We start from the raw sequence: 144,179 nt of genomic DNA, 5'->3' as shown, positions 1-144,179 counted from the left end.
TTTTTTAGACATATACCCAATGTAGAAATCCCAATGGTTATTGTTGAGGGAGCGCCTGCAATCCTAACTTCTGGGTCGGTCTAGAAATAAGTATGCAATACGTATCATAATGTGCAGAAAAGATGGACTAATAGAGAAAGGCTATTGCAGTTTAAATACATTAAAGGGCGATTGCTGAAAAAACCTTAAGTCACTGACATAACCAAAATGGGGATTTAATATTATAAAACTCTTCCAACTTTAAGGTGTTGTGTAAAATAAGTTGACACCTCCACCCTGGCTTTTCCTTTTATAATCGGATTTCTCGCCTCTATGTGGATCATAATTGAACTCCTGTAGGGGTTACTGCCAATCATGTAAATCCTTAATCTAACTATTACTGTAATCTGGATTTTACAGTAAGCGAGTTGTTTGCAAATGTTCTGTGTGAATATTGCTTTCATGTATTATATGACTCATGTTTAACTGAAATAACCCCAGCGCCGGCGGCCTGTCCCCTGCTGCCCTCCCAACACAACATCACACACCAATCAATAGAAAATATTAAGACACTATAATCTGTGTGTGTGTGTGTGTGTGTGTGTGTGTGTGTGTGTGTGTGTGTGTGTGTGTGTGTGTGTGTGTGTGTGTGTGTGTGTGTGTGTGTGTGTGTGTGTGTGTGTGTGTGTGTGTGTGTGTGTGTGTGTGTGTGTGTGTGTGTGTGTGCGTGTGTGTGTGTGTGTGTGTGTGTGTGTGTGCGTGTGTGTGCTTTCACTGCATGCAGGGGGACACGTCCAACTCTCAGTGCCCTGTACCTCACACAGCGTGTGATTCAGCACACATTTAGCACATTAAACAAGTGGACTGAAAGGGTCACACCCCCTTCCCTGTCCCCTGTCCTTGTGTCCAACAGCAGGACTACAGATAAGGGAGTGAAAATTCAAATATGACCTAAAGCAGATATTCGTATATCGGAATGAGTTAAAAAAATCACAGAAAAGACAGTCACTGCAATTTCACAACTTTTATGTATTTTGTATGTATACATTTTATACATTTACAAGGCAGGGGGATAACTTGACCTGTTGTGTTAGGATTGCTACACAGATGTGGAAATGACAATAATTTCTAGATCTGGACAAGTGGTTTTGATCAATACTATATTATTCAGTTCCAGACTAAATGTGTTGTGCCTTTGTATACACTGTAATCTGTTAATTGTATTGCACATGTGTACATGATAAACCGAGGCATACATTTGTTGAAATTGCAAATGTCAGGTTGTTCATAATATGTTGTGAAAAGATAGTTATATCTATATTCATTAAATGGGAACATTTTCAGAATGTACTTTGCACAAAAATTAAGGGAACTCTTTGGAGTTGTGATTATTTATAGGGTATTATGCAATGATTTTACTGGTCCTACCCACTTGAGATCAAATTTGGCTGTATGTGGCCCCTGAACTAAAATGAGTTTGACACCCCTGACCTGTAGTGTACATGCACACAACCTGGGTTTAACATCAAACGCGAAATGCTAAGAGTAGCGAGGGAACAAGCAGTGATGGTGGGGGTCGGGGGGGGTGTTTGGTGGGGGCGAAGCAGCAGAGAGGGTTTAAGAGCAGCTGCCCAGAGAGTGATGACTGTACGAGAGGGAGGCAGAGAAATAAAGAGCGAGGGAAGTAAGAAGAATGGAGGGAGGGAAACCAAGAGGGGGACAAGAGTCAGGAAGGAGGCTAGAATTAGTTGTCAATCGAAAAGAGTGGATGAAGAAGAGGAAGCCAGTGTTACGCAACAGAAAATGCAGGAATTGACAATTATTTAGCATTTTTTGTGAAAACACATCGACTGGGATGAAATCAAATTACTAACTGAGGTATCTCTCTCTAGTTTTGTATTGTTCTGCTTATTTAATGGTGAATAAATCGAGACAAAATGCTTAATTAATATGGCTCTTTTTTGCAGAGTTGATGGCTCCTGAGCTCCGGGTCCCACCAGCTGCCAGCAGTGTCCCAGGGTTAGCGGGGCCTTGAGCCACACAGATAATCAGCTTTATTAGTGCTGCCGCTAAAACCGATTTAAGAGCAGACTAGAGGGATCAGACGGGCCAGCTGTCCACACCAGCGCCTCGGCATGGCACCCGGCCCCAGCACACACAAAACACCAAAACAACAACGAGCCAACTGTGTGGGCTGCCAATTCAACTGTATGAGCGGGCTTATTACCATATATCTCCAACACTGGCTCACAAGATGTAAATAAAACACCGCAATTGCTAAATCTGTTTGCATTGATACATTGAGATGATAAAATATTATTAACATTTTGAAGATTTGTGTTGATCTAAAGTAGGATTGCTTATTCATAGAAGGCAGGGGAGTTTTCTGCTGACATAGCACTGACTCATTATGTTTTGGTCCTGCCTTGAGATCCAATCACGGCTTCCAGTTCTTTCTAACAAGGTGATTATCCGATCCAAACAACAAGTCCCTGACCCTGACAGTGACATAGCAGCCTCACAACCTCACGGAGTTTCCTCTCCACATATAGCGCATCGCCAAACATGCTAATTACAGAGCAGCGAAAGGAGGCTAACTCCATATTAGACAGGGCACGATTTCAAATTAAATCACGCTTGTGTCTGGACCGGGGAAGATAATCTGGTCGGGTCACAATCTGAGTCACAGGTCTCCAGGTCTCGCCCACTCAGACAGAGGTTTCATGGCCAGATTAGCCAGGAAAGGGCGAGTGAACAACAGCACACACACTCCCATATCGGGACACCAGGAAGCTGGAAAGACTCCCTGAAAATCCTCACACTAACATTTACTCAAAAGGAAAACCTTTTTCATCCAAGACTAACATGTAGATGTAAAAGGTTTCCCAAACTCCAGAAATATGCGACCTCTCTTGATCAGAATCAACCTGAGGATTACACATGAGGATTGTAAATGTTTTGCGAATGACTGGTTGATACGTATGTTTATTGTATACACTAAGCCCCGATCACAATGCCGGCAAAAAGAAAATATTAAATTTGAATACCTAGTTTCCTTTTGCATCAGCGAGATGCTGCAGTTTAATGTGAATCCTGTTTATAGTTTAGTTTACTCCTCTCAAGTAAATCGAACAAAATATCATGAACCACTTTATAGGACAAAATAAATACAAGGGCTGTTTTCTGTTCCATTTCCGCATCTCCGTTTAAATTCTGCTTCATCCAATTTGGTGTAAACAAGCTTAACTTGAATTGATGAATGCCCCTCCATCAAAAGTCCTTCAGCTCTGTAGCATGATAAAGGACAATGAACGATAAATAAATATATAAATATAATTAAGAATGGAATATATTCTACTAACTCTAAAGGAATTTCTTGTTGATTAAATATGCAATCTCATACTTTTGTATATGAGGTGTGAAAAACAGAAAACAAGGCAGCTCTTACCCTCATAGTAAATATGTTCGCACCTATATACATTTACGATCCATCAGGGAAACATTACAATCCAAAACTTTGGTTACACATGACAGGCTCGTACTCCAGCAGCAATACCCAAGAGGAAAGCTGGGCTGTGGGGCATGAATGATCTGTGTGTGTGTGTGTGTGTGTGTGTGTGTGTGTGTGTGTGTGTGTGTGTGTGTGTGTGTGTGTGTGTGTGTGTGTGTGTGTGTGTGTGTGTCCATGCACACACATAGTAGCTTGTTTTTCTTGTGTACATGCCATGGTTTCATTCATGTGTGTGCGCGCACATGCTGTCTTGCTCTCCTGCTCGGCTGTGTGTGTGCAGCATCTGAACGGCAGATTCTTCTGCAGCAGGAGCAGATCTTACTTAATCTGCAGTTAACGGCTGTTTAAACAACCTCCATAAATGTTTAACGGTGCTGCCCATGCCCTATTGAATGGGGGGCATTTTACTTCATGCAAAAACAGGCCGCCAGGGTCCTCGAGGGCCCCCCCCCTGACTTGTATTTAATGTGTGTAAGAAGGCAGCCATTATCAGCCTCACAATGACACAATTCACTGTGTGTCTGCTATCCCTTTTGGTTTGTATTAGGGCCAGTTCTGCTGATGGCTATCTGATGAAGAGTTCATCTAGAGCTCACGTCTGAAGAGCTCATGTGTTCACACTCTTGGCTCGGACTCTACACAACGTGTTTAATCCATAATGCTTTTATGATTCAATAAGATGATTTAAGATGATTGTTACGTTTTATTTTTGGTAGGCTGTTTTATTTAGTCTTGATTAAAAAATGTATTATAGAAATTGTATTGAAGATGACTTTCATTTTCTAACAACATCCTATCCCAGAGCTAGTAATTGTACTTTAAAGTAAATAGAACAATAGTAAATTGAACAATTCACAACGGGAATTGTTCTATTTACCATTAATTGTACCATTAATTTTCCTTTTATAGAAATATCCCTTGTTAAGTTTTTCAATTTTAATAAATCAAGGAATCCATGGATTGGATAAACATTTGTATACTATTTCTTAGAAAAAAGCAACAAATACCAAATTGTACAGATAATTATTTAGATATTTTTTCCACAATTCTTGTCAGTCTGACTTATAGTCATACGTGCTTTTTTCAATAATAAGATAAAAACATATACACTCTCATATTAGTGTTGTAGTACTCGACCGCTCTTGGTCTGGAGACCACTGTTTAAAGGTCTTGGTCTTGTCTCGGTATCGACTGCATGTGTATTCGGTCTTGCCTCTGTCCTATGTCAAGACTACGGCTGTGGTTGGGGATGTGATATGTTTCAAATGCAACTAATCACGTGACTTCACTGACTTACTTTTAAGCACTCACGAGACTCTGAATATGAATGTTTGTTAACATGGGACTGATCTATAATGGCTGCTACCTCCTCACCTCTCCCCATCCTGGTCACACACACTCAAATGGCGCATTTCCACTACACGGCCTCGCTCGGTATGGCTAGGCCTCGTTAGGACTGGCTCACTTTATGGCGCATTTCCATTACAGTTTAGGAACTGGGTTAGTATCTATAGTAACGCAGTGTAGGCGGAGCCGTGACGTCATCTTCAATGAGAACCCCAGAAAAACAACACAGCCGTTAGCTGTTAGCCCTCAGAGCTCACAGCTCCTCATATCTGTTTAGAAACTAGACAAAAGTTAAACAAGTACACACCACAGACTGTCTGTGTCATGGTGAATACAGTCACTGCTTTATTTATGTCTGTATAGGCCGTTGTTGTGAGTGTGGACGGTCGGAGCATATATTGCGTTAGCTTAGCCAATCTCCATTTAGAAAACACGCATTTTAAAAGGTTTTTCGCCTGCCGTCTGTCTGCAGACTTGTCAAAGCATTAATTCATGGTTTTTACTAACCGGTATCAGTATGTTGTTACTTCTGCATCATTTTGAAACGTGTATTACAATTAAATCACGGTCAAATATGTTCATCTTGTTGTAGTTGTAGCCCCCTTGCCAGCGATTCTCTCTCTAGTTTAGCATACTCAGCCCGACTCAGGCCCCGGCTCCACGAGGACAAATACGGCAAAACGCATCGGAGTAACGCAAATGCAACCGCAAAAAACCTTCCGTCCCCACGCAATATACACCGGATTGTGTCAAGCTCCACGAGACGGCTCCGTTTACATCCAAACGCTGGAAAAGCTGCAGTACATATGCCAAACCTGTACGTGGCGCTGTAACTTCCTCCACAAAAGCAGCAACTTCCTCCACAAAAGCAGCGAAGAAGAATGGTTGTCATGGCTGCACTTCTGTGTATTCTCCGCGGTGGGGGCCGACAGAACCGGGCAGAGTTTTTCGCCGGTCAGCGTGTGTTAAAGTTTAAATCTTCCGGACAAAATTATAAAAGTGCCGGTCAAAGGTCTTCATTGTTATTTATTGAGCTTTAAAACAAATGAATAACGACGATATAATGATATATAATCATCAAATACACGGAGCCTGTCTCTTTTTCCTCTCTTCTGACAGCGTCAGTGTCTGTCTCATGCAGCAGCTGATCCTGTAATGAGTGACCCGACAGTAAAAATGAACATATTTATAACTAGTTTAGGTAGTTTGAGAGGTAATTAAAATAGCTAAGGGTGATGATCTGACTTGAAGTGTGTGTTTTGCTCCCGCTGCATCACAGCGGCAGGAGCTGCGTGTCTCCGTCCTGTCAGATTAGACTTCACTCGCGTTTATGTCCATATCGAGATAAAGATAAATAATCTGAATTCAAGGAGGAGCTCCTGTAGATGTTGCACAAAGAACTGTAGCATGGTCAGTAGCGACTGGAGCACGATAGCAACCCTGCGGGGGAGAGGCGGGGCTATGAAAACGAATGACCGTATAGGCGACTCCACGGCCCCGTTGGACCCCCCAGAGCGCTCCGTTCCCAGATCTATCCACCTTTGGACCCGTTGTCGTTTGCGGGGTCTGTTTCTACGTTTCCCTTACGGCGTCGTCGAGCTTAGAGGGCTATACGCATGAGAAATATGCGGATTCAACCCATTTTCGTCCTCGTGGAGCCGGGGCCTCAGCCTGGTTGTTCCTGGCCCTAGAACCACGATTTTATGGGGCCACAAAAACTGTGAATTAGGACTCGCTAGCCGGTACTAGGCCAAGTGGAAACGCAACCAAAGACGCTGACGTCACAGCTCTCTTAAACGGGGCTCTGCGCTGTAGTGGAAACGCGCCAAAACTGTCTTGAAGTGAAGATGTCGGGAAATTCAACTATAATTGAATTTGGCTACACAAACCACAAAAATGTCCACTGCCCACAAACAATCATGAAAACAAATTGGCAGTGTGGAAATACTGTAATGTTACCCTCACACTGGCTCACAGAAACGGCAGGGACTACGTCAGGGGCGGACTGGGACTAAAAATCAGCCCGGGAAACTCAGCCCAACTCGGTACCGCTAGTCAATTGTCAACGGGGGGGCTAGTGAATTGTCCGACCGGCCCACTTCGGCACCGGCCCACCGGGAAAACTCCCGGTATTCCCAATGGCCAGTCCGCCCCTGGACTACGTCCAATTTCTCCAGACACTTGGAAATAAAGCACAAGGTAAGTGACAGTGTCTTCACACTGACCAAGCTAGCTATCGCTAGCTAGCTCACTTTAGCTCTGCTGTTCGAACTTTTCAGAAATCCCTTCCCCATCACAAATATAAATTAGCGAATATTATTCACTAAGTTAATATATATAAATAAATAATATCTAGTCCCATAATGTTACATTATACGTACCAAAAATATGTGCTGTAAGGTAAGTTCTCAGAGCTAGCGTCAGTTACTTTCAAGCCACCTCTAAGGTGTACCAACTATGACTCACTAATCCAATAATGTAGCCTAATTTTATTTGGAGAAATTGAGCTAATGTGTTACATTTGTAAGATTGAGGGAACAAGGCATGTGGTGACAAATATTTCTAAGGTATCTTACACACAGACACACAATTGAGTCGCAGCGTTATACAGACCACATTCATACTATGTAACCCATGATCTTTGGAGACCTTTGAACAGAGGAACAGTAAGAAAACGGGCCTCTGCTGCTGCACACACACACACACACACACACACACACACACACACACACACACACACACACACACACACACACACACACACACACACAGTCAGTGGCGTGTGTAGAATGATGAGCGGTGCAGTTAACAGGGCAGGACTCCCTGCACTCAGCGCTCTAGGGGAGCACAGTGATTTACTGTTCCTGTTATAAATGCTGCAGCGCTCCTTAATGAGCCTCTGACATGCTGTATGTTTCTCCGTGTTTTCATTTGGCTCAGTGGCGCGGTCTGCTGATTGCTGCCCCCATTAAGAGGGCATTCCCTCTGACACTAGCGCACGCCTTCAGCCATACGCACTCAGGCAGAACAAGTAATCAACCAAGGCTAGGTAATATAGGGGGGAAGGCGGGGGGGGGCAGCACCTGCTGTGCCACTGGTTGAAAACAAACACAACCTCCCAGAGCCAAGAGGATATTTATGATACATAAAAAGCAGGCTGGGGAAGTAACGGATACATGTAAATGGATTATATAATCAGGACACAAAAGAAGGTTACTGTATTTCTTTATAAGAAACTGAAAAAATACGTAATCTGATTACTGATCAAAATAAATAGTATTACCATGATTACCATGATACAGTACATTTTAAAACAAAGAAAGATATATTATGAAGAACATGCGCATACATTACAACTTTTCACAAATTGTACAACATCAAGTCAAACAAGTCTCTAGTGAAGCTAATCTTCCAATTCGTCATCATGTCCTCTAATAAAAGGTTATTCTTGAAAAGAAAATTAAACTTAGCAAAAGGACATATTTTTGATACAACATGTCTTATTTTCTGAGGTTACATTGTTCATAATAGTTGAACCAACCTATTTGATATTTATTTTAACTTGTATTATGTCAACAGATGTCACATAACTGTATTAGGTTAGTTGAAAGTAATAATGTAAAAAATATTAGGTCAAACTTAATATTATTTCTTACAACCAACCTAATACAGTTATGTCAACATGTCAGTTTTTTCAGTGTAGATGATATTGAAGGTAATCCAAAAGTAACGGAAAGTAATCTGGTTACTTTACTTTAAATTTTGCAATACTCAGATTAAGTTCCTGACTGTATTTTGTAACAGGGCATTAGTATTTTGTAATAATGGAATACATTTTTAAGAAACCCTGATAATTAGAAGTTGGAAGCCTACCAGTCTGAAGTTTTTTTTCATTTAGTTCACGGTTTTTATAAATTGGATCATCACATTCTGTGTGTTCCAATCACAAAAGGCCAGAAACAGTAACCAGCTAACAATGTGATTAATTGGCCTTTCACTTCAGTCTGTGAACACTTACCCATGAAAAAACCCTGGAATAAAGTTGACTATCAGGTTGGTTTTATGCAGTGGCACAGCAGCAGTGACAACACATACAGAGAAATGTCTTGGTCTGGTAAGTAAGATCAGTTAAAGGTCCCATGTCATGCTTTTCCGGTTATTACCCGTCCCCTTGTGTGTTATGAAGGTTTGTATGCATGTAAACGGTCTGTAGAGTCACAAACCATCAAAGCACACCCTGTAGCGAGTAAAACTCTAACACAGAAAATACCTGTCTATGCTGCCCCAGAACGCCTCGTTGGAGACACAACTGGACCAATCCGTGGAGCTCCTCACACACACACACTCTCAACGGCAAAACTGTGACGCATGGGGGGGGGTGGGGGGGGTGTTAGTGGAGCCTCACAGTGGCGAAACTGTGGCGGGCTTACACTGTAGGTGCGCCGCGTTTGGGGGTGCAGGTGCTAGCAGCATTCTCATCTGTTTGTCATTACTGGTGTCATTTTCTGGTTACTAACAAACGCCATTGTAACACATAATCACTGATGTTCCGCTGTAACGGTGGTGGACTCATCAGAACAGAGTGGGCAAGCTGATCAATCAGAGCACAGTGGGCTCACAGGGGGGGGGGGGGGGGGGGGCAGGAGCTCCAACAAGCCGTTTAGGACAGAGTGAATACACATACTATACAGAGATGCTGGATGAGAAACCAATGTGAGTTTGGAAAATTGCACAATATAAATCTATTCTAGTAGACCTCAACAATGGAATTATGATCAGTAGAAATGGCCATGACATGGGACCTTTAAAACACAAGACAGATAAGTGATCTACTAGACTTTTCACACCCAGTCTAAATTAAACACTTTGCTCAGACTGTTCCCATATGCATTGGACTCACCCCATGTTTGTGCTGGTACATGCTGATGCTCCAAAGATTCTCTTAATCCATAAAAGTCAAATGTGAGTAATGAGTATATACATTATATATAACCTTCCCCATACGCACAGTCGCAGTCCAAAGACCCTTCCGAACAGTCAGTCTAAAAGCCAATCAAGTGCAAAGGCAGGTGGTGCCTGACGGACAGCTGCCAGCACAACAGCTGATACCCAATATCTGCACGCCACCAGTTGCAGCTGGACCAATGGGATGTGGCTGCCACTGGGTCGGCCCAGAGAAAGCTGAGGGTCCTCTGAGGACCACAGATCCCAGTGTGCCCCAGTTCCCCTCTCCCGGTCTGTCTTGACGCCGCCCGTCCAGAGGATGCTGTCCAGATGCCATACGATGCTCGACTCTCACTCCTCACAAGGCGGGATTATTCTTTTAACCTCCTGGACCTCGGAGCGAAGGCACGATGAGCGAGTTTGGAAACCTTCCAATCAGAATACAATTCTTTCAGGAGGCACATTTATCTTCAATTTGAGGCTTACAATATTGAGATGCAGGAGTAAAAGAATATAATAATCCTTGTGTACTAACTTATGTGCAGCACAACACAATCATATTCCAGGTTTGTAAAGTAATACATAGTATTTTGACACTGATAAACAATGTTTGAAGCCATTTCCATCACAGACTAACGACAACACAAAAAGCAAATAAAATGCTCCAAAGCAACATGACGAAGGCTTGTGTCACAATTGCTAATGTATGTTAGTGTGTTTGTCTGTATGTGTGTGTGCGTGTTATGTTTTGGTTTTCTTGAGACGGGGACTGTGTAATAAGCATTAAGGGACGGACAGTAGAGGGTTCTTGGGTTTAGCCTGCACATGAGCTAATCCCACCCCCAACCCCATTCTGCAGACTGACTGCTGATTAGGTTTTGACCTCAAGTTTTTGGAGGGAAACAGCAAGCTTCACAAGATGATTAATGTAATGGAAAAGAAGTGTACATGTTTCTTAAAAACTGAAGATTTCATAAAAACTCCAACAGGTGGTGCTGGACCATCAGCCACAGATATTCGAGACATTTTGGATCTTTATCTGTATCTTCCTGATTTCAGCCTCATTCCATGTCTCTCTCTGACTCATGTGAAAGGTGTCCTTTTGTCCTCTCCATGTGTGTGCAGCTTTCCCTCTCTCTTCTGTGTGAATGATGTGCTTGAGTTTTGCCTAGTGTGTATTGTGTCTTTCCAGTCAGTGAGGCTCAGGTATCAGTTTGCCAGAACCTGGATGTTGCTGCTCATGATCCCGGGTGATTATCTTCATACAGGGTTTATAATCTATCTAAAAAATTAATTAAAATTAAATATCCCAATGACAACATGTTGAACGGAAAGTTACGGATGATAGAAGACAAAAAAACACAACAAAGCACAAGGCATTTAACATAAAAAACGACACCAAAATTATCCTGAAATGTGTCACCATCATTTAGGAATAAAACAAAATAACTAATACCACCGACTGCCTAAGAAACAATGTCATGGCAATATACGTATATATATATATGCATGGCTTAGTTGAATACTCGGTTCTGGTTGGTACATTTGGACATTTCAGAGGTTATTTAATTCTTGCAAACTTCCTTTGTAAGAAGGATCAAGGGACTATCTACATACAGAAAGTAGGTTCAATTACACTGATCCCAGTAACTGGGACACTGTTCCTGGAAAGACATGCTGCTCTTCAATAAAGAGAAAACATATCTATGTTTTGTAATTTAGGTGAACCAACCCTTTAAACCTCTCAGCTGCCCAGCGGAAGGGTTTCTATTACAGAGCATTGTCTAAGTCAGTGGTTCCCAAACTTTTTGTGCCCAAGGCACACCAAAGGACAAGTAAAAATCTCAAGGCACACCTATTGTGCAAAATAGCCCTTATAACACGTGTTATCACTCATATCATGTAAAATATCTGTAAATGTGCATAATTATTTACTAATGCCAAATAAAATGTGACAAAGACAACTATATTACTCATGAAATATTTATTAACGAAATATTTCAGAAATTAATTTGAAACTTTATCAAATTAGGCTTCATCAAAGCAGCACACTCATTTAAACCAGACAGGTCACAAAATTAAAAATTGTGGAGGATCAGGCTTTGGTGGTCGGCTCCCATCTCGGCGCACAGCTGGGAGAAGAGGCGAGATTTCAGGGGCCTTGATTTGATGTAATTCACCATCTGCACAGCCTGATTCAGCACCTCAGTCAACTCCGGGGCCATGGTTTTGGCAACTAATGCCTCTCTATGCAAAATGCAGTGGTTTGTCACGATATGTGGGTTTTGTGCTCTCACCTTAGCAATAAATCCTTTCACTCTCCCCGTCATGCTTGCCGCGCATCTGTGCAAAGACTGACGCACATATTCCAGGTCAGACTGTTCTCTTTTAAATAGTTATTAGTTACCCTGAATATTTCTTCTCCCGTAGTATGGCTTTCCATTTCTTTGCAAAAGAAAAACGTCTCTTTGATAGAGTCAGCATCAACATATCTGACGTTTGCCAGAAGTTGGGCAGCCCCACTTATGTCAGTAGATTCGTCTATTTGTAGGGAAAATCTGCCGCTCGCCTGCAGTGCCATAAGACAGGTAACTTTCATGATACTGTCTGCTGACAGTTTTTTTCCTCTTTTCTTTCGGTGGTGGGTTGTCGGCAGTCTCTGCACTGGTGGTTGGTGGTTTGCTCCGCACAAGAAAGCGCTCCATTTCCCCTCTTGCGTGTTTCTCTGTTTTAATGTTGTCCTTCAGCCTTCGATGTGTCACGGTCTTATAATTCCCACCTGCAACTGCGTTAACAGCGAAATATGGGGTTCTGTGAGGATTTTTTTTTAAAGAATTGTTTTTAGGTATAGAGTTTGCCTCTGTATTATGAAATGAGTGCATACAAAGTACTGATATAGTAAATTAAAAAATAATTATTTTTGTGTAGTTGTATATTGCAATAATAACGTATGGTTGTCACAAAATCCCACGGCACACCCGGACTTGCCTCACGGCACACCAGTGTGCCGCGGCACACCATTTGGGAACCACTGGTCTAAGTTATGCAAGAGTTCAAATAAAAAATCCTTTTAAACCACACTAGAATCCCAACCTGTGAATGTGTGTGTGCCTATGTGTAAAGTACACGTAGGTGTATATGTGTGAATACAATAAATGTGAGTGTGTGTGAGAACCTATACCTGCATGTCCTCAGGGGGGTAACTCACACGGCCCTGACACTTCCCTCTGAGGAGTTGCTGATTATTGAGATCTGAAATATGTGGTGCATCATGACCAAAACAGAGAACAATGCCTTTATAATTCACATGTTAGTGATACTACAGAGGGGCACACAGGAACAAGGAGCCAAATAATCACATTATAGATATGTTTCACAACAGAGACCTTTATGGCCTCTCACACGATTGGAACAAAGGAACAGAACACAGCGCTACTGGATGAAAACATTGCACTCTGAAAGAATAGCTTTATTGTTATATCGGTTGGCATTCTTTAAAATGGACGACAGATACTATTGGTCCTTTGAGAGAAGAACATCATTTTATACATAATAGGTAAGCGTGAAAAATCCCTCTAAATAACCAGAACTGTAGCAAGTGGTATTACATAACCCTAATTATACCAAGGGGGCCCCCACAAAATGACAATAAAGAGACTATGTAGCATTGCCCCAGCCAATAGACTGGTGCAGGAATGAGTCTTAAAACCTGGAAAAGACTTATCACTTCTGGTTCCCTTGTCACAATGTTAACATTTTTTATTTTATTTGTGTGGTTAGAAGCCTGAAATAAGGTATTTGGTAACACATGCTTACACTGATAAAAACGAATAATAATAATAAATAAAAAATCCTTTTACTCAAAATCTCTCCTTTTATTTAATGTGTTACTTGAATTTGCAAGTCATTTTGTATCTTCATTTTGATAAGTACATTTAAATCATAGCACCAAGTAAATGTTAACTAAAGTAATGGGTTGACCTACAACCTGTGAAAAGCTAGTCAAATGTACCTGGGCAATGTAAGTAAAGGTGGGCGACGCCCCCGATGACGTCAGAGGAGTTTGCGCACGGTACAGAAATTTGAAAAAAAGCAGACGGTTCCAGTTGAAGATAGTGATGGGAATTCCGGCTCTTCTTGGTGAGCCGGATCATTTGGCTCGGCTCACCAAGAAGAGCCGGCTCTTTCGGCTCCCAAACGGCTCTTCAGTTTACCACATATTATACCTTTTATAATTCAATCAAATGTAGCCTTGTTTTGACTAATGATTTATATGTGTACACATATCACTTAAATTATTCAATACATCCTTTGTACTGAAGTATTCAAAAGTAAAAATGACATGTTTAATATCAATTATTTGCTGTGGCCAATTGTTTTCATTGCATTTACAGACCCTTGTATCTCTCTGATACCACCCAATGAATGCACAGACTTGCTTGTCGAACCACGCTACACAAAGCAGATAGCAACACCTATAAAAACCCCAAGGTGACAGGGCTTTCAGTGTTGCAGCTCCCAGACTGTGGAACAGCCTCCCAGTACATATCCGGACTGCTGAGTCTATTGAACTTTTTAAATCTCAGCTAAAAACTCACCTCTTTGCACTGGCTTTTAATACTAGTTGAACATTACATTTTTACATTTGTATGTGTTTTTTTTTAAATATTTTTCTAGTTATTGTGCTTTTTATCATGTTTTTAATTATTGTTTTATTATTGTACTCCCATTGTGTTATTTAATATGTATTGCCTGTACAGCACTTTGGTCAACTGAAGGTTGTTTTAAATGGGCTATATAAATAAATAAAGATTGAGATTGAGATAAAAACTTAAGCATAGACATTTTAAAAAATGGGCTACTGTATCGACATTTTAAAATTATATTTAAAGAAAAGGCCCTGACTAAACAGCAGGGCTCTATTTCAGTATTAACTATAGAAAAAAAGACAGCAACAGCTGACATCAAATCTTTGCTGAGCCCAAAGATAATCATAAATAAATAACATAGTGAAAATAAATATATTGCAATGCTCAGTACAGCAGCATCCAACCGTCTCTAATCATAAAAAAACATAATACAAAAAAATGTATTGCAATGCTCAAAACAGCAGCATCCAACAGTCTCTAATCCTTGGATATTACATGTCACTGCATGCATGCACGGAGCAGCTGTAGCGCGGAGATCATCATATCATTCTGTCTTGTATTACTTAACAACAACAAAATAACAAAAAAAAAACGGCTCGTTCGCGGGCGCGAGCCGGCTCCCGTCGTTCACTTAAAAGAGCCGGCTCTTTGAGCCGGCTCGTTCGCGACCGACACATCACTAGTTGAAGAGAAGAGTGCATGGACCCTCGTCTAATATGAATACTCGTGGATTTTGAATCATGTAAGTATATTTTTGTATTTTATTAACTCTGTACATCCCTGTTAGCTTGTCAGCTTAATGTGGATATCAAACAACGTTAGATAAACGTCAGTGTTTCAGCTTAGCAATTTAGCTAGTAAGCGTGCTATCTAATTTAGCCTGCTGTCATGGACGAGGCACACACAACATGTAATTAGTGGCTTAGTAGTTGCTTCAAATTAGTTAACAGCTGGCGAAATTCACCGTTTTGGATAAAACATGTGGCAGTGGGGGACTAGTAGTTCGGAAGAGTTTTTTTGTTGGTGGGGTTCGCGCTACATTTTCAAATGCTGCTCGGTAGTAAAGCAGTGTGTCGCCAAACTGAGTTTTCCTTTACTGTGGGAGTCAAGTCAGTTCACTCACATGCATCCGACTGTGTGTGATGCACATATGTGCTTTTATTTCCTGTGTACACTGAGACAGATAGCGGCACCAGATTCCTAAAAAAAGGGTCACATTCATTGCCATGGACACTGCTCTGTGGGCCAGTCTGTGATGCGGCCTGTTTCACTGCAGCCTAAAGAAGACGAGGGGTGATCCAGGAAGACTACCGTTGAACTGTTGGTGCCTCCTTCTGTAGCGCGTTAAATTGAAGTTAAGGCATAATCTTTGTTTCCAATTTCTTTTTGTACTTACAGTTATGTGTGTTCGCTACAATAATTGACATGTCTGTTAAACAGCACCACGTTGAAGTTAGACGGAAGCCGTCCTCCCACCTGATGGAGCTTCTGGAAGAGTCTGCAGCAGAGCTGATTAACCTGTTAAGCCTGAGAGCCCCCGGTACCGGGGGCTGCAGGTCTTTTTTTTCACGAAACTGTGTCTCAGGGCTTCTTAACATTTATGAAACTATTAATGTTCCATACTCACTTAACGGGAAGAAAGTCAGCTAACTGACGATACGAACCATTTTTACCTAAACAAAACATAAGTCTCACAAGAAGCGTCTAAATGAACCCTGAGCGAAAAAATGCTACGCACTTAGCACAGAACTCACGGTAAAAAATAACCTTATTACTTATCGTAACTGCACATACAAGATATCGATTAGCAAGCTGAGATTCCACAGATTCCAGAAATATAAGTATCATCACTGAGTGAAAACAGACATCGCAACACGTAGCATTACGGAGCATTCAAGTGACATCGTCTTACCTTAGCTGTTGTTCTGATCAAAAGTCGTGTTCAATGGCATTAAGGTTAATCCAATGGTTAATCCAATGTGTCTGTGTCACTTTGAAATGATCACTGATAATCCATCCTTCCATTTTTATGTCAATAACGGAGTTTTCTTATTAGCTGCTATGATAGCCACCAGAGTGTATCGCAGCTTCCGGTTCCGGGGCATTCTGGCTACGCATCACTCATACACCAATGGGTAATGTTTAGATGGATTTTAGGAACTTCCCCTCGATTCTATTGGCTCTAACGGTTAAAAAGAGATGTCAATCATCAAAATTGAACGAGGGGGGCCAGACATATGGAAAATGCACCCAAATGACCCCAGAAGTGTTTGTTTTTTTCTAAATCTCTCTAAAAAGGTCAAATGTCACTTGTTTTGCATCAATCTTGATACAGGGTACTTATTATATGTTATAGTTTGGATTCCTAAAGCTTTTGGTCTACTATTCCATCATTCAAGGGTGTTTTTTTTCACTATAAGTAATGTTTTTCTTTTGGACGGACACTATAATTTAATTTTTTTTACTATGTTCAATCTGAATTTACTTTCAAATAAATAATATCTATATTGATTCTGACTTTTCTACATCCAACTCACAGGTTTATCATTGCTTTGAGAAAAAAGATTATTTATTTACCCCTTTTAAAAGGGAAGATATAGTCATTTGTTCTGGGAATGTCATTTTCGAGCCTGAGACCTTAAAAACAGGCTCAGGGCTTAACAGGTTAAAGAGAACCAGGTAAATGTTCTGCTTGATTTGTGTTAAAATGTGTCTGCTTTTCTGTTTGTACATGAATATCTCTATTCTCTAAAGGTAAGTACATCTTGTCATTATGTGAAAAACCTCTTCAGTCTCCAGTTTTTAAGTTAACATTTAGATAAAGTACATTGGAATCTAATTTTACTGTATAATATTTATATATATTTTCAAACTTACTCAATTTCAATGTTTAATATTCTGATTTAAAATGTGTTTTTCAGGAGAATTGATAGTTTGAGCCTGTAGAACCCAATTATTTAATCAGGTTTACTTCCTGTTGGGAACAAAGCAAACATTTAATAAACTGAGCTTCCTTACTTGTAGTCATACTTTGACCGTAACAAATAAGAGTTAATATAAATATCCCATATCCACACTGTAGCTACTGCATATGATAATAAAGCCCTTTGAACCTTTTGAAGCTCACCCCATCCCCTCTGCTTAAAAAGAACATGTGAAATCAATGGCTACTTAATTACTAAATTAAATAGCTAACTCAACCCAATCAGTCTTAGTAAATGCACAGAAAAGTTTACAGTACTGTATGTTAACACTGATTTACATGTTTTGACAGATATCGTCGAAAAAGGACTATGCTGAGAGTCATGAAGCTCCATGTCCCCCATGAAGTTCAGCAAAAGAAGAAGCCACACCTCCCAACGTGTCCATCTCCATCGAAGGATCGGCGGTGCTTGATGAGTGTAAATGTTTGGTGAACGCCTGCCTTCTGCTCACGGACATCATCCATGCAATGAACTTAAGTAACACATCAAAGTTGAAATACGCTTCTGTCGTTAGCAAAAATCTTTCTTGAACTTAATTTCCTCAATTTCTCTTGAAAGTCCACATTTTTGCATAAGCAGTCGTGGAATGTTGAGGTACTTGAGAATGTTCTTTTCGTTGCACTTTATACTCCACTACAAATCAAAGGGGAATATTGTACTTTGTGCTTCATTATCTTATATAGAGTTTATAAAGTATAAGGTTCTGTTTTTTTATTTATAAAAAAATGTAAATATTGTTAGAAATCCTTGAACTATTACGTTTTTGTTTGTTAATATAAACGCATCGTTTATTATATGGTTGTTAACACACGCGGGAAATGTATGATATGTTAAATGATTGCTATGCTTGAAATGAATGTACATTTTCTTGTGTGTCCAGTTTTACAGTGCTTTCTGAGTAAAACTTTCAAACTGAACTTCTGAAGCACTTTTCTTCCTCTTGTCTGTCTGCCCCGCTACGGGAGCGGGGGCAGAATAGTGTTGTTTAAAAGTGTCTACTGTTTCATGTTTTGTAGTAGCCTTAGTGTAAAACTGTTTTATTGAATAAGAATTGCATTTGATGATACTTAATAATTATATTTAAATATTACCTACATATTTATTAAATAAAAGATAAAAATAGCAAGTAAAAACAACCTGAAAAGCCAAATGTTTTTTGCTAACGCTTTACTGGAGAGAGTATGTGTAAAGAAGCAGGATATAAAAAAGAACTCACCTTGTGGTAAACCCGCAAGAGAAAAAGTGTTTGAGCTCCATACTGTTTCAGAAATAATCCTTGATGTGGTTTGGAACATACTATGGCGTTTAATCACGGAAGCGTTTAGCTGAGCATCTGGGTAGAATTCTCCTGCATGAGCTCATGTCTCGTCTCTCGTTTTTCTTTCTTTTTTTTAAAGCTAAGGACCAGCACTTCTTTAACAGGGCTGAAATAGAGGGGTATGAGGCATTGCTAGAATGGGTGATCTGTTGGGTATTTTGAGCAAAACACAGACATGTGTTTTATACCTCTGAGACCTATAATATATGCCTAAAAATTGTATATTAGGAGACCTTTAAATTAATTGGCACTTTAGTTATGTGCCGTGGCAACGTGTGCATCATATAGGTCTATAATAGGAAACTAGATATTTGGTGGTTTTTCCTTGTCACACTCTGCAAGTACAGTAGGCACCAAACTCAGAGTACTTGATAGGTGGATATTGGGATGAAGATGGAGCTTATGCAATGGTACACAAACAGCACTAAGGCAGCTAGTGATTTCAGGTGAGCAGTCCAGCAGCATGCATGATAGAATAGGAAACAAAGCAGAGTTGACACCATAAATTCAGAACTTGAAATGCAAAGCATGTGTTGGGTTTATGTTAGCGGTCTGGATCTCTAGGCATCTTACGATTTCAATTCAGAAGGCAATTATGGGATTTGTTTACGGTTATTCGTGTATCTTGATGCATCAACATGTTTGATCACTATACATGATTTATTTTTCTCACTCTGTTACTATTATGTGCTACTTTTATTAACATCATAATTGTTATGATCTGAATAATTGGACTCAAGAATGTATTCTCTCTATATAATAGTTTTCCAAATATCTGAACAGGGTTTAAAAAGCTAAAGATTCAATTATGAACTCTTGAATGTGTATAATACAAATGGGCTGACTGACCGAAAATAAATAAGGAATACGTGGGTAATATTTTCCATAATATAGCTTCTCTTGCAGCTGCCTTACTGTTAAATGGTAACTGAAATGCAGCAATCTTTTGGTGGAAGAACAAAATACTTTTGTGTAAAAAGATTGTTTGAAACCTTTAACATTAGGCTTACGAGTCTAGTATATAAGTCCATCCTGTTTAACTATTGATAGTTGTTTCAATCTGTAAAAATTCTGCAAAGTGCTTGTATTCCTTGAGCAGAACAATGGTTGGTAACAGGCAAGTTGCGGACAAACAACATAAACAAATACATCACAAACAGGAAGACAAACATTGCCAGTCAGACAATCATAGAGGCTGTAAACACACCAACAATTTAGCATCACCTTATATGGAGGTAAAAACAAGTTATTTGTAATTTTGTTCTATTAAACCTTCTATTGTATGGTTGGTCAAAGTGGAACTTAATGTTGGTAGTCACAACCTTATCATTCACATCTGTTATTGAGTTTTTGTTTGCGTGTTTCTACCTGGTGTTGATGGATGTGTCCAGGTCCGTGATCTAAGCAATCCATTCGATAAGTATAACTTTTATAGTAAGGATAGTATAGTAAGTTGTATAGTTTATATGTTTTATTAAGAGCTAAGAATGATAATAATTGCACTGATAAGTTACACGATAGCAGACTCTAACAGGATGTAGAAAAGACTGTATGTAATATCTAATAACCAAACCAAATATATAAATCTGTTCACCAGTACCGTTTGTATTTATAATAATAATGAATGATGAACACCTTTGTTAAAAAAAATAATAATTCTGTTTAAACCTAAAATAAAACCAAATATTTTTCTAGATTAGATTGAAAATCTAGCAAACAACTCATAGTATTAACTACTAAGTCATTTTAAATTACTTTTCTGTATGACTGGGTGCACAATGTGTTCTGGAATCTCAAATATGGATCAATGGTAAGGTAAACAATAATAAAACAAAACAACTATTTCAATATGTTTTCTATCCCTTTTTAACCAGACACTTTGCACAGTCAGTGAGTGGGTTTGAAGAGGTCTACAGGATCAGTCTCTCTCAGTCAAGTCAAATGGTTTCAGAAACTCAGAGTGTAGCAATTTGGCTGTGTGCAAATGGAGCTGGTTATGTGTGGTGGTTGTATTTTTGAAACATTAATACACAGCTACATCAGGAAGAAAGTTTGGTTATAAAATCTTTGTTCAAGAAGTCTCGATTGGGTTGTCTCACCATCAACTAAAAACATGACCTGCAGTTATTTAAAAATGACATATTATACACATTACACATTATATTTTTATTTTTATATTACTGTTACATGTTTACATGCTTTACAATCATTTTAGTCCCAAATAACACTACACTGAAATTAGAACAGCGTCTAAGCGCATTTAAAACAGCGTTAGAGACATTATCAAGTTAGCTTACATTAGTAAGTTAGCCAAACTAAGTTAAAGTTGGTCATCTTTTGCTTGGGTAGTTTTAGTCGTAATTTGCCGCACAATAAGTTAACTATGAAATGAACATTTTAAATCTGAGCAGGCACAACAGCATCAGAGTTATTATCAACTTAGCTCACTGAAAGCCCAAAAGCAAGAGCCATGCTAAAGATGTTAGCAGCCGTAATCTTACAGCGAGTAACCATATACACACCTCGACAGACCCTTGAACACGTTTCAGCGTGTTGTGTACATAAAACCATCTCCATATTTATACACAATTTTAGGTCAATTTGGTGGGCAGACTATAAACTCAATAGTGTTAGCTAGCAGCTTAGCCACGGTTAGCACTGTGTTTGCAACTCAACTTCCACAACATTCCACACTTAAACATGTAGTAGAATCTACATTGTTTGTTTCACAACAAATCAAGGCTACTTACAAGTTGTGATTCTGAATCGTCGGATTGGCCGTACAAAGTGGGATATACCCCACCTTTTATCAGTAACTGTTATGAATATCCGACCTTGACTGTGTGTGGTTTTGGAAGCAGTCCTGAGAAATAGTGGTTAAAATGAATGTTTCCTTTGGTAGATCATACAAAGGTCCCATAGCAGAAAACAGCGTAACACACATTCACTTATGGGGATGGGGGATATTTATCAGCTGCAAACTGACAAGATATCATATGAAAGCTGAGATTCCACAGATTCCATTGGTATAAGTTTCATCACTGTTCGACCAAAACTCACGGCAGCCAGGAAAGACAACACACAACTTCACTTTATGGGGCCAAAACGGCAAATACGTCTTGCCTTTGCTGTTTTCTGATCAAAGGTTGTGTTCAATGGCATTAAAACGCATATAAACGCTGCTGAAGGTTAATCCAATGTCTCTGTGTCACTTTGAAATTATTACTGATAATCCATCATAACATTTATGGCAATAGATTTAGTTTTCATATAGAGTGTAACGAAGCTTTTAGTTTGGGCAAACTGCATGCGCATCACTCTCAATCCTCAATGGTAATGTTTAGGTGGATTTAGGAACTCCCCCTCGATTCTATTGGCTCTAACGGTTCAAAAGAGGTGTCAAACCAAAATCGACAAATGGGTTCCAGAGATATGGCAAATACACCCAAATGACCCCAGAGGTGTTTTTTTTTTCTAAACCTCTCTAAAAAGGTCAAATTTAACTTATTTTACATCAATCTTGATACAGGGTACTTATTATATGTTATAGTTTGGATTCCTAAAGGTTTTTGTCTACTATCCCATCATTCAAGGGTGGTTTTCACTATAAGTAATGATTTTTTACTATGTTCAATCTGAATTTACTTTAAAATAAAAACATCTATATTGATTCTGACTTTTCTACATCCAACTCACAGGTGTATCATTGCTTTGAGAAAAAAGATCATTAATTTACCCCTTTTAGAAGTAAAGATAATAGTCATTTGTTCTGGGCATGTCAGACCTGAAAAATAGGCTTTTTTTTCAATTTACATTGTTCAACGTTCCAAAATCACATTGGTTTCTCATACAGCATCTCTGTATAGTATGTGTATTCACTCTCTGTCCTAAACGGCTTGTTGGAGCTCCTGCCCCCCCCCCCCCCCTCCCTATGAGCCCACTATGCTCTGATTGGTCAGCTCGCCGACTCTGTTCTGATGAGTCCACCACCGTTACAGCGGAACATCAGTGATTATGTGTTACAATGGCGTTAGCAACCAGAGAATGACACCAGTAATGACAAACAGATGATAATGCTGCGTTGGGTCTGGGTGCCGTGTTGGCGGAACATTGCGGGGCTCGCTGCTCCGCCCTTTGAGGCTCGAGGAGCGGACAGTGTGAGCTGTATTACTGGTGTCGTTTCCTGGTTGCTGTGTGGGGTCTGTGAGACAGCGAGACACCACGAAACTCAGCCTGTGCACACACACACACTCATAGCCAGGCTGTGAGTGTGTGTGTGTGTGTGTGTGTGTGTGTGTGTGTGTGTGTGTGTGTGTGTGTGTGTGTGTGTGTGTGTGTGTGTGTGTGTGTGTGTGTGTGTGTGTGTGAGGAAGTCAGCCGTTACGTCACTGTGACCCTTAAGTCACTATGACCAGGAAGAAAATAACACACAAGGGGATGGGTAATAACCAGAAAAGCATGTCATGGGACCTTTAACAGCAGACTAAACTCCGGTGGACGAGCAGCAACATTGCAGCGGTCGCTAAATGCCGTTGAACCACATTAATAAACAATGAACCACAGCACTCTGGAGAAAAGTATAAGGGTTGAGAAGTAGATTTACTTTAATCTGGCTTCGTATGATTAAAAGCAACACGATCATCGACCCGACGCAGTCCCCTATTGTTGTCGTTGTGAGCGGCATTGGGGAGAAAATCAGCGACGTAAACGGTGATGTCATGACGCAGCACGAACACCAGTCGGGCTCTGAGCGGTGGAAACACAAGTGGTGCTACAGAGAAGAACCAGTTAAGCACCAGAAAAGTACAAAAACGGATCTTGAACCAGAACCGGTTTGGTGGAAAAGGGGCAATAGCATGTCATTATATTACGGAAGAAAATCGAGGCATTTCAGGCAGGGGGGGTAGTGTGTGGGCAAATACTCCCTCTGGTGGGCAATTTGGGATTTTAAGCCTTTGCAGACCATTTACATGCATAACAAAAAGCATAAAAGGGCCTTTTTAAGGCTAACTTTGATTTTGTTCAGTCTTGACCTTATGTTCCATTATTTTGTGTTTAGGTGTATTATTTGGTCAAGGATTAAGCAAGAGCACTGCGAGATGTGCTGCAATGTTACATTTATTGGTGATAGAGCACTGCCAATGCACATCAACTGAAAGTTATTTTTGCCTTTGTTATTAAGTACAGAACTTGAATACATGTATGTGGTTTGATTACACCAACAGATCAACCTACAAACATCTCAATCATTCTATAACTAGCATCAATTCAGATACGTGAACTTTGGCAGGATGCTGATGCCCTTCATTTAAGGACAGTAGCATCTTCACCATCAGTGAAAGCACATGTGTTAATGTGACAATTTTTACTTCAGCTTGCTTTGGAAATCCAAAACATTTTCATCTGCCTGTCCTCGGCTTACAATGTGTCCCTGTGCTCTCTAATCCACGTGTCTGTCTGGAACATTTCCCGCCTCATGAAGCAGACTTTTAAGCACAATCTACTTTGCACAGAAAACAGAGGATATACTGATAGGGGATAACAGGGTGAAAGTTAAAATGTAAAACATTTTTAATGAACTCAAAGCATGTCCATACACAAATGGATAGTACAGCTTAGTGCGACCACTCATAACTCTTGTATGCTGTATTTTTAGAAACATTGCAAATCCTCTCTCCCTCTGTCTGATATCATGCGGGGTTATGCCGGGTTTGATTGAGATGGATTATTAGATGTGGGTTGGCTGTGTGTGTGTGTGTGTGTGTGTGTGTGTGTGTGTGTGTGTGTGTGTGTGTGTGTGTGTGTGTGTGTGTGTGTGTGTGTGTGTGTGTGTGTGTGTGTGTGTGTGTGTGTGTGTGTGTGTGTGTGTGTGTGTGTGTGTGTGTGTGTGTGTGTGTGTGTGTGTGTGTGTGTGTGGGAGAAACTATGTAAAACACACTGATGTCATTTATGAGTTGAGAGTTTAGAGCACTGCAAAGATCACGCTGTCTAGACTCTGGTAGTGCTATAATGGGATTCAGCCGGATTACTGTGATTACACTTGTAGTTGTAATACGGGTAGCTAGAAAGCTTCGGTTTCATTCACTGATGTGTAAGGTCCAATTGTCCAATGGCTAAGACTCATAATTCATAGAGGGAGGATTTCCTCTCTCTTCCTTCTCATAAACATGACTTCCCAGAGATGCTGGCATGTGACTGAAAGATCACAGGTTTAAATTACTTTAGTTTATCAAATTTGTTTGTCAAGGACCATATACAACAACATTAATCTCAATTATGGAGAAGAGATGCATTGCATTAGATTTAGCTGTTTTCCTCCAACAGGACTTTTACGGTTACTTTTAATTAGTGGATATTTTTGTCAGCAGGATAACGAAAACACTACGGGTCAGATTTGTATGGAACTTTGTGGAAGGGTGTAGTGTGGTCTAACAGGGAGGCTACATCTTACTGTTTCCGAATCATAGGGCAATACACTTTTAGTGAAAAACGTTTTCGATTTCCCCATTGTAATTGTGTTTCTAATGTATTGGAATAACATAAATTCCAAGACAGTGCCGTGATCTAGCTCATTCAATGCAGAGATGCCTGAAATATAACAATATAAGATTATAATGACCACATTTTATTTATAGAGCGCCTTCCATAGTACACTGTACACTAAAAAGTAAAAAGAAATCCTATAAAGCAACACATTACAAATATACAACACACACCATTAATCATAGATTGTGAAGATGTGTTTTGGGGGCTTATTCTGGAGGGAGGGGGGCAGCTATGGAGAAGGTTTCCTGATGCTCGGGGCTTGATTCTGAGTGGTGGTGGTGGGGGGGCAAGGAGGATTGTGAGACCTGTTTCACTTTGAATAGCTGCCTCTACACTATGGCTTCATGCTTTAAGGGGAATAATATGTCTTTACTTTCCAGAGCAGCTGCTTCAGGACCATAAAAGATATTTTGTTTTCTCAGTGTTATTCCTTAACAATACCCAGCTACACACAACACAGCATAATGTTAGGTAATAGGTCATATGATAGGTGGCTAGTGTTTGCTCCGTGGATATGTTTCAGATAGCAATAAGGACTGCTTTTCTCTCTGCCACAATGGGCCCTCAAAATGTTTTTTACACCTACATACTTCAAATGTAAAAGTTCCCCAACAACAACGTGTCTATACAGGCAGAAGGACTTGATACAGAAGACACTGAGTGACATGAAGAGGTGGTCATTCGGGACTTTGTCTTGGTTTTAAGTGCGCTCCTCAAGCAAATCCCCTTTGTAACTGGCTAAGATACTAAAAGGTGGTTTTACAGTAGGTCTGACACTGTTGACAACACAATAGCTGTTGTCTTTCATCATCTCTCATCTGTGTGGGACCATCACTCACCTGTCTTAGAAAGGAGCCCCCGCCCCCCTCGTCCTGTCACTTGGAAGCTCTTCTAATGGTACATCAAAGCACCTTAACTTAATCACCAAAGCTGCAGCGAGAGACCACAACAAAAGAAAGAAACAGTTGGGAAACTCCCCGACCTCTGACCTTTTCCCTTATGAGACTTCCCATGAGGAATTAAAGCGCTCAGATGTGGCACATATGAACCCCTTCTCCCCAGCCCGCTTCTGCCTCATGAGCTTGCATTTCGCTGTAGCCGCCGCTATGATCGTGCAGCGTGAACCCAGGTGGGGTCAGTTGTGGCGACTGGATCATATCTGAGAGGGAACAAGTGGATCCTCTGGAGACCACAACTATATCTCAGCGACAAGTGGGAGGCAGAGAGTCTAAGTCCAATTTCCTCGTCTGTCTCGATGCTCAAGGTTCCCAGACGTTTTTTTCATATGGGAAAAACAGCCAGTTCTTTCAGATGAGAGGAGCCATCAAGCTGGCCAATCATCAAGGTTACTGCGTAATATATCACAGGCCGACTTTAATAAAAACAGAGGGAGGAAGGCATGTCAAAAAAGAATGGCCTTGATCTCATACATCTGCAGAGCGTTGAGGCAACACCATGGGGACAGGTGCCTGCAAGCTCTCAGGAGAGCTCAGGTAGTAAAGGTAGACACGGCCATGCTGTGCTGCAAGAACACACAATGGAGCCAGCAGCAAGCTTTATCTGCTGTATTCAAAATTGGAAGAAGAAAAACGAGCTGGAAACAGTCTTAAAAATGTAAATTACAGAATGATGTCATTCCATGTTACATTTATACATAAAGGGTAACATTTGCAGTCCTTTTTTTTTTGCATTATAAGAAATGATTTGATTACAAGGCATAACAAAATACACTTGTAGATACATCAAATAAATACATCCACAATCAGGAAAAGAGAAAAACGAGAAAGAGAGTAAAAAATATGAATGTTGTATCCTTTATGTGTAAGCTATACCTTATAAGTTATAATCAAATTACACCACTTTTATTCAACATTTAGAGTTAATAATTAGAAGTATTTTTCTAATCTATTTTGGTCGCCTATGCTCCCTACCCTGACTTTAATTAGAAAAGTATTTGTGATACAAAAGAACATGTGTTTCACTCAAAACTAAATGAAAAACGCAGTTTGGTTGTGTCCGAAGGTCATTTTTGTTGCAGGCCTATATTAATGTGTTGCCAACTCATAGAAGGGCTCATCAAGATGGGCACTTGAAGAGGCCCGAAAAGTCACACAGAAACAAAAGAGTTACAAAAAGAGAGTCAGAATACGAGCATCGTGGGAGAGAGATTGAGAGATGAGGGAGAGTTTATTCCTTTCCCCTAATCTGCTGTCCTATCCTTCTGCGAGCCTCAGACCCGCGATGAGTATCTGGATCTGGCCTGCATATCTTGGACTGATCACTCCCTGGGGTTCCTCAAACTGCCCCTCTGTGTTTGGGCTAGCTTGAAAGAGAGCTGATAGTATTCAAAGTACCAAGACAAGAGAGTGACGCATACAGTCGCTGACTTTTATCTCCTCATCGGCAGCTGGGAGTGCAGCATGTCCTCCGTCTCACGTTCCTGCTGCGGTCGGACCCAGACGCAAAACGGGCCACGGACGGTGCTTCATAGGTCAATGGCTAGGTGATTTATGAGACAGTGAAGTAGCACACAATAACAATGCACTGCACGCTGTACTCTAGTTTCATTTGACGAGATCCATTGTAGGTATTGAAATGTTATCAGCTGGATCTCTGTTGAAGCTCCTCTAAGCCAGAATAGATGAACTATGAATCACTTACTCCTACTTGCAGAAAGCCTTGAGGGGCAGTCAGCTGATAACTTAATCATGTTAATGTGCCAAAGCGCTTGGTCTAATTTCAAACAGAGAACAACAGGATGTTGGCCTGTGTTGTAATTTGGACCCACCAAGATGCTGCCCTGCATTACTGTCAGGAAAACTGGCAGATAGAGCGCGGCACCCTGAGCGGATGTCACTAAGATTGCCTTCGGTGAAGATTCGGGTCTTACTGTTCCTCGCTCTTATCAGCACCACAGATCACTGCTGGAAGGTTTTTCCAATACAAGGCAGGTCATCGCTCCACTTGCTGCACCTTTAATAAACAATGATTGTGTTTGTTTGATATTCTCATCGGTTTGCAAGGCTAGCGATAAGACATTTCATCTTTCTAGATATTTCAGTAAAAGAAACCTTTTGATCAGATCTGGTCCACTTTTTGCTGAACGTGACAAAAAAGGTTGTTATAGTTACAGATAAATTACTTCTAAGGAAAGTGCATGTGGTGTAGTTGAGGGAGTTTGAACTGGTTTGAACTGGTTTGAAGTGTGTGTGTGTGTGTGTGTGTGTGTGTGTGTGTGTGTGTGTGTGTGTGTGTGTGTGTGTGTGTGTGTGTGTGTGTGTGTGTGTGTGTGTGTGTGTGTGTGTGTGTGTGTGTGTGTGTGTGTGTGTGTGTGTGTGTGTGTGTGCACATGTCGGCTGTGTTCCAGATGAATGCAGTCCCATACATGTAGTGTGTGCTCGTGTAACTAATTTAACAATGCTGGATTACCAACTGGGCAAAGTGGACAATTGCCCAGACTCTCAGGGGCCTCTAGGATTTCTAAATGCCCATTGTTTTTTAGTAACTGATTAAATGCAAATTTGGTTGGCATTATCCACCACTAAAGGCATGGAGGGATTAGGATCAAATGGGCCTGTAGGCTATAGTAGCAAGACACCCAAACTCAAATACAACTTTAGCCATTTTGCGTCTCTACGTTGTCATTTCGTAATTTTTTCGTGGTTGTTTTTGGGCTCTTTGTTGTCATTTTCCATCACTTTGATTGTAGGCATCTATTTTCAAATGTTTCCATCGTTAGTGCTCGTTAGATTTTTACTTTAAGCCATTTCTTTTTTTTATCATTGTTGTAATTTGTAATCGTTTTTTATTGACTTTGAATCTACTCTTCTCTGGTTGTATACCCTATTTTAGTCATGTAACTCTACTGTATGTTCATCTTTTTTCTATGTGGTGGTTTTGTGTCTCTATAGTCCTTATGGTTCTTTAGGATTTGGTTTGTGAGTCTTTGTGGTGGTTTAACATCTATTTGAGTTGTTTTCCATTCTTTTGAGGTTTTTTTTTTTTTTCTTCATTTCTTTTCAGTCATTTTGTGGTTTTGTTGCGTGTCTATGTTTATTTTGTACCTCTGAATTGGTGGAGGTTTTGCATTTACAAAGTCACTTTGCCAGGTTCTTAGATCATTTTATAACTATTTATTGTCATTTTGTGTCTCTTTTCAGTAATGTTAGGTCTCTGTGGAGATGTGGTGTCTCCTTGTTGTCATTATGCAACTGTTTGGGTCATTTTACATTTCTTTGTGTCTCGATGCTGCAGATTTTTGGTTCTTTTTGTCATTATATGGACATTGTCATTCTGTGTCTATGTTTTAGTTATTCTTGTCTCTTTGTGGAAGTTTTTCATCTTTGTAGTAATTATTTGTGTGTTTTTGTAGTCATTTTTTGCAGTTTGTAGTTTTGTGATTCTTTTTTTTTCAGGTAAGTTTTGTGGACTCCTCGGTCCCCAGGGCCTGTGAAGTTGGATTGTGCAATACCCCATCCGTCACTAAAGCATTATAAACTAAAGAGATAAGGATGTGAGTACTTGAGACGAACTAGTGCATACGACGTGCTGTCGGATCACGTCCAAAGGCAAAAAGTGTTTTTCTGTGTTATGACCACACATCAAGAGGAGTGAAAAACTGTCACAGAGAGCGGTGAGATGAGAGGATCCCTCAAGCATGGTAACAACAACAGAGATTAAAAAACTAGGCTTACTTTCTCACCTCCACACAGCCGGCCAATCAATGCATTAGCACTTCCTTTTTGTCCACGGTCTTCTAGAAGGTTGTTCCTGCCCTGGTCACACAGCGTGCTTGTGTCTAAATATGCATTTTTTTACTGTTTAAATTGGTCTTCTAGGAAGTCATCATGGCTTCAGGTGAAATGCAGCATATATATACATATATATATATATACATATACATATATACATAAGAGCCATGGTCCTGCTCAGATCGGATGTGTTTTCCTTAGCTTTTTTTTAACCTTTATGCTTCTTAGGAGTTAAAGACCTATTGAGATACAAAATGTATTTAAGAATGACTTCGCCATGACAGGACAAAAAGACCCTTTTACATTTTTTTATTTAAATAGAACACACCAAAAAAAGTAATTCAATTTCACAATATCAGAGTATTAGAGTTATTCACTTTATATGTGTTCAGTAAGACCAGATCCTAAAGATTGTGGTGATTTGCAACTGAGTCGAAGCTGGAAGAGCAGCACAGCTAAAAGCCTTATTCAGTTCAGTATGGACTTTAATGACAGTCAGTCCTGGGAGAGATTCCCACACGTTTAAAACAAATGAGTGCTGAATGTAAGCCGGGAGCAGTCCAAGAACAGCGATGGTTAGATCAGACAAGGCAGAGCATCCGACCTGATCACACAGAGAACAGGGTTCAGGCTTTTTGAGGCTTAGATTAAATGTTTAAAATGACGACGTCCAACCTGGGTCACTTTAAGCCTTACCCATGTCAGACCATTTTTTACTTTTAGAAGAAGAAGAAGAAGATGGACCTTTATTGATCCCCCGAGGGGGAAATTCAGTATCTATTCTGTGTTTTATACACGCACATGCTTCTTATACAAGTACATACAAATACACACAGTTATGTTAGTGCACAACATGCACATGCATTTTTGTTATATACAAATACACACAGTTATATGCACACATGCACATGCATTGAGCTTATTTCTACTTGACCTTAACTTGATCCTTTTCTGTTCCCCCTCACCAAACCTTTCTCCCCTTGTCTTTGAACTTTACATCAGAGCACGACATAAGGTGGTGTGAGGCCAGGGTTAGTGGTATTACTGCATGTAAGACGTCTACTCTCTTTATCATATACATACTATAATATGTGAAATACTGATGAACTTTTGATTTAATCACTTTGAAATCAAACACATATTTTTTTAAATTTCAGTTTAAAAACATATATTTTGGGATGGATGAGAATGTTTTATTGCTGTTAGTCTGTAGCAACCAAATGAGATTTTGCTTCCGCCACTCATTAGTAAGGACAATGTACAATGGCTGTGTGTTTGATTTATTCACCTGTTTAAAACAAATACGTTTTGGCCAGATACAAATTTGAATTCTTAAAAATAGACAGTCAACAGATCACTGGTTCCTCCTGGTGTTCACTGAAGGTAATCCACTTGACACCAGCACAGAGAACTGAACCCAGCACTGATGGTAAAATCCCATTTATTACTTCTTTTAGAAAACCCTGGCTCCAGCTGTAAAGCTTTCTCTAATGTGTGATTTTGTGGCTGCTCTTTACCGTAACAGTAGAGGAGCTTTTACTGGATCATTTGGAAACATGACAGAAGTCCCTCACTGATTCCTCCCATGAGAGGCGGTTAATGTGTGATTAGCGGTCGTGGTGTGTGTTGATGTCTGAGGCTTTTCCATGTGCCCCACACGCTACCGTGCCTTGTAAAGCCAGACCGGCCTGAGTCAGAGAGGACTTGTGGTTAGGCACTGGCTGTGGAGAGCTGACAGCTCCTGGATCTGCAGCAATCTGCGGTCAGGAGTCTGGACCTCAAGTGACCAACTACCTTCTCATGGTCCTCAGAGGGGCGATGGAGGAAAGTCCCAGACAAAGTCATATTGGAGAGAAGCAGCCATGTAATTCTTCCTGTAGAAAAAGTAGAATTAAGGACCGAGGCTGCTCAGTTGGCTTTTTGAAGTCTTAAAAGGTGCACTGAAAAAACTGAAACTAATACAAAAAACATATAATGTGAAGTTTTGGTTCAACTTAATATTATTGCTTTCAACTAACCTAATACAGTTATGTGACATTTGTTGACATAATATATTTAGTTAAAGTCAACGTTTCAGTTTTTTCAGTGTGGGAAGAGTACTCAGATCTTGTACTTAATTAAAAGTACCAGAGTTTAGGAGTACTCTGCTAGAAATAAAAGTACAACATTTGAATAATATATATGATATGTTTTATAATGATTGATCATGAAAGTGTTCTCAAAGCTGGTAAAGTTGCAGCTAGTTTGAATGACTTTGTATACTGCAGGGTAGCTTGTGAATTTACTCCAGGTGGAACTAAAGTCTGATTTAACACTTGATTATATTTCACATCATTCATCCACATCTGTAAAGTAACTAAAGGTATTAAATGTAGTGGAGTAAAAGTACACCATTTACCTCTGAATTGTAGTGGAGTAGAAGAACAAATTAGCAAAAAATTGAAATACTTAAGTAAAGTACTTGTTACCTTAAGTACAGTACTTGACTAAATGTACTTAGTTACTTTACCCCATTGCTTAAAACTTAGAAATGACTTGTTCCCACCTGTTGGAATCTTAAAGCCTCAAACAATGACAGCTTCTTGACCACTTCTTCCAGTAAAGCCAACAAAATGCCCTGAGCGGATGTGACAGAGCGGGTCCTTTGAGGTTGACCGTGAGTCACTGAAAGGGGACCCCCCCCCCCCTCTTTGTGTCCCCTCCCCACCGCTTTGAAGTGGTGGCAGATTGTGCACAAACAACATAAACCTCCCTGTGACAAACGCTGTGATTTAGCACCCGAGGCACGGAAATGGCCACTAAGACAGTTCCATTGAGTTTATAGGGCTGTTTTGTAGCTTTCGTACCTCCGGACGAATGCTCTTTTGTGAAGGCAACTTTGAGAATGCTGGAAATGAGGATTCCCAAAGCAGAGCCAGAACAAATGCCAGGCCAGGCTCCTCTCTGAGGATCAGGACAACACACTCTCTCTGCTGTGGTCTAACACCAAATGTCACCTAATGCAGAGGTGAGGAGATCCTGTCAGGTTCAGGGTTCTCTCTTCACATGTGACCAACTGACACACTGAAAGCATTTAAACTGTGAAGGGTTTAATTGGATATGTTTAATTTGACTGATTTACCCAATTTAAAGTATGCATATTTTATTAGGATGTGTTTCAACCAGATCGTATCCAATATATAAAATGCACTATTTGGTAATGTTTTTATTCCACTAATACTACACTATAGTATATGAATAGTATATTTAATGTTGATGTGAGAATATGTATATTACCCTTTCACTAACTTCTTATTTTATTACATTACATTTGTATTGTAATGTAAGCTACACACAAGCTACACACTTGAATTCCTTTCTGACAGTGTCAATGAAACAGAACAAATAATGTAACAATATAGAGGCAGAACCTATGGCTGAGCTGTTGGATAACATTTGTGAATATATGTACACATTAGGGCACAATGTACATACTACACATAAATAAATAAAAATAATGTGGCGGGGCAGGCCGTGCATCACCAATCTTCACAAAGCAACACAATGTATGGTAATGATGAAATTCCTCCCACCTGAAGAGGTGCAACAAAACTAAAAGGACAAGGCGTATAAGATAATGAGAATCTCTCACACACACACACACACACACACACACACACACACACACACACACACACACACACATTATCTGAGCAGGAAATATAAGAAGAACACAAATAGTAATTTGCTGTTAGTACTTTTATGTAGGATCCAAAACACTCAAATATAAACGTTTCATTTCCATAATCAAATGTAACTGTTTCACTCATTGACAAACAAGCTGCAATACTTTAAAATATCAGTGGGGGGCAGCATTTTATATCAAATGAAGGCCACTGCCTCTGGCTTTTTAAACCCAGACTGGACATGTTTTGGTTCTCAAGCGTTTTATTTAAATGTCTTTATTATTGTAATGTTTTCCTTTTTTTTTAATTGTATTTCTATATTTAATCTTTGAAATTGCATTGTTTCGACTTGTAAGAAATAGGTTTGCATCCGCAAATCCGTGCAAGGGTTAAATGTTGTGCAGCACCTAGGACCCAGCGCTGAGGATGAAACAATGAAACATGCTCAATAAGTATATTGGTGTTGCCTTGTCTTATTATTAATGACATGTACATCTGTATATTCCACTTATATTACAGTAATTATTTGATCTACTATGTTTTATCTCATTATTGTATATATTGTATTAAAAGTCATGCCACATACTTGCACCATTATGTATGTTTCTCTGTTTTGTTTATTTTCCTTTTATGTTAGGTATATTGTGTGTTGCATTGGCCTGGGACTTGAGCTTTGCATTGCCATCGCTTGTGTAACAATTGTGCATTTGACAAATAAATCCTTTAAAGGTCCCCTATTATACTGTTTTTCATCAATATATCACAGGTCTCAGATATATACAGAACATATCTCTGAATGGCTGAAACACCAAACAGATCATTGCAGCATCCCATAATCCCCTCTGTTTCAGCCCTGTTTCCAAAGTGCTGATTCTCTGTCTGTTACTTTAGATGAAAATAAGGAGCCACTCCCCACGCCCCTCTGATACCCCATTCACACCAACGGTGTTTCAGGGCCGGTTCGGAGCTGGAGCTTGAAAAGCACCGGGTTTTCCTGTTCACACCGCAGCGGAGCAGCCTCTAAGCTCCGGAATCCGGTTCGTTTCGAGCACCAAAAGGTTGTCCGTCTAGAAGCAAGAACCGCTTACGTCACGCTTACGTCGGAGGGGGGCGAGATTAACCTGAGCTAACAGTCAAGGCGAGTACGGCAAATAAAAGTTGTAACAAGCAGTAGTGCTGAGCAAAGTGACTAGAAGGCAACCACAAACTTGTAAAAAAAAACACGCTTTATAAAGTCAGGCAACACTAACCAGGCTTCGTGTGATTCTGTTTATTTGTACCTTACTTTGACCATCCGTTCGCTGTTATTGATCATTGTGGAGAGCAGGCAGACGTTTTGTTTGTTATTATAGCAGCTATCGGATGGAATCAATACATGGGCTGCACAGGTTGTCATGTCCGACTATCACAAGTAGAATCATAATGAAAAATACGCCGGTAAAAAGTTCCTGTAGAAAACGGCTTAGCAAGTAGTCAGTTTAGCTTCGGTTGCTATGCTAACATCACCCATGTTATACCAGAGAAACTTTCATAACAGCGTTGTGATGCCAAACAGCGTCAATTCAGACTGACACACATTCACTTAAGGGGAACTGGGGATATGTATCAGCTGCTTGTGTGACAGTCAGACAGTGAATACTTTAGAGCCGTGTGAGCTAACCCGGAGCTAACGGGAGAATACACTCCCGTGGAAGAGCAGCCAGCACTGCAGCGGTCGGTAAATGCCGCTGAAACACATTAATAAACATTATAAAACGGACAAGTCAAATCAAGCAATATGATTGGTTCTTAGCCGTGATATACTGAGCGTATACCACGGGTAGAATTGTAAGTTACTTTTCACAACAAGTCAGTATCCCTCCACGTCTGAGAAAAACAGTATAAAGTTGGGCTGAAAAGCAAACTGCCTGCAGTTTGCTTTTCAAACTGGAACAAGAAAGCAGCGGAGAAGTAACGGGGCAGAAACCCTCCTTTTTACGCAACGGTCCAGACATAGACATCAAACGGCAAAAACATATTCAGTGTGCAGTTCCTTTGGCATTAGGGCAGGGATATTTAGATACTTTCCAAGGTTTGACATAATGAATTGTGCTACTTTTAAAGCAAGCAACGATGTTTTCAAATCTGTAATCAAAAAGGTCCGCAAAAACATTTAAGATTAACTTCGACCTCCGGGGGGTCTTACTATGGAGGAGTGGATTGAGGAGTGCGAGTGCCTATCTCCAGAACAAAAAGCACCTAAACGACGACATGTAGAGCTACGTGAAGAGCAGGTAGACCAACTGGAAAAGTATCACCATTCAAAAGCTTTCTGATGCGGGTCTTGAAACAAAGCAGAGAAATGATGACCGTTAGTGGCCACAGGTGCGAAAGCTCTCTCCAGAGCTACTGGAAGCCCAATCTCGGGGACCGGAGAAAGTGGGGCAATATTCTCGCCACGCCAAGCAACAGCCTAGAACAACCTCAGCCTATACAAGTAACCACGTAAGCCATGCTACTGATGCTGGACAGTTTTTCAGTGGGTGCACAATAAACGGCAACATACACATTAATGTAAATAAATACCCAAATAATGGATCAACGCTCTCTGTCTAATATGTTCGCTAGCTGTTGTTAGTGTTGTTGCATAGCAACCACCTCGCACTATGTTTCGTGCAGAAGGCAACGGAGGGACTATTTTATTTTGAACATCATTATTTACTAATAACAACTATTTAAATTAGAGTGTGTATTTTTCTTTCATATTGCCACACTTGGTAACCGTTTTATAAAAGCAATAGCTCACTTCAGGCCGTGATATATGGCCATTATATCACAGTTAAGGGGGCTTCTGAGCGGTGTGAACAGAGCGGGAGCTGAACCGAAGAACCGGTTCTGAACCTGAAAAGCTCTAGCACGGAGCTAGAACGGGAAAAGCCTTGGTGTGAAAGGGATATGAGAGACATTTGGTTAAAAAGAACACAATGGTGCTCTAGGAGGAGATTCAGGTGATAAGGTGGGGGGGGAGGGGGGGTTACCTTGGTTGCTGATTGGCTGATGGTTACACAAGCCAAAACATCGTTATGACATCATAAAGTGGCCAAAATCTGATCAGCTCATTTTCAGACAGGTTTTTATATAAATGGATCAGGACAAAAAGAGAGAGAATCTTTGTTCCTGAAACTTTCAGAGTCTCTTTCCACAGAGGGGACACATGTTGATGTAGAAGAGACATGAAGAAGAGGGGACACATGTTGATGTAGAAGAGACATGAAGAAGAGGGGACACATGTTGATGTAGAAGAGACATGAAGAAGAGGGGACACATGTTGATGTAAAAGAGACATGAAGAAGAGGGGACACATGTTGATGTAGAAGAGACATGAAGAAGAGGGGACACATGTTGATGTAGAAGAGACATGGAGAAGAGGGGACACATGTTGATGTAGAAGAGACATGAAGAAGAGGGGACACATGTTGATGTAGAAGAGACATGAGGAAGAGGGGACACATGTTGATGTAGAAGAGACATGAAGAAGAGGGGACACATGTTGATGTAGAAGAGACATGAAGAAGAGGGGACACATGTTGATGTAGAAGAGACATGAGGAAGAGGGGACACATGTTGATGTAGAAGAGACATGGAGAAGAGGGGACACATGTTGATGTAGAAGAGACATGAAGAAGAGGGGACACATGTTGATGTAGAAGAGACATGAAGAAGAGGGGACACATGTTGATGTAGAAGAGACATGGAGAAGAGGGGACACATGTTGATGTAGAAGAGACATGAAGAAGAGGGGACACATGTTGATGTAGAAGAGACATGAGGAAGAGGGGACACATGTTGATGTAGAAGAGACATGAAGAAGAGGGGACACATGTTGATGTAGAAGAGACATGAAGAAGAGGGGACACATGTTGATGTAGAAGAGACATGAAGAAGAGGGGACACATGTTGATGTAGAAGAGACATTAAATAGTTGACTTTGCATAATAGGTGACCTTTAAATGCTTTACATCTTACCTGCAGATAGAGAAGTGGTCCCCGCTCTGCTGCCCTGAGAGAACAGAGGAGAACAGACTGTCTGTAGCTCAGGGACGGATGATAAGAGGACAGAGTGTCCTCTGTTCAGAGGCGTCTCCCTCACCTTCACTCTGCATTTACCTGAGGAGAGTCAGCCTATTCATCAAGTCTAAAGACAGAGAGCTAAATGTTGTGCGGGTTCTTTAACACTCTGAGTCGATGTTGTGATTCTAACTTCTCCAAGTCATCATTCAGTTCTGTGAACTTTGCAAACTCCACTGTCTCTCCTGTGCTGTGCCACCTCTTTTAAAATTGCACAGTTCTTCCACTTTGGGGCAGCATTAGCTCAGTCCTCAGAACTTGGCTTGGATTCTAGTCCCAGTATGGACCAAAAAAACGTGGGCACTGCCGAGCGGTCCTTTTGTACAACTTAATTCCCATTAATGTGTTTATGCACCATTATGCACCAAAGCAAATCAATGTATGTGTAAACCTCCTTAAACCGGATTTGTATTCATATTCTGACACCTGTTTGGCTCTACATGTGTGTCGTATAAGTCTCTTTTGTTGAAACTATGGCAGTGGAGGCAAAACAGCTTATTAGGTTTTGGACGTCCAATAGTAATATTGATTTTTAAAGCTGAAGTGCCCAACAGTATATTGCACAAATGTCCAGTTTACCCACTATTTGAAGATTTCCTTTATCATTTTTTAGCAGGGACAATGTGTTTAAACCCTGCAGTTTGTTTAAAGAATGAAAGATTTAGTCTACTATAATTGCATTCTGTAGCATTGCAGGATGAAAAGGATCTAAATATTGAATTGAATGAACAGTAAAGCTGAAACCATGTCAATAAATAGCAGATAGTTGGGAAGCATCATTTTATTAATTGACCTTCATGATGCATTATCTGCATTTAGAAAATAATTCGCAATTTGGGATCATTAAAGTACATCTTATCTTATCTTAGTGTTGAAAAACCTTTGTAAAACCTTTGTATCTTTTTAAAACACTGACATTTCAACACCCGCCCTTAAATTAAGAAATACAATTATAAAAATAAATGAGTGAAAATATACACAAAAAGACCTCAACAATAAATGGCCTACTTTTATAATTTTCGAATCATAAATCTAATGTCCAGAAGCAAAAATGCTAACGTTATGCTATAAAGGAACTACAGCCGAGTCCAGCAGCATGACTTCAACGTCACGCCAACTTAAGATCGATATTCAAACATACAGATTCTAAATGGAACGAGTTGAAGCGTTTGTTTGAACAGTTTGCAGGAGGCAGGTACTTGCTTTCAAGCAGAACAGGGCAAACAAACTTAGAGGAGTGTTTACGTGTTCGGCGTAATGACGTACAACGTCCTCCACAACTTATGTACTCCTATTCAGCCACTTGGTAACAACCATCGTTTTTCAGACACGTCAACTCTTCAGAAATCACCAGTGGGGTCACTGCTGATGGATTTAATGTCGTAGAACAAAACGTGATCCGTCTCTTCAATTTGTGTCAAACACAGACCTTATTTCCAGCTATTTTCCAAAATCACACAGGGGTTGAATCTCAGTAAAAGCCACACACACACACACACACACACACACACACACACACACACACACACACACACACACACACACACACACACACACACACACACACACACACACACACACACACACACAGTGAGATATACATTTGTTTTATTTCAGCCACTAAAGCCGGCGATGGGTTTATTTAAACAATATGTTGCCATAAAAATGTGGATAATAATGAGCTGCACAGTCCCAGGCTGCATGATGTCATCACAAAGGAATGCATTGGGTAATATGAAACAACTATCTAACAGCCTTCCAATCAAACTGCAGATCATTTGCGTCTCTCCTCACCTCTGTTTATTCTCCTTCTCTTTACTCTGACTCTTTACTGTCTGCAATTACCTTTTTTATTTCAATCAGAAAGCTCATTAACATTCCTGCCTGTAGGACAGCAACAGCACCGGCGGGGTGGGGGAGGGGGGAGAGCAGAGGGGGGGAGACCGGTGAGCCTAACACTGGCCCTCACCCGCTGCTGAGGACGTGTAGCGCCCCGAGGCCCCGGCAGCCACAGAGACCCTGTGCACAGGAGCTTTCAGAGGCCACTCACAGGGGGCCAGCAGGGACAGCAGGGGCAGCAGGGGCAGCAGGGGCCAGCAGGGGCAGCAGGGGCAGCAGGGGCCAGCAGGGGCAGCAGGGGTAGCAGGGGCAGCAGGGGCAGCAGGGGCAGCAGGGGCAGCAGGGGTAGCAGGGGCAGCAGGGGCAGCAGGGGCAGCACCTCCAGCCTGAGAGCCCCTCTCTGCTCTCCATCTTTACTCCACTCTCTGTCTCAGGACCATTCTGTGTGGAGCTCACAGGAGATGCACATGTTTGTGGTGAGTTTCCACACATGTATGTGTTCGGGTCACATCTGACTGTTTTACTACTTTCAACAATCATAACAATTGTATTTTACATTTGATTGCTTCAAGGCCTTATGATATCCTCCACAGTAGAACTGTGAACATAATACAAATTCTGATCTCTTGAAAAAGAGATCAATGATCTCAATGGGATACACCTGGATAAATAAAGGTTTGAAATCACCACTCCCTGAATTTTGAGTGGGTTAGTTTTTAACACTTTTTGTTCCCTGTCAAAAATGACCTGAAATGAATGGGTAACCCTAGATTATGTTCATCGTCAGATAGCACACCCACAAATCTACAACCATGTTCATTTTGGAATACATTTTCAATGTCTGGTCTTTGTATATTCACTGCAGCATTAGTGTAAAACAGTATGCTGATCAATAGTTTACAGCCCCACAGGGGATGACAATATACTTAATGAACAATATTTTGACATTCATTGAAAAAAATATTCTTCTATCTTTTTTTTATTCGGAAGAAAGTCACATGCGCCTTTTTGGAACTAAGATTTTATCTCATATAAACTAAGAAAAAGGGCGTATCTGATAAAAATAGGAAAAAGGCTTTACATTTATGAGTTAAAAAGTAACAGTAATCAATTGTTATAATAACAATATCATATAAAAATATCCTTATATCATATTAGTTCATTGAATGTAATTATTTAAAAATAAACATAAATAACCATTTTGCCCAATAGTTAATTGTTTAGCCATTAGTCATTTTCTGCCAACAAACTGTTTGTCCCGTTGTGTCTTTGGTTCTGTTTCGGACCGTGTGTTATAGGGCTGTGTAATTAATCGTATTTTAATCTCGATTACGATTTTGGCTTGCAACGATTACGAAAACAACGTAATCGAAATAAAACGATTATTTTGCTGCGTGCGCTTTCGCCCCTCCCTAAAAGCCCCCTCGGCCAGGTTGTGAGTGACAATAGTTGTGTGAGTTCAGCGCGAGCGTAGATGGCAGAACAAGAGCAACTCGTGACCAAGAAAGGTCAAACGAATTCTGCTGTTTGGAAATACTTTGGGTTTAAGGAGTCCGACGTGGAACAAAAAATAGTACAGTGCAGCAGGGGCGGACTGGCCATCTGTGTGTTCTGGAGAATCACACAGACGGCCGGCTCGGCCCGCTTTTTTTAAACGTCATCATTTCAGTTGCGCTGACAGGCGACAGAGGTCCACAGTTTCCCCGCAGCGAGGCCCCCCCCCGCCCCCCTGTTGACAGTTCACGAGCGTGCCCCCTCGACTTCATCCACCACATCACAGTCATCAATTAAGGACGCGCTTTACAGTGCAACGTCCTACTCAACCAGCTCGCAAAGACACAAAGATATAACACATGCCATCACATTCTACATAGCTAAAGACATGTGCCCAGTTAGCACGGTTAGCAACCAGGGGTTTAAGCAACTGGCTAACACTATGGACAAGCGTTACGCAATGCCATCTCGGCATCATTTCACCAGATCTGCACTGCCTGCCCTATATGACAAATGCCGTGGGGAAGTTAAAAAAGATGTGGCTTCAGCTGAATACTTTGCAGTTGAGTTATAATAAAGTTCAGGGTAATTATTATTTTTGTTTTTTTAAGTTCAATAAATCTATACATTTCAAAGTCAATAAATAATCGTATTTAATAATCGTGATATCAATATTGACCAAAACAATCGTGATTATGATTTTTGCCATAATCGAGCAGCCCGTGTGTTGTGAGAAGGACTTGAAATCCAGAAAGTCACTGTGCCCAAGCTCAATCACCTTCTATGGCCTGTTCCTCCTTGCCATCCTCACAAGAGTGTAGTACCCCTCCGAACTGTACACAGGCCCTTTTTTTCTGGCGGTCTCAATGGCTGCATGGACACTGTCACATTCCATCTTGCTGTGTCCAGACTCCATGAATGTATGGTCAATAATGGAGATGGGCAAGGTGTTGACTGCATGGAGACACATGGCACTAAAACCAGCATTCCTTCTGCCCTCCACATGTGTCAGAGTACAGCACCACATGCTCAGTACCTGAAAGAGTTGACAGATACTGGAACATGCATGTGCTGATCTCTGATGAGTTGAATTCTCTGTTGAAGATGGATCTGTAGAAACTAAGTTTCCTTTGTCACTCAGCATTGACTTTGAATCCTGGATTATTTAATTCTCTTCATCAAGCTCTTCTGCATCTTGAAATAAGCGTAGTAACACTTCTTCAGCAGTGAAAAGCTTTCTTCTCGTGGTTGACCTAGCTTGCTTACATGTGGTGTCAGCCATTTTGACTCAAGTGCTATCCAAAGGCTTTACCCATAATACATTTCTCAGGGCCAAAAGGGCGTAAGTGCACTTACGTCCTTTTGGCCCCAAATAGTTCAGTGTGTTCTGTGTTAGTTCTTTTGGTTTTTGATTAATAACTCTGGATTGGTTTAGAGTTCACATGCACCCTTTTGGCAGTATAGAAAGAGCTCATCGAGAGCTTTCATTTGATATAACTCATTTTTGACCAAAATGTCACTTGCGCCCCTCTGGTTCTCACCCCTCGATATGTACTTTGTTTCTTGGCAGTACCTTTTAAAGTTTAGGTACTACTGTACTAGATTCCACGAGGTAGTGCTTTGATTCCTGATCCACTATCAATCATATAGGCACCTTATAGGGCTGTGTGATTGACTGATATGTGTTGTAATAAACTTCCCAACAGATTGTTCTTTACAAGTCACCTGTAAGTTAGTACTATTTGTCATAATTCTGCTGATCATTTTTTGTTTTTATCTTTTTGGTTTTTAAATGTACAGATTGATAATTTTTCCCTTTTTGTATTCTTGTTATTTGATTATTTTCTGTGTTTGATTGTTGCATGTTTTTTCATCGTGTTTTAAACGATGGTGTCTTTTGCTTTTTCTGTCTTCCATTCGTTTAGTGACTGTTTGTTTTTGGTGTTCATCTCAATGCATTTTATATGATAACTGTTTGACAAGATAACATTCAAATGATGCTTACCCATCAATGCAAAATAATCTAAATGTATACAAAACAACGGGAACAGATCATTCTGTGAAATTAGTACTTTTACTTTTGATGTCACTTCTGATATTTTTTTATAGTGTTTTTAAGAAATGAATATACTGTATATAAATGGGGTAATTCAGTTGATCTAAACATTATACTTGTAAAAATAAATATAAAAGATTGTTGCCCTTTTATAATGTGTTGTTAATGTGGAAATATCATGTTTTTTTTTACGGTAGTTCTTATAATGTCTCTGTATTTTAAGGATATGCAACAATGCTTTGTTTTTCTTTGGAATATGACTTTCAACCGCAGCAGTCTTCAAATATATTTGCTGATATTGTGTGTATGTTAATTATTTCAATGACAAGAGTTAAATCTTACCTTCACATTCACATCACTTCTTCCTATGTGTAATGCAGAATTGTATCCATTTTGTTGTATTACAGGTTAGATCACCAACTATTACAAAAACAAGTGAATGACACGCAGACATTTACTTTATAACTAATTATGTGTTTGTATAAAGTTTAAAGCTCTTCATAATTCCACATGGGTGCCTTTATGATGTGTATTTATAAATGAATGCTATAATAATAATAATAATAATAATAATAATAATAATAATAATAATAATAATAATAATAATAATAATAATAATAATAATAATAATAATAATAATAATAATAATAAAATCACATTTAAAAACAAGTACATAACAGCTATTCTGACTTCTATTCATTTCAATTTGCTTAAAAATAAGAAGGAATTTTAACTCACTGAGTATTTAAATGCAATGGCACGGACAGGGTTACTTGCTATGGATCTACATGCATCCCATAATAAATGCTGTTTGTCCACAACATGTCTGCCTGCTGCACCGCTGCCCTGCTGAATAAAGGGCTCCAGCTCAGATGAAAAGGGATGGGAATAAACACGGTATGAATTATGAAGATTGTTTGCCGTCTACTTTTTAAAACAAGCAGCTCTAACTACAGACTGTGGATGTGTGTGTTGGGGAATGTGCCTTTGGATTGTTTAAGGTCTGAGTGCATGATTATCTGTCCACCCACTCACTGAATCACTTCAGGAAAACAATGCAATTACAGCTTCAAGTTCTCTGCTGCAACTGCAAGAATCCTGAAGCACTGTCAACACAGGCGTAAAGTATTCAGATGTACAAGTACTAATACACTGAAAAAACGGAATGTGTTGACATTAATTAAAGTCAACGTTGTTCCATACTGTTAAAATACTCAATTTCAAGTAAAAGTACTGCATTGAGAAAGGAACTTAAGTACAATTAGGAACATGTAGTTTAAGGATTAGGAGTAAAAGTACTCATGGCAAAAATAAATTACTTTTTTTAAAGCAAAAGCAGAACATATTCACATTTACAAAGCGTGAACTGTTAAATATTTTTGAAAAAAAATCATCTTAATTAATATTAATTTTCTGTTTACCCACTCATGGTTTTATTTGCTTAAATATAATTGTGGATGGTTTAATCTACACCAAATAGTCATATTTGAACAATCTGAAATTATAAAGTAACAAGTAAATAAATCAGTAAGATAAATGCAGTGGAGTAAAAAGTACTAAATGTGCCTCCAAAATGTAGTGGAGTGGAAGTATAAAAGCATAACATGAAAATACTTGGGTAAGTACTTTAAATGTGTACTTCAAATCAAATCAAAGTTATTTATACAGCCAAATATCCCAAAATACGTTTGTGAAGTGGGCTTTACAGAAAAAACATAGATGACTGTTAAATGATAAATATAATTACAAGAAAATAATAAAGAGACCAGATAGAATGTTAAATGCAAATAAAATAGATACAAATAAAACGAGTTAAAATCAATAAAAAATACAATAAAAAACTATAAAGTACAGTACTTAAGTACAGTACTTGAGTGAATGTAGGCTACTTCGTTACTTTCCACCACTGACACGCATTGATTTCTGTTGCAGATGTTTGACTGGTAAACCAACACTGGCTCCACCGCACATTCTCAGCAGTAAAGCCCGTGATAAATCGAAGAGTAAATGAAACTTTATCTAACTTTTCCCCCCGACTGCAACTCTGGATAGTTAGCCCGGCCCATCTGGTGCAGCAAATGGCCCAACTCACCAGGGAGCAAGGGGAGAGGGGGGGGAGACGGGGAAGAGGGGGGAGAAGGGGGGTCGGATTGAAAACAGATCAGCAGCCTGGAGATCTCAGCACCACCGCATGTCTCTGCAACAACTGCCGAGAGCAGCCAAACCGCGTTTACTTACAAACTTTGACGCGCACTCGGGACAAAAACAAAGCTTTTACGCACGATGGTAGTTTAGTGAAAAACGCGCAAAGCTAACAAACGGAACGCACCTCTGGGAGAAGATGGATTGTAAGAAAAAGTTCCACCCCGCTCCGCACTGAATCTCCCCGGGACAGAGAATGCCGTGCGAACTTTGAGGGTCTCCAAACTTTCTCTGAACTCGGTACATGGAGTTTTCCGTCAAGTCCGGAGAGGCTTGTTTGCGCGTTTTGCCTTCGATGGTGCCAGCTCGGTCCTAGTTTACGGGAAGCAGACTCAGGCAAAGTTTTCCTCGGACAAAAAGAGCGTGTGGAAGAGCCTCGGCTTCGCAGTGAGAGCAGCAGCGGAGGTAAGGGACTTTGTTCTGATGCCGACAGTCTGGATGTGTCCTTCTGTGTTTCCCTCTGTTCGCTCTTATGTCCACACTTCAGTGGACTTTAAGTGTTTTTCTGCTCTTTCTGTTGCCTTGCGTGTCAGCGGCAGATGAGGCTCAGGGCAGCTTCACATCTTATTTGCACTTTGAACTTATCTGACACAGGAATCCGAAAAATGTTCCTCCTGCAACTTGATCCATATGGGAAGAGATGGGATCAGAAAGCACGGCGCCAATCCCTCTAACAGATTTTAAAAGTTCAACACCATTGTGGTGTTTGAGCTCTCCAAACAGGAATGCCGCTTTTATTATTTTAACATGTAAAGAAAAAAATCCAAATTGCCTTCAAATGTCACTTTTTACATTTAAAACCTCAAAGAGCCACTTTGCTTTCTTCTCTCCATTCAAGTTTTCTTAGGCTTGAATGAAAAACTAATAAAAACAATTACAAAGTCACACACTGCACTGATGCATCCACACACACTCAGTGGAGCACTTTACTTCTTTTAATCTCTTAATGCCACAAAGCAAATAAACAAACATGAGGCAGAGTGTGAGGATGCATGGACACACTGTGACAGGATGCTGGAGATGTGGACTTATTGTTGAAAGATTCAGAGTTTACTGTTTGCTCTCCGGCCTGAGCAGTCAACAAACACTTGACGCCTTTGTGGGGCCCTTAAGCAGCTATATTTGCTGTTGGCTTTTACTCCTATCTAACAGGCGCTGCTAATGATCTCCAAACTCATGTGTGGACATACGAGCCCCACTTTTTTCTTTAGTTGTTTTGGCCTAGATAAAAATTAAAAAGAAGCAGTTTTCTCAAAGCTTTTTCCTTTAACATTTGAAAATCAAACAAGCTCCTTCCTCGGATGACGTTTTCTTACATATTGATGAGAATCAGGCCTAGTATAAATGAGAAGAAAAAGCCTTGAAGAATAATTCAAGTAAAATAAAAAAGTGTAAAGGTTTCTACAATATTGGTAACCTTGTTTTTCCTTTTTGAATAAGAGTACGTGCATGTGGGTTTTCCGCTTCACATGATGACAACCCCAGTCAGGGCTAAAGGGGATTTGCATGAGAAAAAAACTAGAAAGTTTTAGTGCATTTGGCCATTGTGAGGAATGAAGAGTTCCAACAGTTAGGGCCTACGGAGAGTGAAAGGAGTAAAGAATGGATGAGCCTATTCAGCTTATTCAGCCTCCGTTCGGGGGAGACCCATAGTGGCCATGTCACTTTCATCTCCACAGCCCGGCCCTGTGTGTGTGTGTGTGTGTGTGTGTGTGCGGTGTGCGTGTGTTGCTGTAGCCCCTCGTTTTCACACATCGCCTCTGCACAGGCCCCACTTTATCTGCTTCCTTTTTCTCTTTTCTGAAAGTTCACAGAAAATGTAATGAACCAAATACTGGAAAAGCACTGACTGGGGTGTGTGTGTGTGTGTGTGTGTGTGTGTGTGTGTGTGTGGGTGTGTGTGTGTGTGCGCGCGCGCGCGCTTGCGCGCGCGTGTGTGTGTGAGAGGGGCATAGGCCAAGGAGGAGGGTGGGTGGGGAATACGGCTTTTTTTTTTGTTGAAGCAAATACCGATGAAGTCTAGCGTACAGGCACAGAGAGGAGGGTTGGAGGAGAGGGTGAAGTCTGAGTGACTCTTAGGAGGGGGAGGGGCAGATGCCCCCCCACCCACCCCACCCCACACCCTCCTCCACCTCAACCACCCACTCCTGCTGAGTAAACTCAAAAGTTGATAAAAAAAAGAGAGAATACCCTGGACCCATCCCACAGCAGCCCTCTTCTCACTGATCTAACTCACTGTGCTGTACGGAGCCACTGTGGGGGTGTGGTGGGGTTTAGTTGGGTGGGGGTGCTTCTGAGGCCTCAGTGGTTTGGTTGAAAAATGTTTGTGCTGGAGTTCAGTGGCTGTGGATGAAGGGTAGCTGCTCCTTTAAGGTCCTTACACACCGAGCCGATTTTCGGCGTCAATAGATGTCGGGCCTTCGATGAGCGTTGTGTCGCCCTACTCAGATTGGTGTGTACTGCACCGTCATGTCTTTTCGGCCGTGCCGACACTTTCCGCCGCCGATTCGACATGTTGAATCGGGAGGTGTGAAACATGGCCAAGACGCAGGAGATGTGAGGCGACGTTCCGTCGGGACGTGTTCTTTGGTGTTCTTTGATGTCAGTTTGGTACACACCAAACTGACACCAAAGAACACGTCCCGACGGAACGTCGCCTCACGTCGCCTCACACCGACGGCCAAGTTGCACGTACGAACTGCGCATGCGTGAGTGGCAATAACTCTCCTTACCAGCAGGCAGCGGTAGTGTGTATTCATCATTCAAAAGAGGCAACAACCAGAAGACAGACTGCGTGATACACAGAGAGAAGAAGAACAGACTGCGTGATATAAACAAACAACAAATAGCATGTGCGTTCCATTTTCACTCTACAACGAGAAGCTCATGGGGCTTTCCCCAACCTGTGTCGAGAGCTGGAGTTAAATGAAATCTCAGATTTGCCTTCTTAATAGTTTGTTTGGGTCCCTCACTTCCGTTTCGCTTCTCATGCACTGATTCGCTAAGCTGAACAGAGTGATTTCTTTGGCCGACAGCCTACCGATTCAACATGTTGAAGCGGAAGGTGTCGGCACGGCCGAAAAGACACGACGGTGCAGGACACACCAATCTGAGTAGGGCGACACGACGCTCATCGACGGCCCGACATCTATCGACATCTATCTACGCCGAAAATCGGCTCGGTGTGTAAGGACCTTAAGAGGTTTTACGCTCATCGCTGTGTAAACCTCTCACTCTGCAGTACTCTGTTATTCCCACTGTGGAGCCTCATCATCAGGGAACCCTGGAAGAACACTTCGTTTTTCTCACATGCCTCCATGTTGAATAAAGGATCACAAAAAAGAACATTCAAATTGAAGTGTTGACGTAAATGGTAAAATGACAGCAACACTGTATTAAAGGTGGGGTAGGTAAGTTTGAGAAACCGGCTCGAGATACACTTTTTGTTATATTCCATGGAATGCTCTTAACATCCCGATAGCAATGAATATCTTGAGTGCTTTGACAAAAAATCCATAAAAAAGTGTCATCTGTGGAAGCCGTAGTACTGTAAAAAGCACGACCAATCATTTTAGCCGGCCCGGCTAAAATAACTGGATGGCCTACCTGCCTGTCAGCCTTCCATCTGTGCACAAACTTATCTCGTGCCCTCATTGGTCATGTGCGCGTTCGTGTGTGTTGGAGGAGGGGCTCTGTAAGGAAGTGGGAGATTTTTTCCGGCTGTTTATTTTCAAATTCTAGCGCACTGGCTGGTTTCTCCAAAATGACGTACCCCACCTTTAATAGTAAGGTTTTTCATATAAAATCTCACACTGTTTTTAAAACTTGGATGTTCTACATGAATTGTGTGACAGTTTACAAGTAGATGTTATGATACAGTTTTGCTGGTGTTTCATGCAGAATTCAAGGTGATACAGGGTGTGTAATTGATATACAAATAATATTATGGGGAATTAAGTATTTCTTTAATATTCTTCTGTTATTAGAAGCGTTATTTTGTGATGAACTGCTATTCTTGTGTACCAACCTGCTTCCTATTATAATTACTTCATTTCCATTATGGAGTGACTTTATAAAAAGGCAAGAGAAAATATGTTCTGATGTGTACAAGTGCCATAGCATAGAGGCGTTTCAATCTGAGACAAACTAAAACAGTTGCAGTGTATTCTGGTCTGCTGAGGATATAGAAAAGATTATCTCTGCTCCTTTATAAAGTCTTCTATTGTCCACCTGAACATATGCAGCTAAAAAAGGTTTGACCTTTGCTCTTTGATTTGGAGGGAACAGAGAAAGATGAATAAAATAGCGGACCTTGCATTTTATAATTCTTTAAGCACAGTAAAAAAAAAATCACAGAAGCATCAGTATTCACAACTGAGAATCTGCAAGCAGCAAATGTTTAATAATTTACTTTAACAAATAATAATGACTGGTAATGAATATAATTCTAGTGATCCGAGGGGCTTCTCCACACAGAGGGCTGTTCTGTGGATTAAAGTGACTCATGTGCTGGGATGTATTGATGAGACATTAATGGCCTTTAAGGGGGCTGTAAAAGGCAGTGATCGTTCAGTCAGCTGCACTTGAGATGGAGGGAAAAGAGGGAGAGATGGCCGCTAACATTCATGTGTAGAGCCCTTCACTGAGCCCGTCTCTTTGCTTTGGCATGGGGACGGCCAGGACAAACATGCTTGTTTTAGCGCCTGTTGTATCCCCCCCCTCGAGGCATCCTGCTCACTCTCCCTCAAGTGTGTGAGGTTAAATAGGCTCACATCATATCTGGGTTGGGGCTGCACATTCACACCCTCCTGCTTCCCCCTCTTTACACTAGAGCAGGCATGAGTGGGCACTCCAGTCCCAGAACAGAAACGGAGGTCAGGCCGGATCGTACTCCGGGTTGCACCAGAAGGCCTCTGAAAACACACGTCGTTGAGCAGCGGCGCAGAGCCTGATGTGCATTTAACAAGCCATTTTAAGGGCTGTACGGTAAAATAACTGACAAGCTCATTACAGGCCGATTGACCTCATCAATCACCGCTCCCCTTCGTCTGGAACGCACAATTACAACGGATATAGGTAGTCTCTGGAATACTGTTTTTCCAAGTCATGCAACACAGTCTAACAAGCCACTGAAAGACTAAAACGTGGGTTAGTTAATGGCAATAATATTATTGCTTTCAACAAACCTAATACAGTTATATGAAATCTGTTAATAATAAATAATACATTTAAGTAAAGTCAATGTTTCAGTTTTTAGTGTATGCCGGTGCTTCTTTAATCCACGAAGCACAAGACCTCAGCCAGCTCCAATACCTCCAAAGGGAGTACAGCTTAAACAGATCCCGTCTTGTATACAAGTGTGATGCATGGTGTGTCAGCACCAAGATCTTCCCATCACATTCTGGCCCAACTCTTCACACACTCCTTCACTCGCATACTGAGTCATCGGAAACCCAGTTTCCCCAAAGCATTTCAGCAGTAACCTCATCATTGTCTGTGGGCTCACAAAGGAACAATGGAGTTGGTGGCTCTGGGGTCTTCTGGAGAAACCCTGCCCAGGTCACAGGAGGTCACTTCATTTGTAGGAGGGGGGGATGGTGAAGCTAATTTCATTATCTCAACACAAGATAAACTCCTCGCACAATGGAAAGTGTCAGGTTGTTTTTTTATCCCAACACTGTGAAAGTGTTTATCCACCTTCACATCTCAGAGCATGAGAAGTAAGGGGATGGCAGAAACCCATAAACAGCATTTTTTCGACAACTTTACATGAACAATCATTAGGGATGCTCCGATCGCCAATTTTGGGGCCGATCGCCAATCGCCGGAATCAGTATCGGCAGTATTGATGTATTGCCAGCCGTGTAACCAATTTCAGTTGAACAATGCCGACAAACAGCTTTGGTTCGGTCCACCTGTCTTTCTCCGTCATCCTTGTACGTAACTGTGAAACCAAAATGTTCCCAAACCGGAGACTTCAATGATGCTGGAGGATTTTCGAGCTCAACTTTATCTGCGTTCGCCATTTCGACAGTTCCTCAAATTACTGACTAAATTTGAACGCATCCCTGTGACCAGCTCTCATAGTATGCCTCTCGTCCAATGAAATGACTTGGTTGCTCTATGACGCGTTGAACCCAATGTGAGCAAATTACACTGAATGCTGCGACGCAGCACCTGAGATTACTTCCAAAAAGTTGATCACGTTCTCAATTTCTTACGTTTAACGTGATATTAGTTCGGTACCGAAGGGCCCATACCGAATATTTTCGGTACGAATACGTATACCTAGACCTGTCACGATAATTAATTTTGTTGGACGATACATTTTTCTGGAAATTATTGCGATAAACGATAATATTGTCGGCACCGTTGTAAGACCATTTTAGACCACTGACATAATGATAATATATAATAATAATTCAAGTACATCCTTTCAAACATAACTTGTTATTGAACATTCAACATTGCAAATGAAATGTGAAATAATATTAAAATATATAAATTATATATAATAAATAAAACAAATTAATTAAATTATAATAGATTAATTAAATCACACACAACCAAAACAATAAATTAAATAGTCAGGCTGGAAAACAGAGCTCTCTCTCTATCTATCTATCTATCTATCTATCTATCTATCTATCTATCTATCTATCTATCTATCTATCTATCTATCTATCTATATATATATATATAGGCTATATATATATATATATATATAATATATATATATATATATATATATATATATATATATATATATATATATATATATATATATAAATAAATAAATATGAGCACACATTATCTCACAAGCAAAAAAAACCCTCCTTAAAACAACAGTCAAGTGTACAGTCCACTGTCAAGGGCCCAGATGCCTCAACAGGCCATATCCAAATCTCTTTTTCAAAGTTTTCGAGCAAGGAACACCAACATGTTTGCATTGTCGGGCAAATGCATCTTTGATTGTAAACTGTCGGGAAGGTGGGGGCTCTCCATCTCCAGCTCCCGTGTTTGCTACCAGCTGGGAAAACGGAATGGGGTGGTTGTGTTTTAGGTGTAGTTTAAAATGCGTGGTATTGCCTGCTTTTGTCGCTACCTTTTTTAAACAAATGCGACACACCGCCCGGCTCATTCAAGTCCGTATAGGTTCGCCTCATTGATTTGGCTTGAATCCAAAATACTGCCACACCGGAGAATCATGATGTGTAGTTAGGTTTTGTAACCAATTCCATTTCACTTTAAATTCCCCGCGAGTAAGTCACATGTTGTCTCCCGCTTGTCGCTATATTGTTAATTTGGCTGCTACGCTGCTGCACGTGCACACGGAGTGTCCTGACCTGGCTGTGTGTCAGCCCCGCCCCTCACAGCGTGCGTGGCAGCCACAGCGCTCCTGGCTAAAATGCTGGTCACATCCTTATGTAAACGGCAATTTATCGAGCTCAGAAAAGTTATCGAGTCCATTTTTATTTATCGTACGATAAGACAATTTATCGATTATCGCGACAGGCCTACGTATACCGTTACACCCCTACCCGACAGTGAAGAATAAATATATGTATAACTAGTTTAGCTTGTTCCAGAGGTAGATACAATAGCTAAGTGTGTTAGGTCTAATTCTTAGTGTGTGTTCTGCTCCGCTCACCGGTCCGTCACAGCGGGTGGAGCTGCAGGATTTCTGCTTCACACACGTTGCATACCGCTATTTTATTGTCTTTTTCGGACACCTTAAAATGCTGCCAGACTGGTGAAGCCATTTTGGCGAGCTTGTTTTGCAGCGCACAGAGAAAAGTGTCATATCTTTTACGTCATGTGATCGGATCTCACGATCGGCCTTTATAGAGTGCACAGATCGATCGGCAGAGAGTGAATATCGGCCGATATCGATCGGCGGCCGATCGATCGGAGCATCCCTAAAAATAATTCTTAGAAATAATTAATTGTTAAAATAATTGGTGATTATTTTATGACAATCAATTAATCCACATTAATTCAGTCTTTAAGAGGTCCATAACACCTAAGCCCCTAAGAAGAGGGGCAGAAGTGGAATGCTAGACAATCTTTTCATTTTCAATTAAAAACATGTATGACTTTTGAGTAGGTGAACACACAATATCAAGACAATAAGCCATGTCCACCATATTTGACATTGTAGGGCAGCTCAGCAGCTACGTGCTTAATGTTCATATTATGATACACATTATTCTGATTTTGATGAAGCCTTCTTTGTTTGTATTGATTTTAATTGGCTTCCATGTTGACATTATTTGTGTTTTTTTGTTCAGTCTTAATGAATGAATAATGAAGCTAGAACGAGCTGGAGTTTTTCTTGTAACAAACTGACTGTAATACTGATGTCCCAGGATATGGTCGTCAAGGACTGTGATATATAGCAGGACAGTCCTGTCTGTTCCCAAGTGTTAGTTGACATATTAGCCAAGTTTAAGACATTTTGGTCTCTATCAAATCCTGATGGGTATTTGTTTTATTCAATTGGCAACTGAGAAGGATAGTATGTTGGAATACGAGAGATGCATGCTTTCCATGGCTCCTCTGGTGAAATCCCTGAGATGTTAGCTCATCAGAGTAAGGCCATAAGGAGAAGGATCACAATATCCCCTCACTCTATCATTAACACTTCCTCGTCACACATGAAACACATTTTGCTCTGTGACTGTGAGCTTTGGAGATAGATTCGCACACAATGGGGTATTGTCTGCCATGTTTGCCGCGGGCTTTAATCTGATGCAGAGGCAGCGATGGGGTCCATGCAGAGGCCTCTGACAACAGAATGCAGCCAACGGAGGAATGAGGGGAGGAGGTGGGGTCTGTTTGTGTTGGGAGGGGAGAGGGTAAGGAGTTTGTAAGTTATGATTTACACTAGGCCCTCCCATAGCTACAAAGTGCACGCAGCCTCAAGGGCAGGGCGGTTGGACTCCTTTTTTCATACGTTTCCATATGATGGGAGATATTAGATTCCAAATTGTGCTGACTCAGTGCCAGGCCACAGTCTCCTCTCAGATAGAAGCCGGAGACGAGAGACGGAGAGTTTGGATACAGAGACATGTGGTTGTCTTTAGCGAGAAGCTCCGCAACCGTTCCCCTCCTCCCTCTCAACATGTCTCCTCTCTTCTGCTCCCTCGCTCTGGCTCGGGGCCAAAAGGAGGTTTGCTCATGTTTTGTAATCAGCTCATTAGAGAGAAAGTGGGATGAAAACCGCGCTGGTTACGTGCGGGGCTCAGCTGGCGGAGGGTTCTTTCTCATGCGAGGCTCGGTAATGTCGGCTGAACTCAGCGGTGTCAACAGGTGGTCACAGCACAGCAAAGCATTCCTGGGAGAAAGTTGGTGAAGACAGCGGAAAATCTACATACATGTCATTCTGATGTCTGCACGCATACACTGAAACGTTGACTTTAACTACGTGTATTATGTCAACAGATTTCACATAACTGTATTAGGTTAGTTGAAAGCAATTATATGAAGTTGAACCTATTTAAACCTAATAGTAATGTGTTCAACTAACCTAATACAGTTATGTGAAATCTGTTGACATAATGGTTTTAATTAAAGTCATCATTTCAGTTTTTTCAGTATAGGTTTTCTTTGTATGCACAGTAGGAACACTGACAAAAGCAACACTTGTGTTTACAAGGGTGTGCTGTGTGTTTCTTGATTATTCACCTTGGTCCATGTGTTAATGTGTCTGATTTACCTTAGGCCCCGGCCCCACGGGAACGCATACGGCAAAACGCATAGGATTAACGCAAACGCAATCGCCAAAAAGCTTCCGTCCACACGCAATATACACCGGATAGTGTCTGCCCACACGAGACAGCTCCATTTAGATCCAACCGCTGGAAAAGCTGCAGTACATATGCCGAGCCTGTACGTGGCGCTGTAACTTCCTCCACAAAAGCAGCAACTTCCTCCACAAAAGCAGCGAAGAAGAATGGTTGTCATGGCTGCACTTCTGTTTATTCTCCGCGGTGGGGGCCGAGGGAACCGGGCAGAGTTTTTCGCCGGTCAACGTGTGTTAAAGTTGAAATCTTCCGGACAAAATTATAAAAGTGCCGGTCAAAGGTCTTCTTTGTTATTTATTGAGCTTTAAAACAAATGAATAACGACTATATATTATAATATATAATAATAAAATACACGGAGCCTCTCTTTTTCCTCTCTTCTGACAGCGTCAGTGTCTGTCTCATGCAGCAGCTGATCCAGTAATGATGACCCGGCCGACAGTAAAAAATAAACATATTTATAACTAGTTTAGGTAGTTTGAGAGGTAATTAAAATAGCTAAGGGTGATGATCTGACTTGAAGTGTGTGTTTTGCTCCCGCTGCATCACAGCGGGAGGAGCTGCGTGTCTCCGTCCTGTCAGATTAGACTTCACTCGCGTTTATGTCCATATCGAGATAAAGATAAATAATCTGAATTCAGTGTGCAGTGTACTTTTGCGGGGGTGAGCAGCAGAGGTGGGGAGAGGCGGGGCTATTGCGTCATCATTATCACAAAATGATCGTATCGAGGCGATCACACGGAGCCGTTGGACCCCCCAGAGCGCTCCGTTCCCAGATCTATCCACCTTTGGACCCGTTGTCGTTTGCGGGGTCCGTTTCTATCGTTTCATTACGGCCTCGTGTGGCAAAAAGGGCTATACGCAAGAGAAATATGCGGATACAACCTGTTTTCGTTCCCGTGGGGCCGGGGCCTTAGGCCCCGGCTCCACGAGGACAAATACGGCAAAACGCATCGGAGTAACGCAAATGCAACCGCAAAAAACCTTCCGTCCCCACGCAATATACACCGGATAGTGTCTGCCCACACGAGACAGCTCCGTTTAGATCCAACCGCTGGAAAAGCTGCAGTACATATGCCGAACCTGTACGTGGCGCTGTAACTTCCTCCACAAAAGCAGCAACTTCCTCCACAAAAGCAGCGAAGAAGAATGGTTGTCATGGCTGCACTTCTGTGTATTCTCCGCGGTGGGGGCCGACAGAACCGGGCAGAGTTTTTCGCCGGTCAACGTGTGTTAAAGTTTAAATCTTCCGGACAAAATTATAAAAGTGCCGGTCAAAGGTCTTCTTTGTTATTTATTGAGCTTTAAAACAAATGAATAACGACGATATAATGATATATAATCATCAAATACACGGAGCCTGTCTCTTTTTCCTCTCTTCTGACAGCGTCAGTGTCTGTCTCATGCAGCAGCTGATCCTGTAATGTTTGACCCGACAGTAAAAATGAACATATTTATAACTAGTTTAGGTAGTTTGAGAGGTAATTAAAATAGCTAAGGGTGATGATCTGACTTGAAGTGTGTGTTTTGCTCCCGCTGCATCACAGCGGCAGGAGCTGCGTGTCTCCGTCCTGTCAGATTAGACTTCACTCGCGTTTATGTCCATATCGAGATAAAGATAAATAATCTGAATTCAAGGAGGAGCTCCTGTAGATGTTGCACAAAGAACTGTAGCATGGTCAGTAGCGACTGGAGCACGATAGCAACCCTGCGGGGGAGAGGCGGGGCTATGAAAACGAATGACCGTATAGGCGACTCCACGGCCCCGTTGGACCCCCCAGAGCGCTCCGTTCCCAGATCTATCCACCTTTGGACCCGTTGTCGTTTGCGGGGTCTGTTTCTACGTTTCCCTTACGGCGTCGTCGAGCTTAGAGGGCTATACGCATGAGAAATATGCGGATTCAACCCGTTTTCGTCCTCGTGGAGCCGGGGCCTTAGACTGCCTCACTAAACCAGATCATTTAGAACTCACGTTTAAAGAGGCCCTACATTGATTTCACACATGAATGTCAGTTTATCAGTTTGTACTTGGAGACAAACTGTGGTTAAGGAGTTTCAAATATGTTTCATATTGACTAGTGTCATGAAAAAATATTGTTGGCTGCATAATGGGGAATAGGACACAACTTCAGTCTCCCTGCTACTTTGATTTTGACCATTCTGTTTTGCTTTTTGTGAACTGTCTCTTCGTCCTGCACTTCCATAAAGTTCACTAACTTTATGGAAGTGCAATAATTTCATTGCAGAATAGTTCCACCTTAATTAGTGACTTTTTTGAAGAGATCTCCATCTCACTGGAACATCTAAACTGACTCAGCCATCTACTGTGTGTAATCTCAGCTGCCTCCTTTCTGTATCCTCTTGGTTTCCATGATCACCTTTAAAGGGTCTCAGTACAGCCAAACCAGGATTGAGTTACTAATTTAACAGGAACAAAAGAAACTGCAGCATAGTTAGTGTGAACAAATTCTAAAAAGGTGATAAAAACACACATTTTCAAGTTTGGCCAGCGTAGCGTGGACGTAATTAGTTACAATGACCACACGATCTCACCTGGTGACACGCTCTGACAGCTGGTACTGACACAAACACACACACAGCAAAACCCCCCAACTTCAAGGGGAGTCCCCCTCCCATCACCGAGGGTCTGAGATGTGACTTGGACGTAGCAGCAGCTGGCTGGTGGGGGCCAGCAGTGCTCAGACGCTCAGACTGTGAACTCTCACATGCACTCCTCCTGGAGCGCTGAATTCACCGCAACAAAGTGGAAGTCGCACCACAGTGAAACCTGAGTGCAGCAAATGCCAACTTTGATTTGGCCCAATCTTTACTGACTGGCTTGTAGGCATATCCGCTGTGGTTCTGCACACACTCCGACACACACACACACCGACACCGACACACACACACACACACACACACACACACACACACACACACACAGTGTGTGTGTGTGTGTGTCACACACACACACACACACACACACCGACACACACACACACACACACACACACACACACACACACACACACACACACACACACACTGTTCTGCTTAAGTAGTTGTGAGGTTATTGACAGCTGAAGCGGTGGAGAGTGAGTGCTAACAACACATTTAGGATGAACGACCCAGTCCAAATGCTTCAGAGAGGAAGCTGGCTGGAGTCGGCAGCGTGCAATGTGGCACCAGTGACAGCTGTGACTGTGACACACACACACACACACACACACACACACACACACACACACACACACACACACACACACACACACACACACACACACACACACACACACACACACACACACTCACACACACACACTCACACACACACACACACACACACACACACACACACACACACACACACACACACACACACCTCCATTACATGGTTACAGGGGCAGCTTAGAACCGCCGGCAATAAAATCATCACAGTTTTTGAACTGAGTTTTTATTATCACTGAAGCTGTCATTTCTTTAATTGCTAAATATTATTAAGTATAACATTTTCCAGAGCCTAAGCTGACATATATTGTTTGTTTTTAATGTACCATTAATTACTGCTGTTATAAGCAGCAAGTGTTCATGCCAAGTTAGCAACTTGACTTCAGGGGAAAACAGACTGTAATATCCCAACAGCTATTGGACGGAGTGCTATGTCATTATGTCCAGACATGCATAGTGCCCAGAGGATGAACTTTGCCAGCTCATAGAGTCCTATTGTGAATCCGCAAATGTTGAGTACACCAAGGTCTTATGTTAGAAATGTACAGTACAGATCCCCAGCACATAGAAACTTCCTTATGCTAACTTGTTGGGCAATTTGCCCAATTAGCATAAGTTGCATTAATTAGCATATGCAGACAATAGTCAAAAGATGCCTGGCTGATTTGGACAATGTTGGAGTGGATTTGGGGTGTTAATTAGGATTAGAATGAATTTCTGACATTTCTGGATCGAAAAATTGCAATTTTGAGTCCCCTAAAACTCTAAAATCGACCCAAAATATATAACAATCCAGCCCACTGGGAGTACAAATATGGCCACTTTCTGGTTTCCAATTGTGCAAATTGCCCAACATATGCATGATAGCATCCTGCAGTTTCTATGTGCTGGAGACCTGTATTATACATTTCTAACATAAATCTTTGGGGTACTCAACATTTCCGGGTTCATACTGCTCGTGAGCAGAATATACTGCAATGTTGAGGTTTAAATCTTTTTTTAGGGAACTGTCTCCACCACCTTTGGATGTGCATAAAAACGGGAAATCTCAAAATGCATTGGCTATCGCTGCTGGGGACGATTCAGCCTCTGGGGTCAAAAGCCAATATTACTGTGGTTCTGGTGTAGCCCGGGTATATCTGAGCCAGGACTTCCTTTTCTGTTCCGTTGTTTACTTAGATTCATTTATTAAGTTTTCTGTGACAGGATCTATCAACAAACAGGTCGAGCACTTCCTCCTGTCACCATATTGCCTGTTGAACATAATTTTAAAAAATGTATTCCATTATCTTGCATCAGATCTGTTCTTTCACTGTAGTATTTTGTATTCTTCCAAGACAAAAATCCATGTATTCCTCCCGCTCTGGCCGGGACTGCAGAGGCCATGAGCTCCACATCTGTTTTCTGTCGGTGAGGGAGATGCAGAGATCAACCACAGGATATTGCCTTTACTAGCAGGAAAGGTCAGGTTCAGGGGTGGGGTAAGAACTCATCCACAGGGCTTTCCTCTGCTGTTTTAGATGCCTTTTATATTACATCAGTTGTTAGCTGCTCATTATTCTCTATCTTCCGCAGTCCACTGGATGATTGGGTTTGGGTAAGGGATTCCAGTCCCCATGTGCTGTTGTCCATTGTAAAAGTTTGGAACGGATAAAGGCTTGAAAGAACGGAAAAGTGGAATGATACGGAGGAAATATGATTTTAAAAGCTTGAATTTACATGATTACAAACAAAATAGACATCTTGCTCTAGGTCAATATGATCAAATCAATCTGAATCACAGATTACATTTCCCTTAGTTACTGAGCCATGTGAAGCACTTACACAACCTGCTTACCGAAAACCTGCACCCGGGTTTGAGAAAGCTTATTGTGGCAATACACCTCTTCATGCTTCACTGAGCTGGATCTATACATGTGTGACAGCCTGTAGTGATGTTGTTTCAACCTCTGAATCAGACTAATGGCTAATGTGTTTCAGTCAGACCTCTCACAGTGTACTTCATGACCTTTCAGACCTTAGCTTTAAACCCTCACGAGGAGACGTTCCTCCACAGAGTGATTCTCTCACAGAGAATGTGTCCTGTCCCAGTCTAAACTTGTCCTCTCCCACAGGTCTCTGAAACCTGCCGTCTATTTCAGAGTATCGTCTGTCAACAAAAACATTCTCAGTCTGATAGGAACTACTTTTTCTGATGGAATCAAACTAATGTTTGTGATTAGGCTGATTTTTTTATTGTAAATGTATTTGAACGTTTGAAGGTACAAAGCAAAACTCATTAAGAAAGACAATTTGCATCTAAAGGGACATTTTTCTGGGCTCATGGAAGAGCATATCGCTTGTGTTTCCAACTTTCATTGTGTTGACCACGATTCTCTGAAGGTCTTTGAACCTCCAATCATTTTGTTTTGGTCTCCTAAATATCCATATTGGTATGAGAGAGGGGGCTTGCTGAACATGTCGCTATTAAATATGAGTGTATGGTGTGAAAATTACCCTTTTTTACACCCTATTGTAAGATCTGGGGCCAGTTAACATTGGAGTCAATGGGCACTCCTGTCAGTGCAAAATGTGCAGCTGAAATTGCTTGGACAGTTAGTTTTTCTTTATTTGTCTGTCCTTCCATTCAAAACATGTATCGTAAAGCACAGAATATGGAACACCAAAGTAATTGAGATGAAAGTGGTGAAGTTTGAAAAAGCGTCTTGATTAAACCGTATGGAAGAACTTTGGTGCCACAAATGACTTTGGAATAGGAAGACAATATTGTTACTGAAGCAGCTGTGAGAAAAAGAGCTGAAGGAAGTATTTGGTAAGCTCGAGAACATTTGGTAAGTTTAAATGAAAGGTTTCTCATGAATCTGCCCCAGCGTACGAGAGTACATCCGGCCAAGGAGGTTAGAGCTGGCCTTGTGAGGGGAAAAGCAGCTGTATTTCTATGAATTATGCAAGGAGCTCTCTGGAGCTGAATATAGTGAAGGTACAACAGGGAACAGGAAGTGTGTGTGGATTCTCCCGCCGCTCCTACACCTGTCCACCTGTAAATTCACTCTGACAGTTACCGCATTCCTCCCGAGCGTATCATTGTTTTTAGCCTTTTTCCACTTGGGTTGCAACTGGAGCAAGGGTTAAAGGCTGTAGTGGTGGTTAGACTAAATGGTTTTATGTGTGTATTACAGCTTAAATAAGTGTTCCATCTTAAAGAAAGAGTTATTACTCAAGGAACAAGATATAATAAACCTTTATTATTCTTTGTAGTGAAATAATGTCATGTGTCAAAACAGCAACAGCAATCAGAATGAAACACAAGAGGTACGATTACAATCCATACAAATAAAGTATAGATACAAATAAGGATCAAATAAAACACTGGGTTGGTGGCTATAGTCGTCTGCCCTCAATTCAAATCACCCTATCCAGACTAGACAAGACAAGAAAACTATCCCAGCCATTATTTGAGCCATATCACAAATTTGAAGCAAGCACTATTGACTCCAGAGGATAACTGCAGCAGTCCCTAACCCATGACAACAGAGTCAAGTTATTAACACTTTGACATATGACAACCTTGTAAAGGTTAGATAGATAGATAGATAGATCGTACTTTATTGATCCCAAATTGGGAAATTGTTTTTGTTACAGCAGCATAAAAGGCATTTTACAATAAAACAAAACTACAAAATATACAAGAATAGAAAGAAAATAAAATAAAATATAAAATATAAAATATACATATGGCAAACTTGTCATTTTCCTACTTACACAGCAGATACAGTACGCAGCAACATACGCAGTTGTTTACCATCTGGAAACAAATATACCCGCTCTTCTTTTAGCTCAGTGTTTGTCTGAAGACAATATGTTCAGCTGCCTTTGTGTCATTTTATCTATACAAAAAAAGTTCTAGTTGTTGGAGGTGGAGCTAATTTCCATGACTGTTACATGTATAAAAAGCCATCAATTATTCATTAGCAGCATTGCTACAAAGTGGTAACGTAACATAATCTCCAACGCAACCAGCAATTATAACTGACAATAAACAGGGTTTATTTTAATATAAATACTATTGTTGGAAAATATGTCAGCCCAACAACCAATAGTTGCCAATTGTTATTGTTGGTGTTATTTTAAACTTTTAATTTATCGCCTTAGTTCATTATAAGATGCACTTGCTGCTCAGAATACAAATCCATGTTTAAGTATAGGCAAAACACAATAGCGAATTGTTAATTTATTAAAATAATGGAAATAAAGAATGTAAACACTACTAAATGTAAAGGTAAATCAAAGCTGATTTGTTAATAGAAGAATTAGCAAAGAAAAATAGCCGATATATTTATCCAACCCTAAACCAAGTTACTACCTGATACGTCCAGTTCAAGCCTGTGATAAAGACTCCGAAATATGTAAAACAAAGCTCATTTGATCTGTTAATGGTTGTTATGTTAACCTGCATGAGTGCACCAGGAGTAACCTGAGCAGAGAGGTGCAGCAGACCTCACCTATCTCCTCTCTGGGTCTGCCAAGTGAGCAGAGTGTGGGACAGCCTGTCAGTGTGTGTGTGTGCGGATCCACCGTGAGCACCGTGTGTGTTTGTGTGTGTGTGTGCTGCCAGGAAAGAGAGCCTACCAGCATAGGATCACATTGACTGAAAGATAGGGAGGAAGAAAGTAAGAAGAGCAGAGCCTGGAAATCTTCACGATGAGAGGGCCTCTTTTGATGTGTGTTTGCATTCCTTTCAGTGTTGGTGAAAGGGGAGCTGTTGAACGGTAGTGAAGGAGAGGAACACTTGAAACTGACCGAGGCGCTAAGAAAAACACACGCCAGGTCTCATAACAAAAGTCTGGGGTGGGGGGGGGGTGAGCTGAAGGTAAATGAACAGAGACAGGAAGATGAGTTCAGAGAAGAACACGGACACTTTAAATGAGAGAAAATCAGATAATTTAATAACATAATCACGCACCTGAACTGTAACGTCATTAGTCAAGTGATTCTGACTTTTAGTTTCAATATATAAGCACCCAACCTGATGATTCTGCTCTGGTTTTATCAGAGCTCCTATGATTTAAGGCCTTGGCAGATGAAACACGCAGAGACTTTCCCCATTACCTCAGTGTTTCCCTGTGCCTCATGTGGTGAAGAGGCATGTCTGGGTGATGCATCAGAGCGAGGGCTGGTAAAAGGAAATCAAGATGTACACACTCTTGTGCTATTTCCCAATAGCACAGTCCCAAGCTGACTTTTTCTCCTACTTTTTCTCCTGTAGTGTGTTCTATAGGTTTTTGTGCATGTCTGCAAAGGCTCAAATCCCTGTGTTCCCTGCAGAGGGAGTTCTTCTCTGTAACAATTGTGCTTCTGTTTGCTAGCGCTTCCAACACATTGTACATGATAGGCTAAGGGGCGGGACATCTCTAAGCGGTTGACCAATCACAACAGAGCCGGCCAGCTAACCAATCAGAGCAGACTGGGCTCTGGTTTCAGACAGAGGGTGAAAAGAGGTGCTGCAGCACAGGCAGTATGAGAAAAATAAAGAGCTTTTTGAACATTAAAGCATGGAGACATGTCCCAGGAGAGACACTACATACTGATATACACCTGAACATCAGCAGGAGAGGACTCTTTAAAGTAGAGACACTACATACTGATATACACCTGAACATCAGCAGGAGAGGACTCTTTAAAGTAGAGACACTACATACTGATATACACCTGAACATCAGCAGGAGAGGACTCTTTAAAGTAGAGACACTACATACTGATATACACCTGAACATCAGCAGGAGAGGACTCTTTAAAGTAGAGACACTACATACTGATATACACCTGAACATCAGCAGGAGAGGACTCTTTAAAGTAGAGACACTACATACTGATATACACCTGAACATCAGCAGGAGAGGACTCTTTAAAGTAGAGACACTACATACTGATATACACCTGAACATCAGCAGGAGAGGACTCTTTAAAGTAGAGACACTACATACTGATATACACCTGAACATCAGCAGGAGAGGACTCTTTAAAGTAGAGACACTACATACTGATATACACCTGAACATCAGCAGGAGAGGACTCTTTAAAGTAGAGACACTACATACTGATATACACCTGAACATCAGCAGGAGAGGACTCTTTAAAGTAGAGACACTAAATACTGATATACACCTGAACATCAGCAGGAGAGGACTCTTTAAAGTAGAGACACTACATACTGATATACACCTGAACATCAGCAGGAGAGGACTCTTTAAAGTAGAGACACTACATACTGATATACACCTGAACATCAGCAGGAGAGGACTCTTTAAAGTAGAGACACGACATACTGATATACACCTGAACATCAGCAGGAGAGGACTCTTTAAAGTAGAGACACTACATACTGATATACACCTGAACATCAGCAGGAGAGGACTCTTTAAAGTAGAGACACTACATACTGATATACACCTGAACATCAGCAGGAGAGGACTCTTTAAAGTAGAGACACTACATACTGATATACACCTGAACATCAGCAGGAGAGGACTCTTTAAAGTAGAGACACTAAATACTGATATACACCTGAACATCAGCAGGAGAGGACTCTTTAAAGTAGAGACACTACATACTGATATACACCTGAACATCAGCAGGAGAGGACTCTTTAAAGTAGAGACACTACATACTGATATACACCTGAACATCAGCAGGAGAGGACTCTTTAAAGTAGAGACACTACATACTGATATACACCTGAACATCAGCAGGAGAGGACTCTTTAAAGTAGAGACACTACATACTGATATACACCTGAACATCAGCAGGAGAGGACTCTTTAAAGTAGAGACACTACATACTGATATACACCTGAACATCAGCAGGAGAGGACTCTTTAAAGTAGAGACACTACATACTGATATACACCTGAACATCAGCAGGAGAGGACTCTTTAAAGTAGAGACACTAGATACTGATATACACCTGAACATCAGCAGGAGAGAACTCTTTAAAGTAGAGACACTACATACTGATATACACCTGAACATCAGCAGGAGAGGACTCTTTAAAGTAGAGACACTACATACTGATATACACCTGAACATCAGCAGGAGAGGACTATTTAAAGTAGAGACACTACATACTGATATACACCTGAACATCAGCAGGAGAGGACTCTTTAAAGTAGAGACACTACATACTGATATACACCTGAACATCAGCATACTTTAAAAAATATATTTCCTGGCATTTGTGTTTATTTTTATTTCAAATAAAACTCCTGCACTTGAAAAGGCAGACACACACAGCACAGATTTCTCACAAAACCTCATGTCAAATGTTTTTAGATAATTCATTAAAGGCAAAGACTGTTGTAAAAGGCAGAAAACATCCAGTTGTGTGGCTGTGTGGCAGGAAGGAAGAAGAACAAAGCCGCCTCACTGTAAAACGTATGGTTAAGGTTTCGGATATGGTTAGTCTAGCCTTACAAAAAAAGCAGCTTTGCAGTGAAATCAACTAAATAAATCATGAAAAGTAGTAATCTGTTCTGGGATGTTGCTGAGACAGACATTGCTTTGGGGCTTGGCACTTCCCAGAAATCATTTGGTAATCAGACAGTAAAGCCGATCCTGGGCGTCTTTCCCATATTTTAACACTTTTTGAGGTCTGTTCAACATCACTTCCTGTGACAAGTCAACATTCCAGATGTAGAATTGTTCATGATGTAGCAAGATGGTAAAGAGTTGATATGACAGGCATGAAATTAGATGTAATTATGTTACATTGGAAGTATAAAGAATTGTCTTTAGGAGTTAGGAGTTTGCTCTAAATGGGGGTAAATCCTGCCCTGCTCTCAAGTCCCCAGTCTGTGGTCACATGGCACAAGAAGGTGGGGAAAGGAGAGGGGGGGGGGGGGGGGGGGCTTATCCTGTTCGTGCCACAACGGGCTGCCCAGCCAACCAGAAGATGAGAAAAGAAGTGCACCCTTGTTGTTTGTTCGCCTTTGGCCCCGCCATCTGTCTGCCTGGTTCCTGACACCTGTACCAGCCTGTCAGAGGGGGGCTTCCCTGTCATCGGGGGCGGTCACCGGGCGGGGGGGATCAGGGTGAAGTTGGGGCCACTTTTGGGAAATGAACTCAAATTAAGGAGCTTTAATAGGCGAAAGGAGACCAAATCAGATTCTTTTTAACAATTTTGTGACTTGGATCATTTTGAGAGAGGAGGCTCGCTGAACGTGTCGTTGTAAAATGAGTTCATGGTGTAAAAAATGTTGTTGAAATTTCCCTTTTCTTCATCGCTGTTGTAAATTCTGGTGAAAGTTAACTTTGGAGTCAATAGGGCAGCTTGAATTGCTAAGACACTTTGTTTCCTCTATTTTCATTCAAAAATAACGTACAAAATATATTCTTGTTTGAGTGGTACATTTCGCAAAATCATTAAATACAGTATATCGTAAATCACAGAACATAGGAACACCAAAAGTAATTGAGATGATTTCCTCAATGAGCTGAACAGATTGAAGTTGGAAAAAAAGCTTCTAGATCAAACAGTATGGAAGAACCTTGATGCCAAAAATAACCTAAGAGTAGGACGTTTGGTTTCACCAGCGCGTTTACTGGCTTCAGTGGCCTTCTGACACCATGCTATAAGAGACTTCTTAAATGTTCTTTTGCACATGCGTACACACTGGAATATGATATTGGACACAAATTAAAAAACAACGTGAACAGCCGAATCTTAGTTCATAGCAATAAAACCAAATTGCGCACTGAGGCCTGCAGAGAGAGCGCAGCCAGGTTTCAGATCCAAAAGTCTCCAAAGCTGCCCCCGCTGATTCTGTTTTTTTATTTCTAGGTAAATGACCTTTACAGGTGCTTGTACCCTAAACCCTCTCCTCATCAAAATATTGGCTCGAGGTTCAGAGGCAATTGGAAAGCAAATAGTTGGCATGCTGTAAAAGCATGGAAACAGCTATTAATGCGGTGCCAGATGTTCATCAGACGCTGATGTTAAGGGGAGGATTCTCAGTCCTTTCTAAGGGCTGCTTGAAAGAAGAACTGTGTTGCTGTGAGCTCTGGTGTGTTCATGGGCACATCTTATCTCTGCCAAGAGGGTTCACTTCCAAAGGAGCCGCTCCTCTCACCAACTCTGAATAAGATAAAAGCCCATGAAAGAGCACATTAAATTCTATCACAAAGGTGATGTCAGAGTGACGGAGTTCTCCAAGAGCAGACTCGAGACGTTCTGGCACCAGAAAAAAAGAAACAGATGCAGCCTAAACCTGTTAGTCACCCACCTTCTAATCGGCTTACATTGGCTGGGTGACAGGCGACTGGCACCTCCGGAGGGTCAGACATGGCTGCTAACACACACACGTCACAGCACAGGATGACATGTTGGATATCCACATGAAACCAAAAACAGCACTTCACACATTCGGCGGAGAGATCACTGAGCAATCACTTTTCCCTCTCAGTGATGGTATCATTCACAGCTCGTAATTACGTATTTCCATATTCCATATTCTCATTCCATCTGGTGTACAAAGAGTGTGTTTTAATGTATTTTGATCCGTTTTATGGCCTTTCTTGAAGCCAAAAATCATATTTGTTTTAACCTGACTTGAAAATTAATTTCCGCTTCTCTCGAGGTGTTGTTTGTCTCCTTTGGGCAAAAATCTAGCCATAAACACTTTAGTTTTACAAGACTGGAGAATGCAGAAGTATTCAGTGAATTGTTTAATGAACTGACTTCCCGTAGCTTCCAACAGGTGTGAGGAGGGAACTGAAGCTTGTTTGAGATGCCCTAAAGCATTCAGACGAACACTAAAAATGTTTTTACACCTCTCCAAACATGGAAAGAAGTCCCTTCCCTCGCACCTGTGAAACATTAAGCCCCCTCCTCGGATTACGTCTGTCTTGCCATAATGTCCTCTCAGCGCTCGGTCGACATTTTCTCGCCAGTTTCTGAAAGCAGGTGTTAAAGCGATGACCACAAGCTAGCAGGAGTGTGTGGAAGACCCCCCCCCCCCCCCCCCTCCAGGCCGGGCCGGGCTCTTGTTTGTTCTCAGCAGAGGATGATCTTGTAGGTCCCACCAAGTCAAACAAGTGGCACGTTGCCAAGTCGTCGGCCTTTCACACAGACATGAGGAGGGATTGACACAGTATGGGCTGAGGGCCACTCACATCCACAATCAGAACAGAAGAGCACTGTGAAGTCATCAAACTGAGAAACCTGTGTGTGTGTTCAGGCCCGAACTGAGGAGTTACACTCTCAGAATAAATACATACGCAACTCACACAGTAAACATTGTACATCACTTCAAGGAAGATGCGTTATGGTCTGCTATTTGAAACCGTTAATAAACGTTTTTTTTATGTTATATTTTCAGCTAACAGCTAGCGTAAAATGAATTGTTTTACCTGGATCATTTCAGGAACGTTTTCAGAAAGGTTGCACATACCCATTTACCTTAGAATATAGGATAATGAATCCCAAAAAAACACCCTTTTTACAAAGACAGATGACAGGAACCCCTAAATAGTTATTATAATATTATATATATATATATATATATATATATATAAACCTTTAATAACGTTTCTACTCAAATTAGTCAAAATCCCTCCACTAGCTGTTAAAAAGCGTATATGTTTTTTCTTTTAGGTTTAACTATCCCATAGACCAGGGGTGTCAAACTCAAATACACAGTGGGCCAAAATAAAAAAATCGGTACTACTCGAGGGACGGACTGGTTCAATGTTTATTGCAGGACTTATTGAAATGAACTTATTGCACATATTAAACCTGGAACTAACAAAGCTTCAATGATTGCCAACATTAAACATTAAATAATCAGTTGCATTCATTTCTTATAGCTCTATCTGCAGCTTTTCCAGAGTCAAGGAAACCCTCAGGATGGAGTGAAGGTGTGCGTGCAATATACCGGCGGGCCAGATCTAATAGTAATTAGAAATTATCCTGCGGGCCCAAATTAAATCCACCACGGGCCTGATTTGGCCCCCGGGCCTTGAATTTGTGCCATAGACTAAGGTACATGAGTTTATACCACCTTTTTGAAAACCTTCATGAAATTGGGTTTAATAATTAAGTAGTTTGGATATAACTAAACTAAACATCCCCTTTCCTTTTTTTCAATGCTTTACTTTTCAACATTGTGTCCTGTTGCCTCCCCAGGACGGACAGTGAAGAGCAGCATGGAGACTTCAGCTCCAACAGCCACTGAGAAGAAGGAGTGTAAGGGGTCAGGTCTGGATGGAAGCAGCTTCTCAGAACTCCCAAAGAAGCCCTCGCCCACCACTCTGACCAGAGGTAAGCCCTTCTTCATTCACCTTGGAACTACATATCTAACACAGTGAACACCAATGGAACTACACAGCTGGTGATTGTAAATGCTACTACAGTAGCTCTCTTGCATCCTTCTGTTTGTCTGTGAGATCATGCACTCACAGTGCAGTGAACTTAAACATTATGGCTACTTTAAGGAGCTGGGTTGCAAATGAAAGATAGACCAAGAGATGGGGCAGCATGTTTCAGAGATGTCAGGGAATGGATGATGAAAAAATGTTATAATGAGGTCGAAAGACCTTGTTCTCACCTCCCGAGTGTACATTTCATGAATTACTAAAGAAGGCTGGCACAGCAGTGGACGACATGGTGTATCAGAGTCCTCGGATAAAGGCTGGGCGGAGGGAAGCACCTTTGAAATGCTAAGAAGATGTGGCATGACATTGTGGCGTTAGCGGTATTTCTGCTTAATGATGGGCTTGGTGGCCTGCCACATGAGGAACCACGGGCAGTAATTGTTTGGGGATGCGGGGTGAGAAACTAGGACATATCAGTGCCCTCACTGGCACCTCCACAAAGAGGCTGCAAGTTTTTCAAACCAGCAAGAAAAAATATTGTGCTTGCCATGACATTAATTATTAAGTCATTTACACTTATGACCATTGTGTGTTATGGAGGCAGCGGGGAACTAATGTTCATAACCTTGCAGCGCTGAAAAAGAGTAGTCTGCACCCATCAGGGCTTATTTGTGCTTGTGAGGTACTACAGAGGTTGCATATTCCCCCTATGAAGGGGTCATAATTAAAAGATGAGCTCATGTTTTCATTAGTGAATGTGATGAAAACTCCTCGTAACGAGGTTTGAGGACCTCGCTGCATCCTCTGAGGTACCAGGGTTATAAATTACTAACGCCTGCTGGTGGACACTGAAAGCCCTCAGGAAGACCCTCTGTTCATCTGAGGGGCCGCGGCAGGAACATGCCATTCAAGTGCTTTTACTGTTTAATGAAGGGCCTGGTGGCCTGCCATGGCAAAGCTCACTTTGTCACACGGGGGAAGAGAAGAAGTAGGCCGTTAGGACGTCATTAGATCGTTTTAATGCTCTGCTTTTGTTTTCATTTGATTATTCTGTCTTTTTATTTGAATTGGTTCTTATATTAGTATGCATGTGGAAACAAAAATGGGGCAAATGTGAATAAATAAAGTAGCTTCTTGGTAAGATGTCACAAACAGGCTAACTTAAAGGTCCTCTTTTATCTAGCTCTCTAGTATTTGAAATGGAATTCCAAAGTAGTCGAAAAACTCCAGACTGCATTATCAGTTTTTTTTAAAGTTTGAAAATGAAACCGCACTTTACAGTGTAACTTAAGCAGAAACATCCTGGGAACATCTTGTTCACCCTAATCCCTTGTGTCAGCTGGCCATGATTCTCATAACTTGTTTCATGAGAGCTCACTTTGCTTGTGTTTCATAGAGACATGCCTCGCCCTGTTCAACGTGTCTGTGTCTCTGAGTGTGAACACATAGTGTGAGTGTGTCTGGACTCTAATGCAGAGTGTGCATCGGGGTCCGATGGGTAAGAAAAGTCCAGGGTACTGGCTCCAAAGTGCAGGTCGGGTTCAGTCCGTATGAGGGGAATCAGGCTTGTTTCTCAGGACCTTGTTAATGGTTTTAAATGCCCCCCCCCCCCATCTGTGTGACAGCCTGCATCTGTCTGGCAGCGAGGGGCCTGCTTCCACAGGCCCGGCCCCTGCAACCTGACTCCCAGCTCGGGGATTTACGAGTGTGTGTCGGCTCTGTGTCAGAGTAACATGTGTCCAGATTAGGTACCAGGACTGTAAAACATCTCATGATTTCAAAGGAATACCTGTGATTCATGTAGCCCCCCCTCCTCCCCACTTCACACCAAAGACTAGCATATGGACGCTCTGATGTGCTGTTAACTGAGGAAGAACAACGCCTTCAAACACACATCCTCCAACATGTTGTTTTACGGCCCCTGTTATATTCCGGGGAAGTTTGCCAAGGAGATTTTTTTTCCATCATCCCTCACGGTGGTGTTGACTGTACGAGGCCAGTGGAGCAGACAAGCTCGCTAACACTCGTGATTATTTCTGCCTAAGCAGTGCGTTACGCTCATCTTTCTCAGAGCTGGCCGTAGCTTGCGAGTTCCGGACGCAGATTGATGTTCTTCAGCATCGGAAACACATTGTCCACAGATAATTATTCACAGTTTGATGTATGTAAGGAGGATGCCAATGAGAGGCACTACAGAAAAATGTCCTCAGCTTTGTCAACACTTGCCGTCCCACTTGTACTCAAACAAGAATGCAGTATTAAATCACCCAACCTCAAGTTTTCCCCCGTGAGTGTTGTATAATTAGTTTAGCGGGGAGTGTCTCTGCAATAAGGAGCCGTATGTCACGGCCATCAGGGCGAAGTCTTACAGTGGGAAAATGCTGCTCCGAAATCAAGTAAAATAATAATAAAAACAAAGTGTTTTCACTTGTAATAAGTCAAACAAATCTGCCAATAGAACAAGTGAAATGTTCTTGCTGAGATTTTTTTAAATAAAATGGGATATTTAGATAATTAAGGTCTTGTAATTAGCTGGGAACATTTATTTGTAACTATATATTACCACGATCAGTAAATGTTGGCTACAAAATAAGCGTGAAATGCTCCAAAGTTTTCGTTTTTTTTATGTTTTCAAGAGTCTTTGACTTCACAAGACACTTAAGATGCATTGTCTAAAAACCAGGCCCTATATCTCACTGCATTGTTACTGCTTAAGTTATTATGTCTTATATCAAGTGGAGAGACATATTCTGACTAGAGATTAGACACATATACCTAATACAAGATTCAGAGTGTTTACAGTTTAAATGGAGCTGAGGGTCTTCACTGAGGTCTCCGCATTGGCCACAAGGCTTTTTTCTGAAGGGTGCTCTGGAGCGGGTCACGCCCCCGCCGGCAGAGAAAAATGTCCCCCCGCCTCCCCCAGCTCCCTCCCCATCCACAGGCCTACTCCAAAGGGACAGCCACTAATCTTCCTGAGAAAGAGATTTCTGCCTTTCTTTCTGCGCTCCTAAATGAGGCTCTTACGCTGCTGTGGTTCCACAGACCGGGGGGGGGGAGAGGTGGAGGGGGGGGTTCTGGGACCAGGGTTATGCAGGGATGACCGCATTCAAGCCAGACCCCTGTGCCCCCTTTTGGTTTAACTTCTTGGCCCTCCACCTCATCTGCTGAGGCCTGAAGTATTCTACTTCTACAAAGAGAACGAATGACCTTTTAAACAATGCTCCGTAACATCCGGACAGGTTCATTCTTTTATGACCAATGCAACTAAGCTTGTGCGTTAAAGGAATACTATATGAATTACTCTCACCGTTTTACCTTTTATTCTTACAGAAAACATTGTTTTTCTCGCATGCCTGCACGGTAAACCAAAAGCAGAGAGAAGTCAATCAGAGTCATTAAAGCAAAACACCTATTTACAAAGGTTCACACCACCATTGCAGGATAATCCACGTTCTGTTTATACAGTCCTATGTTAGACACATATGCTTCTTGGTAAAACCTTAAAGCATTTCTTCATAACAGTCTCCTCTGTGCAAGTGTTAGCTCTTGTTAAATGCATTCCCAAATAACTTTAGTGTATGAACTGTTCTCAGGTTTCTGATGCTTCATGTTAAGGTAAGCGAGAAAAAACATTTAGGTATCACAGCCTGACATCAGTGTAATTTTCATTTTGTGGTTGAAGCATTCCTCTAAGTGTGCTGGGCAATGCAACTTTATGTATCTTTGCTATTTAAAGAAATACTGCAGATCCAGTTAAGAGGCTGTACATACAAGAAACCCTTTGCTCCGAAAGACCTCAAACATGTCATGGATTTCATTTTTAACAGCCAAAAGCATATATTCGATCAACAGTGTTGAGAAAGGATGGGCTCTATCAGGTGTCATCTACAGTAACATGTTGTTACAGCGTATCAATAACGCCTTTCCTGATACTCGAGAAGACCTGCAAGCAACAAGCTTACAGGAAGGCCTATTGACCAAGTCCCAATGTTGTTTATTTTCCTGTCAGGGTCTATAGCCTCACACTATCAGGAATTCACTGCTGTCCTCCCAGAACCACCTCAACAGAGAGAGATATGGTTTCTGTCCCGGAATGACTTTCAATTTATGGCTTAAAGTTTCATCCTCTGCACAGTCAGTTTACACTTGGACTTCAACGAGAGCTGTGATTTGGGCAGAAAAGGCAGAACATCTCTCAAATATATTGATTTATAGTTTTATATCAAACTCAATATCTTTGGGTTTTGACAAAACGAAATAAATATCAGCTCTCGTAGTAACCCAGAAACTGGTATTACAGAGTGAATTAAGAAAATCAACAGCAATTGTAGCATCTAATGCAGAATTATATCATTTTTCGATATCAACAATGTTTCACATGTTCCTAACATGGCCTGGCTCTAAACAGTTAACTTGCTTTCTAGGTGACCCCTCCCCCCCAGCTTCCATCCTCACATCTTTCTCAATCTATCTTATCTAGAGTTTCATTTTGTTCACTGCCTGGCTAGAACTGGATTTACAGATTATATATGCTAAGTGAAAGCAGAAAGAGGACATCTTGTTTATTCATTGTTTTGTTTTGTATCCTTGATGAGTGCTTTGTAACCGCCCAAAACACAGGTTTTTCCTCGCTGAAGTAACGGCTTTTATCATCCTTCATTACCGGGCCTTCTCATCACAGAGGGGCTGGCCTACATACAGAGAGCAGTGTGGAGCTCCTCCAGTGATTGGTAGCAATTGTTCACAAGGGTTTGAAACATACTGTATAGTATCATCATTACTTTATTTAGTTTCTTACATTGGATTTAATTCTGAATTATACATTAGTTTTCCTGGATTCTTTTTTATGTTTACTTGAAATACATGAGAAGAAAAAAAGACAAGCTGAATCCAAGCATGGAGTTCAGAGGAATTCTTAACAAGAAGAAAGCACTGTGGAGACTTGTCTAACTAGTTTTGAAAAAGAATATCTCAAGACAAATGTTTATTTCAGTAACTGCTTAAAACAGTCATAAAAGCAAATATTAAGCAGCCTTGTCTTCAAATTGTGTTTTGTGAGCCTGGATGGAGCGCTGACAGCCTCTGAAGCTCTCTTATGTGGTTTAGAAATGTAAATCAGGCTCAAATGAGAGGACATTTCTGATATTGCTTGTTTCTTTGGAGCGCTTCAAAGCACCCTGAGTGAAAAAAGCAACGTGGTATGCTTTGGGCAACGTCTGCGAATATAAATCTCTCTTTTCCAGAGGCGTCTACACACACAGCGCCCAAAGACAACATGTTACATTCCTGGCCGTTTACAAGCAGTGGGAGAGGAGGTGGAGGCAATATATGGATGCTTTAAGGGATTAACCAACACCCCGTCCGCCAGCTCTCTCTCCCTATCCCTCCGCTCTCTCGCTTGAACTTCCCTTTTTCTTTTTGTGCTTCATCCTCTCTTAAACAGAAAGCTCTTTCCCAGCGTGAAGAGTGTAATCCATGCCCCTGCCTCTAAGACACTTCCTGCCTGTTTTGTGTGTCGGACTGATGGGAATCAGAGCAATAAGGTGCCGAGCTCTCCCTCTTCTCTGAGGTGTCGCCTCAGGCAACCGCTTTCTCTGGACAGGAAGAAGCAGCATGTTATTAAAGAACTTGTTATAAGACCATGCATTTCCATGCTCTCAATCTCCCTGACCCAGCGTAACCCTCGTCAGACTTCAGCCACCGGTCTGCCAGCTGCTTTCATCTGCTAATGTAGGCCCAACACTCACAGTTCAAGTGAAGCAACAATAAACGTCCGATGAGTTTAGACGTGGTAAAACAAAAATGTGTGCTGGCTGTAAACACGGGCGGGAGGCACTTATGTAAACAGGCCTAGTTCCTATGGGGGAGCTGGTCTCGAGGCGGACAGTCTGTGGTCAGGCTGTTCCGGTCCGTATTCCCTCAGACCCCCCCCCCCCATCACACACACATTACCACCACCACCACCACCACCACCACCACCCCTCGCTTGCAGACACAGCTGTGGTCCGCCTGCAGACATGCTGCTGGAGAACAAGAATCAATGACAGCGCTGCACTGAGCAAAAAAAACGCACACTCACCCACGATGAGAAGTGCATGTCTGCAGGCACTGAGGCATCAGTCGAGAATATATAAAACTATAAACACCTCTAAAAGTTTGCATCAACGTAAATCTCTCCAGGGAGAACCTTTTATTAAATGTTCCAAACTTCTACTCCTTAGACCCCCAACAGTTCTGCTGTGTCAAAGTCAGAGCATGTAATGCATGGTTTAATTGTGTTGTAGCTTCCCCAGAAAACAGGAGCAGGAAATAGATTTCTGCCACCAGTGAAACTCCTCATGAGGTGTTGCTTCTTGTAATTACAGATCTGAGATTTCACTGGTCTCCAGCCTTTGCTAGCATTTAGCAATTAGCCACATCGCTGTTAGCGATGAGGCTCAGTCACATGGAGGCAGACGTATGTTTGAACATATGAACCACCTGCCAGCCGGCGGTCCACTGAGTCAAATGCACTGGGGTCAATGTTTTAAATAAAATGGCCGTGGTGAGAAACAAAACCAAACCTTGCCCAGTCTGTGGCTAGATCTTGCAGCCAAGGTGGAGGAATTCCATAAACAATTGTGAAAGAATAACTTTTACGATATACTTTCATGGCCACATCCCCAGGAGGGGATCTTTCTCCAGATGGAGAGTGGGCCTACAAAGGCCTGTGTCTAAAGGACAGGACGCAGACGAGTCGCGGTAATGCGTGCAACCGGCAAAATAAGCAGCTGAGGTTGCCTCAGTTAATACAGTAAATCAAACAAAAGCTGCCCATAATTCATTGGCTCTCGCAATATATCCTTAAAACAGAATCAGAAGGGAAAAACTGAAAATCTTCCTCAACATACATATCAAATGCTCTCCTGTTTCTGAAAGTTTGTTATATAAAAAATAATATCTCAACTCAGTTCCAGTTACTAGCTTTGCAGGACATTTAAACGTAATCTCATGGTCTTCCTCAGAAAATGGTGCTAGCTCTGGTGTCATTGTCATATCCAATTTATGACAGTGAATAAAGACAGTAAGATGTGTTTGCAGGCTCTGATAAGCTACTAAGTAGACATTGAGTTTATTTGTTCAGACATAGAGTAAAATAGAGAACCTGATGCTTTGTTTCCTGCCAGATTCCTATGGTACGATTCCTTACTAGAAATAAAAAAAGCCATAAGCATCCGTTTGCTAAAGTGTCATATTCTTTGTGAGACAGAGCTTCTGGGCTGTGCTGCTATTTCTTTCCCTGCTCTGTAATCACAGCAAAGCCTGTCATGAAGCCATTGTATGGCAACACAGTCTCACGGCATTTCGTGTTATAGTCACGAAATTAATCTATTGATTCGTGTTCACCAACACGATTTCGCCATTTTTTTCGTGTCACACAGAACGATTTTAAAAGCAATGTAAATAATAACAAATTAGAAGGAAAAAGACATTAAAAAAAATACAGATTTAAGTATTCTGACACAGAACGATTTTAGAAGCAATGTATTTATATTGGTAGTATGTTTCGTGCCTGCACCAAATAATAACAAATTAGAAGGAAAAAAAGATGACATAAAATACAGATGTCAGTATTCTGAGGCTCTGAGCCATTTCTTTTCCTCACTGACGGCAAAAAAACTCAGACATTATACAATTTAAAATAAAAGGGATAGGGTTAGGCTTAGGGTAAGATATTGAGTAAGAACATGTTTTTATGAACCACACAGCTTCTGGTCTTCCAAGACCCGACCGGACAAAAAGACGTGTTGCAGGCACGAAACATACTACCAATAGAAATACATTGCATTTAAAATCGTTCTGTGTGACGAAAAAAATGTGAAAATCGTGTTGGTGAACACGAATCAATAGATTAAATTAATTTCGTGACTAATAACACGAAATGCCGTGAGACTGGGTTGTGTATGGTTGTCATGGTCCATCAGAAAAAGAAAAAATAATCAAACAAAATGCTGTCATATGGAAAACTCATTTGTAATGTCATTCATCACACAGCAGCGGGAAACAGGGGTAAAGACAGTGGTTCTGTAACAGCTGGGTAGCAACAGATGATGGAGTGCTGACCCGCCCTGGGTTTGCATCGTTGTTTTTTTTGGTATGAAAAAAGAGCCACTACATCTCCAGGAACAGGAAGTCAGATATTTGAACTCTACATTTTGATCCAAAGATTACCTTTACCCTTTGGATGAAACTGTTACCCAAGATGCTTCCCATTCTTAGCTTGGATGGTGTTCTAAGGTGGTAGTTAAGGCATTATTTCATTCTTATTTTCTTAGTTGTTTTTGTTATAAACTGAAACATATGACATTGTTGTTTCATATAGCTATAATAACACCCCTCAGTTTGCGTTGAACGTGCTTCACCTTGCTATATCTCAATTATGTCGGAGGAAGGAGGTGACGGTCTAATCAACAGTCTACAAATGAAAGGGTTTGTTGTTGAGTGAAAAGTGTGTGTGTGTGTGTGTGTGTGTGTGTGTGTGTGTGTGTGTGTGTGTGTGTGTGTGTGTGTGTGTGTGTGTGTGTGTGTGTGTGTGTGTGTGTGTGTGTGTGTGTGTGTGTGTGTGTGTGTGTGTGTGTGTGTGTGTGTGCGTGCGTGCGTGCGTGCGTGCGTGCGTGCGTGCGTGCGTGCGTGCGAGAGATAGTATAGCTTGTTAGCCTGTTGTGTTTTGTTTGCCAGGTGATTTCCCCTCACATTGTTAGCTAAGCAGGAGAAGTTTTGGCGCTGCTTCACCCCGTGCCAGTGGCAGATACAGACATGTCCGCGCAGACATGCATCTGACGTGCACAGATCTGCCAGAAAACAGCACAAAAAAAGGAGATTGACCACCATCATCTTACTTTTGAAGATGATCTAATGATTTGTAGATTCAACTGTAACAAGACATGTCATGATTTCAGTTGTTCTGTTGTTATTAGTAATGTATTACTTTGAAGCTTTACACTGAAAACCAAACAGAACAGGCGATGTGAGGACACCTTGTCTGTGGGAAGTTGTGTTTGTAATTTTCAGATTACATTTTGAGATTTTTCAGAACAGATCACTGAATAAAGAAAACTATCATTAGTGTCAGCCCTACACTTACATTCACACCCGTTCACAATGTGCAAAGTAAAACCCTGTCAGAGTTCGTCCACTGAAGCTGTATTTAAATTTCCTGCAGGGGTTAGCTGCGTTCCTGCTCAGATACCTTCAGTCTGCGAGGGTTTTGATTTATAATTCAGTGAGTTTAAAGCACCGCTGCAGGACTGAGTGTTTGTATTGCATGGTAATTATACTCCCCACAGTGACTGTGTTTACATTTGTTTACATTGTTTCATACTGAAAATGAGACTTAATTACATTCTGTCAGTGACACTGTAACGACTTAATGCTCTATAAATCCAGTTTAAATTTGAAAACACATATTTTTCTCTGGATTTGGCCTTTCATCCACTGTAAGCTGACATTTCTCTCTGCACAATAAGCATTTTCTCCAACTCTTTACCATGTGTAGTATGTGGTGCAAAGTTTTGTTGTTAACTTACCAAAAGAAGAAGAGATGTAATAGTTCAGGCCTTTCAGCGTGGACAGACATCATATTGAAATCCACCCGAGGATGCTCTGCATGTGCGTCTTCTAATCTGTAATTGTAGGCAACCTCCTAATGTTTAAAACAAACCATGACTTGTGTGTGACCTCGTAGTTTCTATTTATTTTTTGGAATTAACCTGTTAAGCCCCGAGCCTGTTTTTCAGGTTTCAGGCTCGAAAATGACATGCCCAAAACAAATGACTACAACTTCACTTCTAAAAGGGTTATATGAATAATTTCTTTGATCAAAGCAAGGTTACATCTGTGAGTTGGATGTAGAAGTGTCAGAATCAATATAGATTTTTCTCAGTCAGAGTAAATTCAGATGGAACATAGTAAAAAAAGGTAAATTCTTACCTCCGCCTACAAAAAACCCATTACTTATAGTGAAAACCACCCTTGGATGATGGGTTAGTAGACTGAAAGCTTTAGGAATCCAAACTATAACATATAATAAGTACCCTGTATCAAGATTGAGGCAAAACAAGTGAAAATTGACCTTTTTAGAGAGATTTAGCAAAAAAAAGTTCCAGGCGGAATAAGCTTTCGGCACATTTGGGTATATCTGGTTCCATCAGTGCCATTTGACCTTTTTCAGGTACCAAACTATAAAAATGATGTATTACATTGAATTATCACCATAGGTATTCATTCCATTCAAAGACTTAAAATTAAAAAAATTAATAAAAAATTAAAAAAAAACGTTTTTTTTTTTTTTTTTTTTGTGAAAAAAAAAAGACCCGCCGACGGGGGCTTTGGGGCTTAACAGGTAATGAAAACAACTTACCAGAAATCACAAGTACCACAAGTTTACCTCCAGGCTGTTTCTGTTTCTTTTCAGATCATGGTGACTACTGTCCGTGAGGGCAACAGTCTCCACATAAGGCTACATCCCATTAGACAATCGGCAAAAATGTCAATTTTGAATTATTTCAACTCAAGGCATTAAGGTGCAGAAACGTAAGGAACATAGAGCAAATTACGAGACGCTCAGCAACGCAAAAGCAGAAAGCACAAAACCTCAGGCTTATAAAGTGTACTCTGTCTGATCGGGCCCTTAATGTAGATAGCATAGCTTATCAGAGAGTATAAGGTTGGAATCAACTGTCAAAGTAAAAGATGTAGTGTCTCTATGGCTGCAGTCGAATTGTCAGTTTATCTTAGGAACCTTCCTAACGGAGTGAAATGACCCGGAAGTACCTCAGTGGCAGCCATGATAAGAGCCGTACGAATTCTCTAGATCAGGGGTTCCCAAACGTTTCAGCCTGCGAGCCCCAAAATAAGTGCCAGAGACTGGCGACCCCTGTCAAAGGGGGTGCTAGTGATTTGTCAACGGGGGGAGCCTCGCTGCGGATGGCCTGCCCGCCCCTTAAAAATGTCTATGCACACGTTATTATTAATAATAATTTTAAAAAAATGGAGAATTATTTTTTACATTTGCGAAAGAAAAAAAAATGCTGCCCCACAATGCCTTGCGGCCGCAGCATTTACGGCGAGGGGATATTCGGCCGTTCACGGAAACAACCGATTATGACCGAGAAATGATATCATGAAAGTTACGGTGCTTATTAAGCATTTTAAAACGTATGTGGTAAGTTGCCAAAGTGCTTTGTTTTGAACGTTCATCATTATTATAATCAAAAAGAGAGTCACAGTGTGACAGGGGCTTTAAGGACTAACAAGTTTATAATAAATACATTTGTATTTATTATAAGACCTTTTCATACAATAATACGTATTGGGATCATTTGTATTAATGTGGACCGGAGGGTGAGGGTGACGACCATAAGTTTCACTTTCCTTTTTTATTTCAATTACAACCTCGTTCATGAAGAATTTATGTTTTTCTGTTGTCCACGTTCATAAAGCATAAAACAACACCATCAGAGCGCGGTGCAGAGTCTCTAGATGCGTCCGCCGTTCTTATTATACATCCATGTAGTCCGCTCACTCCGCTATAGAAAACTAGTTTCCCCACAGCAGACGCATATTCATGACGTCCGCTGGCGCATCATAAATACGTCGGATAGTGTAAGTGCAGTCGGATTCTCAAAGCACCGCAGTCTCTTCTCCTAAATCCTTTTGAATTCTCCTATCCACTATTCCTTAACCCCCGTGACGTTTCACACAGAGGTCAAGGAATAGACGATAGGAATAGACGATAGGAATAGACGATAGTTGGTGATTTTTGGACTATTCGACTGCAGCCCAGAACTGGCAAGTTGTGGCATGGTGCTTTTCCTACAAGCACACTGAAGCAATTGTGTTTCTATACAGCAAATCATAGCAGTCAGTGCACCCCCCCCCCCCAGGGTACTGACACTCTGTGCAGACTCACAGGTATCTTGGTGATTTGTTAATTTTTCAATCATATTTACGTGCTACCATCTTGACTTTATAATGACTGCAATGTTTAGTAGCTTGTGTAGCTAAAACTAGTGAAAGTCACATTTGATGTCAAATGTGGATTTTCTGCACATGCTTTCTTCATTGGTGCACATTCTCTGAGTGTTGGCTTTGGCAGAACAGTTCTGAGATGCTTAGGCGATAAAGGTACTGTAAATCTTCTTTATTCAGCAGAGTTGTGGTCTTAGAGACAATCTGGCCCATCTGAATTTCCCACGGAACAAAGAGGGAGGCAGGGGGTGAGCAGAGGAGGGAGAAGGGACTCAGCTGAAGAGGGGGTATTGTTTACATATCAAGACACTTCCTCTAACTCCCAGGAAAAGCAGTAATTTACCGAGCAAGGTTTTACAGTTTAATTTCTCCATTGTGCAGGGGGATAACCCCGTAATTACAGGGGAGGAAGTAGCCCTAAGCCCCGGACAGAGGGTGAGGGCTCACTGAGCCTGGCTGAGTTTGGACCCCCTCTTCCTCAGGCTCAATCTGGCTTTCTCCCACCCTCATTGCTGTGGCTATTTCACCTTTCCATTAGCACTTTTTGGGTGTCTGGGCGCCGGCCAATTAGTGCTCCGCTCCGAGTAATATTCCCTTCTGTGAGGCCAGAACAGCTCCTCTGGTGGAGACTCAGAGGCATCTGGACCCGGAGGACCAGGGCTGAGGGGGGGGGGTGTTGGCACAAGCTGGCAAAACCCTGGGGACCCTCACCCTTTACAGACTGGAAGTCACTTCATAAAATCATCCCAGCTTGCGGAACATTTAATGCAAAAGGAATCTCATAACAACTTTGGCAATTAAAACCCAGACTGGTTCTGGCACGGTGAGCAGAAGATGACAGACATGCGCAAATATTGACCAAACTTATAAAAGGTCAGTGTGTAGGGTCAGATCTATGGATACTGGAGAATTCTCCATCAGCAAGTTATTAAGTTGTGTAGTCAGTCTCTAAAAGGATGCAGAGGGTTTGGGTATGTACTTTGTCTAGATACAGTTTAAGATCAACTAAATTGAAATAGCTTTTTCTCAAATAGTTTCTGTTAAAAGGTTTGTTTTTTAGTGACATGATTATTTCTTTTTTTTTTTTTAAATAGAGCTGCAAAATGTGTGGTTTGACAGAAAAGTGATTAGCAACTCAATTTGGTTATTGCTTGAGGCATTTTTATTTCACACATGACAAACATAAATCTTCTTTATTATAAGGATTTGACACTTTCCTTTGTCTTATGTGACCCTAAACATTTGAAAGTGTTACCCCGGCCCTATAACTGTGGTGAGCATTGCCCGCTTTGTGTCTTACCTATTGTAAACGATACAGTGAATCTACAGAGTAATCTGCATACCAGTACATGATGAAAATAGGCACCATCGCAAGAGACCTGGCAGTTTATTGAATCAACTCATTCAGGATGTGAAGCCATCACAGACAATAAAGACTCGTGTGTGTGTGTGTGCGTGTGTGTGTGTGTGTGTGTGTGTGTGTGTGTGTGTGTGTGTGTGTGTGTGTGTGTGTGTGTGTGTGTGTGTGTGTGTGTGTGTGTGTGTGTGTGTGTGTGTGTGTGTGTGTGTGTGTGTGTGTGTGTGTGTGTGTGTGGGTGTGTGTGTGTGTGTGGGTGTGTGTGGGTGTGTGTGTGTAGCAGCTTGTCATAGCTGTAGAGACTGTAATTGCTGAGTAACAACAATAACACAACGTTTTCATTGTGTGTGACTCGCCTCTCCTCACACAGAGAAAGCTGGCCGAGTTATGAACATTTAATAGTTCCTAGCTATATATGTTGTAATGGTAAAGACATTTTGAAAGATTATATGTGAGTCTCAGCTGAACTGTTGCCTTTGCTACACTCTGGTAACTCAATACTTTTTACACACTGGCAATGTGTGCTGCCCATGCCACTTATGAGAGTGTGCATGGGGGGGGGGGGGGGGGGGGGAACAGGGCCGGCTCTGTAGGCTCATGTTCGGTGAAGATTACTGAGAAATATTTTCCTTCATATAAATTAATGCTGAATTTCACTATTCACAGCCTGCAAGTCTTATTATTATTTAACTGCCCACATATTGTATGTCTAGAAGCAGTGATTTAGTAACTAAGTAGATTTACTCAAGTACTGTACTTCATTTCAATTCTGAGAGACTTGTACTTTACTCTACAATTTGTTGCTACTTTGTACTTCCAATCCACTACAAATCAGATGTCAATGGTGTACTTGTACTCCACTACATGTATTTAATACCTTTAGTTACTTCACAGATGTGGATGAATGATGTGAAATATAATCAAGTGTTAAATCAGACTTTAGTTCCACCTGGAGTAAATTCACAAGCTACCCTGCAGTATACAAAGTCCTTCAAACTAGCTGCACCTTTACCAGCTTTGAGAACACTTTCATGATCAATCATTATAAAACATATCATATATATTATTCTGAAATGGACCAATCTGCACAATAACTACTTTACTTTTGGTACTTCAACTATATTCTGATGATAATACTTTTCTACTTTTACTTGAGTAACATTTTGAATGCAGGACTTTTACTGTAACAGAGTATTCCTACAACTGGGTACTTTGCTTGAATACATGATCTGAATACTGTACTTGTACCACCTCTGTCTAGAAGCATGTCTTGTCAAATGTTGATGATATTTCCAAATGCTGACACATAAGTTTTTCTTAAAAGCTGCTAAAGCAACACTCCCTCTCCTTCATCCATGCTTCAAATACACATTGCAACAACTTTGGTCTCTATGAAAGACAAGCATCCACACCCTTATTCATTTAACCTCTGTCTCTCTCTTCCACCTCTAGCTGTCCCTCTGCCTCCTCCTGCCTTCTCGCACTCACACAGTTACTAGTACCATTAGGCTGTCATAACAGGGCACGTATAACCTGAGCTGATCCCAGGTCTGAGTGAAGCGAGCATCCCGGGGCCGCCGCCGCCACAACCAACAGGATTGCTACCTCATGGTGTGGGGGGGGCGGGTGGGGGGATGGGTGCCACATGTAAGCAGAGGCAACCGCTGGCCCTAATAGGAGCTGACAAGTGGCGGTCGGACAGGGGGAGATCAGGTGGCCTGGGCCGGCCCATCGCTATAGAAACAGTCCTCTGCGTCTATAGGAGCTATGGCAGAGTAGTTTGCTTTAAATATACTCTTTGTACAGAGGAACACTCGCTCCTCGCTCCCCTCCTGCTCTCCATCATTCTAGGGCTGCATGCAGGAATTAAAACAGTCCTGCATCTTTAACGGATCCTTTTAATGAAAGGGTCCGTGGAGTTTTAGACCTCTCACAGCACTATGGGGGTGTTTTTCTGTGAGTGGTTCTAATTTGTTGTTATTTCCCTAGTAATGCACACTAAGATGCTAGTGAACACTGGGTATGATTCCACTATTCCACTAATCTACAGGGTGTACTGCAGTGCACCAACTAAGACAGAGAAAAAGAAGACTGCAAGCTAGTTAACAGGGATGTTTTCAAATCTGGATTTAATAAATCAGCTTTTTAAAGGTTTTACGAGAAAGCAAACACACTTGACACATTTATTAAACCTCAAAGACACACCCAATGCGATGGATGACACTGAAAGTTACTTTTTCAGTTTACAAGAAAATTCCACATGGCCCCTTTAAATGAATCGCTTGAGTTGCATTGAGGGTAATGTAGTCATCAGGTGTTGGCAGATGAGAATGTGTGGAATAAAAAACAAAATAGCTCCTGCATTGACTTAATGAATGTCAATAATGATTCCTAGAGTTTAATTGGAGAGCAATGTTGAATCAGGGGAGATCTTATTTTACTGTAAATGTTAAAGTCATGAGATGTGGTGTGTGCTGTTTGATGCATATTGTGCTTAATGAATGTGTCACAATGTACACATCCTCAAGTCCACTACACATAGAAATAAACTGATTTGATAAGAAGCATTTGTCAGATAATCTAAGCCCTCAAACAACAAGTTATGTCCCTTCTTCTGACGGTACCACGCTCTTATTATATAGTATTTATCCTCCTTATCAGCCAATATTTTATTGTAAAAGGTTATCTTAAAATAGCTGGGAGTGTGGCTTGACAACGTCCATTAAACACATTAAACATGTTCTCCTCATCCACTGTGACACCACACAAGAAGACATGCCATCAGCAATCCATGGGGAATGTGAAAGAATCACAGCTTTTCTGGAGTGTCAGCTGGTATTAATGCCAGGAAATATAACAGTGGTGTTTCCTGACATGGTGCATCTCACGAAAACGGACCTCAACACTGTGAGTAAGTCACATTGAAAACAGAAGAATCCACGACAATAGCCGCGTTCACACCGGAGTACTTTTCACCGTACTTTTCTCGTTTAGTTCCGTTAGTACCCCTTATGTCGCGTTCACACCAAAAAGAGCACTTCATCTCGGGAACCTTTACCCCCATTTTTAGTGCCTGCTGAGAGATGGTACTTTCCTGGGGGAAAAAAGTGCCCCAGTTCTGATTGGCTGGGCGAATTGCAAACCACGCCCCGTAAAACTCTGAAATGTTTTGTAGAGCCGCCATTTTATTATCCTCGCATTAGCATTATTAGCATTAGCATTCGCCCAGTGCACAAACGCAGAGAGACTAACTTATGGCAACACAAAAGAAAACATGGGAGCGGTGGAGATGAGGAGGTGTCGGCGTTCTGGCGATTTACTCTGAAGGCTTCAGTAGAAGCTGCTGGGAGTCCCAGCAGCTTCTACTGAAGCCAGTCCCCAACTCCGGGGACTTCCGGCCGGGGACTTCGGGTGGCAGTATACGCCGTGAAGTTGTTTGCGGCCTGCCAGTAAACCCAAAGCAGAAGAAGACGAAGTGTCGTCAGCGGCTCATTTGCGTAATCTTCCCTCAGGGAATTTATTCCGGTGTGAACGCGATCTGTACGCGATCTGTACTTAGTGCCCTGGGGTAATAAGTGCCGGGGCTCTGAGTGCTGGCACTGAGTACGGCAAAGTACTTGGTGTGAACGCGGCTAATGTGTGTGTTTTAGCCACTTATTTTCTGCTACTACAGTCTTTGTGCATGACAGAAGATCTAATGGACCTCAGACATGCCGGGACAACCGTGTTGAAGTATTGGTTGCTTGAGATACATAGCTGCATGAAAACTAATGAGTAGTACATTTTCTTTATTTTTGAGATAGTTAAAGCCACCAAAGTCCCAACAGTTTTTTATCGCCTTTACTGAAGCCATGATCCATTCCCCCTCTCCTCAACCACAGCACACAGTGCAACTTCACATGATGTTTGCTATGAGCGCTTAATGTGGTTATTTTAAAGAGGGGGTTAAGAATAATACAGTGGCAGCATGTGGCACCCTCTCCCCACACAAAGAACAAGAGTTGGTTGATGAAGATCACAACTGTGCCACATGTAGATCATTATCAAGAGCCAGGCAGGAACAGTTAAACTTCAATGTGCTCTCAGATTGGGGCTTTGAAGGGAAAATGCGTTCTAATCAAGGCCTTGGAAAAACAAAAGCCACAATGCCTTAACTCGCAGACGACCATCTCCAACCTAAAGAGCCAGATGGTTTGTGTTTGTTTGTTTCGATTGAAGGGAAACCCAAATGAATAGTGAGCGAGTCATATGATAACTGCAGTCATTTGTTTGTGAAGCACATAAAAGCTGAGCAAAAATTCCCCTTGGGGATTCTTGAGACAACATTTTCTCGGTTTGATAAATGGAACTCAGCAATGGAAACAGACTCTAAAGCAAATGTACCACTTTTTTTCCCCCTTTTTAAATGGAGTCAAGATAAGCGTACAAGTCTTTATCCTGGATTTGCTCTGGAGCCTGGAGTTTGGCGTGAGTCCATGCTGTAATTGTTTCACCATGTTGCCGCTCAATTGTGCCGTCAATAAGACAGAGCATATGCATACTCTCTCCAGTTTAGAGTGTTTTATTTTAGCCCTCCAAAATGTCAAGGTTTGATCAAATTCCTCTGTTATCATCAGTGTTGTAGTTCAAGTTAAACACACTTAACTCGCACTGTCTTCAATTTGTTCCCCAAATGTTTCACTTTGTTTGCTCTCTGGCTGCAATTCAGTCTAGAAATGGACTCAATGACAGACTAAGATGGACTATGTTCAAAATGCTTAAGAATGGGTCACCACACTTGGGTATGTTATTAAAATACAGTGAAAATGTTTTAATTATAGTGTGAAAATGTATAGTTTGGTTTCCATTGTCAATGGTATGATTGGACAGATTTGTATTGTTTAATACATAGATCACACATAATGAGGCAGTTCAAACCAGGTTTAAAAGCATCCACCATTGATTTAGTATTGCACTTCACAAGAGTTCATTTCAACATTACAACATTTCCATATTAATGCACAAGAGGCCAAAACACAGTATCATACGCTTCTCATAATTCAACTGAAGAACATATTTTTATCAAGACTGTCCCTGCCCACGTCCTTCACCTCTCTTCTGTCCTTGACTTTGACCACATGACTGTGATGTCATCAATATTAGGTGTGAGTCCCAGAAGACAATATACACTGAGTTACAAGTAACACTGGTTAACAATGGGGTTTGGAAACTGACCCATATGTATAATTATCCCTTTGTAAATATACCGTACATAAATAATGAAAGAAAAGTATTTGAAATTCTAGGTTTATGTTTTACTCACAAATAGTGAAAATAAGACATCTATATATCTATATATAAATACGCCACTCACTGACTCCTAACATTGAGATCAATTTCTTGTTGTAGTAAAACCTTCTTTTCACATGCACAGAAATGCTGCTACTCTGCAGAGGCCCTCTGTGATCCAGCTCCTGCTCTCTCAGGTTCAGGTTCCATAGGGACCCTGAGTCCAGGCTTTAATCAGAACCTGCATGCTTTACATACATTTACAACTACCTGATTATATCGCTGTCATCGCCATTTCTATTCTCTTTTTCATTTGCTTAAACCGCCCCCAAGCAGCCTTTACCTTTTTGATCACATGCCTCAGTGTGGAATTGGAATCTTTTATTTTGACATTTGCGTGTTTTGACATGTTTGTCGAAACACTGAGTTGATGGAGCAAATCAACACACAATGCAGTCCAGATGTGGTTTCTATGAGTCAATGTGAATCCAATGGATTAATATAAGATGGTACCTGTTCCATATGAACAGTAAATGGTGTGAAAGCAGAAATAGCCCTTATATTAAAGTCCCCATTGACCTTATCTGAGGAGTAATTATACCTGTCAGAGTTAATTGTTTAATCACCAAATTAAAGTGTCTTGTATGGCAGGTACTTCTTTTGTGATCTCCAATGGCCTGGTCAGCTTTGATTGAGCCTATTGAACACTTTGAATAACCATTGGACAGTCGATATTCCTTCAATTATCTTCTTAAAAGACTTAATGTATACATGGTCCATACCATGAATTATCACTAAGTAGGACTTTTTATTACGAAGATGATTTGTTTCTATTATGATGCAGATATCTGTTGTATTGCGCTCACAGAATTCTTTGATGAACTTCATGTTCAGCGTTCGACTGCACTTTCTCTACTCTCACTTCCAATTCTTTTTCTAGTGGTTCCAAGAGCAAATGTTATAGTTTGCTCTGAAATGCATGTTTTTTATTCAACAACTGTATTGTTTTTATGTTCCGTTTAATTTCTCTTCTTGTTTCTTGTAATGTATGCTTTAAAACAGGGTACTTGAAGGAAACACTTGATATGAAAGTTCCATACAAAACCGCAGCATAACTTCCTTATGATGAAGAGCCCTATCCCACCGTATCCACCGTAGAGTTTGGCAGATAAAGGAGATTCCCCCACAGGCTTACCCCGAGGTGACTCACCTCTCTCAGTGTCACACAGGGGAAGCAGCTAATTTTATCTCACGATGCATGCTGTGTGTCGCTGCAGCTCCTGTGACAAATGATGCCTTATCTTGAGGCTGCTGTTTGTTGTTGCTGAGTAATGTGCTGGCCACTCCTGCTGTCTCTGGAGCGTTCAGCTGCTGTCACCTGTCAGGAAACACATCCACATTACAGTCAGGTGTGCACGTGTACACACCTGAGAACACATCATCACTGGGTTTCAAGTGCAGCGCTGCAGAAAAACAAACTTTCTCTGGATTTGTGCACAGACTCAGATGTCATTTCCCCCGCAGGCTAACTGTTTTCTGTGTTTGCCATTTCCTCTCTGACTCAAGCGTTCCTCCACTCAGCTGGATGGCTTTTCCATTTGCCTGCATACAATCTAATGAAGACAGACATGTAGACTAACACAGAGCAAGCTTCTTTTCTCTTTGAATGTCACAAATCCCTCTCCTTTATAAACGATTCGACCCCATTGCCAGCGAGGGACTGATGAAAGCGACATGTGTTACTCATAGGGCCCCTTGTTTATTTTGACTTCCATACTTGCATTAAGGCCAAGTAAACACATCAACCGGCCTCCAGTTTGCAGAGATGCAAGCGCTCAGATCGCTTCCACAGCCCCCCCCCCCCCCTCGCTGCCAGACTGAGAGTTCCCTACCAATGAATGCACTGCTGATTGATGCCATTCAGCACTCATTGAGTAGAGGGCACAACTGATTTTGTGCAGTTTTCTCAAATCAAATCAAACTTTATTTACAGTGTATAGCACTTTTCATACAAAAAGGTAAGTTTAAGTGCTTCACAAACCAAACACAGAGACAATTTACAAATCAATCCTATCTCTCCCTTCCAAGGTAATCACATAGCTTTGTGATTAAAAAGAACACCTAATACCAACGCATATATATATCTATATATAAAAAAAACGTAAAAAAATATAAAATAAATAACACAAAAGACAATACAAATAAATAATATATATAATAATATATTCCAATATAATATGTCACTAAGACTCTTAATAAATCGTCACAAGGATTCAACTCAATAACAATGCGGAAAGAGAGGTCCTCTTTAAGTAATCTTGGCATCCTGCGACAGATAAACTAAAATCACATGACCTGCAGATCCCAGAGGTTTGGCCCTTATAATGCACTGACCCCATGACCTCTTCTTCTATTTCCTTCCCTCTTATCACTGAATCAACGGACCCTCTTAACGTCTTCCTTTACTCTAGCCTGAAGCAAGGCTGTCTTGTTTTCCTATTGAAACCTTAAGAGGAAGCAAAATGCTGTTTTTAAATTCACCAATAACCAGGAGCGTGCTTTTTAACATGCCACTAAACCTACACAGCTCTGACTCCACGTCACTCCCCCGCTGTGAAGAGGGAAAAATTCCACTTAATTCTCCCCCGTCTCTGCACCTTTTCAGACCGCTGTGCTTTCCAGTCTGAACCATTGGACTACTTCCTTTCACTGACTCTGTTTAAAACAACCAGGATGCTTCAATAAAGAGCCTGGAGTCAAAGAACCAGAGGTGGGGAGGGGGGGACATCTCTCCACAGTTCTTTATCACAGTGGTCATGCAGGGTTTGAAGCGCACGGCTGTGCTGTTAAAGTTCTATAAAATGAAAAAGCTGGTTCATAAATCAGTCCTCTGTCGTCACGGCGATAGGTTAGGAGTTGTCTTTTTGGGTAGCGCTGACAACAGTCCAACGACTGTACCTGGAACAACAACAGATGGAAAACAAGTCAGCAAGCATGCCACAGTTTACTGCTAACTGCAGCAGGAGAAGCAGGGTTTATGAATTTCTCTGGATTTGAAATGTGTGTAAATACATTGAGGAATCTTCCACAAAACAATAATTCAACTCCCTGCAGGTCAGAGAATAATTTACTGTTAATGAATTCAATTACTGTTCAATTCATATCAGTTTAGGGAATATTTGATTTGAGTTATTCATGATTGACTCTGGCTTTTTGAAATGAGAAAGGAAACATCAGACTTTCTTCAGATCTGTGGTGTATTGGGGAAGTTGTATTTCTCAGAATATTATGGGATCCATTTACACTTCTATTAAATGTATTTATTATAAGACATTAAACCTTGAGTTTCATTCCGAATGTGAAAGAATGTATCTTGAATTCCTTCAAATGTTTGTTTTTCATATTAAATCTCACATATATCAACCACTATCAACTTCCTATTTGCGTTGTACAACAGGGACCCTAAAATGAGGGTCACTTCAAGAGAAAGAGCAGGGCAGCATTATCAGAGCAGAGGGTGTGTTTTTCTTTGGGGGGGGGGGATATCACCTGAGAGCCAATCCCGTTGGTTGGAGGCCCTCTGACCTGCTTTACAGCTGTTTCTTGTTAGTGCTTTAAAACAAATTCCCAGAGTGAGATGGTTTCCACGCTCAATCGTGCTCTGAAGAGAGAGGCCAGACGGGAAGGGGGTTTATAAGACCCCGCTGCCGTGTGTGTGTCTGTATAAACAGCTCGGCCTCAACGCTTTATCTTATCAGGATAGATGACCTAAGAGTGGGGGGGGGGGCCTGGAGATGCTCTGCCCTGTGTTATGAACGCCACCAACAGTTGGCTGAGTTTTCCAAATCTATTTCCAGCTTTAAAAAGATCAACTAGAGGATGTTTACAGTCTTTTAGTGAGAGTCGACCTTTGATTCAACTGTTGCAGAGTATACATAAACCTTAGTATCTTACTTTGTGGATGGTTCAAAGTATTTTTGATCATTTGTTCTCACCTGTCTCCAGACTTTTAAAAGACTAAGAATTGTCCGGCTTTGTAATGCAAACAGACACAAAGAGAATGTGGAGCGAAGTGTCCCACAGTTCAGTCTGAAATGGGCCACATGTTTTTAGAGCTGTTGTAAACTATGCTGCTATTAATGTCATCATGAACTTAATGGATATCAGTCGTTTATTTAATAAAACCTCCGGGCTGATGGGTATAAACACTTTAAAAGACATGGACTATTTTAAACATGAGTTGTTTTTCCCTCAAGCAGAATTCCCCTCTGACCTGTTAAAGCCTAAATCAATCCTGTCTTAAATAACAGCGGTGTCTTCGCTGTTCAAAAGGAAATGTTCGGTAAGACACATCTTACGGACTCCTTGAGAGAGACCAGGTCTGTCCAGGAGACGCTCCCCAGCCCCCTGCTCGGGCCCAGAGAGGCGTCTCCCCGGGGGGGCGCCTCACCTCATGGTGACCCCCAGCTGAGACGACTTTAGATTGATGTGCTCTGCCTCGCTCTCCCACACATTGTCTGCTGTTTTTAGGGTATTTCCTCAGCCTTTTCCTCAAAGAAAAAAGCCCTGTTTACAAGTCTTGGAGGAGGGGGGGGTGCTGAGCTTGTGCTGAGATGCCGTCATAGGGTGCTGAGGACGCTCTTTGTGTGAACTGGCAGCTTCTCCGTCAGCTGTGACTCAGAGGTTAAAGGGCTCACGGAAGACAGAGGGGAGCTCCGGGTTCCCGCCGTTTGAAGTTCTTGGCTTGATTGGTCCATTTACACTTTCCAGAAACTGGCAAGTAAATGCTGCTTCAGCCCTGAGAGAACGAGGACCAGATGATGAAGTCACACGGATGCTTTCTTATGATGAATGGGTATAGGGGAACACATAAAGTAGTGCAACGCAGTATTTCAAGTATCACTCCTAATTGAGACTGGGTTTATCATGGTGTTGCCGTGCATCCTCCTGAATTGAAATGACCACCGTAGCAACAATAACAAACCCAGTGCATTAATTACTTGATCAGCCCCACACCTGTGCTCTTAAGAGGCCAGGCGATAAATCAGAAGTCTACATGGGAAGCTGATTATCCTGACACCTCATCCGTCTTCACAGAGAGGTCTGCAGCCTGCTACAAGGAGAGGTTGCTAAGCCAAGCTACCTTTAACACAGTCATTCATGGAGGGGAGACCCAGCCCACTAAACCCCCAACTCTCTGCCCATGATGCATGCCATTGTTAGACAATAATAGGATAATACTTTATACACTGAAAAAACGGAACATTCACTTTAACTAAATGTATTATGTCAACAATTTCACATAACTCTATTAAGTTAGTTGGAAGCAATAATATTAAGTAAAACCCAATATTCTTTGTTTGAATTTAATATTATTACTTTCAACTTACCTAATACAATCTCTGAAAAATGTACTTGTACAAGACCCTCTAACGTACATTTGCCCTGTTATTTAACTCTGTATTTCATTTGAGGATTGACTGGTGCACAAAGGAGTGCTTTAGTCTAACTTTATTAAATCACAGGGACCCTGTATCTTCGATATGATGGCAACAATGAATATCCACTGCTGAGGACATGGTGGGGTCAGATGATGTTAATATTTTGTTTAGGTAAGCTGATTCATAGAGTCTCTCACAGGGTTGACCTACAATCTTTGAGCAGATGTTCACCTGGTGGAGCAGTTCTGACTTGAAAGAGTTGGACAAACACTTGTACCATGTAGAATAGCAACACTGTAGAACAGTCAATATCGCAGATGTAAAAAACAAACATTGACGCTTTGGAGGTGCAAGTGTCTGACAAAAGTAAGAGTCTCTTCTTGCCATGCTACTTCTCTCGGTACCTGTTTCACACTGAATGACCGTTAGAACCACCAGCTAATGGCAACCCAGCTGAGATAAGGTCTTGGTCTTTAGAACAATTAGGATTGCTGGTGAAGCCCCTTGTAACCCAGGTGATGGATAATAGTGGTGGTGGGTTCGCGGGGTTGATGCTGAGACCAAGGAGTGATGGCTGAGGCCGGCCTGCAGACCTGACAGAGACTGATGGGGGGGTGGAGAGGCCAGCTGGGTCTGAGAGGGATCTGTAAACATGGCGGGACAGAACCCCTGCTAGGTGATACAACACATCTGGGGGGAAGGATAAGGGCGCCATGTCAACGAGATATACACACTGCCTTTTTGTTATCTAACACTAATACAGCACAGCTTATTAGAATATCTTCATTAACTAGAAGGGCACTCGGGAAGCCCAGACCTCCCGAAGGCCCTTACTTGCTGTGTTCATGAAAGTAAAACATTATTTGTGTATCCGCCACAAGATTCTGATTCTAAAATGTGATGTGTTCTTCCAAGGCCAATGTTAAACCCTCCCACCAAATATCATACAAATGGACCAATAGTTTTGTTGTACTCAGTTGCTGTTGTAAATGCAGACTCCAAAGAAAATACGCCTGGTAATAATTAGATATTTAAAAAGAAAACCTGTAGTATGAGTCAATCCTTTGTATATGTGTACATTGGAAGGTGTGTCTTGTTGGGACGAACGAACAGAGCATGATACAGCTCTGTCTCATCTCTACACAGCATCTGAACCTCTTTCAGGTCATGTTTTGGTATAACTGTCCAGGACTTCCCTGTGTTTCTGCGCTCTCATCAACCATGTCTCTTTCAAGGTTCAAGGTTCAAGGTTCAAGGTTCTTTATTGTCAAACTGACATAGCTACAGAGTAATTATGTTGTTGAAAATCTTATGTCACAGGCTCAGCTGTTTCAAAACAATTCTACCTGCTCAGCAGCAAACAGCTGGCAGACAAAGTTAGCAACTAGCTGCTGAATATAGTGGAGAACTTAGCAGCTGAAGAGACAGATGTACTTCTCAGGAGTTGGTGGAGACCAAAACAGAGCTAAAGCCAAAAGTGTTTCAAATACGTGTGTGCTCTTTACAAAGTGGCTTTAATATCAGACCTTATACAGAACCTGGGTTTCGGTACATTACAGAGAAATACAAATGTTGTCTTATCAGTTCAATTAAAAAAATAATAACTTCCTCAATGTTAGATGTTTTCCAAACACAGCTTCTGTAACTGTACAGAATGTGTGCCTTAACAAAGCAGCCACCCAGTGAATTGCTAATCTGAGTATCATTTTTAATGTCATGTCAGTTTTGATTACCGTAGTGCATGGTATGGACACAGTTTGGTCTGTACTATAAAAGTGTTAAAGATCACCACTCATTCCTAACCGAGATGACTGACTAATGGACATTGTTATATTTGAAGTATAAACATCTGATTTCACAATGTGCTATCAGTTACAAACTTCAAACGCCATGCCCTCCTCACAGTGCTGTCTCCAAACCTCTGGAAAACAGCGGTGTTAGTCTTCCCAGGGAGAGAGTGTTTGATGTGTTCATCATAACATATACACACTTAGCACGAGTTCACAAGGACTAATGAATTTCCGCTCAAACCGTCTTGTGTCATTACAGGGACCACTGGCCTAATCCACTTACCTTCTGCCAAAAATCCCCCTATCAATAAAAAAGGTATCATTTTACCCTCCCCGAGGGCAGTTAAAAGTAAAGAGCCACTCTATTAAGACTTCCTTTCATAGATGGCGGTGGTTCCGTGCTCTCTGTAAGCCTCTAATCCCTCTGTCGCCATCACTCGCCCATGCACTGCCCTAGAGGAAGCCACGTCTTGCAAACTAAACCTGCAGGTTTCATGTTGTGTGTGTAGAGCGGGATTCTCGGATTAGGTTAAACATACACTTTTTATTAACCTTGGGCATAACACTTGCTGTGCTGTGTGTGTGTGTGTGTGTGACTGTGTGTGTGTTTAAGAGAGGCATGTCTGTGGAACCTCAAAGTAACACGTCTGTGTTTGTGTCAGTCCCTCTTGATGGTTGCTTACTGAGAGTGAACTGCAGAACAAATCAGTGTCTGTGTGTGTAATTGCGAGTGTGTGAGTGTGTATGCATGCACATGAGCGTTTGTGTATAGCCGTTGGCACAGCGCTGTGTAGTTAGGACCCGGGCCAACTTTTTCTGCTGGAATTTCCTGTCTGAATGGAGCACCCCCCCCTCTCCTCTTCACTCGCTCTCACTGCCCTGTTCTCTCAGAGCGCCACAAAAGCTTCTTTTTTTTCACAAAATTATTCCTGGCCTGACCTGGCCTCTCAGGGCATTATTATTATCGTTGAGTACTTCCTCCAAGACATGAGCCCACTCCACTGTGCACTCCAGCACGGTCCTGATCTGGAGTTTTATTTGGACGTAATGAGAGAGTGCTTTTCCTTCCTTTGTCTCTGAGTCATGAGACTCAAAGGGGCCTTTGTTATCGCCCAACACCTGGCATTGTCTTCAGTGAGAGATCAAACCGGGCCTTTAAGATGCTAAGATGTGACAGGAAGTTTGGCACGTCTGGAACGTCATGATGGGGGCTACAGTATAGGGGGCAAAGACGTGTTCTGTCCTAAAACATGTTGTTAGAGATCTGAGCAGATATACTGCCTGAAAACAGCCACCAGTTAGAGGTTCCTGTAGGCTGATGTGATTCATGGTTTTAGATGACACCGTCCCAAAGCTCTTCAGGGCATTCTAAGCACTTGCCATGTTTAATAAAATGTGCATGTTAGAGTAAAATAAAGCCAAACTAAAATGGAATAATGACTCTGCAGTAGTGACTGTATTAAATAAGTCCAGCTATGATTTGATTGAAACTCTGGATTGGACAAAAAAAATACAAATTTCACGAGTGAGATGTGAAATGAAATAGCCAAATAAGACCAAATAAAATTCATCATAACTGTCTTTGTTACTCTTTCCACTGTTTGAACGTTCAGCCTCCTCTTTGAGAGTTTGAAAGATAGACTGAATCAGTGACAGATAAGACAACTAACCGTAAATGCTTTCTACTGCTTACTGCTCTAAGACTTTTCAAACAAGTCAAAGGTTTAGCATGATGTTCCGTGTTTTAAAAAGCTGTACATACGTGCTACTTGTGTTCGAACGGCGGAGTTTATTGATAACCTTGAGATCTGAGAAAGTGAGGCATCATGGTTATTATATCAAACTTTTCCAAAACATCTGAAATAGCTCCTTCAGTAAGCTTATGTGGTTTTAGGTAGCATAGGTAGTATATCCTCTGTCTCAATGTCACATTATGTTGTTTGTTGTGCAAATGGGTCTGAACAGTCCTCAGCAGTACGAGGCCCAGCTGAAGTGAGGCTGTGTGCTAACACACCCAGAGGATAGACGGGCGGTAAATCAAGCCGCTGAAGTGTGTGAATTGTCCCCGCCATGTACCTGTCGGCAGCCGTCCCTGCAGAACAGGAAACAATGCAGCTGTCCGGGTGATGGAAGGGGCTGCTCTGCTCCTATCGCCCCCACATCAGCAGCCCCACGCTGGGAGCGGGCAGGGGGGAGATCAGCCTCTGGGGCTTTGGCTGGGGCTGGTTCTTTAGGTGTGTTTCTGCCTGTGTACTAATGACCATTACATTATTTCTTAATGGGTACTGAAAGAAAAACCGCAAGCAATCTACGACTTTTTCATTAGAATTAACGTCCTTGTGCATTAGAAGTTGTCATTGATGGGAGTGATTCTCAGATTACAAGCTTGAAGTCAAGAGCGCTACCTTTGATAACCAAAACTTTATCGAAGGAAGATACACTGAGTAAACTGAAACGTTGACTTAAACTAAATGTATTGTGCCTTATTGCTTTCAACTAACCTAACACATAATGTGTCATTTGTTGACATAACACATTTAAATAAAGTGCAATAACTGAAAGAAAAAAGGAGAGCCCTTGAAAGTGCATTGATACACTCTTAAAGTGAAAGAAGCTCCTGTGCCTCCTGACTTCCAGCACAACCTTGCTGTGTCTGTCTTTGTCTTTGTCTCATCTCCTCGTCCCTTGCCCCCCCCCAGCCCCTCTCCACCAGAGATGTGCCAGGCAGCACAAGCAGGGGGCACCTCTCAGACAAAGCCCCAACTTCTGGCTCCACTTGTGAAACAAAGCTCCAACTCCTTTTCCCAGCTCTCACTCCCTCTCACTCATTTACCGGTTGCCTCTCTTGGCTTTGTAGCTCACGAGTTGACTCGGAATTGGCCGTCTGTCTCACGCACAAAAGCAAGGGAGGGTCACTGGCTGAGATCCAGCGGCGTAGATCTTGATAGAAACACAGAGCCCTTGGCCTTCTGAGCTCAGAGACGAGAGGAGACAAGCAGCGCGGGGCACCAGACACATTTTTACAACTCACTTTGGCTTCACAGGCCCTTTTCACTGTTTGGTACTGTGCCGCGGGGCATTTTGAGACTTATTTCACCTGCAGACATCCAGTGATTTGTAAAGTTTTAACGGTAGTCATTAGTTTTACTACCCTGCAAATCTGCCATGTCTGTACTTTCTGCACAGATGAACCTGGCATGTTTGAAGACATACCCTCTGGCAATATAATCATAATCTTTCATTTAAAATATCAGATTTTCAGGGCAGTTTGGACCATTTTGGCTCATCTTTGCAAAAACAGGAATACATGTGAACAACATTTTGTTATTTTTTCAAATACTGTGAGCCATGTTCATGTTAATCCATTTAAATATTATTTTGCACATTTAGGTACAGACCTCCACTTTAAAATATAATATCATACACTGTACTGTGTTATATATTGTCATATATTCACTGTACCAAGTTTTTTATCTAAATTGGGCTTAAATGCCTTTTTTCAAATATTCTCTTTTTATAATCGTTATATGTTTGACCTTCTCTAACAACTTATTTTCTTATGTTGTTAATGTTCCCACCTTCATACACCAAAGCGAATTCCTTGTATGTGTAAACGTACCTGGCATTAACTCCATTCTGATTCTGATCAACTCTTAATCAACTGCATCTTCAGAAAATGTCAATCTACTGTGAAAAATCATTTGTAAAATACAGCAGACAGAAAACGACATAACGCTTCCAGAAGGGAAATTGTTGGCTAATGCTTGTTCTTAAACTAATTCCACAGCAGTCACAGTTCAGGCCGCCCTCAGGGAGCTCTCCTCTCCTCTGGGTGTAATCCCATCAGAACAAGATGCTACAACATCATGACGATTACCTCGATCACAATAACAAAAGGCTCAATCAGGGTTAAGTAGCAGTAATGTCTGTCATTGTACTTGGCATTACCTAAAAACAAACATTTAGCGTTCTGCCACGGCCTAAAGGCACGGAGTCCTGTTACACCTTGTTAGCCCCCCGAAGGCACACCTCAAACAGGGAGGTGTTTGAAAAATGCCGACTTTGAAAAGAAAAGCCACACGATATGATAATCTCTGTGATTAAAGTGACAAACACTGGGATTGAATGCAGATTCCATGTATGCAAAAAATGTTCCTTGCAGTAAAATGGCAAGCAGATAAAAAATACCCTCTCCATGTCACAGAACCAGACATTGAGAGGGTTCATTTGTAATACAAGCTTATATTACAGATGTTTTGAGATCTACTTTCTCTGCTGTTCCAGTAAAAAAACAGATTCCATATCTAACTGTTGTCTTGATAAAGTCAGTACAATTTACACTCCCCCATTACTGACACCCAGCATTCCGTTGCCCTGGTTTTTTAGTGACTAACTAATTCCAGTCACTTCCACTTTTCTACTTTTTTTCGCCCCCATCATTGTAACTACCGTCAATAAAAAATATGACTGAGATGTGTGACATTTGAAGCCCTCCAGTATAGGTGAACGGCTGTAATGAATTCCTTTACTGGCAGACTTTTAATGTGAAAAACCAGCAGAAAGTTAGATTTCATTGATGGTAGCGTGAGAAAAGTGGAATTGATGAGAATGATAAGTGAATGCAAGTTTTTCTGTTTGTCCTGATTGACTACGGCTGTAGAAAAGGAAATATTTTTGCAGTATGACTATTCCTTCTATTCTCTTCAAACACCCTTGAAATGTGTTTTTGTTAAAACGCTGGCATGTCATTGGTTTGATAACATGAGCTCATTTCCCCCTGCCACCCAGTCCCAGTGGTCCTCTCAGAGATACCGATCTGCTCTCACTGAGCTTTGACCTTTAACCCTGGGGTCTCTGCTACCAGGTCAGCCCAGGTTTACTGGACCGTACAGCCAAAAAATCCTAATAGCATTCTGGACCAACCCAAGGGAGCTGCTTTGCACTCTGTCTCTATCTCTGTCCCTCTTTAGAGCACACACACACAAACACACGCACACACACACGCATCTGAAAGTGCTCTGTATCAGAAGTTATTCTGGATTGTCGTCCTGCATCACACATGTAAAACTGAGAACCTGTAGTCTGATGAGAGCTCTCCTCCTCCTCACCCAGGACAGTGCTCTCTGCTACTCGCTGTAATCACAGTTATTAATGAAGGCTGTGTTGTCCTAATGAGACTCCCCTCAAGCCATCAGACCATTAATGGCAGGAAATGGTGGACTCGTGCATTCTTAGTCTGACACATAAAAACTCATTCATTGTTGTGTAAACCATGCTTTGGTTTCATTGGATATACATGGCCATTAATGAACATACAGTTCTCGGGGCAAAAGCCACAGACAGTGTAAAAGGTATCCATTACTGCTGGATTACAGGAACTGTAAAACGCTTCAGTTTCATCTCATGCTGCGTTCAAGGCATTAGTCAGGAACTGAACTCCAGCCTTAGCATTTGTTCGTCTTTTACTACATTAGTTAATGTTAGGCCCTCTTTAGGAAACGTGTCACTGTATTTGCTTCACTGTATTTTGCTGTTATCTTGATTTATGACATTGTCTCTCTTTCCCTCCCAGGTCTCCCCCACCTCTTCCCCACGTTTCACACCCCCATCCCAATCGACATGAGACACCACGAGGGCCGATACCATTATGAGCCTCATCCACTCCACGCCATGCATGGGTGAGTCTTCATTGATATCACTGTCATTGTTAAAGTATATATTTCCTAAAAAACAGTGTTCCATCTGTGGTACCAAATCATGTAAATAATCCATGTTTATTTAAATACAAATATAATGTGGAGGAGATCCCAAAGTTTAAAGGTACCAAATATGTCAGGCTGGCTTTCAATGAAAAGACCAGAAAATATTGCACAAGACTTTTAGAATATTTCTATTTGATCCAATCATACAGCTTACAATTCCGAGTTAATGTAAGTTGATACAAATGATTCTGTACGACAACACAGAAAACAATGGTTATCCAACCTTTCCATTGTTTACCCGTTAAAAAAGAAAAGGCATTTACCAAGCAAGAACACAGCAGTCGAACAATAAAAAGGGTTCAAACAAACGTGCTTTTCACCTGATAATGCAAGTAACAAATGAGTCATGTCATCCTCGTGTCAGCAGTACTGAAACATCACTTTGAGATTAAGGGCATAAAGAAAAAATAGATCTTAATGTAAAACAGTCACCAATTCCACTTGAAGATTTGTGATTTGTGATTTGTGATTTTTTTTTAAGATCCATCGTGGCTAATTGTGCGTGGTGGAGGTCAGCTGTCACTTTCTTCCAGACAATCCCTTTTACTCCGATCTGTCAACAGCAGAGTTGAGACTAGAACATGCTGCTCTTTCTGAGCTGTATTGACAGAGCAGAGTTCAAATACATCAAAGACAGACAAGACACACAGAGCAAGAGGGAGACAGGGAGGATGAGAGACACATTAGAACTACAACAAAACTACACTGTTGACTTTTTCTTCTGTCTCCGGTTACTTACTAAGGTTACTTTATCAACCAGGATGGGAAACTTGATTTACAGTCAGGGTCAAACAACAAATACAACAATGATACTATAGAAAATATAACAATACAAAATGTTTCCTGTACATATACAATACAGAACACAACAATTCACAATACTACCACAAATATCTTTAAATGCTGAATAACATGTACACATATCCTACACTTAAATGTTCTATTATTGGACAAAGGCATTTGAGAAACAGTGTTGTAAGGAGATTCTTCACTTGAGTAGAACTAGCAGCACTTCATTTGTTAAAAATCCTAACATCCTTGCATTATTATTGGCTGTTGAAGAAGAAATCTATTTCATTTCTAAAAATTACATTTTTAAACATGGGCTCACATTGGTTAGTATAAACCGGCTGCGGGCTTGGATTTGAAACTTGCATCGACCTAAGAAGAAACTCATTTGTTTTCTGACTTTATTATGTGGCATTACCATAAAAGTCGTGCCTTCCAAACATTGCCGGCCTTCTCGTGCTTATCTGAAGTATTCGAAACTAGGAAAGGAACCCAGGAGTAAGATCAATAGAGGTTTTGTGAGGAACTGTGCTGTTACATTTAAATTCAGCGAGATCCGGTGATACACAGTGAGGCAGAGCTATTCATCACCTGCAAAGCAAGCGGAGGGGGGGGGGGGGGGGGGGGGGGATCGACAGCTAGCTTTTGCACCCGCTTCTGTTTTGATTAATGTGATGTGACTCTGACAGAGTGCCCCCACCAATTCATCAACACCTTGATCCGGCTGTCTCTGTGCCGGCTCGCGTCAAATTCACCTAATTACTGCGCATCGTCGCGGCAACTGGAGCAGCGTGGCAGCGTTTTGTCAGCGTCGTGGCAGCGTGTCAGGGTTCTACTACCTGTCTGAAGGATCGGGATAACTCCATATGGAGCGCTCTTCATCACTGTTTGCATGTAACATAATGAGGGCTGCAGGTCAGGAGGTCACAGCTGTCATAATGCAGATCCTGCAGTCTCTCTGCCGTGTTACCTGCTCCCTGTCAGGGGGGGATCCATCGCAGATTAGTGAATCAGTGAGCACGTGCACGTACCCATGTGTACAGCAGTTTTGAGCCAACGTGCAACCTTTGCTACATGTCATTTCCTGACCATCAGAGGTGGGAGAAGTATTCAGATATTGTATTTGAGTAAGTGTAGGAATACTCCTTTACAAGTAAAAGTCCTGCATTCAAAATGTTACTCAAGTAAAAGTAGAAAAGTATTTGCAACAAAATATACTTATACTGTATTTTACCAAGTAAAAGTAGTGATTGTGCAGATTGGTCCATTTCAGAATAATATATATGATATGTTTTATAATGATTGATCATGAAAGTGTTCTCAAAGCTGGTAAAGGTGCAGCTAGTTTGAATGACTTTGTATACTGCAGGGTAGCTTGTGGATTTACTCCAGGTGGAACTAAAGTCTGATTTAACACTTGATTATATCAGTAATCCAAATCCGTAAAGTAACTAAAGATATTAAATAAATGTAGTTGAGTAAAAGTACACAATTTACCTCGTAGTGGAGTATAAAATCAAAGTAGCAAAAAATTGAAATACTTAAGTAAAGTACTCCAAATTGTACTTAACCACAGGTCTTGAGTACATCTACTTAGTTACTTTACACCCACTGCTGACCATTATGACCATTAAAGTAAAAAGGTAAATTATCTCATTTCCAAAAATTATTCATTTGATAGAAATCCACCAATGATCTGATATTAAAGTGACTCTTTCTGCTAAACGTCATTTCCTGACTCTCTTGTATGTGTCTTATCAGTATATGCTGTACAATTCATCTGAAAAGTAAATTATTTGATTTGTTAGGCATTAGCAGTCATTAAAGAGTATTGCACTCATTGAGTAACTATTAAAGGGAATTATAGAAATGGATGAACCAGAGATATTGTTTTTTATATGTCATGCCATCCTGTGTCCTTTAAACTGTTAGTACCCTTTAATTGAGGTTCTTGTTGGACTGTCTAAGGCCCTTTTCTTCTTCCAAAAGCTGTGTTTGCCCTAAATAATCTCCTGTGCAGTACAATAGATTATTTTTTCTGCATTACCCAATGTCAGTTCATGAAGCAGCCTTGCTTCTGCCATCTTTCTGCTCATTTCTCATTTCTTGATGCAGAATTTAAAAGTAGCAACCTTCTGGCTGTGGTTTTACTGCCTTTTACGAACATCAGAGAGCAGAAACATGCCGGAGCCTCTTGTGGGATGACAGCAGAACTTATGTTCTGCATATTGTGGAGTCGGGCATCTTCTGTGCAAACCCACAAGCCCGGAAAGCCAGCCAGCGTGCCAACGTGTTTGACCGAGTAATTAGCATCCGAAATCCAGCCTTCCGTTCCCAGAACCTCAACGACAATGCAACAGATGAGAAAAACAGATCCCCCGCTCATTCCACAGCTTGTATTTATGCTTTTTGGGAGGCAGTCGGGGGCAAATTGCAGCACAAGAAAAGTTGAAATATGCCCAAGGATGTTGTGTGGCAGACACCGCCCCTGTACACAAACACATGTGGTCCCACTCTGCAGGAAATCAGCCCGCAGCACGGAATGTGTTGATTAAAGACAGTGTACAGATCGAGTCCATGTTGTTTCTTCGCTTCATTGTTTCAGGTTGGTTAACATGGAAGTGTGGGGGTGCCAGATTTTCCACCCTGACAATTGGTTGTCAGTGGTCTTGACAGACGTGTCATGTTGTTGCCTGTTGGCCCCGGCCTGGCTCGTCGTCACGGATAATGTTTGAATGTGGATGCTCCCTGAGTTACAGCCTGGAATGTGCTGCAGAACAGACAAGAGACCTGTCAATCAAAAGATTGCGAAGTGGCAAATCAATAGCCCGAAATGTCCACGGTTGATCACACGGTCTCAAAATGATTTTCTTGCACTCTAAAAAGTCTAAATGGTATGTGACAGCAGCGGAGCAGAATAATAGATAATTACCCTCTGTAAAATCCCGTCTCATTTAAGTATATTATCCAATCGGCTGACATTCCACTGGGCCCCTCCTTTGTACACTGCCCCCTCCTCTCGGGGAGTACAGTATCAAGTTGTGTCCAAATCCTCAGCATCCTGATCAGGGCCCCAAAAACAACCAAGGCAAGTTCTTAGTGTCCCCTGTGGGGCAGCGCGGTGATTCATCTTGATCGCCGTGGCTGCCCAGAAGTACAGAAGGGAGTGTGTCACATCATAATTCATCCCACCCGAGCCAGTGGGGAAAATGCCAGGGAGGCAAATTGTGACTTGTTGGTCAGCCAGGAGGCAGGAGGACGGACAGAAACCGGACTCAGAGTGTTGGTGAAGCCCGCTCCTCAAACACAGGTTGCATGGGCAGCATCTTGTGGCAGCCGAGAGAGAAATACGCAGAGTCATCAGCTGCAGAAAGACCCATTTCACACTATAGTGAACATGGCTGTATTATGACTATTGTAGGTAAGGTAAAAAGATAGTTACGGAGCTGGGAAGAAGGTTAATATACCGTCATATAACTAAATCCAAAATGAAATTGGTTAATTCTCTAATATTAAAAACATCATCTATCAATCAATTAATTTGCTCGAAAGAAATTCACAAATTATCTGAGATTGAAGAGAGAAATTTATGCAACACTGTACAATACTCACTGTGAAAAACATACATTGTTATACATTTCACAACATTTTTATTTTAATAGTGTCTCAGCACCTTGTTAAGGTTAAAGTTAGTTCATTTATATATCACATTTCAGACACAAGGTAGTTCAATGTGCTTTACTTACCTAATGCAATGTAACATATGCCTCTTAGTTCTTAAAACGGCTGCAACTTTTTAGCCATGATTGTGTACTTATTGCCTTTATTTTTATTCTATTATTACTAATGTGTGCTTTTCTTCTCTATATATAATAAGTTAGCTTACTCTTTATTATTGCTTGCCTTTTTGACATGCTATGCAACATTTGCTGTATGACTGTAGGACATTTCCCCGCTGCGGGAATAATAAAGGAATTCTGATTCTGATTCTATCATGGCCCTGATACGCTGTCAAAGAAACTAGATTGGTTCAAATGATCAACGCTAAAATACCTGAAGTCTTCCTTCCTGGGGTGAAGTAGTTCATAGGATTGGTCCAGAGGTTGTTTGGGACACACTCCTCTGTATGTTCACTCTGGTATGTACTTACTCATCACGTTACTCATATGCTCAACAAGCTGCGCCATGTCCCAATCACTTTTTCTCACAGCAGGGATTTAACAATGGAACAACAGAGAGCATGTAATCACACAGTACAGAACACAGAGACAAAATAGCAATTACCTGCAGGAGCTGAAAGCATGTCATCTCCTCACTGGATCCCTCCATCTATTCCTGTTCAAGTATCTGCCTTACAAGGGTCCTCAGAGCACTTTTATCTGGCATCATTGAAGAATTTAGATTTTCAACAGAGTTTCTTAGCATGTTTCCACCAGGCCAGCCATCCATTGTGTTCAGGTATGATGGAACCTTCTTTAAAAGGCAGCCACTTATTAAGAGCCAGGCCTCAAAGAGCTTCCCATTCAGCCTCTGCCTCTGAAGCCTCTGGAAAACACACAGACTTCAAGTAACATCTTGTCAGAAAAAGGGTGGATCGACAGCGCTTCAATAATGGTACCTGCCAGACAGGACTGTTATTTGCAGCCTCCTGACAGGCAGCAGCAGCACATTTCACCGTATTATCAAGGTCGTCTGGGTGATTTACTACGGCTGGAGTGTTGTGTGTCGACACGCTGGTTTGCTATCGGCCAAGAAACAAATAACTATTGTTGATGGATAAAGGTTTGAAGTAAAGTATTGCAAAAAGGTTTCTGGTAGGTGGAACATGCTGGTGGAGGAGCACGCTGATTATAATTACTATGACATACTGAAGTGTACACTTTAAGCTCTGAATATTATTACACATAAAGCATGATCACAGGGGACTCACAGAGGGACTAACACATGGTTGTTTTGGGCCTGGTAGTAAGATTCAGAAAATATGCTATAATGCCAGCCTCATCTTTTATGACTCTACGATTTAAAGCATACTCTGATCAAACTTGATATCTGGCTCAAACCGGGATCCATTTATCACCACTAATCAAAATGGAGGTAAAGGTGCTGCAGACATTAGGATGGTATTTATTTGATTCTTTCCATGGTGGAAACATATTGGACTATATTGCATTAGAAGTGTATTCATCTAAATGCTGGGCAAAAGGTAAAGTAACTTAGTATTACTCAAGTACTGTGCTGAAGTAACATGTTGAGGTACTTGTACCTTACTTGAGTATTTACATTCTTTGCTACTTTGTACTTCTACTCCACATCACTCCAAATTGTGTAATTTTTACTCCATTTTTTACAGATGTGGATGAATGATGTGAAATATAACCAAGTGTTAAATCAGACTTTAGTTCCACCTGGAGTAAATCCACAAGCTACCCTGCAGTATACAAAGTCATTCAAACTAGCTGCACCTTTACCAGCTTTGAGAACACTTTCATGATCAATCATTATAAAACATATCATATATATTATTCTGAAATGGACCAATCTGCACAATGACTACTTTTACTGTCGCTACTTTAACTATATTTTGATGATAATACTTTTATACTTTTACTTGAGTAACATTTTGAATGCAGGACTTTTACTTGTAACAGATTATTCCTACACTCTGGTACTTCTACTTAAGTACAAGATCTGAGTATTTTCCCACCACTGATGGTGGGAATGCCAGTGTGATTTCTTTGCTGAGCTGTGAGTCTCCCTGTCTGATCAGAAAGAGAGCCAGCAGCAGAGCCAGTGTACCCAGGTAGTTCTTCTCTGATCTGAGGCGGCACTGCCAACTTCTCTGTGTGCTGCTTTGAGTCGGACTGAGGGAAGCGTGTTTTTGTGTATGGAGCGTCTGTTTCTTCTCACTTCTCCGCTCCCGCCCAGAACAGAGGGCTCTTTATGGTTGTTTGCAGGGGAAGACTGGGCCTGACGGCAGAAAGTTGGCCCTCAGACAAGGCCAGCAGTCTGCAGGCGCTTACTGGAAACGGAGCGAGGGCCGGGCTCCGGTTGGTTGGCTGCCTCAGCTGGGCCGGGTGCAGGTTGGCGTCCGCACATAGGCAGGGAATGAAAAACTGAGCAGGGAAACTCTGGAGAGGGATTTCGGGGGGGGGGGGGGTTCATAAGCCCACCTTTCATTGCCATAGACAGTAACTACAACCTGGACCAGTCACACTCATTTCATCAGGGTCAACCCATCTGACACCTCTGACTGATGTTCTACAGATCTATACTGAAATATTTATGTATGTATTTATCTAATTTGAACTAAACTTAAGGCATCTATTGTCTGCATTGCTTAGCACTCACTGAAAAAACTGAAACGTTGACTTTAATTAAATGTATTATGTCAACAAATGTCACATAACTGTATTAGGTTAGTTGAAAGCAACAATATTAAGTTGAACCTAATGTTTTTTATCTAAACTTATTCGTTTTGCTTTGAACTAACCTAATACAGTTGTGGAAATCTTTCTGACATAATACATTCATTAAAGTCAATGTTTCGTGGTTTTTAGTGCAGACTGATACAAAAGCTTTGGATGTAACCACTAATTACCTTAGAAAAATAATGTCACTTGCTATTGTGATCCGGGCACCATTCAACATGAACTATCTGTTACACCCTTTTATTACACATGCAGTTGTTGCAGCCAAGAATCAAAACCACACATATAAACACTCATGTGTTCACCACAGCCACCAGGCTGCTACACTGTGAGCTTAAACAGCATCTCTCAGGCACTCATAAAGACAGCTATGCTATGTCCTCTGTTTTGGTTTGTCAGCATCACAGAAAGACTGCCGGCCCAATGTTCATGAGACATTCTTAAAGAGTGAAGCATGATCCAAGGATGAAGACATTAGCCATTTACTGTATCAGCTGTTTACGTGACGGATAGAAACATTATTTTTTACTTTCGTTCACAGTATGAGATAGGGCATAGTGCCTTTATTGTAATTACATTGTGTTTATAATTCTGAGTGTCAATATGGTCATATTTTATACAACAGAATGCTTCACTATTATGAGATGGACAAAGTAGTGTGTATTCTTTGATACCGTCCAATGGGGTCATTCAAACACTTTGAATATAAATGTTGACCTAACAGTAAAGTGACCTCAAACGGGAATTCCATTTTCAAAAGAGGCTCCCATGCCTGACATGTAAGTCATCTGTTACTCAGGCTCATTGAGTAGGGGCCTCACTGACATTACAGTGAGTCATCTAAATCCTCTTGAGGTTGATTACCTTCAACCCTTTTTCTTGTCTTTGTCCTTTTTTCCTAACAGAGTTTGACTGATGACCCATATATATATAAAAACTTGTAAGAGGATGTTAATGCTTGTTGCCACATGTTTTAATGAAGATAATGTGTAGGGGTCCTTTGTGTTTTATAATATATATATATATATATATATATATATATATATGTGCATATTTGTATATATGTGTATGTGTGTATATGTGTTAGATTATAGATTATAAATAAATCATTTAGGGACAAGGGGGTGAGATTAAATAAATTATACTTCTACTCACTCCTTTTCGAACACTAGATGTGGGACTGTTTATGTTGCTAATGCAGTTGTTGTTGTTGTTGTAAATGTCACTTTGTTTAGTTTTCTCTATGCACTGCAACATTTCTTTGTTTTTTGTAATTATTTATTTTACTTGTTCGAAATAAAATGTATCAATCAATAATTTAAGATAATCCATAATATTCCACATTCAATTCTTTGTTTCACTGAAAAAACGTTAAACTTAATATTATTGCTTTCAACTAACCTAATACAGTTAAGTGAAATCTGTTGACATAATACATTTAATAAAGTCAATGTTTCAGTTTTTTCGGTGTTTCTGAAAGAAGTTGACTTGTATCACTGTAACCTAACTCTCAGTTCAATCATAGAGTATTTCACCTAAAGTCCACTTACATTCCAAGATTGTATTGAGTGAAGATTGACAATTTATTAAACAGCCAAGTCATTCAGTGGTCCTCTATTAGTCGTCACTCCTCCTGCTTAAGAGACTTTCTGAGGGATGACTGTCTACCAGGTGTTCCTGCCACACACAGGGGGGGGGGGGGTGGCAGGCCTCTTATCAGAGCAGGAGCACACTAGGTCGACATAAGTACCAGTGCCCCTTCAAAGGGATGTGCCACTGCCAGCGGCCAGCAGACGTTTTTATCTGGAGTTCAGCCCCTCTGGGCGTTTGAGAACTACAACACCCACTTGTCTGTGTTTCTGCAAGCAGAGACGCCAATTACCTGTCAGAGATGACATATTTAGTGAACAGCTCCATGTGACCGGCAGGCTGTTGGAGAACTTCTGACTTTTCTTGCCCTATAGACTGCTACTTAAGGTTTTTGAACATCCAATTGTACTCTTTTATCATACACCATGTAAAACCTGACAGTGTTTTGCCCACCCAAACTGATAGAGGATACACTTCCTGGTAGCCTTGCAATGGAAAGCCCTCGGTCTCGACTTGTCTGTGGCTCTAGGGCTTAATAGGAGAAGGCGAACAAAAAGGGATTATTATGTATTAGCTGCGGGACCGGGGGGGTGTAAGTGGATTGAGACGGCAGACACTTTTGTGAAATAACAGTGGTTAAGGCTTGTCTATGAACATACCAATGAAGATCACTCACGATGATAACTGAGCACAATCCAAGTAATTAAATGAACACAGGATGTCTCCACTATCCACATCCCAGCATCTGCTCTTGTTTTTCTACTTATCTATGACCCTCATACTCCATTGCTCCTATTTCCTTATTTGTCTGTGTCATTTGTTTAGACTGGTCTAACTCTAACTCCCTCCTCACAGACATCCAGGACTGACGGGCAGTCCAGTCATCTCAGATATTTCCCTGATCCGCCTGTCACCCCACGGATCAGGAGAATCACCGTTCAGCCATCCTCATCCTTATGTGAGCCCTCACATGGAGCACTACCTCCGCTCGGTGCACAGCAGCCCCACCCTCTCCATGATCTCAGCGGCCCGAGGACTGAGTCCTGCTGAAGGTAAGATCTGACCCACGTGCCGGCGTTGCAGCATTAACAATAATTGTCTAATAATATTGTAGCGTGAAAATCATAAAGATATGAAACAGAAAATAACTCAAAATAAAACTGCCAGTGAAGCCCCAGTTAACGAATCTTACGCAGGGAATGATCTAAGTCCAAGCGAAAGTATCCTTTGGTTCCAATATCATCAAAGGTACAATGAACAGTGTATTCTTGTCTTGCAGCCTTTCCTATAGATTTCACTTGAATCACCCTGGTAAATGTGCGCTAATCCAACCACCAGTTGTCTCCAATATAAACACCAGGTGCCCAAATCACCCAGTGCCCAAAACTGCCTTCAAAATAAAAGCATAAACAACTACTTTATTCTAACTGAAATAATTGCAATAAATAATTATACATTTAATATAAACAAAAACAGCAAGAAATTAAGGAATACAAATCATTAAATATGTATATATGTAGATAAACCAATCGTATATCGTGCAAACACATTTTTGATCATAAACATTTAATCAAAATAAACACTAGGGCAGGTACATTTAGTTACCTATTGCAAGCGCTGTAACAGGATGTGAGGAAGACATGCAGGAGCTTCTCACATGCTGTCAATCACCTCTGCTGGTAGAGGTACCTGATCAGGGTTCGAGTTATGTGGGAGCCAATGGGAGCTGAGCTCCCATAAGGAGGGGTCTGAGCTCCCACGGACGCAGTGAAATCATACATCTGTGGGGGTCAATAATACATTACCAACAACCATTATTTTAATCACAAATAATGCATGTGTCAATGTAATGAGTAATATCTACGTTAACGAGGTAAATTGGCTAAAAGAAAAACATGTTTTCCAAAAGAACTACGCATCTCTTGAATAATAATATGCCTGCCCTGCACCTCCAAGGTGCGCAATACATTATTGCGCAATCTATGCCTGTGAGCGTGCTGCGCGAGCCGAGATGATGTGTGTGTGCGTAGTTGAACCTTTTCATATTTAAGTTTGTAGCAAGTAGAGGGCTGCTGGCAGGCCCGGACTGGCCATCGGGAGGACCGGGAGGTTTCCCGATGGCCTGGCGATTTTTCTATTGTGAACGCAATGCTGCGCAAATGTGGGTTTGCCTCACACAGGGTGACTGTCTGTCTACATGATGTGGCATCTGTTTCATATGGGTGTTCCCATAGATCTAGTCTCTTTATTCTCCCCTCAAAATGCACCAGATTGATGCATTTAACTCCAAAATAAAATAAATATCTTAACGGGAGGGCATGCCCCCGGACCCCCCTAGAGGATTTGAGGTCCACCCCCAAAATATGTTCTCATGGATAGGTTCCCAAATACATTTGCACATTTTTAAAAATAGTAACCCCTGTCCATATGTTTATTATTGGTGTGTGTGTGTGTGTGTGTGTGTGTGTGTGTGTGTGTGTGTGTGTGTGTGTGTGTGTGTGTGTGTGTGTGTGTGTGTGTGTGTGTGTGTGTGTGTGTGTGTGTGTGTGTTTGAGTTTGAGTGTGTGTGTGTGCTCGTGCGCGCGTGCATGCGTGCACACAGATGTATTAGTTTCAAAGGCCCCCATAGAGCTGAGTTTATAACTCGAACCCTGTGCCTGATGTGTGAATAACTTCCAATGCATACCTGTTCTTCCACAAACACTCATGCACTTACACTAAGTGATGTGGAAAATCATCTACATGGTTGCTATCCTGCAGCTGCTTTGACCAGCTCAAATTAAAGAGGTGGTATTACAGTTGAGCGGGTTCACAATTTATGTATCCTGCAAACTATAAACCAACTCTGACTGCTTCGTTTACACAGTTGATTATTTAACTGATGGTGATAATTAGCCTCGCACCTTATGTATTCCCATACATGAAGTACACCTTTCATCGAGCATGTTATGGTGTGATTGCATGTGTGTGCATGCTGGTGATTTGGGAATGTATCCAAGACTTGCTTTGCGGTGCGGGCAACTTTCCTGCTCATTGTATTTGTTTGTGCAGGAGAAACCATGAAAATGAGCACAGAAAGAAACACGCGGCACCACTGAACTCGCTGCCCTGTTCAAACAACAGGTTGGAGAAGTGAGGAGCCACAGGCCTGCTACAGCACCGATAAATCCCCAAGCACACGCTGCTGGCAACTAATGCCTCCCTGGCTTTCAAGAGAAGCAATGCGGAAGAGATGCTGTCACTGATAAAGTGGCAGGGAAGTATGGCACCAAATGGAGGACACTGTGCAGCTCTGCAGAACATAAATAAAGTCTGTAGGACCACGGAGATCAGTGGAGTATGTGTAAATCCTCTGATAGGGAAACCTGGGTGCGAGGCAAGTGGTAAATGTTCTTTGCGAAATGCATAAGAGGTGGAAAGGGGACTAGAACAATGGACTGAAGTACAAGTTATTTCAAACTGATTGTACTACAGTGTATCCAGGTATCCAATATTCCTTTTCCACAGATGGCACAAGCTTTCCATACAACTGATTATGCACTACCTCTTTTCATATCAGCAGGGCTGTTTTGTCATACTGACCGTAGTTTTTTGGTATATCTATATTTCATTTAAATATTTCTCTATATTTTAATGTTAGAATAGTTTTTAAAATATTGTTTTGGTCCCTTTCTTTTAAATGATCTTCTTTCACTGTGTTTATGTATGCACCATATACACGGAGGCAACCAAACAGCTTTGTTACCAAACAGCTGTTTCTGATTCTGATATGCAACAACAATTAACCAGAAAACCAGACACAAAACTCTGACAAATACCCAAAAAATCTGAATTAATAATGTTTATGGACACCGTAAGGTGCATCAAGCGATAGATAGAGACATATAAAAAGCCTCTTACCTTCTAACATTTTATTTCCCTGTAAAATGTCAGAAGCTCAAAAATGCCCCAAAATCGAAAGAAAAGATAGGGTCGATAACATGTGCACAACTTCCTCCTAACAAAGAAAATGTGGCGTATCATATTCTGTAGTTAATAAACTTATGACACTAACCTATAGTGTAATGTGTGTGAGTATGAATTGTGACTCCACATTGTTTCACTATAATTGTTTGTAAGAAGAATCCGTTTTTACAGTGTAACTTTTTGCCTGATTGAATTGGGACCAGTGGAGGTGTACCTGCTGTCTGTCATTTTCTGTGTTCATAAGTGAACGCACAAACACAGAACGCTGCTCTGTGGAGGCGGTAACGTGATACGGCAGCTGTAGAGAAACCTTAGGAATATGCTGCTGCTGGAGCACAAACACGCGGCCTGTGCTCTGTTAGCACGGCCTCACAGCCTCTGATGGATCCAGATTGTTTGGTTTACGTTGCGCTTATGTGTCTGTGCACAGAGGGGTGGGGGGAAGCTGTGGTTTCTCTCCCTCAATATCCCACTTGGCCCCGACCCCAACCCCCACATCTCCCCATTACCAGCAGCATGCATATTAATCCACCAACGGCCTACACCCCTGTCCCCTCAACACACCCCAACCCACTGTGGGAAGGGGGGGTAGAGCAGGAAATGGGGGGAAAAGGGGACTCTGGCCCAGTTTGATTAAGTAAAGAGGAAAACCAATCCATCCCTCACTCTTATACTTCCTGACACGTTTAAATGTGGCTTTACTGGGTGCAGGTGTTAACACATTTTACGTCAATACTCCCTTTGCCCATGCAGCGTTTGAGGCCTCCTCAGCATTATGAGTCCTCATGCACCTGCACTGTGTGACGTCAGCCTGTCAAACTTTGTGCACAACAGCAGAGATGTGCGAGAATGTGGTATTCCACGGCATTCCCCCCGCCCCCATCTGCCTTTCTCCGTTTCTCCCTCTGCTTCCTTTGCTCCCTAGAGATATTTTCTCATAGACCAGCAAGCCTCAAAGACATCAGACATCTTTTATCAAAAGCCTCAGGCCCCGGGGCATGCACCCGAGCACAAATATTGAAATCTGTAAAGCAGATCACTCGTCTCCTCTGTGGAGGCCTCCTCGCAGCTTTCTGTTCATGTCTTTGTTTGTCATTCTGTCAAAGGGTATTTGAAATGTTAGAATCAGAATGTGTTTCACTCAGCATCTCCGACTTGTCAAAATGTCTTAAGCATCACTTTGTGAGTTTTTAGAAGCCTAAATGAAAAGCAAAAACAAAATTCAGACAGTACGTCTACGTATATCATTTATTATAAAACGCATTATTACATTATAATGCCCCTAAGAATCCCCATTTCAAACATGTTTACCAGTAATCTGATTCCGTCTTTTTTAATTTAACTGTAAGGGTATACAGTTACCTTTTTCTTTGGTCCCGTAATCCCGTTACGTGTAATCTGTTACTCCCAAAGCCCGATAACTAATGAAGCAAAGGCAGGAATTTCTCCAAAGACCTAACCTCCTGAATAATGATTCTCTAATGTTTCATTAAATGAGGTGTATCCTATTCCTTTCTCTTGTTGCTGCAGTGACCCACGAACACCTGAAGGAGCGGGCCCTGTTCAGTCTGCCCCCCCCACCTCCAGGGGCCAACCCCACAGAGTACTACCACCTGATGGCCAGTGCCAGCCAGCGAAGCCCCTACGGGGACCTGCTGATGCAGAGCAGCGCGGCAGCAGCAGCAGCAGCAGCAGCAGCTCATCTTCCAGATTACCTCAGCCCCATGGATGGTGAGGATAAAACACTTGTGATTGTTGAAGTTGAACCAAATTACAATTTAACCCTCCTGTTGTGTTCGTTTCTCCCCCTTACTTTGGTGTCCCTGGTCAAATGTGGTCTGTTTTAACTGGTCTTACATTAACAGAAAAAACATTAATCATCACCAAATTGTATTTAACACATTTTAAGCTGTAAACAATACTGGTTACATGAATTACCTCATTGAATATACAAAGAATAGACACTGAAAATGTATACCAAAAATAAAATGTTGTTGATTTGGTTGTGTACTGTCTGATGGAAGAACATAATCTAGGGTTACCCATTCATGATCCTATGAAGTGGCCTCCATAGGATCAGGAATATATTTGATCAGGAAAACCATAGGTGTCACAAAGTTCAATGAAAGTGGTGATCAGCACTTTTGTATGTCTACTGTGGAGCATATCATAAGACCTTGAAGCAATCGAATGTAAAACACAATATTTATGATGGATGAAAGTAGTAAATCTGTCAGATTAGGACAGGAGGGTTAAGATATTGTACTGTAACTAAACAAATTGACATATTTACAATCAAGCGTACCAGTTCAGTTACTCTGTGCTATTTATATTATGAGAATTATACTATAAGCATCAATAGCAAATCAGATATTAAAATGGTTAGATTTGTAGAGCATTTTATCAAATCTAAATCCTGTAACAAAGTTCACTTATCTAATTCAAAGCCTGTTTGTATCCACATTTTACTCCTTATCAGTATACTTGGTTTTCACAGATGGAGATTCTGAATCCAACATTTGATAGCAAAATTGTTTTATGAAAAGACTTACCACAGTCTTTGTCTAATAAACAATCTTTTAGTAGAGGAACCATCTTTCAGAGAGTTTAAGGCTAATTTACACATAAAGTGTTGTCTCTTGGCGAGCTATATGTTATCAAAGTGAATGCTGATATGATCTGCCACCACTAGTGTGTGTCATTGAAGAAAGTGACGCCCGCTCCAAGCTATACGCCTGCTACAGTATACCTGAATGATCTGCACATAATATAATGGAATGAGGAGAGACAGAAGAATCAAAATATGTTATAGATCCTAAAGAGAACCTGTAATAGAAAGCTTACTGAATCGCATTATGTCAGTGTGATATTTCCATGCCAGAAATGATTAATTATCTCAATGAACTCCCATCCCAGTTCTACTAAAGCCCATGCATGCCTTTCATCCCTGGTACAAGAGTAACAGGCAGACTTAACAGCCATGTCGGCCTTTGTTCTCAGCACCAGGCATGTTGATACCATCCTCTTATTCTTCCTCTGGAGGCCTTTTCATGGAAGAGTTCCCCACATCAAAGCGAGTGGAGCTGTTTTAGACTTATAGCATGAGGGCCAAGGCTAGTTGAGGGTGCATAAACACTAAAAGCCCAGAGGCCGGGAGATCGTAAAATCACGTGTTAACTCAGAGTCTCTCATTCTGATGCTGTTGCAGGTGTGTTTCTACTGTTATTATGGGTAACATCCGACAAAACAAATCCAGGGTAACCATAAAAAGGAGGAGCGTTACCATGATGGTTGGTGTCTGATCTCTGTGTCAGGGAGTTAAGACAGAGATTATCTTCATGTGCTGCATTCCCTGTCCAGTAAATGATAGTGATGAGGCCTGATACACACACATATACAGACCGTAAGTAAAAGTGGAAATAAAATGGTCTGAAAATACTTATTACAAGTAAAAATCCTGAATTCTTAATGTTATTTAAAGGGGACCTATCATGCAAAATGCACTTGTGTACGTCTTTTATACATGAATATGTGTCCCCGGTGTTCCAGGGAACTCACCAAGTGTCAGAAAACACAACCCTCTCTATTTTCCTCCATACCCAAATCTCTAAAAAAGGGGCTGCAACGGATCTGATAAAAACTGATCCAGATTTGAACACTGTCCTGACGTCAGGACGGTGGCGCTACGGCTATTGGGCCAACTCCACCAATCAGGAGGAGACAACCACGGCATTGCCGTTCGAAAGCGCTGGAGACGCTGTAGTACATATGCCAGGCCTCTAGATGGTGCTGTTGCTCACAGAATCAACCCTTGCAAAAACAGAGCTAACATTTTTCAAATTGAGCGAAATGAGGCATGGCTAAAATGCATGATCTGTTTGGTATTTTGAAAAAAAAAAAGTATAAATATGCCTTATATAGGTATGGTCCTACACTATATTATTCAAATATAGCATGATAGGTCCACTTTAAGTAGTGTACTATGAATTATGTATGTTTTATTTTAACTTATTATTACTACATTTATGTGAAATCTGTTGACATTTAATTAAAGTCAATGTTTCAGTTATTTCAGTCTACAGAAATATTATCAGCTAAATGTAGTCAAAGTACTCAGGATGCAACACAGCTTTTTTTTCAACAGAATATTGTATTATCCTGTTTTTATCACTAATACATATGTGGATGAGCATTTTGATGTTGTATTTTATCAATTTGGAGCACATTTTATATACTTTTATCAATATACTCGGTTGTGTTTATATATTAGTAGAACAGTAGGGATGTAACGATATATCGAATATCGCGATATCGCGGTAAATAAATGTCTCAATACCGTCGTGAGACTGACAAAATCTCACTTTTTTTTTTTTTTTACTTTTTTTTTTTAAACCTTTATTGAACCAGATGGTCCCATTGAGATCATCGATCTCTTTTTCAAGGGAGACCTGTCCAACATGGCAGCAAGTAGGTTACAACATGATCATAAAACAACAGATAACACAAAAGGACATCATATTTACAGGGCTACATTTACATACCTAGAGACATTGACAAGTACCAACAGTATATGTATATCTCGCCCTGTCAATAAGCCTCACCTTCTTGGCAAAAACTGTATTGTTTTTGAAGTGGTGGAGAGACAATGCACAGTTTTACCCACTGCTGTCACCCATGGCCAAAGCATATCTCTCTGTCCCAGCAACATCAGTACCAAGCAAGAGAGTTTTTTCCACAGCAGGGGATATTGTAAACGCCCAAACATCCCAGCTTCTACCTGGAAATATGGGCATGCTCATATTCCTAAAAGATAACCTTGATGATGCTGAGTGAGTGAGTGAGTGAGTTAGAGTTGAGTTACTTGAAAAACTAAAGTGAAACTTGATTTATTCTATTGCCGGGTCTGATTATTATATTGTTGACACTTTAAAATACTACTATCCTACTAAAATGCTGTACAAATCAGATTTATTATTTAATAAAGAAAAAAGAATTCAAGTTAAAAAAAAAAGATTCACATTTTCTTTTTCTTTCTTTTTCAATATCGCGTATGGTACCGTGGACTTTTTATCGCAATATTATCGTCCCGGGAGATTTTGGTATTGTTACATCCCTATAGAACAGTACTCTTTATTATCTTATATCACATGTTTTTGTATGTAAAAAGTAACTATGAGTCTTAAATAAATGTAGGGGATAAGAAGAATAATATTCCTCTTAAAAATGTAGTGGCATAAAGTCGCATAAAATGTAAATACTCAAGTAAAGTACAATTACGTCTAAATAGTATTTAAGTATAGTACTTAAGTAAAGAAAAATTAAAGTAAATCTACTTAGTTACTTTCCACCTCTGCAGACATTGGCACACAAAGAAAACTAACAGCCCGGCGATGCTACATGTGTTTCCACACACTCACAGAGAAGCCTGTTTGTTCCAGGGAGAACTCAGCTCCTCTATCAAGATGACGCTCAGGCAGCAGAACAGAAGTTTGATTTCAGCAGCGCAACGCTTCCAAGAAAGCTTCAGCCCTTATGAATGTGGAATAGAAAGTGGAGAAAACTGTGTGTGAAACTCAGTCTTTTCGATGCCTGATAATCAACTAGTGGCCTTGGCAGCGGCCCGCCCTGCTCCAGGAGCTCGCTCTCTCTTTCCTCCCCTCCAGCCACCCACCCAGGGGGAAAAAACTGCCCTACTGCTTTCACCACCCAGTGTCACTGATCCAAGGTCTCTGTAGGACACCAGGGTGACCAGGTGTCCCGCATCACTGAAAGAACTGAAACGTTGACTGGTGTTTCATTTGGAGATGACGTTAAAGCTTGCTTGGGACCATGGTACTGTTGGATTTTATTTAAAGCAACTAAATCATATATTTTTGTACCGATTAAGAGAAATTGGACAATTTCCCACGGCACACCTGACGTTCTCTCATGGCAAACAGGGTGAATCTTTACAAAGAGGTATTAAAAAACAGCAGAGAGGGAAACAGGTCACTCAGATACGGGATCTCTCGGTAATTCATCTTTAAAAATGACCTCAATCACTTTGTTAAACGCTAAGGGAACATCTACCTCCAACCACCTCAGTGACCGCCACTGTGCTGCATCATCCGCACTTGTTTGGTGAGGCTGTTTGCTCAAATAGCCACAACCCCCCCTCCTCCCTCGCCCTCAACGCTGCGTCCACACTTGCTGCCACACCGTACTGGTAGCTTTTATTTAGTGTTCGGCCATACTCAGAGTGATGTGGTCAGGGTAAGGGGCCCTTCCATTACGGCCTCTAGTCACGGGCCCATGTTGACCACAACGGCCAGCTAATGGTCGCCGCGGGCAGCCTCCGCCTAAATCAAAGGCCTCATTTACTGCCAGTGTGGAGGAGGAGCAGGGGCAGAGGTGGCAAATATGCGCTTCATCCCTCACCGTTAGTTTTGGAAGGCAGAGCAGATTAAACCCATATTAAAAATCAATGTATTCATTAATATTCAGCAGACCCACCGCAAAAACTGGGAGACCTCAGTGAACCCGTAGTATGAATTGCAAGGCTCAGGGTAAAAACATGAAACACTGAGCGCTGCTGTGCAGGAGTGTGCGGCTGGAAAAGCTCTGGACAGCGGGTGGGGGTGTCAAGACTACAGGTCTTACCGTTCCACTTGTGAATTTTAAGATTTACAGTTGGGCACGCATGGAGTCGGTCCCTTAAAACCAGGAATTTATCTCCATTATATGGATAAGACAACATTAAAAGCCATGCCATGATGTTGTCTGAAGAGCAGGACTTCACAGAATCTGAAGGACTTCTTTTTATGGCCTTAGTCAAAACACGAACCGACCCAGGAAAAGGGTTGTGTGATTGCTCTTGTTTCACTGTTTAAAGATCCAGAAGATGGGTTTTTCTCCCATATAATTGCTACATAATGTGTGATGGACAGGAATGCTAGACCTGCCAGCGGCTGTAAAAGCCTGGCTGTAACTCTAAGCCATACTTGCCAACTTTGAGACCTCAGAAATCGGGAGCATTTCAAAACCACCGCGGGGGGCAGGGGGGGGGATGCTAGTGGATCGCCGGAGGGGTTAGATTAACATTAACATGCTTATTGTAGTTGCGGCCTGTAGCACCATCCTTGATGGAACATATGTGTGGGCTGGACCTGTATTTTACAGGAAAGGAGTGAGCAGAGGGTAGAGTTGTCGATTCTTGTTCTGTTTTCTGTGACTATCTGCCTCACCCATGGATGTATAATAAGAACGCCTCACCCTCCCAGACTTTCAGTTGCGCGCGCTACTAAAGAGACACGCTACCATGGAAACCAAACAATGGTGTAGCTGTATTAAAGTCTGAGTGGAAACAGTCGTGAGTAAATCAGATTTTGTCAGAAATCAGGAGAAATGTGGGAGAAATATGACCCCGGGAGGAAACCGGGAGAGGGCAATGAAATCGGGAGTCTCCCGCGAAAATCGGGAGGGTTGCCAAGTGTGCTCTAATGGCGCATTTCCACTACACGGTCGGCCTCGGCCACGCTCGGTACGGCTCGGTACGGCTCGGTACGGCTCGGTACGGCTTGGCCGCGTTGGGCCTTAACAGGGCCGACTCACTTCATGCTGCGCTTCCATTACAGTTTAGGAACTGGGGTAGTTACTATAGTAACGCAGTGTAGGCGGAGCCGTGACGTCATCTTCAATGAGAACTCCAGAAACACAACACAGCCGTTAGCTGTTAGCACTCAGAGCTCACAGCTCCTTATATATGTTCAGAAACTCAACAAAAGTTAAACAAGTACACACCACAGACTGTCTGTGTCATGGTGAATACAGTCGCTGCTTTATTTATGTCTGTATAGGCCGTTGTTGTGAGTGTGGACGGTCGGAGCATATACTGCGTTAGCTTAGCCAATCTCCATCTAGAAAAACACGCATTTTAAAAGGTTTTTCGCCTGCCGTCTGTCTGCAGACTTGACAAAGCATTAATTCATGGTTTTTACTAACCGGTATCAGTATGTTGTTACTTCGGCATCATTTTGAAACGTGTATTACAATTAAATCACGGTCAAATATGTCCATCTTGTTGTAGTTGTAGCCCCCTTGCCAGCGCTCCTCTCTCTAGTTTAGCATACTCAGCCCGACTCAGCCCTGTTTGTTGGCCCCGATAGAACCACAATTTTGTCGGGCCAGAAAAGAGGTGAAAAAGTGGCCCTGGGCCGGGCCGGGCCGTAACTAGGCCTAGTGGAAGCGCAACCAAAAACGGGCACGGCACGACACGGCACGCTTAAAGCGAGCTCCGCGCTGTAGTGGAAATGCGCCATAAGCTGCTTCTGTATGTCGGTGTTAGAGTCTGTGTTTTCCCACTTTAATCATCATGGGTCCTTGCCTCATGAGTGACACGGAGACTGAGATGGGCAAACTGGACTAAAATTGCAAAAAGACATTATTGCTACAAAGACACTTTGGCATGTCTTTAGGCATTCAATGTAGAACTTTCCTGGTACTTTCTTCAACAAATCAAGCTTTCGGTAATTTCAGTTTTCTCTCAAATAAAAAGTTTTACATTGTTTTGAATCACACATGTTTGAGGATGGCTTGGATTATGTAACTGAATGTAAGCAATTACTTTTGAAGATGTGCAGCCTTTCAACAGGGCCAATGATAAACCATATTTATATTTCCATCTCTAAACCCAGATACAAGTGAGAAATAGAACGAATCCAATTTACGTCAAACCATTCAAGCATTAGCTCGGTACACCACCACTACTGTGTGTCCAAATAAAGTCACATTATGTTATACCACATTGGGATTCATTCACAGGACTGTTTGTTTATGAGCGGGAAGGTATTTAGGGTGGGTGGGCAGAGAAATATCAGAGGGAAAATGTTGAAGCTCCCACGACAAAAGCAGCGGCCAAAGTAAATGTCTGCCATCCAGAGGAAAAAGATTCCAGTGTTGATGCAGCGGAGGGAGAGAGGGAGATAGATTTGTGTACTGGTGAGGAGTGAGGGGGCGGGAGGGGGGCCGATCCCTTCAGACTGCATACACAAACACTTAACTATATGTTGGTTCATGAGCACATGGTTGGAAGTGTGCGCATAAACACATTGGCAAACACAACGGCCGCTTTGGGCTGGACACTGGGGGCTCATAGAGGATTCAGCACGAGCCCCCTCGCTAATAAAATTCACAGTGTTAGTATTAGTGAGATTTAGCAGGGAAAATAAACATTTCCCCACTTCCACTAGCTAGGGGGGGGGGCTAGGCTGGCTGAAGATGTGGAGACCTGGGGCCCTGCTGGCACTAACTCAAGCTGCAGTATGGTGGGGGGGTTGCCCAGTGTGGAGAGGAGGGGGGCTTGAAACTGCTTCACCCCAGCCAGGGTTAAGGTGAACAAGCCAAGGATTATCCACGGAGGCCAACTGCATGGGACATAGGGGGGTACCAACATGATGAGCTTACTTATCTTGAAAAGCATCTTTTAAAATACATTTGAAAATATAAGTAATCAACTCCACTGTACTTTTATTAAAGTTAGCGGCACATGATCACTAGTCAAATCTATTACTCTATACACTTGCAAATGTGCTGTTGTTTTTGTAAGGGTAACTGTATTGTGGCTCCCTATCAGACTACAGTACCAGTATACCAAGTTCCCTTAAAGTAGTACCTATACAAAAAGAATACTTGATTGACATTTTTGCTTTCTTCATTCGAATTCCAACATGTCAATAGAAACATTCAGTTGTGTTTAATGCCACTCAAACTCCTCCCCATCCCAATGATTTCCCCAAATGTATTTCCAGTTTTTCCTGCAATAATCCTTTTAAATGTATTGTATTTATTTTTATCAGACACTAATGGCGTGTAGTAGAGACACATTTTCAGACATTTTGGTGGCATCTCAGCACACTGAACTCTCTAAATCCACTCTCGACTTACCACTTAACAGACTGCAGGGCTTTTAGCTGTGGAGGGACTTCGACAATCACATGTTGCATTAAAGCAAACAATGCTTGCAAGTGAAATATATCAACATTTTTTTTCTTTTTCTAAATTTGGCACAAAAAGGTAATAATAGTGGGAGATAAGTTGTCATTTGAGTAGAGAAGCTTTCAATATATTGGTACAATGTTATTTTAGTCAAGGCCTGAAGGTATCCAGTAAAAAGGGGTTAGATACTAGGTTCTGCATACATTTCATTCCCCTCCAACAACCTTATGAGCGCTGAGAGACAGGTAAAGGACTCTAAAGGAGTTACACTCCATGTGCTAGCTAGCAGGATGTCACTGAAAGCTAGCTGCTTCTGAGGATTAGCCCAACCCTCCAATTAAAGTGTTTTCATTTTCCACAAAGCCATTTCACTTAAATCAGCACAGGCAAATGCTTAAAATAATCACACACACTCACACACATGCACACTCTTTACTCCCATCTTTTTTAATATATTTTGTTTCTGTACTGTATCAATGTGCAGTGGAGCGCCTGTAATTATGACTCTATATAAATCCAGATCCCACAATTACAACCCGCCCGTGGTGCAGTCACACGGATAGACACACACCATATACACACACATACACACACATGCCATATTACCACAAACTGCTGCGCTGCCGTGGCCTGTGCAACATCTGTTTTCTCACTTGCTTCCGGAACCTGCTCACCCTTTCAATTATAACCGGCACCTATAAAACACTCTTTTACCAAGTGGTGAGAGTTGTGTGTGCACGTTTGTGTATAATTAGTTTCAGGTAAAATTAGATTAGACCAATGAAATCCACTGGAACAACACTGAGCTAAACAACACTGAGCTAAACAACACTGAGCTAAACAACACTGAGCTAAACAACACTGAGCTATACAAAACTAGCGTTTCCACAGCTAAGCTTTAGAAGAATGGACGCGTTTCAGTTTGTAGCTGGAGGCGGTGTGAATACTTCTGGGCTGAGGTTGATGTACAGATTGAGGGGGTGGTTTGATGATGGAGGTACTGTAGAGGGCGGTGTTTCGGGCACAGTGCCCAGAAGGGTGAGGCAGGCGCCAGGCTAGCAGGCCACCAGCCTGTGAGGCCTGTTTCCTGCTTTATAAAGGGGAATATTAATACACTTATCTCCCATTAAATCTGTTGGCAAGACAGCAAGCTCGCCTCTCTGCACAAACAGTAAATCATGCAGCTTTACGCCTGGTATGCAATCAGTGTTGGGGAGTAACGGATTACATGTAATGGGATAACGTAATCAGGATGCAAAAAAAAGGGTAAATGTATTCCCTTACAGTTTGATGTAATCAGATTACTGTTACATTTCTGTAAACTGTGAAGTCCATTGAGGCAAATGTAACATTTGTGATATTGGGCTATTGATTGATTGATTGATTGATTGATTGATTGATTGATTGATTGATTTCTAAAAATAGGAGATTACTTGCGGGATTACAATGTTACTAAAACAGATAATTTTCTGTTAGCTCAGATTTTATTTGTGCTTTTTAAGACTCTAGTACAGGGCTCTCCAAAATGTTGCAGCTTTTCAGTAGCTCGCCGCTCGATTATCGATTATAGCGTAGTAAGGTTGCTTCTTGATTTTTCGGCCGCGGCTGGACAATAACGTTTTTTTATTTTAGAATTTTTACTGTCACACGAATATCAAATTGGTCGGTGACGCAGAGATCAAGGAACAGACGTGACAGCGGCGACACCACACACGGAGCAGTCTGCTTTCTCCACCAACACCAGTCCAGAACCAACAGAATGACCTGCTCTGAATCAGGCCCTGTCGCTGCGGCTCAGAGACACACAGGGAGGGATTTGTGTTTTTTGAAAAACACTCGTTATCATCATGTCAGATTTTTGGTGGATTTAATCAAGTCTTGGATTGCAGAGTATGAATGTCCTCTTGCTATTTTCAGTTGATAAATAATCCAAAAGTAACAGAAAGTAATCAGGTTACATTACTTTTATATTTTGATACTATACTGATAGGTTACTGATTACATGACATTACATAGGGTTAGGGTTAGGGTTACATAACCCTAACCCTAACCCTAGTAATTGTAACAGAATACATTTTTAAAGTAACCCTCCCAACCCTGTATGAATTGCTTAGCAGATCGGAATGAACTCCATTTATGACGATCCATGTATCAAAGTGGATAATAGACTCTCAATGCTTTACGCATCTCCTGTAGTTTACCAAAGATGACACATTTATTTATTAGCCCTAAACAGGCACATTCCTGAGGACCGTTTGTTTGTTTTTGCCAACTCTTTCATACACATCACGATCATCTCCACCAAGTCTTTTTTTGGGCCCCCAACAACTGTCGTCCGCCATGGGTCACCCCGGGGGCCTTTAACTAAGTGCACATGCCACTGCTTTACGACTCGCCACCTCCAAACATAATAGTTTTGGAAGTAAGATCTTGGTTTATGGCTGTAGGTCTGGCGCGGTGATTACAGCGGTGCCTGGATTCATTTAGCCCGAGGGTTGTGAGTTCCAGCAGCACAGAGAGGGATTGGCTGCATATTGACAGCAGTGAAGTTGACGTTGAGCAAATGTGTGCCTAGGTGAGCTGTGATGGGCCTATTATGAGTTTCCTGCCTCTCGCGCCTCTGATGATGTCCGTTGTAAGACCTAATTAAACGTGAGCACAAAGACACACACCGGTCCTGCTTTCTTTCCCTCACACTGCCAAGCAGCACCTGTTGGTTCCAAGTCATCTGTCTCTGTGGGAGCTATATGCCTCAGAAATGTAAAACAAATAAATACACATGAATGATGGACTATCAGTATGAATGGAAAAATAAATAGCCATCTACAAAAGTTCATTGGAAAGTAGCTTTTCCCTCCATTTTCTGTGAGAATAAAAAAAGAAGTGCCACAGCCAGGTCTAGCGGAAGGTCGTGAACGCCACCTTTGTGAGTCAGCCTTGTTCTTTTTTAATGGTATGCTGAGATCAATTTGTTTAAATTGCCTCCATTTAACTTGCCCAAGTACAGCAGTCTGAAAGAGATTTCTATCAAGGTAATTACTGAGAATGATTGGAGGCGATTCATTATGCATAGGAGGAGGAGAATGTTAAATAGGGGAGCAGTGTGTGTGTGTGTGTGTATGTGTGTGTGTGTGTGTGTGTGTGTGTGTGTGTGTGTGTGTGTGTGTGTGTGTGTGTGTGTGTGTGTGTGTGTGTGTGTGTGTGTGCGTGTGCGTGTGCGTGTACGTGAGTGTGTTGGGGGGAGATGCAGGAGATAGAGTGTTGCTTAGCATGGCTATGACCTCCACTTCAATGGGGGTGAATGTTTCTTCCAACATGGTCCAGGGTAGCTGCTGGTTTCTATTGAGGCTAACCCTAACCCTACAGAGGTTATTTGTTCTCCAATCCGCTGCCGGTGAGCCCTGACAAAAGTGTCTGAAATGTTGTTCTGATGCACTTTGGACATCATGTATCTCAGGGGTGTCAAACAAATTTTAGTTCACGGGCCACATACAGCCACATTTCATCTCAAGTTGGCCTAACCAGTAAAATCATAGCATAATAACCTATAAATAACCACAACTTCAAATTGTTCCCTTTGTTTTAGTGCAAAAAAGTACATTGTTAAAATGCTCACATTAAATGAACTATCTTTTTACAAAACATTATGAACAACCTGATATTCTTTGAGAAAAATAAGTGTAATTTCAACAATATAATGCCTCAGTTTATCATTTACACATGTGCATTATAGATCACAGTGTATCTACAAAGGCACAGAACATTAAGTCACAGGTATCTGGAACTGAACAATATAGTATTTTACTTTATGATCCAAACTACTTGTCAATATCTAGAAATGATTTCCACATCTGTGTATAAATCCTGACCACCTGAACCGACCCACTACCATACAAACAAAGCTATACTACCATGGACACCCCTGATGTATCTATTTGTAAGCAAGTGGTTAATTTATGTTCGAGTGGTCCATCATCTTTACCAAAGGCCAGATTGCTAAAGTTCTCTTGTCGTTTCTTTTGTCAGTATCACGTTTCCCAAGCCCACGGCTGACCCCCCGGCTGAGCAGAAAGAGGGCGCTGTCTATCTCCCCGCTGTCGGACGCCAGCATCGACCTGCAGACGATGATCCGCACCTCGCCCAACTCCCTGGTGGCGTACATCAACAACTCCCGCTCCAGCTCGGCCGCCAGCAGCTCCTACGGGCACCTCTCAGTCGGAGGCATCAGGTGGTTATATGGTGCACGTGCATACACATCTGACAAACATGCATATATGCACATTTACATTACATTATATTTAATTTAGCTGATGCTTTTATCCAAAGGGATTTACAAAAAGTGCATTCAACAATGACGAAACAAACTCAAAAGCAAGAATCCTGCAGGTACCTTTGTGCTTCTGCATTAGCTTCACTGAACGCCAAACCTTTGTATGTGCTACGTACAGAAGAGAGATTTTCTTTTTATTAGCAAAGATGCAGTTGAAACTGTTGTATTTTCAGTTTTGCAGCAGAAGATGTGTAGACTTCATGCTGTCCTGATATCAGTGTGGAGCTCTTTCTACCATTTTAAAGCCAGAATAGCAAACAGGCATGTTTTTGTTGAAGAGTACCTGCGTCACGCTCGCAGTGAGGGAGTAGCAAGTCGATTGGCCGATGCAGAGCGAATTGCACGTGCTTGAGTGTATGGTTTAACAGGCATTCAGACAAGTAAAATGGCATTTAGGGCATATAGGCAAGTACAAAGTAAAAAGCATGTTTGCAAGGTCTGACACTGTGTCATTACTCTTTGAATATGCTAGATGCTAACTTTTTCCCTCTTGCTCAGTCCCTCCTTCAGCTTCCCTCACCCCATCAACCCCATGGCGTACCAGCATCTGTTGGCCCAGCAGAGGAGCCTCAACGCCTTCGGACACACTCCTCCTCTCATCCAGCCAACCTCTTACTCCGCCCGCCAACACCCCCTCACTGCCTCACCTATGACCACCTGCCACAACAGCTCCAACTCTGAGGCAAACCAGGTAAGAACAGGAGCAGTCGTATTTTGATTCATTCAGCCCATTTTGCAATGAAAATAATGAGACACACAATGGCTGAATTGTTTAAGAAAAAACTCAACGGCCAATTCTGAAGGTGACAGTTGTTCTTTTTCTGACAAAAGGTGATAAATAGGTAGTGTTAGTCCTAAACACAACATATTTAACTAAAATAAAACTAAAATGATTGACAGCTAATTTTACATTGATTAACTAACTCTTTCAGAATTGAGGATGAAGGCCTGTACTGTCCGTTTAGCCGAACTGTACAAGTTGTCATGAATGAAGTATATTTTGTAAATGGTCTCAGGTCAGAAATATGCAGGATGCTCCCTCCCAGTTCCATCTGTCTTACTTCCTACTGTCTCCTCGCTCTCTCTTTATCAGCCGCTGTATACACCACAGCGTAATGTAATGTAAACTTCCCTCTCAGTGAATCACTCCCCCTCACACGGCTCTCCACTGACACACACTGAGAGTATCCAAAAGTATATGTTTGCACTTTTTTGCACACACACGTTTAATTGAATTTCAGCAGTGATCACAACCATATTTGCTGCTTGGTTTTCAGCCAACTAGATGAATCATCGAGGCCCCCAGAAACTACACTATAGCGTCTGGGTGGGATTATGAGACCCCCCCCCCCCCAGCAATGAACCGCACTATACACACACAGTCATTTATCAGCTGCTTTACATTTGATATCTTTCATTTATTTTCGTCTCCATTAGTGCTTTAAGAGGGCCTTGTGTGTCTTTGTTTTTTTTTGTCATCTTAAGAATCTGTTAGCAGATCAAAGCCCCCCCACTCCCCACCTCCACAAACGCCAACCCTGCCGCCTTCCCCCTCTGTAACGAGGGCAATAACTCCTCTTCTTTCATATTTCCTTGCGGCTTTGGTAATCATAAAGCAGTCTAAACTGTTTAGTCTCGGCGGCGGGTCTCGCTCTGACTTATGGGCCGCGGTGCCTGGCGCAACATGTACTCCACACATATCTCTGCAGCACACCATCCAGACAGAAACAATGGCATGTCATCTCCTCGACTCTGTTATCTGATTCACATCCGTCGCTCTCTGAGGTTCATGTGTGGAATCTGGTGGTTTAATACGTTGAATGGATGGTTGAATTAATAGCAGAATGAGTGGGAGGGCTAATGGATGGATAGAAGGCTTTGCTGCTATGTATGATTCACTAATAGATGATGAATGACTGGGATGTTGTGTCTGAAGATTATAAGAAGGTTAGATATTTGGTTTCTTACAGTTTATATGCTTGATTGTAGCATGGCTGCTTCAAAAAATGTCATTCACACTGAAAAAACTGAAACGTTAACTTTAATAAATGTATTAAGTCAACAAATGTCACATAACTGTTTTTAGGTTTGTTGAAATCAATAATATTAAGTTGAACTTTATATATTTGTATTTCAACTTAATAGTATTGCTTTCAACCACCCTTATACTGTTGTGTGGAATATGTTGACATAATACATGTATTTATAGTCAACATTTCATATTTTTTAAGTGCAGAAAATCATTACCGCTGTATTAAAAACCCTGTCTCCATTATTTTCTGTTCTTCAGAACGCCAGTGGAGACCCAGCAGTGAGTAGCACAGTCAACCCATTGACCACCAAGAGGTCAAAGGTTAAGACGGAAGCAGAGGGTCCACTGCCCATCTCACCATCATCTCATGTAAGAAAATCCAACAATAACATAACAAAAGTAAAATGTAACATAACACACTCCAGACCATGATTGTGTAGCTTTCTACTGCATAGATTTTCAGTTATCTCTATAACAGCTTCAGATACCTACTGTACAGCGAACATATCCCCTCTGAAACTGCAGTTGCAAATGTGTATCTAATTGATTAAAGGTAGCTCTAATCAATGACAAGAGGTGTTGTCGCACATTGATATTGAACAACAGCTCATTAGGATTAAAAAAACTGATAAGATAAGAGACATGCTAAATAGTAGAGAATGCTTCTGTAACATATTGACCACTGATTCTGGTAAAAGATGTAGTCTGTGTTGGCATGTTTCTATTTTGTAGATGTCTTAATGGATACCTAGATATGTACTGTTTGTTAGCCCCCCTGACAAAGTGCTGTCCCTTTCTCCAGGATCATTGTGGGGGGATCTTGGACCTGAGTGAGGATCTGGACAAAGACGAGTGCAAGCAGGAGCCTGAGGCCATATATGAGACCAACTGCCACTGGGAGGGCTGCTCCAAGGAATACGACACCCAGGACCAACTCGTTCATGTGAGTGATGGCATCTCTAACCCTTTCACACATACTTTCGTTTAGTTTGAACTCTACAGCTTGATCCGAAAGAAAACTACAGGTGTGAATCCTCTCTCAGAACACTGTCGGGACCAAACAGCCGGACCTTGGTCTGACTGACAGATGTGGTTCATGTAGGCTTCGACCTTTACGCCTATTACAGGAAGTTCTGGCAGGCCATGGTCATGTTATAGGGGTAGCTGGGCTCCTTAGTGAAACAGCTCCCTGCAAAACAAGTGTGTAGAAGAACACAGAAGAGAGAGTGACAGTGTATCTGCTTAGAGAAGGCAGGTGCTGGCAATTGTAGCAGAGAAGAAAAAAGCAGTAAAGTGTCAAGTGGTGGTCAAAGTGTAGGTGTCAGTTTGTCTCTCAAGAAAAGGTTCCGCCCTCTATGTTGGCTAGTTAGGTTTACATAGAAGGACAGGAGAGCCGGTCTACAGATCAATCGATTGCTGAGAAATGTTTATTTCTTTAATGTGTGTGCTTATTGCAATTTTGACTGGTTAGATCAAATGTATACAAGGTAACAAAAACACAAAGCTTGGTTCCCACTTTCAGCTGTGAAAGGCCATAAGTTGCTGCAGCATGTAGACTTTACAACTGGAAATTCATCTGTTAAAACACACCCTCCAATGTCAAGTTTGTTACACGCATGTCTCTACAAGCAATTCTGGACAATGTCATTAACATAGTGAAAATCTCAAACTGTGCCATCAGAAACATTGCATTTTGTTGTGTAGAAAGTTAAAAGTTCAAACACTCTTCTGCTTCTCATTAAATCCCTGCAGAAAGCTGTCCACTAACACATCCTTTCCTGTTGGGTTGACACGCGCAGCGTTAATGAGCCTGCCGGCTCTCGCCAAATTCAAGCCCAAGCCCTGCAGCTGTGCCCCCCGTCCCACCCCCAACCCTTCAGCCCCATGACCCCTAACCCTTACCCTCTCACTCCCAACAACACCCCCCGCCCCTAACGCCCAGAGGGCCAGCCATAAATCCATCGTCATGCCAGAAGCTCTGGAGTTACAGAACCTCATGCCGCCCTCTTTTCCAGGCCAACTTCTCTCCTTGCTTCTCCCCTTTCTGACCGGCTGTCAGTCATGCAGAGTAGTGGTAGAAGGGGCATGTGTCAGGTCCACAGACCCACAGATTATAGGAAGTGTTGGCCAAAGTCAGGACCGCGATTACCTTCAAGAACCTTTGCACTCAAACCAGCTGCCGAGCCACAAACCCTGTGAGAGCTCACCGGGATAATTAAGAAGTCTAGCAGACGATCTGTGGTTTGATCTTGGGTGTGGATGGTCAATTTGAGGCCAACACATTCTTTAATCCTCACAGGACCATTGGGTTTTTCAAAAGACCTCAGCTTTCTCTCAAAATCCGACCAAAAATTCAGGGGCTTACTGTAATAGCAATGTTTTTGCAAAAATTCCAGACAGCATCTCCCCCAGTATACCAAGGGTTTCACACAAGGTTAATATCAGAACAAAAACACACCTCGTCTGGCTTCTGCCTTAACCAAAGTATTCCTGTTTCAAGAGTCACCAAAATATTATTGGTTCACAGCCGTGTGTAACCCGAAAACAGAGGCCTCCACTCGTTTCCATTCCTCCTCCTCACCCAGAATAGATCTCAGCTAAATCAACCACTGAGCGTTCCTACTGGTGGAGAGTGGTGCATTTGAGGGCCTGGATGTCCTCAGGAAATGAAGCGGTTCCTCTGGAGGTGTGGATATTTGTGTGTGGTGCACAGGATGAGAAGTTCTTAGTCTAAGTTTGTGTGTCAGCAATGTAAGTCTTTAAGTCTGATGAAACATGTTAAGATAACCGGCAAGGTACTCTAGCATATCTATAGTAGTGGCTTCCTCTTTCCCCATCAGTGGAAATTATTAAATCCTAAACGTGATATATTTCAGTGGAAAACATGCTTGAATTACACTTAACATGTATAATGTGTTTGATGTGAAGATGGACCATTTAAAACAGAATTATCTGAGTTTCAATATTGTTTGTTTTTTAGGTTTTGAGAGAATTTCATTTAAGAAAATCAAGCAGGAAACATTGTGTGTCTCTTACTGAAGGAATGATCCAGCAAAAGTTCCAAGTGGAAGATAACGTAGGTTAAAAAACATCCTTTTCCTGATCACTTTTACTGAGGAAGTTCCTCTTCCTTGAGAAACCAACACTCAGAGCCTGAAAAAACAAAACAAGCTTTTATAGTTTTTGTTTCCTGTTGACAGATGCATAATAACTGTCAGCCATAATGGATGGCATCATCACTCAAACTGTGTGTGTGGACAAACCCATGGACACATGAAAGAGGGAGAATTTTCTGGTGGGAAAAAGACAAGAGAATGCTGACTCATTTTTAGTAACACACATGCTCACATACTTGGTATCTTGCTTTGACATTTTTCACAGCGTCTCTATCACAAACATATGTTATGCTCTGTTGTGATGATTTACTCTTATGATATTGTCTCCTCAGCATATCAACAACGACCACATCCATGGTGAGAAGAAGGAGTTTGTGTGTCGCTGGGACGAGTGTTCACGGGAGCAGAAGCCTTTCAAGGCTCAGTACATGCTGGTGGTCCACATGAGGCGTCACACGGGGGAGAAGCCGCATAGATGCACAGTAAGAACCAGGGGACTGTTAGACTACCTGTTTTTTACAAAAGTACCTTCAAAATCAAAGCAGCAAAAGCTAAAATAATGTGACTTTGAGTTAAAAGTAATGGATCCTATATTTCTCCCATTGAAACTCAATGCATATTGTGTTTGAACCTCATAACCTGAATGTCCATGTTTCTAGGCAGTGACACTCAGTCACAATTGACCTTTTAAAAATGAGTATTAATGTACGTTTTTAAATGTTATGAATATATATTTATATGAAAATAAATACTAAAGCTTGTATAAAATGCCCCATAGACCTTAAACAGGCCCTATTATGCTTTCTGGGTTTTTCCCAGTGAGTTATATTGGTTTGAGTGATGTAAATGGTCTGCAAAGGCTAAAATCTCTCCCACACACAATTGCGATATCTACAGCTCTCCCTATATTTCTCATGTGTAGCTTTCTGGGTGGAGCCTTCCGATGGATACTCAATATCACTGATGCTGAGCACAAAGAATATTTGTTGAGATTAGGAAACTCAAACTAGACCGACCAATGGTGTAACTTGATCACTCACTCAGTTCCTCGCTCAGTGACTTCATGTTAATAGGGCTGGCCCCTTTGCAGTCCAGCCAAAAACATTCCATGTGATTTTCTTTGTGCTGAGCACCAGTGATATTTTCCATGTTGATTAATCATGAGAGGTTTTATTTAAGGTTTCATTTGCTGTGTGAAGATCAGATTGTGGGCCTGTTTGCCGGGCTTCAAAGCTTGCTCTTGTGAATGCATTAAAACAGATGACTTGTTAAGGAGAGAGTGAAGAAAGCTGATTGACAGTACAGGCATGTAATTAAAATCTGCAGACAAGCAAGGGGCCATGGGTCCTTATTAAGACCAGGCTGTATATTCTCTGCACGAATCCCATGTGCATCTTCTTATTAGACTCGAACTCCCCTTTAGTCTCGTCTTTTAAGGGAGAATCTTCTGACTCTTATATCCAATTTCTGAGCTAGTTTAATTTAATTCTCTTTACATCTCAGAGACAATTAGGTTCACAATGACTACTCAGAAAGAATACCAAATGATAGCTTGTACAGTACAAGTGAACACAAAGGATAAACACAGGCCTCTCTTTGTCTCAACAAAGCACAAAGAGCTCTACCACACCTCACACAGTTAAGATATTTCGCATAATAGCCCTTTTTTACCAAAGTGTAACACTGCTTTGTGTTTGTGCGGCATGCCACAGTAGATGGGCACGAGTCCAAGAGTAGATTACATTTCCCAGCACTTTTCTTTAACCAGCTGCAGACAAACCAACACAGGCATCCAGTCTCACTGTCTGTTTGTCTCTATGTCTGTCTTTCTGCAGTTTGAGGGCTGTCCGAAAGCTTACTCTCGCCTGGAGAACCTCAAGACCCACCTCAGGTCCCACACCGGGGAGAAGCCATATGTGTGTGAACATGAAGGCTGCAACAAGGCCTTCTCCAACGCCTCAGACCGGGCCAAGCACCAGAACCGCACACACTCTAATGAGGTATGTCCATTCACACACAACTGACTCACTCAGTGGAGCTTCATGTATTTGAGCCACCATCAGCTTTGTCTTTAGTGTAGGGAAAATTGTGCAAAACTAGGGGACGTTATCATGAGACCAAAACAAATCAAATACAGACACTCTTACTGATAGGAGGAGTGTACGGAGAACACAGGATAGCTGACATAGAGAGCAGCTATTAAGCTCTTACTGATTGCCTAAAATGAATAACGTTACCATACGACTCAACTGCATTGTCTATTACCTTTTTGAGGGATACTAGTTTTTTCCAGGATTACATTTGTTTGACGCACTCATGAGATAACTGTTCCTGTCCCGTGAGAGAAAAGTGCCAATGTAATCTGTGTCATTATTTTCCCTTATAACATCATTGACAAAGCAATTTTATTCTATGAAATGTGATTTTGTAGGAGACAGGGTTGGCCCAAAAATGTACCTCAATTTAATTTGCCCTTTAAATCTTTCTTGGCAGAAACCGTATGTGTGTAAGATCCCGGGCTGTACCAAGCGTTACACAGACCCCAGCTCTCTCAGGAAGCATGTTAAGACGGTCCATGGACCGGAGGCCCACGTCACCAAGAAACAGCGAAGCGACATCCCCCCCAGACAGCAGCCCCCCAAAGGCAATGGGGAGAATGAGGCTAATTCCAAGCTCGGTGGAAGAGGCCTGGACGGCAAGATGGAGGCCAACAGCACCTCTAGAGGGGTGGAGGACTGCCTACAAGTCAAATCCATCAAGACTGAGAATTCTATGGTGGGTCCTCCCTACATGAAATTAGAAAGTTATCCCTCACTATCTTCCTTTTAAAATATTTGCAGGAAATTGTCTTTTGATTTAAACTTTGGAGTTTTATTGACTGCATCCTGAAGCTATTTTAGCAGTTTTAAACTCATTCTTAATGTCACTTGATTATGATATTATAGCATGCCTCTGTCTGTTTAGGAAACAACACAAACACTTGTTTATCCACTGTTTTCACTTTACTAACATGGCTCTGAAGTTAGATGTGTTCTTCTGGTACTTCCTGCATCCTACCTAACTCACCTCTCTGGTTGTTGCTTGAACTTGCTTTTCTCAAGTTAACCTTTCTAATGGACAGACTTCACTGAGGTGAGCACTAAAACTGTCCCGTCACCACTCAGCATGGGGAGATGTGTGAATGTGTCCTCATGTTCATGCCACATGGTTGCATTCTTGCATGATGGTCACGGTTCTTTTTGCATGAGTACCCATTTTTACAATCTTAAACATAAATGAATGTATGGAGACGATTAAACTAGATTATTTGTCCACAAAGATCCCTGGCAGTAGACTCTGCTGTGGGCCAAAGATAAAGCCACTGTAACATTCATATTCAGTGGCTGGGAATATAAATAGTGCCATGATCAAGCTGTGATCAAGACTTTATTCATTTCCGACCAGTTTGAATTACAGTGGCCGCTGGATTGTTGCTCACAGAACTCATCTATTATCAACTTGTTTTCTGGTTGTAAATAAATCAAATTGATCTATTATTAATGATATTATGAAACTCTAGACCTACATTAATTATTAGAAAACACAATCACAATCAGAATTTACTAAATGCGCTGATTATTTAAAATGGAAGAATACATAATGGATTTCTCTGAACTTGGCATGAGACAAAAGCTTTGACTATTTTTTCCATCATTTTTTGTTATTCATCGGTGTAAAAATTCTAATTGTACCACTATCGTTTCTAAACCCTTCTGTCATGTTTGTTACTCTCTACTTTGATATTACCGGACACATTTGACCTGTCTTTTTAACTGCTCTTACATTAACCCCAAAACCGTTAATCATCACCACATGTTTTTAACTTCCTTTTAAGCTGTAAACAATGACTACTACTGAATACTGGTTTACATTAATAACTGCAATACATATACAAAGAACCAACTAAGGAAATGTATTCCAAAACTAACATTTTGTCGATTGTGGATGTGTTCTATCCACTCAGAATTCAATGGAAGTGGTGATCAGCAATGTTATATGTTCAAATGCCTACGTTGGAAGATATCATAAGGCCTTGAGGCAATCAAAAGTAAAACAGAATATTTATAAATTATGAAAGTAGTGAATCGGTCAAATTAGACCCAAACACGACAGTAGGGTTCATAAAGCTTATTTGATTCCTCCCACTCACACACTTTCCTCCCTGCTGTCCTCCACCAGACGTATCAGTCCAGTCCTGGGGGCCACTCGTCATGCAGCAGTGAGCCGTCGCCTCTCAGCAGCGCCAACAACAACGACAGTGGAGTAGAGATGGCCCTGCACAGCGGCGGCAGCTTCGGGGACCTCACACAGGACGATGGCCCCATGGTGGACTCTACTGTTCCCATCGGGGGACATCTGGCTGGGGTGGGGCTTCAGATGAGGACAAGTGTGGGTCATGGTGGTGGGGTCACGATCAAACTGGAAAACATCAAGCAGGAAAGACTGACCACAGTGAGGGACTCCTGCCCCTGGGGCAACTCTGCACCACAGCCACTGCAGGGCCAACGCAACAGCACGAAGCTGCCCCCAATACCTGCAGTCGGTAAGTGTGGAATGTTGAGGAAATCTGTTCTTATTACCAAGGGGACACAAAGCTTGATTTGCATTATGTCCTAGAATTCAATAGACAAGCTTGTTTAATCTTTCTTATTCTTATTATTTATGTATATTGTTTTATTTATTTATTTATTCTATAGGTTGTATAGGTTTTTTATTTATATTTATTTATTTTACAGTTTGTAACAGTTTGCAACATCCCCTTTTAATTTGGTCTTCTAATATGTATGACTTATATTATTTTTGTATTATTATTTTATTATCCTTTTATTTGTTTTACAGGTTTTAATGTTTTATTGTATTTATTCAACTTGTCTTTTGTCTTCCTTTATTTTACAGAGAGGGATCATTATTTGTATTTTATGATGTTTTTATTATCCCACCTTTTGCCTCTCCGTGTCCCTTGAACTGTTATATTATGTTGTTATGCTGCATCTGTGCAAAAAGGTTTTACATTTTTTGACCTAAAGTATATGTATTTTTATTTTATTTGTGATGTCACTTTGAGCTGCACCAGAGGCCTGTACTACGAAGCTGGATTTTCGCTTAGCCGGCTAGATTTCCATGGTAACTTATGCTGAGCGGCTAACCTGCTCCGGAGCAGGTTAGGTTGCAGGCTAAGAGATCAACTCAGTGAAAGCACCGCCTGCTGACCAATCAGAGCTCCGTGTGCGGAGTTTAAAGTGATCAAGTCATATTACAGGATAGAGGAAATACAGAAAAACTGCCGTTGCAGGAAAGACGGCCGGCAAAAATCAACTGACTGTGTGAACGTGAAAATTAATAGAATATCCCCTCCCATCTTCAGAGCAATCTGACTATTATAACATTAGTGTTAAGAAAGCTTACTTAAATATCTGCCACAACATAAGTAACCGGATCAGAGTAACATTAAGTACAGTCCGCGGCACTGTGAGTGCAGACGTCGATGTGTCCCATTATCATTCATATCATATCACATCATAATGTATCATATATTTCCTTATCTGAGTCAGCTTCTTGAGCCGTATCTGGCCGTGCAACACTCACAGTGTCACATACTGTATGCAGAAGTATTATTTTAAGCAACACATTAAGTTGATGAAACACTCGAGTCAAATTCTCCTAATTAAAGTCAGATCCACTCGTGTCTTGGACGGGGCAGTGATTTCATAAACCTGTTAATGAACGCATTCAAACACTTTTTCTGTTACTAGCTGTATTCACCTTGCAGGTGCAGCTATGTGGCTTTTATCCTGGATAAAGTGTTTAAGTCATGGATGTTTAAAGTTTAACTTCTTCATATTTGACTAATATTAAAGTTCACTTTTCATTCAGGAAGTATGACGCTGCGCTGTCAGTACGCTTGTCCGTGTTTGAGATTGGTCGAATGCTCCAAATACCACCCCTTTCATGTGAACGCGCACCTAACTAGATAGGACACGGCTGGCTTGAGCGATCCACTTGATAACCAGCGTCGTAGTACAGCTTAGCGAGAGCGCGTATGTTTTGGATTGGGCCAACCGGCTAATTCAAACATATCCAGGTTAGGTTGAACCAGCTTCGTAGTACAGGCCTCTGGTGTATGTAAGGTGCTATACAAATACATCTTTATTATTATTATTATTATTATTATTATACATTTGAACAACTCTACATTAGTTAGTGTCATTATGTAATAATGTGCTTTGTTTCTGCCAGGTTCCCTGCTGGAGAACTCCAACTTGATCACTAACCTAGGCGGTCAGTACCCCGGACAACGCATGGGGGACCTGTCTTCTTGTGAAGTAACGCTGCTGAACCAGCTCAATGAGCGGCGTGACAGCACCACCAGCACCATGAGCTCAGCTTACACCATGAGTCGGCGCTCCTCCGGCATTTCACCCTGCTATTCCAGCCGCCGCTCCAGTGAGGCGTCCCAGTTTGGTGGTAACCGCCATAACAACATCAGTTCGGCTGATTCCTATGACCCGATCTCCACTGATTTGTCTCGCCGCTCCAGCGAGGCTAGCCAGTGTGGAGGTGTCGGTGGAGGAGGTCTCCCAAGCCTCCTCAGTCTGACACCAGCTCAGCATTATCGACTTAAGGCAAAGTATGCTGCTGCCACTGGTGGAGCTCCACCCACTCCTTTGCCTAACATGGATCGGATGAGCCTGAGGACCCGCATGGCTCTCTATAGTGACTCCCAGGAAGGCTACTCGCACCAACTCCATCAGCCCCCCTCTGGAACTGTGCCTCGGCGATGCAGTGATATTGGATATGGCACGCGGAGTATGATGCCCCATGAAGTACCCCCCCACCTTCCACGTCGTGCCAGCGATCCGGTGCGTCGTTCCACATTGGACCCTCTCTCCTTTCCAAGGGTTCAGCGCTATAACAGCATGAACAGCATGAACCCCATGAATTGTCCATCCTCTGAGCGCCACCAGGCACTGGCGATGCAGGGCTATACTCGCTCGGATGGCAGCCTGCAACGCTACCCATTTGCCCCCAGACCACCTAGCATTTGTGAGAATGTAGCCATGGAGAACATGGCAGTAGATGGGATGATGATCGGGCCGGAGCAGAGTGGGGAGGAGGACATGGTTCTTCCGGATGATGTGGTGCAGTACCTTAGGACCCAAAATCCTGGCCCCACAAGTAACAACTCTGGGCAAGGGGACTACCATTCCAACAATCAGACTCATGGCTACCAGACTAGCATGGGCCCACCAGCGTCATTTTACGCGCAGAGGAGAATGGCTATGGTTGATGGCACGATGAATCATCAATCAGGTCATCAAATGGGTTCTGTTGGCCCACATCAGCCCTTCCCAGCACCATTGGACAATATGAATAAGAATAGCATGCCAGTGCAGTGGAACGAGGTGAGCTCAGGGACTGTCGACACCACAACCAAGCTCTCCAAACCACAGCAGCATCCTCTCCGGGGGAACCTAGCTGTTGTTCAGCAGACACACAACTTTGGTTCCTTGCAGGGTCAAGGTCAGGGCCTTGGCAGCAACCAGCAGGTAGTGCCTATGAGTCAGAACATGTCTATGCAGGGGTATGCTAACCACAACAGCCAGAGGCTGATGAACGCCTCCCACCAGCAGCATCAGCAGCAGAGGCAGTGCAGTGTGAACTTTAGTGATCAAATGAGTCCTCAGCAAGGATTTGGCCAAGAAGCAATCCCAAATGCTATATCTGGGAGTACCAGCGTGAGACCTACCCGGAGCACTATGGGAGATCCAGAACTGCAAAGTTACAGAGCAAGGACTCAGGCTGATGGCTATCTTCATGTGAACCAAATGGATCAGCAGCAAAATTACAGTGTTCACTTCCAGCAGCAGCAGCATGTCCATAATGCAGGCAGAGGAATGTTACAACCCAGGCCTCCCATGGAGCCGAAGACTAGTGCCAGACAACAAACAGTGACTAGCATGATGCAATCGAGCCGAATACCCAAATCATCGGATTTTAGCCCCAGTCATGGTACTGGCACCTCAGAGGCAAGCCCAAAGAGGCCCAGTGGCTCAGCAAGCCACAACAGAAGCTCTGAAAATCAGAACTCTGCTATGGTTTACACAGATCAGATTCATATGTTTGAGCCAAATTCTGTCAGCTTTGATGACCCCATGTCCCCCGGTGCCAGCCAGGCTCCTGCCAGCAACACCATTGCTGCAGCCAACATGGCCTCACCAGGAGTCAATCACGTCTCCAGCAGTACAGTGGATTCTTCTACGGGTGGATCAGGTGGCACGGAGCATGCCCAAATCGACTTTGACACCATGCTGGATGATGGGGACCACTCCAGCCTAATGTCAGGCACGCTGAGTCCTGGCCTCCTGCAGAGCCTCTCCCAGAGCTCCTCCCGCCTCACCACCCCGCGCAACTCCGTCACCTTGCCATCTGTACCGGCAGGGATCGGCAACATGGCCATCGGTGACATGAACTCTATGCTCACAGCCCTGGCTGAAGAAAGCAAATTCCTTAACATGATGAGCTGAGAGCAATCAAACACCTCATCATCCCTCCAGTCTTAACCATGTCTACATCAGGAATATTTGCCTACACAAAGCACTGATTGAACAATGCAAACTGGCTATTTCATACTTTTTTTTCCTTATCTGTCCATAGTTATATTCTTATCTCTTGTAATATTTGCTTCAGATTATAATGTTACATTATAAAAAACGTATTAGTAAGTATAGCTAGGGTTAAGGAAAATGTTTTCATTGTTTGATAAAAAGCCATACAGTACGTTTTACCTGCAGATATATGATAGTCCAGGGTAACAATTGCCATTCAGTATTTGCTGGTGTAATAGCCCTTTACTAAGTGGTGCACTGAAAGCAGTACACACACATGTAGTACCCCGCTGAGGACATCAACTATGAGCATCTGAGTACGACATGAACACAGGAAATGAACATGATATGTAGATAACAGATAGTATTTTCTCATGAAGACTTTTATGTGTATAGATTATACTGTATGGTACTTGCTTTAAGTTATGCTATAGACTCTTGATGTTTAAACTAGGGCTGTCAAAGTTACAGTAACATGTGGACACCTACTATTCATTCACAAGGTATAATGAATACAAATGTTATGAAATAATAATGTGGAATGTAAACAATATTGTTACAAAGCTGAGCTAAAATTGTATGTGTACAGAACAATTTGTAAAATAAGTGTCGAGACTTGCAGTGGTATCTTGGAACACACATTAAATATATTAATGTAGAACAATTAATTGAAAATAACCTTTTTGGTACCACATCTAAAAAAGATATATGACATGGCTCAGGCTGACATGGATGTCATTTTTAAACAGGAAAACGTGCAGGTGCTTGAAAAAATAAGACAGAGACAATAAACAAACCATGCATGTAGAAATTGATGCATGCATGCCCATTATGAAAAATACATTCAATGTTATTGCAATTTATGTATGCACTTATTTCAACACTGCAGCTTAAGAAATAGAAGTGCTGTTAGAGGAACCTGTATTGCTTGTATTGCAAATACACCAAGATTTTTTGAAATAAAGGATATTTGTGGTTCCAAGCAATTCTGCTCAAATTAAACATATTTTATGACATTTCATTAAATTCAGTATGAATTTCAATTCGAAATGTGTGACTAACTGCGGTTCACAAAATGAAGCATTTGACAGCCCTATTTTAAACGTGGTTGTACGACGTCATGATCCATAGATATTAGGTGCTTTTTGATCATGGTCTGAGCTCTTGGGGATGGCACTGTAAAATCTGATTTCCTTCTTTGCCCGATGGATCAGAGGCAGAAACTCTCCATGGTCCCATCTCACAAGGGTAAATGATTGAAAAGGACAAGGATATGCCTCTGTGTTAGTCTATCAGGGCACATGAACCCATGTGTCGACGAGGAGCATATCTCTAAAAGAATATACAAGTACCTCTGTGTGTTCTCAGTAGAGATCCAATCCAAATTAACACATTCATACAGCCCCCCCCCCACCCCCCGCACGCTGCACCACGTACTGTACTCCCCCCGGGCTCTGGACGAACTGCTGAGAGCACAGGGAGGAACACTGACTTTAAAAATAAAATCCTGTTTTATTATGTTGCAGCATTTCTAAGTAGCCTTTCAAATGTTTGTGTGTATGCTACCATTCACTTTTACTATGCTCAGTGTGTGTGGGTTTGTTTGTGTGAGTGTGTGTGTATATAGCTTTTGTACATTTCAAATAAACTATCCCCCTTGTTTCTGTTTTAATCCCTGCGTTGTGTCGTCTTTGATATAGCACGGCCTCTGTTCCCTGGAGGTCACATGAAAGTGGGGCTTGCATGCTAAAAATCACACATTTGGCCTGGTCTCAGACTGCAGCTCCAAGAGCAAAGACCATTCAACTCACTGAAGCCTTATGTACAGTATGAAGGGTGCACACACATAAAGAGGAAGTCAAGCAGCAGATATAAGTCAAAAACAACGA

The 144,179-nt window shown here is 41.6% G+C and overlaps 1 protein-coding gene across 1 annotated transcript; it reads left to right on the top strand.

The window, feature by feature from the left end:
* Nucleotides 1-45,347: 45,347 nt before the first annotated feature.
* On the top strand, nt 45,348-143,962 carry gli2a (GLI family zinc finger 2a). Its single transcript, XM_034134529.1, has 14 exons — nt 45,348-45,797; nt 69,605-69,739; nt 101,233-101,338; nt 111,085-111,281; nt 115,726-115,926; nt 128,194-128,395; nt 128,996-129,188; nt 130,788-130,898; nt 131,332-131,472; nt 133,978-134,127; nt 135,481-135,645; nt 136,139-136,420; nt 137,864-138,227; nt 139,922-143,962. Exons 2-14 carry the CDS (start codon nt 69,625-69,627, stop codon nt 142,207-142,209), a joined length of 4,515 nt encoding a protein of 1,504 aa, XP_033990420.1. The 5' UTR covers nt 45,348-45,797; nt 69,605-69,624; the 3' UTR covers nt 142,210-143,962.
* The last annotated feature ends 217 nt before the right edge of the window (nt 143,963-144,179 follow it).

Source organism: Trematomus bernacchii, unplaced genomic scaffold (assembly GCF_902827165.1).
Source record: "Trematomus bernacchii unplaced genomic scaffold, fTreBer1.1, whole genome shotgun sequence".
NCBI lineage: Eukaryota > Metazoa > Chordata > Actinopteri > Perciformes > Nototheniidae > Trematomus > Trematomus bernacchii.
The sequence above is the reverse complement of the archived record's forward strand: the minus strand, read 5'-3'. Positions and strand labels throughout refer to the sequence as shown.

Coding starts and splice junctions, on each gene's coding strand:
- gli2a (XM_034134529.1), top strand. CDS start 69,625: ATGGAGACTTCAGCTCCAACAGCCACTGAGAAGAAGGAGTGTAAGGGG. Junction 69,740..101,232: donor GCCCACCACTCTGACCAGAG/GTAAGCCCTTCT, acceptor TTTCCCTCCCAG/GTCTCCCCCACCTCTTCCCC. Junction 135,646..136,138: donor ACCGCACACACTCTAATGAG/GTATGTCCATTC, acceptor CTTTCTTGGCAG/AAACCGTATGTGTGTAAGAT.